At 38.7% G+C, this 121,896-nt stretch overlaps 1 protein-coding gene across 2 annotated transcripts; it reads left to right on the top strand.

Moving 5' to 3' along the window:
* Positions 1-18,570: 18,570 nt before the first annotated feature.
* On the top strand, positions 18,571-73,654 carry myo1a.S (myosin IA S homeolog). 2 transcript variants are annotated; one of them, XM_018250054.2, is made up of 29 exons: positions 18,571-18,729; positions 29,654-29,793; positions 32,858-32,973; positions 37,129-37,223; positions 39,150-39,254; positions 43,258-43,304; positions 43,818-43,881; positions 46,223-46,321; positions 46,928-47,031; positions 47,297-47,444; positions 48,856-48,974; positions 49,739-49,825; positions 51,897-51,962; positions 52,289-52,393; positions 54,143-54,205; positions 54,536-54,736; positions 54,859-55,085; positions 56,372-56,572; positions 57,729-57,822; positions 58,272-58,421; positions 59,735-59,803; positions 64,268-64,354; positions 67,421-67,495; positions 68,274-68,408; positions 68,871-68,977; positions 69,459-69,591; positions 69,871-70,020; positions 71,169-71,296; positions 72,175-73,654. In XM_018250054.2, the coding sequence occupies exons 2-29, from the start codon at positions 29,668-29,670 to the stop codon at positions 72,293-72,295; spliced, it is 3,222 nt and encodes a 1,073-aa protein (XP_018105543.1). In that variant the 5' UTR covers positions 18,571-18,729; positions 29,654-29,667; the 3' UTR covers positions 72,296-73,654. The 2 variants fall into 2 exon arrangements, with proteins under 2 accessions (XP_018105543.1, XP_041440342.1); XM_041584408.1 differs by lacking the exon at positions 18,571-18,729 and adding an exon at positions 25,838-26,027.
* Positions 73,655-121,896: the final 48,242 nt, after the last annotated feature.

Below are 121,896 nucleotides of genomic sequence, written 5' to 3'. Positions count from 1 at the left end.
CCCTGAAGAAAAGAACTGATCTGTTACAACCATACTGGTACCATTATTTAAAGGAGCAACACTCTCAACCTGCATCTTTTTACTATTAATATACTAAAAAAACGTTTTGGGGTTAGTCTTAGCCTCAGCCGCAATTCACTTTTCATTGCCTTTCTTTTCCTTCCGGATTGCTGATTTACATTTCTTAAAGTGTTTATATTGATTAAATGCAGCTTCTGTCCCAACAGACTTGTAGTTTTTAAATGCCTTTTTCTTCTTTCGTAATAATTTCTTTACTTCTATATTAAGCCACTTGATCCAAACTAAGATATAATTAATCCTTAGCAAAACCAGCCTATTAGGGTTATTTAATGTTTACATGATTATCTAGTAGAGCTAAGGTATGAAGATCCAAATTATGGAAAGATCCGTTATTTGGAAAATACCATGTCCTGAGCATTCTGTATAACAAGTCGCATACCTGAACTGATAATTTTCTTCTACCATTGTTTATATACCCATTAGCAATGCACTGTCCAGGATTTGGCTGGGGCTCTGCCTTTTTCAGCAATATTTGGCCTGGCCGAACCGAATCCTTTAATCACATGACTTTCTGTTGTATGAACAAAAAAATTGTATGTGTGGGGGTTTTGCACACTGGTGGTCATTTATCAGCACTGGCCAAATTTGCCCATGGGCAGTAACACAATGCTACATTCATTGGTTTACTTGCTGGCTTTAAAAAGCTAATCCCTGATTGGGTGCTATAAGTAACTGCCTGTTGGCAAATTTGCCCAGTGTTGATAAATTAACCCCACCGGTTTTTTTAACCCTTTCTTGTCCTCATTTGCCTATGGGAATTAGGGTTCAGATTCAATTCAGGATGCTGCCAAATCCGTAATGAAAGGATTCTGGATTTGACTGAAAACCAAAATAGTGGATTTGGTGCATCTCGAATACCCATGATTGTTGTGCCTTCTAGAGAGGACAAGGGGGAAAAAACACATAAAAGATGTGAGTGTCACTAAGGAACAGGGCAGCTTCTAGAAGTCCCACTGGAGACGTCTTGTGTGGGTCTGCTTAAGTTCATCACATTGTTAGGGTCAGTAGTATAGAGAAGCCCGTAACTGCCAGAACCTACCCCTTAGGTGTAGTAAGAGTGCCCTACTAACTCCGGTGTTCACCAACGCCCTTTTGGGGCCCCGGGCTTTCTGCTGCGGAGCAGGCAGAGATCCTACCCAAGGCCAAAGTGGTCAGAAGCGCGGTACAAAAGGTTCAGGCAAGGTCAGTCGTGTCTAGGCAAGGGTCAATGACAGGCGGCAAGAATCAGAACTCTATAACCAGGCAGGAGTCAAAAACCAATACGGATTGCAGGAATAGCATGACCGGTGTCAGAAATACTGAAAACCAGCTTGGGCAATTGAAAACCAACAAAAAACGCCATTTGAATTTGGTGCCAATATGTGACATCAGCGAGTCCGCCAACGCCATGATGCACCGTCACCGCTGATGATATCATTGCACATTCGCATTTTTGGCAGATTGTTGCTAGAGGAACCCGGGGCCCGCACGTCTGAAGGTGTGAATGTGCGCCAGTCTCCCGGGGTGCCTTACACCTATGTGGCAGGTATGATGGATATCTAAAAGGTAGTATATAAGGTTGAGTTGGGCATAGTAGTATTGCCTCTTTTTGAATAGGATATTGTGGGCAAATTTGCACCTGGGCAGTAACCCATAGCAACCAATCAGTGGTTAGCTTTTTTTCAGCCAGCTGCAGGTTGAGTACTGAAAGCAGTCATCTGGTTGCCATGGGTTACAGCCCAAAAGCAAATTTGCCCACTGTTTATAAATGACCCCCAGATACAAGTGGTAATATAATTAGAGGTGAACAATAACGAATTATGTATGTATATACAGTATACATATATACATTATGTGCGTGTGTGTGTATACATTTATGTATAGACTGTGTAAATCTAGATAAAAGATACCTAAAATATCTGTATTAACAACAGGTAATGACAAACTAAGCATATATTTTTATGGTATATTCCCTTTTTTTCTGTTGTCTCTTTAACTACAGGTTAGTTGGCCTGTGATGTCATTGGACACTAGTGTGGATGGGTGTGTGTATGATTAAGCGTCTCTGGTAGGGAGATTAGATTGTAAGCTCCATTAGGGCAGAGACTGGTGTAAATGATTAAACATAAGCACTGCTCAATATGTTGACTTTATAAAGAAAGGCTGATAGTGTCACTTTGCTATGTACCTACCGTACCTCTCCAATATACTTGTATAAGTTGCCTTTGTCCAGGGTCCATCCTGCAGCTTAGCACTTACATGCTTTAAAGTTCTGTTTTACCTCTAGACTTCCCCATTTTATCCATCCCCTCTCAAATCATCTCAAAATGAAATATCTTTACTCATGGGTTTTTATAACTACATTGTAAACGTATTTTCACCTACTGCTGCTGTTAAATCCTTTGCTATGTGAGCAATGGTTAGATGACTGTTCTTCATCCTATCACCGTATGTAAAAGCAACAGATAATGGAATGATATTTCACTTTTGACCTTGATTATATAAGACTTGTTGGGATGGTGACCTTTCCATAATCAGTTCATGTATGAGCTTTACCTCTGGAATGTATGGATATAAAGATTAAACTAGAATCTTTTTTTAAAGTGTCTCATATTCTTCTTCCACCAGAGCTGTAGGCTTATGCAGCTCATTCGCTAGGCAGGGAATTCTTGTTGCTACTGATACCAGTGCCATCAGGCTTTAATCTAGAGTGTATATTTGGACATGCATATAGTCTTAGTGCTGTAGTTCTTCCACATTAGGAGCAAACGTTCATCTACATGTCAATATAACAGAGCAGGGCATCAGGGCTTTAGGTTAAGCCTGTTTAAGGGGTGATAGTTGTTGTTTTTCTTACTCTAATAAATTTGAATGTACTCACTCAAATGGGAGGTTATTTATGAAAAAACTCATCTAACATTCGATCAAATCAAATTCTAATCAAGTTTCCCTCTGAAAAAACTGTCAGGAAGGAAATTAGCATCTTCAAATGGTTCAACAGACCTTTGAATTTTACATGAACTCGCGAATTTTAGGTGGTGAATATTCATATTAGAACTGTCACCAGGGTCAAGGTGGGATAAATCTCATATTCAAATTCGAGTTGGTGGTTTTAAACTTCAAATTTGTGAGTTTTGAACAAAAAAAAAATACGAAAATTCAAATTTACCATTCGAAATTTAGTAAATCTGCCCCAATGTAAACAGACTTCCGACTCTTTTTTAATCTTACAGTTATGGCTGATACATAACGTTTCTGCCAAACCTGATCATACATCCATACCTCTGGTTCAGTCCCTCCACCCCATTCACAAAGATGGAGATTTCCCAATTACCTCAAAAATATATGAGTTGATTATATTGACCACAGCATAAACAGCAAGACCAACACCCCAAGTTATGGGCAGCTATAAAACCAGTAATGTAACATGCTATTCGAGCAGATCTACGGTGTGTTACTCAGCAGGATTCTTCTACATTGTTTTACGAGTCCCACCAAATCAGATGATAGAAACAGCCAGACAGACACTGCTTACAATAGTATTTACAAATAACTTTAATTAAAATCACCTTAATGTATAGGTCTAGCAAAAAATGAAATAGCCTGGCTGTCGGTAGCACCCATAGTTGGGTGGTTTTGTTCTTTTATAATATGGCACTTGTTTGTTAGACTACATACCACTTTTGTGTGCTAGTAGGTGATTGGAACTGGAGGAGATCATCAGGATCACATGTGCTCTACAGCTTTTTGTGCAATACCTAAGCTCTTACTCTGTGTATTATATCCATATATATGTCTGACTTTCATCTCCCAGCATCCTATGATCTTACGGCGTTCCAGGAGCTGTAGTTCATAAAGCGCTGGAAGGGCACAGGTTGACTCTGTTATGGCTCATTCCCACTCTGTTAGGAAAAATAAAACTTATTGTCAACTGAAGGTTTGTTTCAGTGTTGTTCAGTTGTGTTAAAGGGATACTGTCATGGGAATTTTTTATTTTCAATTTTGAAATCTGACATGGGGCTAGACATATTGTCAATTTCCCAGCTGCCCCAAGTCATGTGACTTGTGCTCTGATAAACTTCAATCACTCTTTAATGCTGCACTGCAAGTTGGAGTGATATCTCCCCCCCTCCCTTTTCCCCCCCAGCAGCCACACAAAAGAACAATGGGAAGGTAACCAGATAGCAGCTCCCTAACACAAGATAACAGCTGCCTGGTAGATCTAAGAACAGCACTCAATAGTAAAAACCCATGTCTCACTGAGACACATTCAGTTACATTGAGAAGGAAAAACAGCAGCCTGCCAGAAAGCATTTCTCTCCTAAAGTGCAGGCACAAGTCACATGACTGGGGGCAGCTGGGAAATTGACAAAATGTCTAGCCCCATGTCAGATTTCAAAATTGAATATAAAAAAAATCTGTTTGCTCTTTTGAGAAATGTATTTCAGTGCAGAATTCTGCTGGAGTAGCACTATTAACTGATGCGTTTTGAAAAAAAACATGTTTTCCTATGACAGGATCCCTTTAAGGCTTTGCACAGTGTTTACTTTCCCACTCCATAGCCTGGATGATAAATGAAAAAAGCTATGGGCATGTAACAGAAACACAGTATTGGGCAATTAGGACTACTGGTACAGAAAGTTGCACTCCAAAGAGGCAAGGAAGTGTAAATATCTGTTGGGAACTTAAAGTATTAATTCTCCCAAGTCTTATGCCCTGTGAAAGGGAAGTTCCCCAGTTGGTATCCGCTTTATCAAAAAGTTATGTGGAATCAGGTCTGGACTGGGAGTCAAAATAGGCCCCGGTATTCCAAATACAGAGAGGCTCAAACAGCCCCCCACCAGCCCACTTAATGGAGACTTTCTATGGCATCTGACAGCAGCCCCTCTGGCATTTGCCAGAACGGACAGATTGCCAGTCAGGACCTGTGTGGAATGTGAACTCCCAGGCCACAGCTGCCCAAGTGTAGGGTCCATGGTCCCTATTTTCTTCCCTGAGATGCTTCCACTGGAGGGAATCCATTTCACTAGGGTGCCCCTCTACTGGTGAGAATATTCTTGTGGATACATGAGCCTTATACTTGCTTAAACTTTGCTATACCATTACTCAAAAACTACTTGGTTGACTATTAGCTGTCACCTCTTTTTATTTATCACTTCTGGTCAATATATCTCATCTTTCCTCGTATGAAATATGTATTGTAAGTTACATTTCCCCCGCATCAAGCCTTTCTTCCAACATCTTGCAATGGCCGCGCTGAGGAAGAATTTCATTTAGAAGTATTTAGAGCAAAATGCAACAGATTGACATCGAAAATTACCCTGTGGGAGTAACCCTGTAACAGCGCTAAAATACTACATTTTTGCACACCTTGCATGCCTCCATGTCACTAAAAATAGTCCAGGAAAACCCTAGAAATTTCAGAGGATGGTATTCATCCGTCAGATATAGTCATATTTATAGAATTCTCAGCACAAGAGTTGAAATCTAGCTATTCTTATTAATTATAACAGTTAAGAGGGAAGAAGTTACGGAACACAGTAGTGACTTAAGCAAGGAAATATTGCACTCTACCTGAAAGGCCAGATTTCCTAGGCTTTACCTTAACCAAGACTGATTTACAACCACATCGATCCTAATGCAATGATATCTCTTATGTGCAAGGCCTTCATAAATTAACCTCCCCATTTACCAGTGCCGTAGGATACATTTAGCTGTTTAACAACCATGGCTTTCCATAACTCTGCCTTATCTACAGGACACAACCCCTTCCTCTGAGAAAGGACAACTTTTCCCTGATTTCATGTAATCTAGATATCAATTTTGCAGATAAAAAAGGATTCTATTTTCTCTGAAATTAGATTACTATTAACATAAAATGTTTTAAAGAGAGTGAGATATTCAAGTTTAAGGAAAGGTTTCTGTATGGCTAGAAATTTCCATTCACAGTAGGGGTTTAATACATAATTGTCTGACAACGTTTCTCTTTCTCCCATAGTTGCTTTCAAGAACCAAACAGGCAAATGAAACTTTTTTTTAAAGTTTTAATATTCTGCATTCGTTAGAAAGATTTATTAACAAAAAAGCACAATATATATAATAGAGGTATAGGATCCCTTATCCGGAAACCCGATATCCAGAAAGCTCCGAATTAGAGAATGGCCGTCTCCCATAGACTCCATTTTATCCAAATAATCCAGATTTTTATAAATGATTTCCTTTTTCTCCGTGATAATAAAACAGTAGTTTGTACATGATCCAAACTAAAATATAATTAATCCTTATTGGAAGCAAAACCAGCCTATTGGGTTTATTTAATGTTTAAATGAATTTCTAGTAGACTTAAGGCATGAAGACCCAAATTACGGAAAGATACGTTATCCGGAAAACCCCAGGTCCCGAGCATTCTGGATAACAGGTCCCATACCGTATACCTATTTATTCATTGTGGGTAGAGCACAACATAGTAGAGAAGAAGTACTATTTTTTGCACATTGCCGCCCCATAGGGACATTGGCATCCCCTGGTATACCCCTCGCTTGTCATGAATTCTACAGCCAGGTAGCATTTGCACTGGAGATGAACACAATTAAAAAATCATAAAAATGTGCATCCTACAAAAATTCATAAGAAACCCAGTAAAATTTTAAAAGTTAATTTAAAGGTATTTTCCCCTCTAAAATCAGCAGAATGTAGGCATGGGGTCCCCAACTTTTTTTACCCATGAGCCACATTTAATTGTAAAAAGAGTTGGGGAGCAACACAAGAATGAAAAAAATTCCTGGGGTGCCAAATAAGGCCTGTGATTGGTTATTTGGTAGCTACTATGTGGACTGGCTGCGTACACAAGACTCTGGCAGTACACTTGGTTTTTATTCAACCAAAACTTGCCTCCAAGCCTGGAATTAAAAAATAAGCTCCAGCTCTGAGGCCACTGGGAGCAACATCCAAGGGGTTGGAGTTGCTCATGAGCCACTGGTTGGGGATCACTGGTGTAGGCTAATGTCTCATGGAACAGACTCATTTTTCATCAGGATGCCAAAGAGCACAGAATAAGTCCCTGCTACTTCCATAGAGTAATCACCAGAAATGTCATTTTACATTTGCAAGGTGCCAGTGTGTAGTAGTAATGGGTGCTTTGGTGCCATGCTGAAAAACTAAGTGTCATAGGCTTTATAATAATAAAGAAAAACTTAAATTCAAAAGCAAGCCATCATTAAGTGGCACAAATACATGCTTAATAACCCAAGCCATAAATGCCTGTGGGAGTGGGGGTATTAGACTGGATAAGATGTGCAATACAATTTGTACCTTACCCTGTAATAATATTATTTGCTGTGCCAGTGGATACCTGCATAGGAACTTTGCTCCAGCCTTGGGTGCTGTGCTAAGCTCGCAACCTGTTTATTGCTATTCGTGGACCCTGAACTACCCTTTATGTTCTGATGGGTGGGGCATTGCGGGAAGCTGAACATATGTAACTATAGAAAAATAAATTGCTGTATACAGTATAATAGAGCAGCCCTAGAGCCTTCACTGAAACTTGTTGCCATAATCTGACATTTAGGCAGGCTCACAAAGTTTAAAGTTCAATAACGAAGTTGCGTGAGATCTACTATCTCTGAAAACTGCAGTTTTTCACATGGATAAAAATGTTCCCAAAGCATCTACTGCAGTCAATGCAACTATTTCAGTGTGTGTATGGCTGTACAGTTAAGGACAATTGAATGCAAATGCCCAGCTAATATCCCTCCTGGCAGCTTACTAGGTCTCCTGCAAATTATAAACGTGGGTGCAGAATCATGTAGATTTTCTTCCTCCTAGACATGGTCAGTTGGTCATGGTAGGGTAGTGTGAGACAGTGACTTGGGGTGACAGCCTGAAACCCAGTACAATGAATATGCCAATACGCTCCTTATCCAATGGGATTTTCATACATATCTCGTTGATATCTGCTCAATTTCTGGCCAGATATAGACCTGGCAGGCCCATTGAGATGCTCATATACAGACCAGTAAGCGTCCAACTGTGTCTGGAGGGGCTGAGTTGGCAGGTTTTATCGGCTTGTGTATGGCCACTTTAAGAGAAGAGTGGGAGAGAATGCACATATGTTTTTCCTAAATAATTCTGAAAGTCCAGAGTGAAGGTCAGTTAGGCTGAGTTAGGCTGAATCCTTGTACTGCATGAGATATACTGATGTTATGTAATAAAAATACACTATGTTTGCCCAGGAACAATAACCCATACCTGTCTTACTGTCTTACTGTACTGAATATCTGACACCCAACTCCTGCATGAAGAGAGAATGAAGAGAAACAAATGCTGATAGAGGGATAGTGAACACAAACTTGATTATTTCACAAACAGTACAGAATATTTCATTATTTATATTTAGAAAACTTTTTATTTCAGTATGCTGAAGTTGAATAATAAATTTCCATTTTCACGATAGTTCCCCTTTAATTGTCCCCTCTGTTTTCTACTGTTTACACAGCTATAGTAAATAAATGAATAAAAGATTATGTGTGCCATGGTTTACAGAGCTGCTTCATCCAATCTGCTTTTGGATGCTTTGTGTAGTACAAGATAGACACCAATGCCCCTTTTAGCTTCCTACCATTTTCCTGAATCTGTTCTTTCCCCCTGAAATGAGGGTGAAGGATTAAGGTGGGCACTATGTTATAAGAGGAGTATGTATGGCATCAAAGTCCTTGTCAATATAATATTACTGTTAACAGTTGTGTTACTAGGGGACTATGGGACCAGGTACAAGAACTTCATCCAGGCCACCACCCCCCACCAGGAAATGTGCCTCTCACACTCCTACCTTTACATTTCCTTATATCATCTGCAGCAACTCCTGTGAGCCCTACTGATGGGGTATAAATTGTACCCACTGCTATGCCCCGAATTAACCCCCACTCATTCTGAATTAAAATAACATTTATCATATGTGTTCCATTTTAATTTTAGCAAAATATTTTTAATTCACCGTCCATTGTCACTAAGATATCACAATAGCATTATAGTTATGCTACACTTTGGTACTAGTGACATCACAGTCCTATCACAATCCTAATTTAGCATTGCATCATAAAGACACAACCGTAATTTCCTAATGATCACAATAGAACTATTATGGAAACAATCAGGACATTGTTTGTTGTCCAAGTCAGTGATCACATCACATTGTGAAGGAATGTAAATCCTTCGATTTCGAATATCGAAGTCGAAGGATTTACTGCTATTAGTTCGATCGAATGAAAAATCGCTTGATCGAACGATTAAATCCTTCGAATCGAACGATTCGAAGGATTTTAATCCATCGATCGAACGATTTTTCTACGACCAAAAAAACATAGGAAAGGCTATGGGGACCTTCCCCATAGGCTAACATTGCACCTCGGTAGGTTTTAGGTGGCGAAGTAGGGGGTCAAAGTTTTTTTTTAAAGAGACAGTACTTCGACTATCGAATGGTCGAATATTCGAACGATTTTTAGTTCGAATCATTCGATTCAAAGTCGTAGTCGAAGGTCGAAGTAGCCAAAAAAAGTTTTTTTTTATTCTATTCCTTCACTCGAGCAAAGTAAACGTGCCCCACAATGTTCATTAATTTTTATTTTACATTTTGGCCATTTTTACTTGGGAATCTAAAGGGGATCTAAACACAGAAAAAAATGATGTTAGCTTACCTTTGCAATTTACATGAACATTTTTGTGTTTCTGGGATATTTGCAGATTTAGATTGCTCATACAAGACTTTTTGGCTCAGCAGTTCTGTATGAAAGGCAAAATGTCAGTGGGCCTAACTTGCTGCATAGTCACATAACCCTAGGGTTGCTGCCATTCTGCCATTAAAAGAGAGCTGCAATCCTGGTATTAGCAGTTTGAAACTGCTAATATCTCAGAAACAACTAAGAAAAGAAAATGAATGTAAACAGCAAAAGTGCTCCATACCTCCCAACTGTCTCGTTTTTAGAGGGACAGTCCCTCTTTTGACAGCTCAACCCACAGTCCTTTGTTTGTACTGGAAAGTCCCGATTTTCTCTGCACTGAACAGCCAGAAAAATAAACAAAGTTTCTAACATAATTGGCTTTTAGCAGAGAGCTCAAAACAGCTGCAGATCAGATACTTTTGTAACAATTTTGAGATAAGCAAATAAGTAATTGAAAAAATATAAGATAACAAGTCCCTTGGGAGAAGTTAGACTCACAGCTTAACCCTTTCCCTGCCAGCCGTTTTGTCCTAGATGCGAACATCTACTGCCAAGCAGTTTTTAGATATTTTGCACTCTTTCACTTTAAGGGCCTTTCCTGGGGTGGTCTTTTAGTTAACCCAGGAAAACAATATATTGTTTTTTTCAGGACAACCTGAACTTTCACAATATGCAAGAATTTTGGTGTAATTCTACTTCTCTAAAAAAATATTGGATTCTAAGTGTCAAATAAAATGAAAAAAATCATGTTGCACGAAGAACAATCACATATATCAGAAACATCATTCATTTTACGTACGAGAACACAGCTGATTTAGAAAGGTCTATGTCTCCTGAACGCGACAATACCAAATATATATAGTTTTATGGAGATTTCTCACTTGTATAGCTCAAAATCTACAAGCAGTACACAACCAAATTTCCAAAGCAACACTCCCCAAACGGCATACTTTTGATTTCAAGGCCAAACATTCCACTAACAGTAGGTTTACCCAAGAAAACTACCCATTACTAGAAAGAACAGATTCTGGTGAATCAAAAATGGGTAGAAATATCTTTGTACTCCAAACCACCAAGTTGCAATTGTTTCCTAAAGTTATAGTGTTTTATAGAAATTGGTGAATTTTTTGAAAAATGACCTCAAAGCTTCCACTCTACAGCAACATATCTCCCACACATCATTAGGTATCAATGTAAAACACCCCAAATATAAAATCCTGGGTCCACTGAACAGTTTGATGCCCAATATGAATAGATGTACCCAAGCACGTGGCATAGGAGGCCCCAAAAGGAAGACCCCCCGTTTGTTCTGTAATTTCAGATACTGCAAAATCAACACATTTACATCGTTTTGGGGGGCGGCAAAGGTAGAAAACAGTACGTTCACCCCAGAAAACCATATATTTTCGGAAAGTACACATTCCCCTGAATCTAAATTGGGTATGCATGTCTTTCTACGCCAAAGTACCAAGCCGCAAATCATTCCTAAATTTGGTGATTTTGGGGACATTTCCAAAAATGACTTCAAAATTTCGACCCTGCAGCATCGTATTACCCACATACTTTTAGGTATCAAGACAAATCACCCCAAATATGAAAGCCTGGGGTCCTCTGAACAGTTTGATGCCCAATATGTATAGGTGTACCCAAGCACGTGGCGTATAGGGGCCCCAAAACGAAGACCCCCATATGGTCTGTCATTTCAGGTACTGCAAAATCAACACATTTACATTGTTTTGAGGGGGGCAAATGTAGAAAAAAGTAAGTTCACCCCAGAAAACCATATATTTTCGGAAAGTACACATTCCCACGGATCTAAATTGGGTATGCATGTCTTTGTACTCCAAAGTACCAAGCCGCAAACCATTCCTAAATTTGGTGATTTTGGGGACATTTCCAAAAATGACTTCAAAATTTCGACCCTGCAGCATCGTATTACCCACATACTTTTAGGTATCAAGACAAATCACCCCAAATATGAAAGCCTGGGGTCCTCTGAACAGTTTGATGCCCAATATGTATAGGTGTACCCAAGCATGTGGCATATAGGGGCCCTAAAAGGAAGACCCCCATATAGTCTGACATTTCAGGTACTGCAAAATCAACACATTTACATTGTTTTGGGGGGGCAAAAGTAGAAAACAGTAAGTTCACCCCAGAAAACCATATATTTTCGGAAAGTACACATTCCCACGAATTCAAATTGGGTATGCATGTCTTTCTACGCCAAAGTACCAAGCCGCAAATCATTCCTAAATTTGGTGATTTTGGTGACATTTCCAAAAAATCACCTCAAAATATCTACCCTGCAGCATCGTATTACCCACATACTTTTAGGTATCAAGAGAAATCACCCCAAATATGAAAGCCTAGGGTCCTCTGAACAGTTTTGATGCCCAATATGTATAGGTGTACCCAAGCACGTGGCATACAGGGGCCCCAAAAGGAAGACCCCCATATAGTCTGTCATTTCAGGTACTGCAAAATCAACACATTTACATCGTTAGGGGGGGGCAAAAGTAGAAAACAGTAAGTTCACCCCAGAAAACCATATATTTTCGGAAAGTACACATTCCAACGAATCCAAATTGGGTATGCATGTCTTTCTACGCCAAAGTACCAAGCCGCAAACCATTCCTAAATTTGGTGCTTTAGGTGACATTTCCAAAAATCACCTCAAAATATCTACCCTGCAGCATCGTATTACCCACATACTTTTAGGTATCAAGACAAATCACCCCAAATATGAAAGCCTAGGGTCCTCTGAACAGTTTGATGCCCGATATGTATAGGTGTACCCAAGCACGTGGCATACAGGGGCCCCAAAAGGAAGACCCCCATATAGTCTGTCATTTCAGGTACTGCAAAATCAACACATTTACATCGATTTGGGGGGGGCAAAAGTAGAAAACAGTAAGTTCACCCCAGAAAACCATATATTTTCGGAAAGTACACATTCCAACGAATCCAAATTGGGTATGCATGTCTTTCTACGCCAAAGTACCAAGCCGCAAATCATTCCTAAATTTGGTGATTTAGGTGACATTTCCAAAAATCACCTCAAAATATCTACCCTGCAGCATCTTATTACACACATACTTTTAGGTATCAAGACAAATCACCCCAAATATGAAAGCCTAGGGTCCTCTGAACAGTTTGATGCCCAATATGTATAGGTGCACCCAAGCATGTGGCATATAGGGGCCCTAAAATGAAGACCCCCATATAGTCTGTCATTTCAGGTACTGCAAAATCAACACATTTACATCGATTTGGGGGGGGCAAAAGTAGAAAACAGTAAGTTCACCCCAGAAACCATATATTTTCGGAAAGTACACCATTCCAACGAATCCAAATTGGGTATGCATGTCTTTCTACGCCAAAGTACCAAGCCGCAAATCATTCCTAAATTTGGTGATTTTAGGTGACATTTCCAAAAATCACCTCAAAATATCTACCCTGCAGCATCGTATTACACACATACTTTTAGGTATCAAGACAAATCACCCCAAATATGAAAGCCTAGGGTCCTCTGAACAGTTTGATGCCCAATATGTATAGGTGTACCCAAGCATGTGGCATATAGGGGCCCTAAAATGAAGACCCCCATATAGTCTGTCATTTCAGGTACTGCAAAATCAACACATTTACATCGATTTGGGGGGGGCAAAAGTAGAAAACAGTAAGTTCACCCCAGAAAACCATATATTTTCGGAAAGTACACATTCCAACGAATCCAAATTGGGTATGCATGTCTTTCTACGCCAAAGTACCAAGCCGCAAATCATTCCTAAATTTGGTGATTTAGGTGACATTTCCAAAAATCACCTCAAAATATCTACTCTGCAGCATCGTATTACCCACATACTTTTAGGTATCAAGAGAAATCATCCCAAATATGAAAGCCTAGGGTCCTCTGAACAGTTTGATGCCCAATATGTATAGGTGTACCCAAGCACGTGGCATATAGGGGCCCTAAAAGGAAGACCCCCCCTTGTATGTTCTGTCATTTCAGGTACTGCAAAATCAACACATTTACATCGTTTTGGGGGGGGCAAAGGTAGCAAAAAGTAAGTTCACCACAGAAAACCATATATTTTCGGAAAGTACACATTCCCACGAATCTAAATTGGGTATGCATGTCTTTCTACTACAAAGTACCAAGCCGCAAACCATTCCTAAATTTGGTGATTTTGGGGACATTTCCAAAAATGACTTCAAAATTTCGACCCTGCAGCATCGTATTACCCACATACTTTTAGGTATCAAGACAAATCACCCCAAATATGAAAGCCTGGGGTCCTCTGAACAGTTTGATGCCCAATATGTATAGGTGTACCCAAGCACGTGGCGTATAGGGGCCCCAAAACGAAGACCCCCATATGGTCTGTCATTTCAGGTACTGCAAAATCAACACATTTACATTGTTTTGAGGGGGGAAAATGTAGAAAAAAGTAAGTTCACCCCAGAAAACCATATATTTTCGGAAAGTACACATTCCCACGGATCTAAATTGGGTATGCATGTCTTTGTACTCCAAAGTACCAAGCCGCAAACCATTCCTAAATTTGGTGATTTGGGGGACATTTCCAAAAATGACTTCAAAATTTCGACCCTGCAGCATTGTATTACCCACATACTTTTAGGTATCAAGACAAATCACCCCAAATATGAAAGCCTGGGGTCCTCTGAACAGTTTGATGCCCAATATGTATAGGTGTACCCAAGCACGTGGCGTATAGGGGCCCCAAAACAAAGACCCCCATATGGTCTGTCATTTCAGGTACTGCAAAATCAACACATTTACATTGTTTTGGGGGGGGCAAAGGTAGAAAAAAGTGCGTTCACCCCATAAAACCATATATTTTTGGAAAGTACACATTCCTGCGAATCCAAATTGGGTATGCATGTCTTTGTACTCCAAAGTACCAAGTCGCAAGCCTTTCCTAAATTTGGCGATAAAAGCAACTGTTTTTACATTTCTGAAAATCACCTAAAAATATTGCAATTGGCCGCATTTATCTCACCCAATTTCTTACATACAATTGTAAAAACACCATAAATATTGATGCCAAGGGTCTACTGAACAGTTTGATGCCCAATATGCATAGATATACCAAGGCAGCTGGCATGTGCGGACCCCAAATAAAAATAGTGAATATGAGTTTTCTCCGCTGCCCATTCGCCTTCTGTGAACATAGACCCTTGACTTCATATTATTTGCCTCAAGACCCTCCTAACAGCAATGACCCCCCAAAACCATACATTTTTGGAAAGTACACATTCTGCCGATTCCAACAAAGATAACGACGTCTTTCTACACGAAACTACCAAACTGCAAAGCTTTTCTAAACATATAGGTTTTTACAACATTTCTGAAAATCGCCTAAAAATGTTGCAGTTTGCCGCATTTATCGGACACAATGTTTTACGTACAAAGAAAAATCTCTCTAAATATGGACGTCAGAGGTCTAATAAATAGTTTGATGCCCAATATGTATAGATTTACCAAAGTATGTGTTGTGTATGGACCCCAAATGAAAAACGTAACTATGAATTTTCACGCTAGCCAACTAAGCTGCAGAAAAGAGAACCCTAACTGTACGTTATGTGCCGTAAGACCCCCAAACTGTAAAAAGACCCCCAGAAACCCATATATTTTTGGAAAGCACATATTTTGGCGGATCAAACTAAGTAAAATCTATCTTTCTATACCAAAGCACCAAACAGCAAAACGATACTAAAGATACATAGGGAACAATAATGCAGGGATAAAATTGCAATAAAACCACAAAAATAGCGTAAATCAATGAAATAACAAAATAATTGTTCTGACAGCGTAATTAGTGGCCGAAATCGATTATCCAATAGTCACGCTGCCAAAATAACACGTTTTTAGGCAAAAAAAACAAAAGATAACAGTATAATGAATTCGTAAAAAAAAAAAAAAACACCTGTTTGTGTATACATATTTGTGCACTAATAAAAGTTATCTGAGTGTGCAAATACATGTAAATAAGTGTAAATAAGTGTAAATAACTGTACAAAAGGGACCAAGTGTGCTAAAATTAAAAAAAAAAAAATTTAAAAAAATTCCAATCTTTACTAAAATGCATAAATGTACTGTAAGTATGTGTAGGTGCAGGTAAGTGTGTAAAAAAACGTGCACTTACCGTTTTTGGAGCAGGAGAATCGCTGTCTTCTTTGGAGGAGTCCTGGCAGCGTGTCTGCAGAGTTGCTGCGCAGCAGGAAGTGCGTGGGCGGCTCTGCAGGCAGGAAGAAGGTGAGTGTAGTAGCAGACGCTCCATGCGATGCGTCTGCTACTTTGAAGTCGGATCTGCGACAATCGAGTCGCAGATCCGACTTGACAGCCCCCCAGCCTCGTTGCCTAGGGGGCTGTCTTCTCTCCCCACTCTCTGCGGAGGCGGCAAAAGCCGCCGAAGCAGAGAGAGCGCTCAGCTGCTAAAGAACGTACAATGTACGTTCTTGGCAGCCTGAGCATTTGCCTGCCAGCACGTACGCCGTACGTGCTTGGCAGGCAAAGGGTTAAAGGGCAATTCAACTTTATTAGCAAAACTGTAATAACTGAAAAAAAATGTTCAAACTTTCATAACCTGCCAAATTTTGTAAAATGAACATGATAATTAGGGGGTGTGTCCACAAAAATGGGCGTGTTCAAAAGAATTGTCCCTCTTTTTATTTCCAAAATGTTGGGAGGTCTGGTGCTCAGAGAAGCACAATTAATGTTTAAATTAATGTTTAAATCAACTTTCAAGCCTCAATAGACCTACATTAAAATGAATACAATGCTTGTTCTTTTTCAAACTGGTTTCGAGCTAGAATTCTGCTCAGCCTTGCAAGTTTTGTGTCATAGGAAACAACAGAAATCAGCTGCTCCAAGCTGGATAATGTTTTCTGCCGAAAAAGCAACATTGTTCACAAATTCCACAAAACTTTAGTGAAATATTCAGACAGCTTGGGCTTAAGCCAGGGATCCCAATTCAAATGGTTATAAATCCCGACGGGTCATTTTCCCTTAAGAAGGCATTACTAGCAGACATAAAGGATGGGGTCATTGGCCAGCCTTCACCATGGTTTGTTTGAAATAGCACTGAGCAAATATTCCTCTAACGCAGGCTATTTATAACCCATTTGTTCTGATGTACAGTGCCATTATTCTTTGGCTAGATCAATAAAATTCTTTGACTTGTGCTGTGTTAGTCATTAAGACAGGCAGAAGAAATGTGATCCCCTTAATGACTCAATGAGATTAAATTGCAGCATTACTAAGGTTCCTTTCTCAGGAACAAGTTAACAAGCTGAGAAGGTTTGCAGTTGGACACGTTTATTTAACAAGGGTGGGGGGTCCTCCTATTACAATCAGATATTTGATATATACCGTTTCCTGCTTTTCAAAACATGTTGTTTACCTTTAAAGGAATGGCATTTAAAAGAGGGGGGGTGGCCCTGTAATTTAGGGGGATAAGGTTTAAAGGGCATGTAAAGGCAAAAAATAAAATCCAATTTTTACTTTCTTTAATGAAAAAGAAACCTATCTCCAATATACTTTAATTAAAAAATGTGTACAGTTTTTTTTTATAACAAACCTGACTGTATGCAGTGAAATTCTCCCTTCATTTACTGCTGTGGATAGGAATTGTCAGTCCCTAACTGCTGAGCAGGGAAACAATCATACTTTTGAACAGCAGGGGGAGTCCCCGCCTTACTTTCCAGCCATGCAGAACTCAAGCAGCTTTGTTTGTTTCCCTGTAGAGCAGTCGTCGACTGTGTAGAGATTTGTATTGGATTTTATTTTTGCCTTTACATCCCCTTTACTGTTTCCAACTCCAACTGCAGGGACAAAGATCATGGAGCCAGATTTAAACAGATAAACTGGGATTCTATATGAGTTGGAAAAAGTTTGTATTAAACAATACAAAAACTATAAAATCCACATTAGATTACACAACAAACACAGGACCCAGTGCAGTCTGCATATTCTGATTACTAATCAGTCTTGCAGTATCAGCTTCTGATATTATTTGACTTGTGCTGTTTTGATAATTTATGATGATCCCTAAGCAGCCCAGACCACACTGAGCATGTGCAAAAAGTCTTGGTCTTGCAAAGATGTTTAACAAAGTTACAAGATGGTAACCCCCTGTGACCAACTTTGAAAGCATAAATCATTTGTTTTATTAGGCTCGTGGTGCAGTAAGTTTATGTTTAGTATACAAAATACAGCATTTCTAGCCATAGTCTATTTTAGACTTTACTTACCCATTAAGCATGGAGAGAAGGTGGGCAATTGCTTTAGTTTCTGCTACAAACATACAGTAGTTGAAATGAGTAGCAGTGAGTAGGTGTAGATTCTGGTTCAATATATGCATAGTGCAAATAACATATAGAACTGTAACTTCTCAAAAGATCTGGTGCCCTTTAACTGTAGCTGGATTACAACTCCCAGAATCCTGCCAACAGCAGAAGGGAGTTGCAACGTGTGCGCATTAAAAAGCATCTCTGTGACGACTAGCGCCTGCACATATGGTTCCATGATTTGTCCACATGGACACTTCATTGGCTTAATTATAGTCCCTCTTTGTTAGAGTGTCAGGAGCAGGTTTCAGGTTTCTGTGGCACAAAAGCTGTAAATCTCAGCACACAAAAGCTTTACATTGTGCACAGATTTCCTGCTTTGTAATATTGTGATGTATCAGGCAGGGGGTGTCCCAGGCTCACATATACCGGGCATGAGGAAATAGGTGTGGTAAGTGTAGGAAGTGCTTTGTGAGTGTAGCTTTTTACTTGGGGCAGACAGTGACTCTTGCTGCCAGTCACCATGGACAGCTCTTGCTGAGAACACTTCAGGCTTTGTTCTGAGAAGCACTGGGTTTTTCTGGGACTCCAACGCAGAACCTGGAGATATAACAAGACCACAAAGCGCTGCTGCCTGGTAAGAACTGTACTTTGCTAAGCTTGGCATTTTAAGTAACCTAAAACAGCCAATGGGGGACTATCATAATAGGGGTGATTTGATCCTCTATTGGCTTTTGCCCTGTAGCAAATGAATATCCCAATTAAAAATAAGTCCTCTTCTTGGCAAAATAATGCAAACCAAGTTTTCTTTTGTATTCCTTTTGTAAAAGACCAGATTATACTTAAATAATATGACTACCAAATAATCATCTTTCCCAAAGTTTGGGAAAATTATATTGAAATATGCTTTAGTTGAAGAAATGAAAAGTTTTTGTGCATTTTAGGATAATATATCTTGGGGAAAATGCCAGATGCATTGTAAGAAACCTGACATTGATCGGACTGCTTCTGTAACCTTTATGTTTCTGTGCCTCCCGAGCTGAAACTAGACTCTGAACTCCATATGGAATTCTCAATGTTTGTGTATATCGACCAATGAAAAAATGTGCTACTTTGTTCTGTACAAGAAACAACGCTCATGTGTGGCTCTCCCTCCGTGCACATGGGAAACGTATGGTTTGTTGCCCATCTAGACACACAGTGAGTTAAATCTTTACATCCTGGCCATTTGCATTGTTTATCTAATTAGAAGTACTATGGTTACAGCAATTAACATAGTCCCAAGGGTACATATAAACTCATGTATAAGATACACACATCTGAGCAGCAAGTTATTAAATACAATGTTCGTGCAAGAACAGATCATTCATAGGGAGATGCGCGGAAAATGGTTCCCCTGTTTTCTGAGCATGAATGGAAACTGAAAATTGTATTGGCACCACCAGATAGTCTGAATTCTGAATTCAGTTCAGAATTCGGCTAAACACTTTCAGGATTTGGATTTGGCTGAACCCTCAGGGGCAGGTTTATCATAAATGAAAATGGGGAATCCAGCAGGTTTTCTTGCACTTTCATCTACTTTTCAGTTTATTGAAACTTTCCTGACTTTCAGCAGAAATGATAAGATGACTGACACATTTGGCAAAACTGATGCCTGTGAACACGTGTTCAACTGAGCAGTCCAACGCCATTCCGATAAATCAGCCTGAGTGCTTAGTAAATCCAATCAGTTTGAGTCTGGAAAACTGAAGGAAAATTGCAGTTTTTAGGTTGCCTCATCATGAAGCCAAAATATTCCATCCCAGAAATGAATGAGAGCAGGTTACATTTTTGTTTGGGGATTCTACAAATAGGCTTTCGATTAGAGAACTTGTAATTATACATTAGTGATGGGCGAATCTGTGCCGAAAAGGCCAAAAATTATTTTGATGCACGTCAATTTTGACGCGAGCGACAATTTTTATATGCACAACTATTTGGTCCAAATGCATTAAAGTCAATGGGCGTCTGAATAATTTTGACGCATGACAATTTTTTTTGTTTAGTGACAATTTTTTTTTTAAAGTGAGACAGCAGATATGCTGTAAATTTCTCTTTCCAGCATTAGTTATGATTATTTGTACTTAACTGAGTTCTTGGCAGTGGTGCAACTAGGTATTACTGGGCCACAGCAAATAATTTTCAGGCCCTCAAAATGTCTAGAGGTTGATCTGTTTTACCAATATTTATTGAAATTATATATAAATTAGGGCCCAGTACATCCTGGGCCCACCTGCAGCCGCTGCTTCCTCTGTAGTAATGCCCCTGGTTATTAGTTCATCATCTTTATAATATTTAATATTTATATATTTATTACATATGGCAATCTGAGGTTCCTGAGAAATCCCAAGGTCAAACAGGGTGTATCAGTTAGCTGTAATTTCTCTAATTTCCTTTCCTTAAGAGTGGCATACCTAGATATTACTGAACTACACAGCAAATTCTTTTACAGGCACCCAAAATGTCTAGAGGTTGACTTATTTTAATGATATTTATTGAAATGGTATATGAATTAGGGCAACACCTTGGGCCCCTATAGCTCCTGGGCTGTCCTGCAGCCACTGGGGCTTCTTCCTCTGTAGTTATGCCCCTGTCTCCTTATCTATCTCTCCTGCAGCCTTACTGGCACTTGACTCAACTCAAGGATATGCAACCATATTGTAAAAATTCAGTCAATGAGCCACCCATATGTAATAACCGTGCAAAAAAATGAACACACAGAACTTATTAATTGTGATAAATATTATATATATATATATATATATATATATATATATATATATATATATATATATATATATAATATATATATGGTTATATACATCTGATAAAACCAATTATGTATCATCAACACATAATAGATCCATTGTCATTCATAAATCAGGGGTGGTGTTCATGAGAGTTTACTGTATGAACTAAAACCTGTAATTATAACAAATATATTCAATAAAATGGAACACAGCCCTTGATATCCACTTGCTTGGTCCATGTAGCCCATGTGCCCACGTGTTGCTGAATAGAACCTGCAGTTCTCCTCTTGCCAAATGTAGTGGTGACAGCCAGTCATGCCAACCACAGAGTTATGCCAAGCACAGTCCCTTGGGGTAGTTAATCTATAATTCCCAGAATCCTTTTAGAGCCAGACCTGAAAGCTGTGCTTGGATGTGTAATTCATTATTGACTAGAGCAGTGATCCCCAACCAGTAGCTCGTGAGCAACATGTTACTCTCCAAACCCTTTGGATGTTGCTTCCAGTGGCCTCAAAGCAGGTGCTTATTTTTGCAAGTTTTGGTTGTATAAAAAACAGGTGCACTGCCAAACAGAGCCTCAATGTAGGTTAACAATCCACATAGAGACTACCAAATGGCCAGTCACAGCACTTATTTGGCACCCCAAGAACATTTTTAATGCTTGTGTTGCTCCCCAACTCCTTTTACTTCTGAATGTTGCTCACGGGTTCAAAAGGTTGGGGATCCCTGGACTAGAGGGTCACTCTAAGCACTGCTTTTGACAGCATTAATATCATATTAAGCCTCTGTCATGCTTTTGAACCAGGAGTACAGAACCTGGGGCTTAGAATGGTTTCTGGATGCAAAATGATCTTTGATCACTCTCTATTTATGACATAGATTTATGGATTTATTACATAGAAACGGCAGATTACTTCGACATTTTTATTTAAAAGGAAAGATAAGATTAGCTTTATTGACCATGCTCAGGAGGCAAAGGTAGATGAGAAGTCTCTTTGTGCCTATGAACACTTGATTGCTGCAGGAATCTGCAGAGCATTGCACATACTTCCAAGGCAGGACATTGTGCTTAGAATATTAAGAAACAAATGCTGTTAATGTCATCCATGGCAGTACCATTGAATGAATAGTGGAGTTATGGGAAAACTCTACTATGAAGGAAGTGGAACATTACTATGGTATCTTCTCAAAGTGGCAGAGATTTCTCTGCAAATTGAAGGAATGTACAGCTGAATAACCCCCTCCCCTCTGTTCTTTGGTTGGGACTTTATCATGTAGTTACTTAAAAGCTATGTAAACAGTGTGGGTAAAGGTGACTCCTTGATTGATTACACGAACAGATTCAGATCACGTATCCATATTCTTCAGGCAACAAACATGAAAGATCCCAGTGCAATGCAAAAAAAAACATATGGCATAAAAAATAATACATACCAAGCAAAAACACTAGCACCAATCAATGTTTATTGCTGATATTTCCAAAACATGAACAGGCCAACATGAGTGGCTCATTTAGTAAGGCAGATAGATGAGTCAATGAGGCTGTAACAATTAAGCTATGTGTAACAGCTGGTTAGTAGGATACAATATCTAACAGACTTGGGTTCTGTGCTCTTTACTCGCTGCCACTGTCCAGTCCTCCTCCTCTTCTTACAGAATAAAAGCACAATTGCAGTTGTCAAAATCTTTAATGTTTTCATTCTATTGCCATATCAACTACCCAGCATTGTATTGTAGCAGGTTGTCTGTAATGAAAAGTAGTTCTAGCCCAACGGGTTCCACAATGCAATGGGTAGGGCTAGATACTTCTGACTATTATACCAGTGCTTTGTTTTCTATACAACGGTATTTGATTTACTTCCTCCACATACAATATCTTATTTTTGTCACTGCAATATCTCTTTTTATAACTTGTTATAGGAAAGTCTAACTTTTGTTGATCCATTATTACTGTAACAAATATTGTGCATGTATTAAATATAATGCACAGGCACCTGTGACGGGTTTCGCCATTCTGTGTGCTCATAGTTGGATTTGAACTCAATAGTTTAAATACAAGGTTCAACCCTTAAAGTGATACAATTTCAAAAGTGTAATAGGTGTGGTTCCTCTGTGGGAAAATCAGAGGTTTTTTTTTATAAAAAAAAAATAAAAAAGACTCGATCTATTAATCTCTTCTCAAAGATCAGAATCAGTAGTAGGGACAGGCACAGGTATGGGATATATTATGCAGAATACTTGGGACCTGGAGTTTTCCAGATAAGGAATCTTTCCATAATTTGGATCACCATACCTTAAGACTGCTAAAAATCATTTAAACAATAAATAAACCAAATAGGATTGTTTTGCCATCAATATTGGTCTAGGCAGCTTATGCAACAGCAAATACAAGGTACTGTTTTGTTATTACAGATAAAAAGGAAATCGTTTTTTAAAATTAGAATTATTTGATTATAATGGTGTCTCTTCCTGTAATTTGGAGTTTGGATAGTGGGTTTTTGGATAAAGGATCGCACACCTGTAAGTAAAGGCCAAGGTCTGCTAGACATGGGGTGTAATGAGATTTACAACTGCTCCCCCCTGGGGTACAAAGCCTTGTCCATGCCAAAGATGGTGCTTAAGAGCCAATTGGAGAAATGAAAAAGGCTTCTGGGCACACTTGTAAGGTGAATGAATAACCTGTTGCTAACGTAATTGTGGCATCATGTGCAAAGTGCACAGCATTTCAGAGATTAGCACCTCTCAATTTAACTCTACAACTGAGGAAAATCATTGTGTAAACGGAATTTTATGCCACAATAAAACTGCCCATGTGCCATTCAATCACCCAAGAGAAGCCTTATTTTTTGGTGTGATGTCCAACCGGCAAATCTCCAGCAATTACTCAACTGCAACACTTAAAGGACTTGACAAAACTTGATAAGAGTTAAACGACTCATCACATTTTGCTGTATTTCTGCACACCAGAGTTTCCAAATTGTGGAGCTGTACAGCAGGTCCATGACATGCAGCCAGTATTTGGCAAAGCCCCAAATTTAAAGAAGGAAATTGAATCACCAGCCGTTCACTTGCTCTATGGTGAGCCTCTGAACATTGGAGATGAACATCTACCTGTATAATTTCCATCTATTTTGCAAGTAGTACAGCCTTGCTTGAGCTTGTTTGTTCCTTCCATGCAGCATTAATGAATGAACATGTAAATCATCTCTTAAGAAATAAGCCTTTAACTGTTGCATTCCATTTCAGTCATTTATTAGCCATAATTATCCACATGTTTCTTTATCAGATCAGGAGTGATAAGCAAATGTTCCTTTTATAGACATTTTTAAGGCATGGTAATAAATATATATTTGTTTTATCTTATCCAACTGCCATCCTATGTTCAGTTTTTCTCTTATTATGGCCAAGACAGGGTATCTATAATGTGTACAATTTACTCTGCATGGCGTAGTTATATTTTGATGATACCTGATGTTACAGCCTTAATAAAGCTGCTAGTGTAGCATGATATACAAAGCTGTATTTTCCAAAATAAAAGACATAGATCATTTGTATGCGTATGCCAATAAACATGAAAGCCTTAACTTTCTTCATGTGTTTCTATGTGCTACATCTGGACAGCGTTAGTGCATGCATCTTTTCTATTCATGCCTACAACTGATCACTGTTATAAACTCACCCTGTTGTTAAGCATTATACCATAAAAGAGTTCTATTGACACCCATAAATGGCTGATAAGTCAAGAATGGTTATTGTCATTGTAGGATGACCTATTTTTGCCTTCATTTTGTTTTAATTGCTACGAAAGAATTGATAAGTAACTACTAAAGCAGCAATATTACATAGCGATAGAAGAAATGCACTCCACTGAACCTGCAAACTAAAATGCAGATAAAAAGAAAAAACAAATTTAGATTTCTCTAATACCTACCACTAACCAAAAAAACAACACTTTGTGACATAAAGAGGTTTTATCTAAAGAGTCAGTAGGAGCTGAAGAACAGGGGGATATAGGTCTCAGGACCTGAAGGGTCTCCCTCTTACAGGGGCAGATTTACTAAGGGTCGAAGTGAATTTTTCGAAGTTAAAAACTTCGATAATTGAGTTACTGTCTCTTCAAAAAACTCGACACTTGCCACCTTAAACCTGGTGAATTGCTATGTTAGCCTATGGGGACCTCCTAGAACATATAGGCAACAATTGGCTAAGTTTTTAGAAGTCGATGTAAAATCGTACGATCGTACAATTAAATCGTTTGAATCGTTCGTTTCGAAGTACGATCGTATGATGTTAAAAATACTTCGACTTCGAATGTCGAAGTAACCTATTCGATGGTCGAATTTCGAAGTTTCGACCCTTGATAAATCTGCCCATAAGTGTCTTGCGATTCTACCCAAGCTAAACTTCATATTAAGAACAGACAGCTTGTGACCTGTTTATGTATGAAGTGAAGTAAGTAGGTGGTTTAGGTCCATCTTCTGGCAACTATATCTCTACCTCACAACACATGTGCCCTATTGGTTTGTCTACAGCATGGAAACTGGGCCAAGCCTATGTGATGTCCAGCTTTGAAGAAGCACAAGAACTATAAATAACCTGTAAATTAAAGTATTCCCTTATAAATGGTGTTATCGGTTTTAATCAGTGCTCGTGTGTTATAATAAATAATCTACCCAGAAGCCCTTCAGCTTCATGCTTTTATATGGTCACAAAAAAGCATATCCTATTATTTTACAAAAGGAGGTACATTATTCACGGGATAAACAGATCTTTATGATGCGATTAATAAAACAGTGCTTACTGATGTCACTTATTGCACAAGACCAGAAACCGGAAGAAAGAAAGCTCCAATCCAAGGGGGGTGTCAAATGTTAGGGCATCCTCCAGGGATTTTAATGGCTTACCTGATACCCTGGGCTGGTGCTCCTTTTAGTAGCAAACTGCACAGACTCGAGCACTTTCAAGCAAGCAATCCTTTTCCTCCACTTTTCCTACTTTAAAATCCAGCAGCTGGCATTTGCGCGTACAACGAAAAGGCTGTGTTTTTTGTTAAAGTCAGATTTTTAACTCTACTACACATACGCACTGTGCGAACAAAGAAGTTACAGGATTGCTCCCCCAGGCCAGGGCAGTTTTCTGCTAACAGGTAAGTCATTACAATACAGGGGGTGCCCTAACATTTGGAACCCTCTTTTATTGGAGCTTTCGTTCTGCATCTGAATTACTGAGCTGCCTGACCGATACACCAGAGACAGGAACATTCAACTTTAAACTTAGATTTTGGAAAAATGTTAAAAAATAAATAATGGAAGTAATTGAAAAAAGTTTTTATTTCTGGGGAACAATCTGAACAAACTGAACTGAAAAAGGTGTTTGGAAGGTGAACAACCCCTTTAAAATAATGTAAACCCTGCTTTAAAATATACAGATAAGTCACCTTGGAGTTCCACGATTCTTTTCCTTGTCTATTAAAATCAGTTACTCTAACTGAGCCTGTTGAGTGCAGTATTTTTTTGCTATTTTGTACACATTTTTTTTTGCACCCAGGCATGTTGTGTTTTTGTTTGGTTAGTGCGCCTCCATGTTCCATATATATATATATATATATATATATATAATATATATATATATATATATATATACACATACACACAGTATATATATATATATATATATATATATATATATATATATATATATATATATATATATATAAAACAAGGGAAAGTTGTGCTCACCACTAATTTTTCAAACCATTAGGCAGGGGTGCAATGAGGCTGTGACCACAAAATACATATAGACAAATACAAGACTCCTCTGCACTCAACCCATTATCAATATATTTAAGACCGAGACATTTTGCGCATACTGCTACTGAAAAATGCCTTACCCTTTAAACAAAACAGGGATTGTTTGTCCATATATTGCAATATATTTAAGCTGGCCAACTACGTCAAAGTCATCCCATATCTGGCCAGTCCTACGCTTAAATTTCATCTGATTCATTAAGAATTCTATTGCTTCATTATACATTTTACAAAGGGACTAAGTTTTACCTGCAATTTACTAGCTAAGTAAAAATATATAAATATATATATATATATATATATTTTTTTTTTTTACAACATGTATTATGATATTTAGACTCTAGTAGCCACAGTATATTGTCATTACTATAAACAGAGAGGAGTATACTGTATGTGTTACACTTTCTAAAAACAGTTTGCACTAAAACATTAATTTCCACACTGGTACAGGATTTGTTTTAAGAAGCATTGTTTAAAGAGGCTCTAACAGCAACTACAATGTTATAGGCTGCTGAGTCATTGCTGTGTTTCGTCATTGTGGCAAATTGAAACTTGAGCAGTTCATTCATCTTTGTGCAGCTATCACATTAATATTATCCTTGATTGATACAGAACCAACGTATTCTGCAGCACATTATTCACATTATTCCCTGCCCCTAGTGGCACTTACATTCTTTTTTTAGTTTGTTATCGGAAGCCAATAAAGCATTCTGTATATTTGGGAAGAAACCCACACAAGCACAGAAAAAACCCACAAACTATAAATAAATAGGGGTATTTCATTGTACCTGCAAATGAAATATTATGACGTTGTCTTGGCATCACAGAATAATGAAGGCTTGGAGGGCTTAGTCTGCTTAAAAATATCCTAAATTCCATAAATAAATCTACATACAGAGGATTCTATTAGAACACTGACTAACAACACTAACCTCCCCTCCTGTGTTAGAGAATTTGGCATTTAGGGGCATATTTATTATGCTGCCTAAATAAACGGCAGAATTATACACCAGACATGACCATGTAAACGCCAAGTGAAAAAAAAACGTAACATTTTTACTCACTTTTTCTTGGAGTGACTTCTACTGGAAGCAATTTATAATAACGGCATAAAAGCTGACATTCGCATGGCGTTAAATTACACACACCTTGATAAACTCGCCATTTATTTTATATAGCTTTTTTAAGTGAATTTCATTTTAAACAGCATTAAAAATATGTGCCATTATGTACTTATGTAACAAAGGGAGTTGCTGTATAAGATAGCTCAGAGTAAGTAAATGAACTAGTGGATAGAGAAAGGGTCAAAGTTATGCCTTCTCCAGTCATTTGCGTAACCTGTACTGAAAATGGAATCATTTACAGAGCAGCTTAAGGCTAAGTGATATGCTAAATCCTGCTTTTTTTTCAAGTTAAAATATTTGAGCATGTATCAATAGGCCTCCTTGGTTCCTGTATTGAAGATATACGAAATTCAGTCATAGTGACTATTATCCTTTGCGTATATTATATCTATATATATATTATACATGCACCAAATTAAGTTAGTGATTCAGCCAGGATTCTGCCATTTTAAAGGAACAGTTCAGTGTAAAAATAAAAACTGGGTAAATACATAGGCTGTGCAAAATAAAAAAAATTCTAATATAGTTAGTTAGCCAAAAATGTAACGTATAAAGGCTGGAGTGAGCGGATGTCTAACAGAACAGAACAGAACACTACTTCCTGCTTTGCAGCTCTCTAAATCTGAGTTAGTCAGCGACATTAAGGGGGGCCATATGGGACATAACTGTTTAGTGAGTTTGCAATTGAACCTTAGCATGCAGCTCAGATTCAAAAGCAAACAGTTATGACCCATGTGGCCCACCTCAAGTCACTGATTGGGTACTGCCTGGTAACCAGTGGAAACCAAGAGAGCTGCAAAGCAGGAAGTAGTGTTCTGGCTATTGTGTTACACATCCAGTTACTCCAGCCTTTATACATTACATCTTTTGGCTAATTAACTTTATTAGAAACATTTTTTATTTTGCACAGACTATTTATTTACCCAGTTTTTATTTTTTTACTGAACAATTCGTTTAAGCATGATTCAGATTCAGCCTGGCCAAACCAAATCAGAATCCTTAAAATCATCCACACAAACAAGGACATTCATGGAAAATTAGGGTTAGGACTCGGTTCGAGATTCGGGTGAATCTTTCACAAAGGTTTCAGGATTTGACCAAATCCCAAAATAATGGATTCAGTGCAACCCTAATATATATTGCCAAGATGTTACTTAGATATTTATCGAAATCTTTCATATCAATTCCTGCCCATTACATTCTATGCTCCCTATCACACAAACAGACCAACAGGCAGTGGATGTTTTTTATCAGGAGCCTACTAACCTGCCTTTATGTTTTAGAGTCTGGCATATAGCCATTATTCCTCCTGCACTGGTTTAAATCTCACTTTTTCTAGGAGTGACTTCTACTGGAAGCAATTTAAAAAACCGGCATAAAAACTGACATTCGCATGGCGTTAAATTACACACACCTTAATAAACTCGCCATTTATTTTATATAGCTTTTTTAAGTGAATTTCATTCAGCACTCCTTCAGACTTCTCCCTGTCGGTGTATACATACTGTTTCGTTCCATGATGAAGAAGAAGCAAACCATTTACCAAAAAGCTGGCTACAGCCCTGGAATATTTATTGCAGATTAATGAGTAAAAGTAACAACTTTTCAGAAAAAAACCCTTCTTCGGGTGTTAATGTAGCTCACTCTTTGGTTAATTGCGTCCCTCTGCCTCATGGAATCTGGGAGAACACAGCATTACCTGGAGGAAACCAATGCAGACACAGGTACAACATTTGAAATCACTACAGATGGTGCGCTGGTCAGAATCAAACTCAGGACCTCGGCACAGCAACATAATACTTGTACAGTAACATCTGTCTTATTGTTTGTATTTATTTCAGTGAGGTCTGCAAAAATGGACTTCAACGCATCCTTCATGGATGGCATGGTGGGAGTTGGGGATATGATCCTTCTCGAGTCCCTCTCTGAAGACTCGCTTCTAGTGAACTTGAAGGAAAGATTCAAAAGTGATGAAATCTATGTAAGTATAGACCTGGCGCTGTACCTTCCCTTGTTTTAATTTAATCCATACCCAGCCTTGCAGCTTTTGATAAGATAATATCCTCGGCACATATCCCAGATATTGTTTTACCTGTTGTGAACCAAGTATATTCCCCAGATGTTCTGCAGGCACATCAAATAACCCGACCCAATGACAAATATCACCTCCATATCAGTAGGGTTTTTTTGTTCCTGAGCCAAATAATGAATTTGTTGAAACAGTAAATACATTACTGTATCCATGCACTCAGCAGGTTGGTTTATTGCAGATTAGAACTAAGCAATTTATTCTGGGAGGCTGCCAAAAGGCATCTCATATGTTTACTTTACCCCCACCCCAACCATTTTTTGCTATTTTCAATAATGGCAATAGTAAAGGGAGAGGAGGAGACAGAAAGGCAGAATAGATAGAAAGAGAAAAGAGAGGAGGAAGTGAAAGGAGTAGAAGAGAAGGAAGAATAAGACATAGCATTTATATAAGAGGGCAGGGAGAGAGGGCGGTGGTAAGACATAAAAGCAAAGTAGAGCAAGATAAAGGGGGTTGACTTGGCCTTGCATTTATTTACCTATTAATTTTTATATTTAACATTATACATTTTAATATAAGGAAGAATTATGTATTAATGAGAAAGTGGGGCATTTAGCTAGCCCCGTGAGTCCTGGTGGTTTTCTAAGGTATCTAAATACCTGCTATTTTTTTTTTTGGTGGCAACAAGACCTCTATAAACTGCATTATTTGGTGCTCAGCAGTATGTATCTTCACTAGAACCTCTATTTCACTTTTTTAAGTGAAAAGTGAAAAAATGGTGTAAAATCCAGGGAAATTTGTATGCATAATATATAGGTGGGACCCCCAAAAAAAGATATAAAATGAAGGAAGAATAAAATCAGGGGTTGTAAATTTGAGGTTTCATGTATATATATATACTATATATATGCAGACTTTGCTTGCACATGGAATTCTCCACATACTTAAGTGCAGGTTAAATGCTCTTATCTCAAACTGGTGTGGAAATATATCTCAGCTATGTGAGTTAATTGATTTAAACCTCTTTTTCGTGTATGAGTGGGTTGCTTTAAGTTTTAGATTTCATAAGCTAAAAGTGCCCAAACACACAGATATTATCGTACGCAGTGATAAATGAAGTACTATATTCGCTACGGTACGGTGGAAGATGGGGTTGACTGATATCGACATAAGACTTGGATATCGGTCGTCTCTTCGATCAGCAACAGGATACTGCTGAATTGTCAGATAAAGGTAGAATTCAATTGCTTCTACCTGTTTATCTGACAATTCAGCTCAGGAAAGTCTATTTAATTTGAGGATGCCAAAAGTTAGGCACCCAAGTGAATGTATTTCCTTACCTGACACCACTCCTATCAGCAGAAAACTGCACCAACCCGGGGTTCTACCAGTGAGCACCACAGAACAATCATCTTCTTCACTCTTTGTTCTTAAAATTTCCCAGGGCAGACCCATGCGCAGTAGAATGAAATAGCTGGCTTTCTTTTTTAAATTTGGCTTTTCACTCTACTGCGAATGCTCAGCCCCAAGTTGAAAAAGAAGCAGGAAGAGGATCGATCTGTGGTGCATGCTGGAAGAACCCCGGACCGGTGTAGTTTTCTACTGATAGGAGCACCAACCTGGACTGTCAGGTCACTGAATACAATCACTTGGGGGTGCATAACTTTTGGCACCCCCAAACTATTGTTTGTAGTAAAAACAAACAATCTTTCCTGCAATCAATGGTATCAGGAAAGATTGTAACTTTAACGTGTATGGCCACCTTTAGACAATAGTGCTTCCAACAGAGTTGAAATCCATGTCCAAGGCCTTTAACATAGATTTAGGGGCAAATTCACTAAGCGCCGAAGTGCCGAACGCCAGCGTTACTTCGCTAGCGTTTGGCATTTTCGTTACTGCGCAAATTCACTAAAGAACGCTGGCGTAGTTTCGCTAGTGTTACTTCGCACCCTTACGCCTGGTGAAGTTTCGCTAGCGACGTAACTACGCAAATGCACTAACGCGCGCAGTGTACTGAACGCTACCTTTTACGTTAGACTTCCTTCGCCACCTCAGACCAGGCGAAGCGCAATAGAGTAGATAGGGATTGCTTCAAAAAAAGTCAAAATTTTTTCTAAGTCCCAAAAAACGCTGACGTGTTTTCTACATTATGGGTGATAGGCTGAAAAAGATCGAAAAAATTTTTGGGGCTCCTCCTTCCCCCCTACATTTCCTGACTCATGGCAACTTACCTAGACAGTGGGCACATGTGTAGGGCAAAATAAAATTTCTATTTGAGGTTTTGAAGGTTTTCTAGCCATTTGTAGTGCTGATACGTATTCCTCCATTGAAATTTGAATTTGGCGCCGTATGCAAATTAGCCTTCGCTAGCGTAACTTCGCTTCACTTAGCGTATCAACGCTGGCGAAACTACGCCTGGCGAAGTGTGGCGAAGTGCGGCGAAGTTACGCCTGGCACAACTACGAATCTTAGTGAATTTGCCCCATAGTATGTGAGTTGTTATACAGGCTGGGATTGAGGTGCTCTGTGTAGAAAGTGAATTTGGAACCTATAGACCATTAAAAAAACAGTGATACAACTGGTTTTCACTTTCACACCTATTTTAGATGTACAGTAGGTGCAATGGTCTGTATCTCCAAAATCACAACTGCAATGTAAGAGCAGGCGCCAGTTTAACTTTAGGTAAGGCGCTAAGTTAACGCATCAGTAATTCTGCCAATAAAATGTTTCCACGATTGACTTTAATGTGTTCACCCAGGCATTGCCAGCCTATTCATAAATCAATGCCACACAGTTACACAATCTAGGAGTTATTGAGAAGCTGGAGCAAAGTTTCACCAGGTGTATTAACCCTCAGTAACCATTCACCAATCTTTTTTTGATCATCATTCTACCTTCGCTAGACCAATAAAAGTGAACTGCTGATTGGTTGCCATTGGTTTCTAGCTCCTGAGAAAATATGACCATGTGATTAAAGATTTACAAACGATATGATATATTCTTATGTTCCTACCAGACATATATTGGGAATGTAGTGATTTCAGTGAACCCCTACAAGCAACTCCCCATTTACACCCCGGAGAAAGTGGAGGAGTACAGGAACTGCAATCTGTACCAGCTGAAGCCACACATGTAAGTTGCTTGCAGTGTTTTCTGATTTGATGATTCAACAGCTGCATAAAGCAGAAATGCAATGCAAACAGACAATAAATTCCCACTCGGCAGAATTTACAGTATGGAATTCATAGAATGATAAGCTCTACTAAACAAGACAATGTTATGTTATACATATAGGATTGATTATACTTAGGGGCAAATTTACTTAAGGCCAAATATCGAGGGTTAATTAACCCTTGATATTCGACTGCCAAATTGAAATCCTTCCTTTGAATTATCGAAGTCGAAGGATTTACCGCAATTCGATTGATCGTTCGATCGTTTGATTCAAAGGATTTTAATCCATCGATCGAACGATTTTTCTTCGACCTAAAAAAGCTAGTTAGAGATCTCCACAGTCCATTAGCGGGAAATACCACCTCTCTATTCATTTCTATGGGATTTTTAAAGGCATATTTATCAATGGGTGAACGTTCACTTTCACCCTTTGAAAAAAACAGCTTTAAAAATCCCATAGAAATGAATGGAGAGTGGCGGTATTTTACTCTAGCGGACTGTGCTGATCTTTAACTTCACTCTTTGATAAATATACCCCATAGTATATATCAGATAAGGACTGTATCAGGCTCAGAATTGATCTCAAAATAAGGAGAGAATGGTTGATGAATATTGAGGCTCATTGAGTTTCAGAAATAAGGGAGATTACATCTCCTCTGATGTATAAATAGACATTATTTCCCTATTGTTTATAATTATGGATGCAGCTTTATTCCTATATTGCACATATTGTAAGAGAAATGTTGAGTCACTGGAGGTTCCCTTGACAAGCCAATAGGGATCAAATGTGCTCAGTTTTCATAGTATCCATGTACTTGCACTCTGGCCTGTAACACAAAATAACGGCGTTGCCTGGGACACCTGTATCTAAAGCTGAGAACATATGTAAATATCTGCCTATATGACCCACTGGCCCCATGAACAGATTATTTGCCTAAACAAAGTAAACCCAAAAGGCAGTTGGCTACACAACTAGATTAGACACTGAGCATGTACACATATTGCACAGTGGTGTAAAGTGCAATTTTGTACACACTTTGTTTTTACCCAAAATACATCTCCCCCCCCCCACACACATATACACACTATTCCAGCATAATGATGGCTTCATGTGACTGTTTTGCATTTGACACCCTGGAATTGCTACCACTTTCTGCATGGTGGTAGCTCCAGCGTTCCCTTGTGTCAATAAGTACACTTCCATATGCTTAGTGCAAATATGCAGAAATGCAATGAATGTGTTTAACTGCATGTAAGTAATGAATAATAATCAATATGGACAACTATTGCATGCATTTTTGCACTACCACAGTTATGAGCTCTTGAATCGATAAAGGCTTTGGTGTTTTGCAGGTCATTTTAAATGTTCAGACATTTGGAATGTCTAGGAATTATGTAATGTATTATATAAAGGGAAATATATATGCTTTATTATAATTGAGAAAAGTTGCACTGCTATATGTCAATTCAGTAGGGATCAAATACACATATTTTAAAAAATCCTGATGCGCTTCATGCCACTAGGCACATACCCCCAAATGTAATAAATGGCATAATGTTTGCCCAGGAGCAATAACCCATAGCCACCAATAAGATGTCTGCTTTTAAACAGGTGACCAGTAAATGCTACCTGTTGATTGGTTGCTATGGGTTACTGCACCAGGGCAAACTTAGTGCCTTTTATTACATAACCCCCTTAGAGCTTAAGAGAGCAATAAATAATTGCCTAGGGGCCACAGAACACATCATGCAATATTCGTTCACGATGTGAATCAAAAAAACATTGCTTTGAGTGGCTGCTATTTGTTTCCTGTTTTGAGGATTAAACCCCTAGAGGCATTTTTAGAAGGGTCAGGCCACACAGGGCGTTTTGGGGAGATTTGGTCGCCTGACGACTAATCGCCTCGTTTTTGCAGCGATCATTCTCCCCAAACGCCTTCCCTAACTCTGTGGCGGCTAAAATAAAAAAACCGCTGGCGCTAATCACACGTGGCTGGTTCGTTTTCCGAAGTCGCCCGAAGTTGCAAAAACGATGCGATTAGTCGCCAGGCGACCAAATCTCCCCAAAACGCCCTGTTTGGACTTACCCTAAAGTGGAATGAACAAACAATGCAGCAGAGTTACATTTTACATTGACTCTTTTCTACAAAAGCGTTTTTTCATTTTAAAAGCAGTTCGCAAATAGCTTAGCTGTATGTAACAAGGGGTGTGAAAAAATCAATAAACTTATGTAACTTCAACAGCTTGTGTCCTTTATAAACTTGCAACTTTTGCTACTTGATTTCAATGGACCTTGCCAAGACCAGAGTGGTGTGAAAACTGTGTATCCCTTGTGTGCATAGAATACGCTGCCCAAAACAGTATTTAAAAAGAAAACCTTCTATTAATAAAACTTGAAAGATGATAGTATCCTGTTGCACGTTTTTGTATAGGAATAAAGTGCAATTCATGTTGGGCACCTCCCTGTCACTAACTCACTTCCTCTAGGTGCTCAGGTGAAGAGAGAGAGAGATAGCATGATCCCATGTTACCTGGCACTGCACCTATTATTACATTTCATCCAACTTACTATCCCCATGAGAGGAGTGGTTTGCACTATAAATAGGAGCACTTAGCAGCTATGCAGGGTTACAAAAGGAAATGGATATGAGAATAAAAAAACATGCAGCAATAGGGCAAAGAGTTTCTTCAGCATGCACCACCATTTGTTGTTCTGGTAGAACTTGGATTAATGTAAGATGAACAGTTAGTTAGACCCTATGTACAAAAAGCCTCTGGGTGGGTATGGGGCAACCATCAGAAATCTCGCGGTCCTGAACATTTTCTGGGTCCCGCCCACCACCACAGGCCCCGCCTCAGACCCCACACCAAAGTAAAAAAGCCACACAAATATGGGCGCTAATCTGGAAAGTCAGCACAACTGACCCCCCCTATAAACTAAAAATCTGCTGGGCCTGGGATGACTATCCCCCGTGACCCCCTGATGGGGTACATTTCAATACTCTGCACTGTATTTGTGACTTCTTGCTGAGTAAAACAAGTCTATTTAGATTAAAAAGGTAATATTTTGTAGTCACAAGAGATTATTGTACAATCTAGCATGATTATTTGGTCATTTTCATTTTTGTTTGTCGCTGACATTCCATATTTCATCCACGGAACAGGCAGTGTGGCAACAGCCACATATATTAGCTCAATAACTAGTATGTAGATAAATAAACCTTTCATGGAGTAATTTGTGCTCAGAAAGGAAGCCAATGATACAAGAATTGACTCAACAGCAGCTGGTGGTTCTCAGTTTAAAAATAAATGCATTTGCTTCAAAACATTATTCCTGCTACATGAGTGCTGGTAAATCCTGTGCTTTTGGCAACTCTGAGGTTTAGGAGACTGGCGGCTATTTATCCAGCAAAGCAATATATTTAATAGGTCCTATAATGCTTGTTGTGTGAGAGTAATCCATATACCCTGGAGACAGGCATATATATGTATGAGACTCATTTTAAACCTCCACTGTCTCGGCCACAGGCCAAATCCATTAGAGTCCCGATTATAAGTCTATATCCCTAAAACTAAAGTGCTCAGCAACAACAGAATTCAATATATAAACTTCATTAACTGCATTGTGCCGTCTGATAAGTCTAGCCTCTCTCTCCCCTTCCTAATACTGGCAGGTTCTGGAATAAGGACAAGCTCTGCTAGGGGAATGGGAACACCATATTTTTTTGAAAAGAAGGCACTAATGCTCAAGGCCTGACTAGATATACAGATAATTCTTTCAGGACTGGGGTTTCATGAGCAAAACATTCAGGCCTATGCCCAAACATCATAGCAGCACCATGGGGTCCACAGCTAAATTATTGTGCCCTAGACCAGACTATTGTACCAAATCCAACAAATATTCCTGTATCTGTTGTAAATTCACATTCCAAAAATGGCCTTTGTACCATAGTGTCACTATTTGGCATTAAAAACCACTTATTTTAGAAAAAAACATTTATAAACAATGGTAACTGAATCATTCCATGCTTGCATAAATTAAAATACAAATGTTTAAAATTTTAATATATAATATTTACTTTTACTATAATATATGAAATGATTGGTTTCTAGCTATGCTGTCGCTGATGATGCCTACCAGTCTCTACGAGACCGAGACAGAGACCAGTGCATCTTGATTACAGGGGAGAGTGGTGCTGGAAAAACAGGTAACATTGCTCACAAACTTTAGACTCTTTAAAGCTTTTTATGTGATTTTAGCACATCACATGAAGACATTTCAAATGATGTTTAGGATTCCTGCAGATTTTCTCCCTTAGCCAGTTCTCAAAAAAAATCTGCTCTCCAATCAGATTAAAGTCACAAGTAAGTGGGTACAAACAAACGTTTACATTGTTATTTCCACCAAGATTAACACCAACATTTCACTTTAGATGAATTGCCTTCTTTACCATTCCAGATCCCGAATAACTCTAGAACAAATTCACTATATATAGTATTTATTACTATAAATACAAATATGAGTTGCACTCACTTGTTTAAAAGATTAAAAGGCTTTAGTGCCCATTAAAAATCTCTGTCCCACACATTACTTTCTTAAGCCACTGTTCTTACTTTGAGCAGCATGTATTTTTTTTTGGTGCATCCGATCACAAGTCGCGCCTGACGCGTTTTGTCTATGAGACTTCCTCTGAGGCTTCAACACTGTCACTGAGCATGTCCTAGCAAAGATACACGCTGCTCAAAGTAAGACGCTGGCTAAAGAAAGTAATCTGGTTCAAACTGTTGGATTTTCTTTAGCACACCACAAATCCAGGACTTTAAAGGGATTATGTCATGTTTTTTATGTCTAGTTTTTATTACACAGTTTACACTGCAAATAATTCACTGTACCGCGTAAAATGTCATTCCTAACCCAATAAGTGTATTTTTCTTAGTTGTAATATTGCTGTGTAGGCAGCCATCTCAGGTCATTTTGCCTGGTCATGTGCTTTCAGAAAGAGCCAGCACTTTAGGATGGAACTGCTTTCAGGCATGCTATTGTTTCTCCTATACAATGTGACTGAAGGAGTCGCTGTGGGACATGGATTTTTACTATTGACTGCTGTTCCTATATCTACCAGGGAGCTGTTATCTAGTTACCTTCCCATTGTTCTGTTGTTAGGCTGCTGGGGGTTGAAGGGAGGGGTGATATCACTCCAATTTGCAGTGCAGCAATAAAGAGTGGCTAAAGTTTATCAGAGCACAGGTCACATGATTGGGGGCACCTGGGAAACTGACAATATATCTAGTCCAATGTCAGATTTCAAAATTAAATATAGAAATATCTGCTTGCACTCACACAGGTATAGGATTTATCAGTGGCATATCTAGTGTGTGTTGGGCTGCACCCCCCCCCAAATTATTTGGAGGGATACCATTCTGTTGCTTATCTGTGCCCCCCCCCATGCTCAAATGTAGGTGTGCAGCTAGGGAGGAATCCTTTAGAACAGAAGTGGATCCTGCGGTCCAGCACCCCCATGTGGTTGGGGGGGTCTTCTTCCTCTATAGCTATTCAACTGGGATCTATTATCCAGAATGGTTGTATGGATAAGGGTACTGGGGTTGTATGGATAAGGGATATTTCCATAATTTAGATCTCCATACCTTAAATCTGCTAAGAAACATGTAAACATCAAATAAATCCAATAGGATTGTTTTGCCACGAATATGGTTTCATGCAACCTAGTACCTTAAAGTACGGTATACTTTTTACAGAGAAAAAGTAAAACATTTGTCATGAATTTAAAATTATTTGTTGAAAAAGTAATCTATGGTAGATGACCTTCCCATAATTAGGAACTTTCTGGATAAGTGATCCCATACCTGTACTAACTTCTTCCAGATAAGGGTATCAAGTTTGCAAGATGGAGTTTTTTGTAAATCATATCAGAGGAATAATTCTGAACTTTCCATGAATTTTTTCATTGACTGCTTTCATCACAGAGATTCTCACTGACGCTATTTATTTTACGAACTAAGCAGAGCAAGGCTTTTCTTCCTCTGCACGGTTTTCTCTTTAATTTCCAGCTAATTATGGTGGAATGTGTCAAGAATGCTATCAGTTAACATACACTTCAATGCTTTTCCCACAGAGGCCAGTAAACTGGTGATGTCCTACGTGGCAGCTGTATGTGGGAAAGGGACAGAAGTGAATCAAGTAAAAGAGCAACTCCTACAGTCCAATCCTGTCCTGGAGGGTGAGTATTTCTGGAAAAGCTAATAATATCCACAGTGTGGCTTCTCACATCTGTATTCTGTTAACAACAGTTTATGGCAGTGCAGACTGAAGCTGTAGCCCTACTATGTTCAAGGCACCTCCTGTTTCTTTATTAGGCTAAGCAATGATATCTGCCATGCAGGAGAGGTGGACTATGAACCACAATTCTATCTCTCTTGTCAAATCTAGATCTGGTAAAACATTGTAATCCCTGATCATGTATCCAGTAAGGAAAAGTCACTTTGGTTTGGCTCAACTTTATCTATAATATGTAGAGGGCTAGCTATGAACATGATGCTAATACCTAATCAACTCTACTTGTCCCACTGTGTAATTATTTTAATTTAGCTTGAATACATTCGTAACTGTATTAAGGGTAAGGTCACACCTGGAGATTCGGTGTGACCTTACCCTAAGGATACATAGATATCAGACTGTTATCAGTAGAATGTTGATATAAGCCATTTTCTTCAGAAAAGCTGCCAAAACACTAGTGACTTTGATTTGGCTACTGGTGAAGTCATCCTATCACGTTCTGCCTCAAATGCATTGCAAATATTGCAGTGCTAAGGGAATAGGTAGTGATGGATGAATTCGTGTGATTCGCCACCAGCGAATAAATTCGCAAAACGCCCGCGAAAATACGCCTGAAAAATTTTGCCTCAAAAAAAGGCGCAAATTCGCCCATCCCTAGGAATAGGTCAAGGTTACCTTGTGCTGAGAGAACATATTGATATGGTTAAATGTAAAGCAGCCATTGCTCTAGTTACAGCCTCCTAAATCTGAATCATGACCAACATAACTGAGATGTTTGTAGGCCACTACTAATCACACCTGTAGACCAGAAAACATATTAAGTATTACATGAACAACTTTCATACCTCCCAGCAGTCATAACATATTTTATTTTTTACCTCCCCTTCAGCATATTAGACAAACCTCATCCCCTTTCCAGAAGGACATCCCCGCCCTCCCTGTTTGTGTCCCAGAAGTTGACAATCCAAGAAATGGCTTTAATTGTACTTGAAAAATTAGACCCAGACTTCACAGGAAAAACATATTTACACACTACTGTTACAGAGTCATTAAGCAAGAAAATAACAAGACAGGAAAGGCCTGCTGTTTTTTGCCAGGAAGAAACATTCCTGTGACTGAAAGGAAGTACATGCAGTATCTCCAGGCAGGCATAACACGTCACTATCATCTTTAGAAATATTTTTCCTACCAATTTTCTATGTGATGTACGAAGCACGTTGTTTAGGCACACTTCCATTTTTGGATGAGAGCATCCCATTAAGACTTGAAAATAATTTAAAGTAGAAGGAAAGCTACCAAGGCACTTTATTGCCAATAGATTAACAACAATAGTGCAAGCTGTAACACTACATTTATTCTTCAGAATGCTTTATCATATCTGAGTAAACAGCTCTATAAGTTCTCTCTGTTTGTTTAGGATAGCATCTGCCATATTAGCTTGTTGTGACATCAGTTCCTGCCTGAGTCTCTCCCTGTTTGTTCATAGCTCTGGCTCAGATAACAGCAGGGAGGGGAGGGGGACGTGGGGGAAAGGGAGGGGGAGAGGAGCAAACTGAGCATGCTCAAGCCCAAGCCCTGGAGGTTTAAGCTGAAAGAAGGAAGTCTGATACGGAAGCCCATGTACACACTATAGAAGGAAAGAAATGCATAGTTTCTTCTGACAGAAGACTCAGAGCAGCATTTGTTTAAGGGTTTACTAGTGTATTTATATGGACCTTTCTGATAAGGGTTACTTAGTTTTAACCTTTCCCATTCCTTTAATGCAATAATGAGCCAAGCTTAAAAATCCAAAACACCAAAACCCCTAAACTAAAAGGGAGCTTCATATTTATCAATTTGTGGCACTGCCAATCAGGAGGAACATTGATGTGTGCACAAATGCACCTATTTCCGGTACTGAGCAGTGATCAGAACAATAATAATACAGGTTAGAGGATGCGCGCTTACATTTATGCAAAGTGAGGTGCAGATACTCTGGGGGTGACTCATGAAACACAGAGAGATCTGCAAGAGTATAGTTGGGTATTACCAGAGCCACAGACCCACATATTTACCCACAGATGACTAATGGTGGCCATACACGGGCAGATAAAGCTGCCGATATCGGTTGTTTGGACCGATTTGACAGCTTATCTGCCCGTGTATGGGGGCTTCCGACGGGTCTTCCCGATCAATATCTGGCCACGATATCGATCGGGAAGGTTGGATTTTTACCCGACCGACCCGTCGGAGCCGCTTGGCGCATCGTAATTCGATCGTTCGGCCATACGGCCGAACGCTCGAATTACCCCCGATATAGCCACGCAGTTTAGTGGCATACCGGGGAAAGATCCGCTCGTTTGGCGATGTCGCCAAACGAGCGGATCTTTAAGTCTATGGCCACCTTAAACCACAGGGGTCACCTTGTGATGCGATTACAGTGCACTATATAACCCAGAAGTGAGAAAACGCCAAGAAGCAAACCAAAATGATTGTGCCAGTGTCCAGTTACCTCCTACAGGGTTAGCAGATCAAAAGCTTTTTCAACTGAACCAACCAGATGCAGGAATCTAGAATGTGCCATGTCCTCTCTTGACCAGGCTGGCAGCTCATGTGGGATTCATTCCACGGCCAAAGGTACAGCATGGACTCCCTGCATGACCCTGTTTTTGCTCTTAGGACTGAACTTTCTGATTGGGCCTATTTGGCCTAACAATTGAGTTTATGTGTGACGACCCAACCAACAAGCAGCTCATTATGTATAAAAGCAGCCTTTGGTTCAGTCTCATCTGACCCATGTAGTGTGACTATACAGAGGATCAGTAGTAATAGGTTGTAGTTAGCTCTTCAGGCATGCATGCATAATTGTAAGGTACACAGGCATGAGTAAGAAAGCTAAGATGCAGATGTTCAAAAAGGCTTTTTATATACAAAGGGGAAGACACGGGTTCTGCTGACACAGATTTATAGCAACCACTTGTTTCTGCCTTTATTTGTCACAGGTAGAGCAATAATAGCCTAGTTGCTCCCAGTGTTGGGTGCCTGGGGCAGACATAGATGCAGTTCAGCTACACAACACTGATTTTAGGGTATTTCAGAAAGGATAAGTGGCCTGGGGCCCTTTGAGAAAATGTATGTGTTACAGCATATACATTAGAGATGTCCAACCATCAGCTCCCCATATCCCCATGTGCAGAGGACTGGACATTCCTGATTTATGCATCACACTTTCTCACATCGTATAAAGGCCCCAGAATACCTGCATTGGAAGGAGTCTTCTTTCCCTCCATCCCTGAAGCTTCAGTTGGAGATCTATAATTCCTGCAAAGCTGCTCTAAAGATGAATGGATATCACCCATTATGGAGCTCACTATCTATTTTATCACAGAGAACTTTCAGCAGGGAGAATAAATTCACTATATGATCATTTGTGCTATAAAACTAAGACAGGTCTCAAACTGCTGGCAAGTCTTAAAATGTAAAGAAAGCTCAAAGGGTTAAGTTAAATATTGCCCGGAATGAGCTCTAAGCATTTCATCAAGGCCATATAACCCATGTCTCCTGAGCTGATAATATAATTCTGTATAATCATGTCTACTTCAATGGTACAAACACTGCAGTACTTTCTGTTTAGGCTGAAAAGCTTGGAGATGCTAGCTGTTACAACTCCCAGAATTGCCCTACTGTTGGGAGTTGGAGCTGAACAACAGCTAAAGGGGTGAAGTTTGGACAACCCCACTCTGTGGGCTTCACCCTGTCATGGATATTTGGCAATGATATAACACTAGATAGACAGAATCAGTCAGTCAGTGTTGGTTTGTGTTGGCAGACTGGTCAGTTTAATTTATTGTGTATATGACCCTTTATTCATCATATCATGAATGTGGTGCAGCCTCACTTTCTTTGTGTGGCACCTTGTGATAATACACCGTTTCTCATGTTTGTTTTCTCTGTCCAATTCTCTGCAGCCTTTGGAAATGCCAAGACCACCCGCAATGACAACTCATCCAGATTTGTAAGTTACTACAACTTGAAATATTCACTTTACTATTATGAAAGCCATTTCTGGTGAAATCTTTTAATGAGGAAAGATCTATGGTATCTGTGTTGTTTCTTCATTTAAAAATGGCAAACAGGGAAATGAAGCTACTCCATGTTTTCATCGTTCTTATTCTTGCTAGGCATAATGCACTTCTGCTCATCTGCAAGACAAAACAGTTGGATCAGTGGGTGAAGGGAGGGAGTTGTTTATACAGAGCTTGTACTTAATCCAAATTAAACCTTAGTGGAGGCAAAACTATTTTATTGTGTTTATTTAATGTTTTAATGATTTTATGGTAGATATAAAGTAGGGAGAACCCAAATTACAGAAATATCGCTTATCTGGAAAACCCCAAGTCCCGAGCATTCTAGATAATAGGTTCCACACCTGTAAGCTGTTTCAGACTTTATATAAATCACAATTCCTGGGTATATCATAAATAATTCTGCACCTTACAGTGTATTAATATGACTTCTTGCCTTTTAGGGGAAATACATGGACATTGAATTTGACTTTAAAGGAGACCCTGTGGGTGGTGTGATCAGCAACTGTAAGTGTAAAAGCAACTTTAGACAAAAGAATTGTGGTTTTATTTCAATGACTTTAGAAATAGTGGATGGCTCACAGAATCACGTAAGAAAATATCTGTCCATTGGGGCTCCTTGCGCCCTGAGACAGCCTTTCTATTGCCGCCCCACTCTTGTACCCGGATCATACCATTTTGAGTGCCAGAGTGGGTGTAGGGTGTGCCGCATCACAAGTGTGGAGAGCTCAATTGAGCCAAAATTACTATTTAAAAATCAGAATTTTGGCTCTTAAATTTACCAGAAGTGGCTTTCTTTTGGCAACTTGCAGGCTGCTGCCACCTGAGGTGAGTTTTTCAACAGAGCCCCTGATGACAGGACACAATTCGATGTAATGATTAACTACAGTTTTGTTTAATTGAACCCTATTATAATCCAATCACTTCTAGGAGTATTATATTATCTATTTTGTCTTCGTATTTGTCTTTAGGAAGATTGATTCCTTTAGTTATAATCATTTCTACCCTATATAAGGCTCTGCTAAGGCTCTACCCAACTGTGGACCAGCCATTATACACATGGGGTACATGTCTGCATTGTGACCATTCCAACCTATCTTTGTTCCACAAAAAAAATGTGCAGGTCATATGTTCAGCATGATCTGTGCAAAGACACATGTTGCACAGGAACAATGAAATCCCTACTATAAGAAATCCACTTAAAACACAAAAGATCCTAACCTCATACAATCTGATCCAACATAGAGATGAAGCCACTTGGATTTGTGTGTTAAATGCATCAGGACTCAGGATTAACTGTAGAAACTGTGTTATCTAAAGTAAAGTCATCTTAACTCATTTAATGCATTTCATACTTTCATTAGCATACCAAAGCACCATTGTTAACAGTGGTGAATGCTTAAGGGTAGGGGCACACTGCCCGATTCTGGGAGATTCAGTTGCCTGGCGACTAATCGGCTCATAATGCGGCGAACAATCTCCTCAAACGATTTGCCACTGTCTTACGTCGGCTATAATGAAAAGTCGCCTGCGGCATGACACATGCGGTGCTTCGTATGCCGAAGTTGCCTCACTTCGGAGTATGAAAATCCCAGGTCCTGAGTAATCTGGATAACAGGTCCCATACCTGTATTTGTTTCTACAAAAAAAAACAAGGAAAATCACAGGGAAATTGCCAATGGCATTATAAGAATTTCTCCATGTTGAAAAAAATGCTTTTTTTTTATTTCTATGGAAAAAACTTTGCACTGGTTAAATACACAGAAAAAAATCCCATTGACTCAAGCAAAATGTAATACATTTTTCTGCAGTTTTGCAAATGCCCACTGATTTCTCATTGGATCATGACCTGCATCAGAAACCCAATTGGCCCAGTGGGGCAATGTACATGGAAGAAATATGTTATACTGTGTGAAATACTAGCATGTATGTACACTAAATATACTCCATTTTTACTAAATCCTTAATAGACCCACATCCGATTCCTTTTGACACTTCAGTTGTCCTAGTCCTCATTAGCCTTAGTCATTTTTATTTCAGAATAAACAGGAGCAGGAAAACTGGCCAGTTTCCTCCTTGTATCTTAAAGTCAGACACAAAGTTGTGCTTCGGTTGATGGGTTAAAAAGCAATAGGTATGAAAGAAACTCTGAGGAGCCGAGGCTGCTGCTCAAGTTCCAGCTGCATCCTGTCTTGTAATGTGAAACATGTGGGATGTTATTAAAGTTTCCTGGGCAGAAAGAACAGAAAGCAGTATTCTTTTTAAGCCTATTTATGGAATACTTAGATGCTGATGATTCCTATATGTTTTGTTTGATACTCAATAAATATCTTCCTGAGCATTAAAGGGTATTGTATATGAGATGTGTGAGACTATAGCTCCAGATGTGTTTCCTGATGACCTGTCTTCCTTTTTTTCTTTTATCATAGTATTGAAACTCCAGGCTGGATTCATGTTTCTTGCATGTGGCCTGCTTGCCTTTAGTCCTCAATGAACTTACCAAGAATACGGCCATGTTTGGTGTACACTCTATACCAGTATTTTCTGTAAATGTGCTTGAGAAAAGTCCCAGTGAACACATTTCTCAAGCAACAGAGTATTGTCTTATACTGCCATCATTGGAGCAGATTTTTAGGGAGCTGCTTTTTATTTGAGTTTGCACAAACATTTTACAGATAAACTGGAGAGTCAGTTTATCCCTGTATTGAGGCCTCAGCCATACGTCTCTATCTCCAACCCTAAGCTTGAGCTAAAGAACTGCCATCTCTGGGCATTGTTGTTTAGTTCATTGTAAACATGTCAATCAACTAATCAAGTGCCATATTTCCTTTGCTCTTTCCCTCAACAGATCTACTGGAGAAATCCCGTGTGGTCAAAAATGTTAAAGGAGAAAGAAATTTTCATATATTCTATCAGCTCCTTGCAGGAGGAGGCCCTGAGCTCCTAGGTGAGGATCTGCCCCCAAACACAAATGAACTAGGGAGAATAAAGTCTCCAAAAATAGTCAGTGTAGTTTTGCATGTAAAACGAGGACTCGTTTTTTCACTATGTTCCCTATCTGACTGGGGTTGATTTACTAACATAGGTGCTAAAATGCACAAGTAACGTTTCCTAGAGCAATTAGCTTAAAACAGTATGCTAAAAGTTAGAAAATGGAAGCAAACATCTGATTGGTTGGCCAATCAGCTTCATTGTGTTACATATCTTTCCAAGAATATCTTTCCAACACTAAACTCTTTAGAAGCAGTTTGCAGTGTATGCTTAATAAAAGAACCATTAATGAAATACAGAACTTCAGCTTGCTCAGGGAGCCACAGCTACAGGGTTCGCACTATTCCAACAGGATAGAAATGAAGCACTTTCTACTCTGTTCCTTCCTAAGGAAGGTCCGCTGACATATTAGGGGATGCTCAACCTAAGCCTCTCCTAAACATTATCAGCAGAAACAATTACAATAGGTAGAATTCTAAGTGATATCTACTGGGGACATGTCACATTAATAGCAATTTACTAAATGTCCAAATATTATGTCACAGTATAAATTGTCTTTTAGGAAAACTAAAGCTGATCCCCGACTGCAGCAAGTACATCTACTTGAATAACGATCCCGCCAGCCTAAATGGAATGGGAGATAATGAAAACTTTCAGATTGTTAAGGTATATATGTGAGACGTAATGACATTTTCAGCTCCTAACTTTTTCATTTTGGTCCAGAATAGAAATGTATGGGCTATAATAAGAGGAATCTCTTTAAGATAAAATGCTAATTTTTCCCTGAGCGAACTTTCTGGTTTTGAAGCATAACTTCTTTCATTACAAATGATATCACCCCCTACACCAACAATATTTGCCATATTTGTGAAAGTACATAACAACATGACACTAAGTGATAACAAAACATTCTCTGCACTTTCTCTGACAGAACGCTATGGAGATTATTGGACTTTCCAATGATGAGGTCACCTCTATTTTTGAAATTGTTGCTGTGATACTGAAGTTAGGAAACGTGGAGATAAAGGGACAATTTCAAGCCAATGGAATGGCCTCCTGCTACATTTCAGATGCAAAGAGTGAGTCCATTCCATTAACTTTTTAAAGAAAATGTATCCAGAGCAGGTGCAGTTATTAGAAATGGATTGGTAGCTTCTTTTTTAATTTACGCTATGGGAGACATGAGATCTGTAATAAATAATAGCTAATCACTCAGTAACTTGTTTAAGAGGTAACAATTGGTTCTATGTAGTACACAGTCATGTTACTGAACAGGCATCATTAGAGGCAGAGAACGGATTCTGGTTTGATCTTTTCATGGGAGAGACTGTAGGTGTATCATTTATAGTGATGGGCGAATTTATGCCGCATAGTGATGGGCGAATTTATGCTGCAGGTGAAAATTCGCGGCGGATTGCCGTGATTCGCCACTGGCGAATAAATTTGCGAAACCAAAGCGAAAATTCACCAGCATCCATTTTTTTGGACACCGGCGAAAATGCACCAGCATCCAAAAAACACGGACGCTGACGATTTTCGCAAATTTATTTGCCGCAAATGCGCGCCAGCATTCAAAAAACGGTCACCAGCGTCCAAAAAACGGACGCTGGCGTCAAAAACGGACACCAGTGTCACAAACGAGACTCTGTGCCGTTTTCGCAAATTTTTTTTTCGAAAAAATTTTGGCGAAGCAAAACGCCCCAAATCCGCCCATCACTAATCATTTATGAATATTCACACGTCATTCAGCCTTTTGAGAAAGTTGCTCAAAGAAAGTTTTTTTAGCCGTTATAATGAAAAATGGAGCTTTTAACTACTTTCTGCAAAGATTGTAAGCCAATGTGAGCTTCCTGATATGGTGTGAGTTTATTTTGAATTCTAATATATATTTATATATCCCCTGTATTAAAGGGTGAATGAAATTTATACTAAACAATTTTTCTAGAAGTTCATATTTTTTGTGTGCCTGTTGGCTCCAGTCAGATAATTCTGACACCTTCCTTTATAGACTTGCATCTCTGTTATGGATAGAGAAAGTAGCCTGAAGGAGCTTTATACTGTTAAGTGGTAATGAGCCAGTAACAGAAATCAAATCTCAAGGAGCAGGGAAATTAAATGTGTTGCCTATGATTCATGAGTGTAACATGTCTATGAGAAGTTAAAACAGAAGTCACCGCAAAGAACAGAACTGAGGTTTCCCTGTGCCAGAGTCCAGTCACCATTTCTGAATGCTGACTTCTAAAAATCTGATTATAAGAATGCTTTTTATTGGCTCTTTGGCTCTGAAGATAAATATGTATAATATTGAATAGTTGAATTCATTATAATTGAAATCAGATTGTCAGTTTCAAACGAATGAATAGAAATAACTGCAGCATTTTCCTTTTACAAAAAGAACGTGACAGGCTAGTAGAATTTATTTATAAAATGCAGTTCCCAAACTTGAATTTCGTCAGCCAGATTAATATGTTCCATGTTGCAATTCATTAGGTATAAAGGAGATAGGCTCTCTGATTGGCCTGGACTCTTCCATGCTGGAGAATGCATTCAGTGTACGCACTGTAGAAGCCAAACAGGAGAAGGTCGTGACTACGCTGAATCAATCCCAGGTATGGAGTCATCTGTTAATGGTTTAGAATACACAAAAGAATGATGAATTATTATCAAGTAATTCTGAAAGGCCATCACAAAAGCCAATGTATTTTATAAGTACTAGTCACAAGATGATTCATGACTTGTGATTCAGAAGCTGTTGTTGAACCCAGTTCCCATGCATCTCATACAAGTTATTGATTTAAGAATAATTACCTTACCTGTCTCTATGAAACATAACTAACAACATATCAGTCACCATAGATCATTGGTGCTCTGAGATTTTTGGTGCAAACCCCTTTTGAGGGCCAGAATTTGATCAGGGTTTTACCTTAAACTCATTAAAAGATGTCTGGTACATGAAATTCTTGGAACACAAATAAACATTTCTATAAATATTATTATAACTGCTCTTCAAGCTCGTCTCCCTGCCAAATTTTCAGGCCCCCCCAAGGGGGTGAGCCTCACATTTTGGGAACAATGGCCACAGATGGATAATTACAAAATTGGGAGTAGTGGTGTTATTTTGTCTGTTCTCACTCCTGAAAGAATAATACAACTGTTACTAATAGTCAAGATGTGCAGGGGTATTTCTGGGTGTCCCCTTCTCACCCTACACACCATCTATTTATCATCTATCTTTCATGTCCATTTTTGATGTTATATAGTACTTTGAAATGTTATAATACATAACAAAATACAAATTACATGAAATATGTCAGTGAACAGAATCCATCTTATTTTCAGTATACACTAAAGAATGGTACATTATGTGTTTCAGGGAGTCTATGCCCGCGATGCCCTTGCTAAGAATCTCTATGATCGGCTTTTCAGTTGGCTTGTTCAGAGGATCAATGAAAGCATAAAAGTGAGTGATTTTACTTTTACTCCAGTATTTGGTTTGGGATTCGTCCAGGATTCGGCCTTTATCATCAGGATTCGGTCCGAATCCTTCTACACTGCCAAACTGCATATGCAAATTAGGGGCTGGGAGGGAAATCGCATGACTTTTTGTCATAAAACAAGGAAGTAAAAAATGTTTTACCTTCCCACCCCTAATTTGCATATGAAAATTAGGATTCGGATTCTGTTCGGTATTCGGACAAATCTTTCACGAAGGATTTAGGGGTTCGGCCGAATCCAAAATAGTGTATTTGGTGCATCCCTAATATATATGCACCACTAATGTTGTAACAATAAAAGTTTTTTGCACATTTTGAAGAAACTGGAGTGCGGGTCCATTCTGAATCATTATATATATATATATATATATATATATATATATATATATATATATATATTATTATATATATATAGTCCTCCAAGAAGCCAGCACTCTCGATAAGTAGTTACAAATGCCTGGGTGCAGTATCAATAGTTTCGATCTCCATATGCACAAATATATATATATATATATATATATATATATATATATATATATATATTATATTCTTTGCATCGGCAAATTAAGGGGATCAAGTGTCAGTACATGGTATTTGCATCTCAACATTTCACATTATCATTAATTTCAAAATGTTCGTTCATATCTGTTTTTGTAACCTGTTCAGTTTGTCAGTACCATCATTGTATATTATATCTGAAAATATCTGACAATAACTGAACTTATTTGCTTTACAAATAAATAACTACCCTGTTTCTCTGGTTATAGTAAAAATGGATAATTGTTATTAATGCCGCAAAGTAAATTGTTATGGATAATTGTTATTAGGGCTGCAAAGCCAAATTCATTCTGTATATTTGTATTTCACTTATTTTTCATATTTTTATAACATATATTACACAATACAGTCTAAACATATAGCAAATAGGTGGAAATGTAATAAAATTTGCAAACTTTGCAAATAAAAATTCGCCTGTCACAATGTAATATTCTTTGTTTGGCTTTTATTGCATTGCGAATCTTAATTGCGCATTGTGAACCTTTAACAGCTGTGCTGGAGTTTTGTTAAATATTTTGCAGCAAAAGACGGTTTGCGATTGAGAAATCTTATTGCACACACTGCGAACGTTCGCAAAAGCAATTTGCAAACTTTGCGAGGAAATCCTTGAAGTCTTTAATCAGTCAAAAATGGAGCTAACATTCGCAAATGTGTTTGTGCTAACGAAACATATTACATTCCCACCAATAATGTATAAAATGTTTATACTGTATGTATAAGGTCATATATATTTTATATATTTATATATTTGTATATTTTATTACTATACTATATTTAAAAAAAAAGTATTTTTGCCAAAATTCAAGCAAATTGCAGCAAAAGTGGTTGGTTTTAAAACAAACCATGAGAAACCCTGTTGCTTTGAAAAGGTTTTTTTTTTAAGTGCTATAAAGAACATGCACGCAGTTTTGACCCCTTTGTGATGCTGCACTTCTATTCTGCGTTCGCAGTAGCAATCCAATACTATGCATAGCAAGTTGCATTGTACCAAATCAGCCCTGTATTAAGCCTACAGACAAACGATGAGATGACATTAAATAGGACCAATCAAGTCTATAACTTTTTTTATGTAAAATATTTAATCAATATGGACATTACATTTTACATACCTTTCAAATGATCCCCACAGCCAATGACTGCCAATACTGCCCTACTTTAAAGTCTTAAAAACATGGATTTTTTACTGATTTTGAACCCTTTTATGATTAGTGCTCATGCAATCTAGGTAGTTAAACCCTGATCCAGGGGCGTAACTACAGAGGAAGCAGACCCTGCAGCTGCAGGGGGGCCTAGGAGGTATAGGGGCCCCATGAGACCCAAATAATGAGCAATTTCAACATATATTGGTAAAACAAGGCAATCTCTGCATATGTTGGGCCCTACAATTAATTTGCTGTAGGGCCCAGTAACATCTAGTTACTCCATTGCCCTAAACAATTGAGTAAAACAAATTTTAATGATGTTGTTGATCTTTTTCAGGTTTCAGAGTTCCAAGGGAAAAAGGTCATGGGTGTGCTAGATATTTATGGCTTTGAGATTTTGGAGGTAAGTACAGGACACCTTCCATGCTGGGATCTTTATTCTTTCTGTCTCTGAAACAAAGCCATTGTTTAGTCAAGGCAAATATGGTATGAATCATTTAAATACAAGCTCAGTATTAGCAGTAGGAAAGTTTTTAGAAGCAACCATATTGAAATATTAATAGCAACCAAAAACTCCAGAGGGAGATAAACAATGATCATCATAATAATACAGACTAAAAGTAAGCAAACCATTGACTTAGCTTTAGAAATACAGTTAATTTGATGTTGCTTAGTATGTTTCTGTATAACTATGCCCTACATTTTACAACTCCATTGTTTTTCTGCCAGGTCAACAGCTTTGAGCAGTTCATAATTAATTACTGTAATGAGAAATTGCAGCAGATTTTCATTCAAATGACACTGAAGGAAGAGCAGGAAGAATATACAAGAGAGGTAATGATGTTTCTCTCTCGTTAAAACCACTTTTTTGACTTGGATCCTTTTAACTGAATTATTATGACTTTCTGAACATACATTTTGAATCTACATTGGAGGCTGGGTTGAGCTTTTCTCTTCATTCAGTCAAATTATGATTTAAATGGTAGATTATGATCGTTGTTACCGTAAGTATGTACAATAGATGGCAATGTGGCCAGGTAGCATGTCTATAATATCTGAATTTTCAGTGTATTCTGACAAATACACAGTATAACATTGTAAGAAAGAGTCAAGTACTAACTCTCACGTGATTATAAAGAGAGAAAACTGCAAGAAAACCTTTATTCATATGAAAAAATGTGATAAAGAGCCTAATCACCGGTTCTCTGCAACCATACTATAAATATTTGCAAGATGACAGCGTCCCCTACATGCATTTGCATTGCAAGGAATCCATGATAACCTTTAATGACAGCATCAAGCAATCTTCATAAAAAGACTTTGTGATTATGCAAGTGTCTCAAATTTCCCCCCGATTCTGAAACCAGGCCCACCTTTCTAAACATGAACAATTCATTTAGCTTTCGATGTAAGTGTCTGTAGACAGTTGTTATCCTGCAGCTCGTAGAGAGCCATGGGACAAGGACTTAGGGTAATATTATGGGAAGTTGCTTTGTTGATATTCAACTGGGCTGATGATAGGGCCACTTTTTCCACTTAAACTAATAAAATAAAAGCACGCCCAAAGACAACACAGATGTTCTTGTGAGTACTTACTTATAAGGGCAGAGACACATGCTCAGATTCGCCTGGTGACAAATCTCCTCTTCTTCGGGGGCGACTAATCTCCCCGAAATGCCTTCCTACAAGGGATGCCTCGAATCCAGGATTCGGTTTGGGATTCGGGCTTTTTCAGGAGGATTCGGATTCGGCCGAATCCTTCTGCCTGGCCGAACCGAATCCAAATCCTATTTTGCATATGCAAATTAGGGGCGGGAGGGAAATCACGTGACTTTTTGTCACAAAACAAAGACGTAAAAACTGTTTTCCCCTTCCCACCCCTAATTTGCATATGCAAATTAGGATTCAGTTCAGTATTCGCCCGAATCTTTCATGAAGGATTTGGGGGTTCGGCCGAATCCAAAAAAGTGGATTCGGTGCATCCCTACTTTCTACCAGCTACAATGTAAATCACCGGCGGGATGGCACTCAGAGCGAAGTCACCTGAAGTTTCCTCGTGAGGCGACTTCTGAAAACGAAGCTCTCTGAGTGCCACCCCCCCCAAATCTGAGTGTGTTTCTCCGCCCTAAATATTAAGTACTTTGTGCCATTTATTTCAAAATGAATGGGGAGTGTCCAGAGACACTAAGGCTAAGTAATGAACATAATATCCATGTATTTATATTACACAAATATTTAGCTATGTATTATAGTGGCCTTGAAGGTCAATGTTGCTATATCAGACTTATTATCCCAGAGAGTGGTTAAACAATCTTAAACAATCATAAAGACTACTGCATCTCGGAATGTGGCAAAACTGTCTATTATTAAAATGTGCCACATACTGGCAGCTGCTCCGTGTTTTTAGAATGGAGCACTGACTCAAAAAGCAAAGAAAATATGAAAAAACACTGTTGCTGAATGTCCCAGAATGATAAGCCAACTGCCTTAGGATAATGGTATTTATATTTCATAAACAACTGGAATGACCAAGGTTGATGTTTGTTCCACATTGAAATCATTGGATTCTATTCATTTTTACAGGGTATTAAATGGAAACAAATTGCCTACACTGACAATGAAGTCATCTGTAGCCTCATTGAAAATGTAAGTCAATTTTTAGTCTTTTTTCATTGTATATTCTGCAGTTACAACACGCACAGGGCGATTTTATTTCTTACATATCGGTAATACAGAACTAAAATGATGAGGAGACCAATTCAGATTATAGAGCACCACAATTATTGTAGCAACTCCCAGTACTTTGTCAAACACTGGAGACTGGATGTTTGCTGTGATAAAGAATTGAGCAGTTTTTCTCATTGCGGTTATTATGAAAAATATTATGAAGTTATTATGAATATAATATTATAATATTTTTTTTAATTTCAATCTTTTTAGTAGCTGATGCAATATTTTTGTTTTCTGTTCCATTAGAGCACAAACGGAATCTTAGCAGTGCTGGATGAGGAGTGTCTGCGCCCAGGCAAGGTGTCTGATGCCACTTTCCTTGCCAAGCTTAGTTTAAATTTCAAAAATCACAAGCATTTCCAGAGTAAGGCCACTCAGAATGATAAGCGTATTGCAGATCTATCATTGCCTGATAATTGCTTCCGCATTGAGCATTATGCTGGCCAGGTAAGTGGCACTGATGAATAAGTTACTGACTATTTGGTACAGCCCACCAGATCAATGGTTTATTTTGTAGATATGATTGGAGGTGCACTCTGTTTACAAAGCACCATCCTTTCTCTTTGTAGGTAACATACAACACTGATGGGTTTTTGGACAAGAATAATGACCTTCTCTTCAGAGACCTTTCCCAAGCCATGTGGAGTGCCAAACATCAACTCCTAAAAACCCTTTTCCCAGAAGGTGATCCAAAGAACTCCTCACTGAAACGTCCTCCTACTGTCGGCTTCCAGTTCAAAAACTCTGTATCAACTCTCATGAAAAACCTATACGCCAAAAACCCCAACTATATCAGGTGACTTTTTAAAATACATTTGTATATCCAAAGCAAATCTACACTCAAACCTTTACCTTTGCGGTGCTGGTTTTGAAGTTGGTAAGAAAATACATACTTTTAAAGTGGACCCGTCACCCAGACATAAAAATCTGTATGATAAAAGTCCTTTTCAAATTAAATATGAAATCCAATTTCTTTTTTTTTATTAAAGCATTCATAGCTGTTGTAAACTCATTTAAAAATATCAGCTGTCAATCAAATGTTGCCTGCCCCTCCTCTATACCTAGACATAGAGGCGGGGCAAGCAATTACTTTCACTTTCCATTCAGCACTTCCTACATGTCACTGCTCTCCCTACATTCCCCAGTTCTCTTAACCATTTAATTGTGTAGCCAGTGCATGGGGATGGACATTGGGTCCCCCATTCTGGTGCACAAACAAGATTCTGAGATGATACAAGGCTTGCCTTAATAACAGTGTCCACAAAATGGCTCCTGCCTGCTTGCTATAAATATGAGTCCCAGACTAAAGGAAACAAGATTCAAATAATTTATACAGTGTAATTAAAGTTCATTTTGCTTGACTAACATGATAAAATAGGATTTGAAATATTTTTTTTTTGGGTGACTGGTCCCCTTTAAGGCTTTCAAGTTATCAGGGATAGCTGAAAGGTTTATTAAGATACAAGGAGGCCAATAAATAATGTAAAAAAGCTATTGGATAAGCTAAAACAGAGATGGAAACGAGTATTGCATCAGAGTAAAATGAATCCAAAATGAAATATGTAAATAGTAAAAAATGAAGCAAGAGGGATTGGACCCTAAAGGTGGCCATACACAGGGAGTTACACTCGTTTGCGCCACTCAAACTTTCCTCAACTACAGCTCCCAGCACATTAAAACATATTAAATATCAGAGATGGATTTAAAAAACAATACTGTTCCATACTGCATGTCACCTAGTTTATGAGGGCCAGTGGCTTATGCAAGATCTTCCTATTTCTTGAAAAACATGAAGGTGCGATGGGAAAGTTCTTGTGTAATAAACTTAACAGCAACAGTGGTCAGGGGCCTTACTGGCACCAGAGAATTGGCTAGGTTACTCTTTAATCTGTGATATGGCACATTTTGTTTGAGGACATGAAGCGAGGCAAGTTCAAAGTGTCCCTGTGGGCAAGAGCTTTAGCCAATCACACAGGGTTAAAAATTCAGCAGTGCTAACTGTAAAATAAACAGTAACAAAATACCTGCCTTGCATTTATAAATATATAAAATGCAACTCATTCATGTATCTTTTGTTAACAGATGCCTAAAGCCCAATAGTTCAAAGAAGCCATCCCTCTTTGATGATGTCCTTGTGAAAACTCAGATCCTTTACCTGGGACTGCTGGAGAATGTGAAAGTCCGCCGGGCTGGATTTGCTTACAGACAGTTGTATAAGCCTTTCCTGGAACGCTATAAGTTGGTTTCCAGACAGACTTGGCCACGATGGGCAGGAGAAGCACGGTATGAAGAAACAAGCAGAGTTTCTTGTTAGCAGCCAGTGTTTACAATGTCTCTTGGGGATAGTGAGGATTATATCTATATGATATTTAACCCCCCCCCCTCATAAATCTCTTATGAAATATTTCCTTGTTAAAGGTACTTATTGATGAAATCATTGGTGCTTATTGATGTTATATGTGCCACACGAACCACAGAAACAATTGAATCGTTACAAATAATGCACCCCTTCTGTCAACTATAAGGATATTCAAATTCACCTCAGTGTTCCATGACCAGTGTATAAACACTTGGGGGCACATTTACTAAGGGTCGAATATCGAGGGTTAAAATCGAATTTAAATACTTCGAATATCGAATTCGAAGGATTTAGTGCAAATGCTACGATCGATCGTTCAAACTAAAAATCGTTCGATCGAACGATAAAATCCTTCGAATCGAACGTTTCGAACAATTTTAAGCGATCGAAGGATTTTTTGACGATCAAAAAAAGGTTAGAAAAGTGATGGGGAAGGTCCCCATTGGCTAACATTGTACCTCGGTAGGTTTAAACTGCCGAAGTATGTAGTATAAGTTTTTTTTAAAGAGACAGTACTTCCACTATCGAATGGTCGAATAGTCGAACGATTTTTAGTTCGAATTGTTCGAATCGTAGTCGAAGTCAAAGGTCGTAGAAGCCTATTTGATGGTCGAAGAACCCAAAAAAATACATCGAAATTCAAAGTTTTTTTAATTCGAATCCTTCACTCGAGCTTAGTAAATGTGCCCCTTGGAGTCCAGACCTTGTGCCTTTATATGGTCAGAGTGGCTTTAAATATCCATATATGTTATATTTTACAATAGGTACACTATTTCCTACAACTATATATAAAAACAGTTGCAAATTATATAGCTGATTGTTTGGTTATTATTATTCTTGTTGTTATTCATTGTTTTGTTCCAGGGATGGAGAAGCAGCAATAATGGCATAGTTGGGTACCCCCTAATCTAATAATAATAACCAAACATACAGAAATATAATTTTTAACTATATATATATTTTTCAATAGGTGGTATATTAGTAAGTTTATTACTCCCTCAATACACACATACTATATGTATGTATGTATGTGTGCGTGTGTATATATATATATTATTATTATTCATTGTTGTGTTCCAGGGATGGAGTGGCAACAATAATGGCAGAGTTGGGTATTCCTTCAGAAGAAGCAGCGCTTGGACATACCAAAATATTTATCAGAACTCCAAGCACAGTAAGTCCATTCTGTGAAAAACATTGGCACTTATCCATACCAAGTACTTATGCTTAATGAGATTTCATGTCCTGATTGATGCATTTAGCAATATGGAAATTCTTACCTTTATAATGACCATATGTATTCTTTATGTAGCGTTTACAGATTAACTCAGGGATTGTGTGCTTGATTTCTATATCACTATATGGATTTCATTCATTATTTTTTTTTTATGGTTTCTGAATGTTACTTTGTAAATAATTGCTCATTAAAACCTGCAGGTTAGACATGGGCATTCTAAAGTGTATATACAGGGCGTGAAAATTAGCACTGGCGTTAATATTTGCTTGAAAGTCATATTAAACATGTGCAAAGCATTACAATTATTAATAAATAAAAGTCCAGATGGCTCTTTATTGCTTCAATCAAGTATACGACTTGGGTTTTATTGATTTGTTTCTCTCCAGCTGTTTGATTTGGAGGAAAGGCGCAGGCGTCGGTTGAATGAGTTGGCGACTGCAATACAGACAGTTTTCCGTGGATGGAGATGCCGCAGTCATTTCCTGCTCATGCGCAAGAGCCAGATTATTATCTCTGCCTTTTACAGGGGGCACGCTGTAAGTATTTTTGTATCTGAAACAATGGGTCTAGCTAGACACTGGTTTTAAAGGAGAAATAACCACCCCAATAATGGGCGCCATCTTCCGGCTCTTCTGTATTCTTCGGAAACGGAACGCAGTATTGGCACATGTGCAGTTTAACAGTCTTCTGGTTCGTAGCTACTGCGCATGCACCAAAAGTGTCAGAAATTGCCAAGGGAAGGAAGAGGACCCAAAGAATATCGAAGAGCCAGAAGATGGCGCCCATAAGCTCCGGTGTGCTTACTATGCACCTATACATGAGTAATGATGGGCACTTTCAGGGGTAATCACCTATGCGTGGGGGGAAGCAGGGAGGGGGGCTATGTAGGGTAGTGGGTAGGGTTTTGTAATTATTGGGGGGTTTAGTTCTCCTTTAATAAAGCACACACACAAAGATTTTCTTGCATGACCCTAAAATTGGGCTTATCTAGTTGTCAATTTAGTCATTGCAGTATGACATGATTATTCACCAAGCCCTGTCTGTATATACACAAGTCAGAAGTGAACGGTGATATTAAAGAGATCAATGCTCTAAGCCTATGCTTCCATTGCCTAGGCAATGTATTAGAGCTAACTGGGGGTCATTTATCAACACTGGGCAAATTTGCTCATGGGCAGTAACCCGTGGCAACCAATCAAATTACTGCATTCATTGCTCTACTTGCAGTGATTGGTTGATATGAGTAACTGCCCATGGACAAATGTGCCCAGTGTTGATAAATGAGCCCCACTGTCTTTCAGAATAACAGACTCCAACACAAAGCTGCATGAAGAGAGACAGATTGCTGAGAGTGAGGGATAGGGAAGAGTACCTTTATTTATTTCAGAATCAGTACATCATTTTTAATTGATTATATTTAGATTTTTTCTTGGGCTGAAGCTCATATTATTGTTTCTTATTTCATATTATTTTCCTATTTATTTTTTTCACATCTCCCCTTTAGCTTTCAGTCTTGAAATGTTGATGGTATAGACAGCTTCCCTCTGGCTCTTAATTAACTACTCAGCTCTTCTTTTACTTAACAATTGCTAAAATGGCTGATGACAATTGGATTTACACTCCATTTATACTGACTATTCTAGGACACAGATAGAAACAGAGGAAACAGATATACCTGTATTAGCAATGGTAATGGATCTGGTGCATGGATAAGAGAGGCAAAAACAGACATACAAACAAATTGTTATAACTAAATAGACTTCTGTATTCAGAAGTTCACTTACTAACCTGTGACAGTAAAGAGTGTGTTATAATCCTACCTCTGCGTCTCTTCTTGTGTTCCTCACAGCAAAAGAAACAATATCAGAATATTAAATTCTCTGCATTATTACTCCAATCCTATGTTCGTGGCTGGAAGGTAAGTGTGCTTAATGCTTTGAAAATCACTACATAAATAAAGGATATCAATAATAAAAAATAAGAATGCAAAGAAAATAAGAAAATGTGTATCCACAAGCTATTACAGAATGGTACTGTCTTTGTGAGCTATATATTATCACATTCGGACTGGGCTGGTGGGACACTGGGAAAAAACTTGGTGGGCCCCCGTCTCTTTTGGTGCCCGTCGGCCAGATCCGCACCCTTTTTCTGTTTTTACCCTTATCTCTTCCTGCTGCGACTGCACGGTCGCGGCAAAAAAAACATGCGCACACGTGCGGTGGAAGCAGGAAGGAGGAAGCGGCCCCAATGGGCCCCGGGCCCCCCAGTCCAACCCTGTATATTATTATAACAGGCAACTATGCAATTACATTGTCTTTATGAATTGTGATTAGTACAAGGGGATTACTGTCTTAAATTTGTGGTATTTCTCTGTACAGGCTATTAGGAAAATGATGGAGTTCTTGCTATGGAAAGTTTACAATATATAGCGTTGTTTGCTTGGCCATGCCCTCACATCATGCCCCCGAGCTGATAGGACATAGTTCTTTTTGGTCCTTTAATATTTGACATCCTTCTTACAAATTCTAAGCAGTTTTAAGGCATCGCAGAGACGGAACTAGGTGGGGGCGGGCCCTGGTGCGGGCCATGCGGCTGGGCCCCGCCCCCACCCTCTTCCGTGCGGCGATGCAGCCGATTCAGTGGGGCGCGTGACTGCCCCCCGTGGCCCAATTGCACCCCCTGCTCCTCCGGTAGTTACGCCACTGAGGCATCGTTTATATTCGCAAATGCATTGAGCAAAGTGCTATTTGGAGCGCAAAATATCAAATTTTTCCCCCACAATGCAGTGTTTTTTCTCACAATTCCAGCATTGCTGTGGTCACAAGGTGGCATTGCGTCTGACACAATAGTGCATAAACCTGGCATAATTTCAATGCAAGTGGTACACCTATTAACGCTGGGTGCAAATGAATCCTGGAGCTACTGCCTGGTAAAGCGGTGGTGGTAGTTCCAGGTTTCCCTGCGTCAATAGGTGTAGCAGTAGCCACAGTCTATGTGGCACGGAGGGCAGGAACGACACCACTGAGCGCAACTATATTGAAGTACAAGGAGTGGATTTTGACACATATACCTTTAATGAAAGGGGCTTAACTCACAACTGACTGCAGGGAAGATTGTGGGAGCACAACTGTTCTTTCAGTTGTGATTGATCCATGAAATCATTTAGGGTACTACAGCTAATGAGTAGTCCTTTAGGCTAATGTCAGATGCAGGTGGTTTTTCATGTTTTTAAGCACTTTATCCTATTTTAATTAACTTTATGCCTTTATGCTTAATTTATAAAGGCTTTTTCTTGTCATAGAGTATAACAGAATCCCTGCATCTTTTAGAGTGGCACTGGTATTTTTCATGACTTTCATGACTCATATTCTAAGCATATCTAAATCTGAGTCATAAAGCATGAGTGTACAAAGGATTGTTCACGACTGTATGAAAATTATACTGTTCTTACAAAGCAGTTGTCAGGTATTTAACTTTTTCAAAATGGAACATACTTATTTTTACAGCATTTCTCCATTTTACTTGCAGACTCACAGAAAATTATTTATTGTGATAATAGTTCCCCTTAGAAGGCAATGTAAGGAGAATATTATAGTTATTTGTTCTCAGACAGTTTTGTTGTTTGAGAGTAAACTGATTATGTCCACGGTGCTGTGCTGCACCCAATGCAGGGAGTTGTGCCATACTAGTTGTATCAAGTGGAAAGGCCTGCCTGGAAAACCACTCAGCTCATGCAAAAGTGTTAACTGTTTCTTAAGTTTATGCATAATTACCATATATCCAGGATCTGACTGGGGCTGCTGCTTTGGGCCCCCACCCCAGTGGAGAAGACACCTCAGTAGCCCAACCCCCGCTGCAACCCCCCTCTGGCCCCCCCTGCGCCTACCTTTTTTTCCTGCTTGCGGCGGCAACCGGGGGGCCAGGGAGGGAGGGCGTTCAGGGAGCAGCGCTAATAGCTGGTCTGGGCCAGTGGGGCCCACAAGGGCCTGGTTTTTTCCTGGTGTCCCACCAGCCCAGTCCAACCTTGCATATATCCATATAGGGCATTAACATTACCCCTTCACATTTGCCTCCATTCAGATACATAAGAATAATAGGTAAAACATCACAGTATAGAAAACACGAACAAATATATGAAAAATAATAATAACTCTTCTTTATTCAAACCTCCTTCACCCTATATACCCCTCAGCCTACAGTACATGTCAATGTGCTTCTAAAGGCAAAACCAATTCTTATTTGTCCCCTTTCCTTTCATTTTCTCTTGGCTTATCAATAAGCTGAAAGGCTGCTCCAGAGATCCCCCATGTTTCTCCAACACATGTTTAGCCTTGGAACATGTCTCATCATCTGTATCTATGCCACTCAAATATTTGATCAAATGTACCCAAAGTCCTGTGCAAGTCCAGTCAGACAGAACTGTGACTGACCTAGACCTGCTGATCAGCAACCCAACCCACACCCGCCACTAATTATGATCTCCTACCTACCTACACCCGCTACCCAAACTGCCCTAAAAGTTATTTTTTGACCTGGGGGGCCACAAAACCGGATTTGCTCTTAGCCAGGTACCCAGGTGGGTACAAAAAGGTTATCAGAGAACTTTCTGCCCAAAGCCTAACCACTTTGTGGGTATTCAGCAGGTACCCCCTGATGAACTCTAACTCAGGATCTATACTTACCACAATGTTTAAGCCACACCATTTTGGTGGTTTGGGGCTTTGGGGCAGATTCACTAACGGGCGAATTTTCGCCAGCGTCAGCTTCGCACCCATCGCACGTCTTCCCTAGGCGCAAATGCGCTACTACGAATATGCTAATTCACTAAGATGCAAAGTTTCGTCCCGGACGTGGAACACTGGCGACTTTTCGCTAATCGTTGCTTCGGCTGTGCGAGCATTTCATAGCAAAGATGCATTAGCATTCATTTGTGCCCAGCGAAACTTCACTAGTGATCTTGCGCTTAGGTCAATTTGCATAGGGCGGGAAATTTAAAGTTGTATGGACTTCTTTATTATAAATGTTGCTGCAAATGGTTTAAGTTACCGGCTTATATTACACATGTCCAGGGAACCTTAATAAAGACAAGAGAGTTAATGTAATGCCCTACAAATGAGCCCAATGTAAAATTAATGTTCCATATGTTATAAAATTTTTGGAGAAAACCAGTTACCCAAAAAAGTAAGTCAGGACTTTTGCAGCCAATCCCTCTTAAAGGGGACCCATCACCCAAAAAAATTATTCAGAATCCTATTTTATCACATTAGTCAAGCAAAATGAACTTTAATTACACTGTTTAAATGATTTGAATCTTGTTTCCTTCAGTCTGGGAATTCAAAATGATAGCAAGCAGGCAGCAGCCATTTTGTGGACACTGTTTTTAAGGAAAGCCTTGCATTATCTCAGAATCTTGTTTGTGCACCAGAATGGGGGACCTGATGTCTATCCCCATGCCCTGGCTACACAATTAAATGGTAAAGAGAACGGGGGAATGTGTGGAGAGCAGTGACATCTAGGAAGTGCTGAATGGAAAGTGAAAGTAATTGTCTGCCCCTGCCTCTATACCCATGGCATAGAGGAGGGGCAGACAATATTTGATTGACAGCTGAGATTTTTAAATGAGCTTACAACAGTTATGAATGTTTTAATAAAAAATAGAAATTGGATTTCATGTTTAATTTGAAAAGGACTTTTATTATACAGATTTTTGTGTCTGGGTGACAGGTCCACTTTAAAAAAAGGAAAAGTCACCAGCATTTTTGGAACTTTAATGCATTTTTGGCACACAGGATATGATGTAAGTGACAGAAGATTGAGGAAGATCTAGCTTCTTTTTAGCACTTCGTCTGGTCTGAGGTGGCAAAGTCAACTCTGGCAAAATAGGTAACGTTCAGTAAAACCGCCCGTTTGCCGGAGCAAAAATACGTCTGGTGATAGAGTGCGAATGAACACTAGTGACGGGCCCATTCACTAGCAAATTGGCGCCTGCACCCGTTAGTGAATTGCCGATGTCCCTGCCGGTGGCAACACTAACGCATTAGCCACTGCGTTCTTTAGTAAATCTGCCCCTTAGACTCTTCAAATACTTAGTGACACTGATGTACAAACACTATGCACGTGCTTTGTGTCCAAAAACCTCCAGTCAAAGACTCCGTTAGTTTAGCTATAGTTATTCCAACAAAAGTAATATGCTCCTTTAGGGACAGACTTTTCAAAGGATGTTGTCTCCTAACTACAGGTAACCAATCGTGGTTAATAATGGTGCACCACTGTGTGGTGATCACATTTTACAATTCCCGACTCCAATATATAAAAACTCAAAATATATATATAGCTACCATATTAAAAGGAAAAGATTTCACTGTCATTCATTTTCTACCAGGCACGTGTACTGCTGCGTAAGTTCAAGCTGGAAAAACGTAAGGAGACAGCATCCTCAACAATATGTGCATATTGGAGGGGGTACAAGGTAAATTTGCCTGCTCAGCATGTTTTGGTATTTCTGATTTCTGAAAGTAGAGATGGGGGGAGTAGCAGAGGTATAGGGGGGGGGGGGTTCTACTTTGTGTGGCCTATTATGGGCCCCTAAGATAAAATATTTCGAAAGGGTTCAGAAAGTCACAGAAGATTTTATATGTTTATGCAAAGCAGCTGCTCCCTAGTAGAAGCAGTAGAATCATGGGAGTATGATGCTATAAGTAAAATAATACAGATTTGTCCCCTGTGTAGGATCCTTATGATTATAAACAATTATCCCTTATAGGGGTATATTTATCAAAGAGTGAAGTTAAAAGTGAAGTTCCGCCACTAGAGTGAAATTACTCCACTCTCCATTCATTTCTATGGGATTTTTATAGGCGTATTTATCAAAGGGTGAACTTTCACTTTCACCCATTGATAAATATGCCTTTCAAAATCCCATAGAATTTCACTCTAGTGGCGGAACTTTACTCTTTGATAAATTTACCCCATAGTGCCATATATCTCAAAATCTTCAGTGCTGTTTAACTACAGTATTCTTGTGCCAGCACAGTAGATTTTGTTACCATTTTGTAATGGAATCTGTTCTGCACCATATATGTACTGATAACACATGGCGTAATCAAAGTGTTCCAGCATTTAAAGGGTTATAGTGTGGGGGGGAGGGAAAAATGTCAAACTGAAATGAGGATTCCACCGCTTTAGATAAAGGGATTGATTGAATTCTGGAATGTAAAGGTTAATGAATAATCTTTTATAAAATCATGCAAGTTTTTAAATAAATTTTAGGATATTTCTAGTATAATTGAAATTATTTGAGGCCCTGCCCTCTTGCCATTAAAAAAAAAAACTACCCTCAAATTGAATATATAGGAGAAGCAGATTTTTCTTTTGCAAATGACTCCATCTTATATACAGTACATATACTGCACTCACAGAAATGTAAACATAAAAGTTCCGGGCAATGCAAAGGCAACATGCAAATGATGTATATCCTCATGTACACTTGCACCTTACATTCGTTGGTGGGATGCACTTTATTGAAAAAATGCAGGGCACCTGGATGCAAGGTATCTCTGTGATAAATACCTGCCATGAGTAGGTGTTACTACCAGACCTCCATCTGCATTTTGCACTTACACGCAACTGATAACACTAGTGGATCTCACACAAGCACCATTCCCGGCAACAGGAACATCTCTGTGACAGATATAACGCAATTTGCACATATGTTAATGCCAAAAAAAATACTATTATTACACAAAAAATCATGAATAACCCCATTACACTGCAAATTTGGGAATGAATGCTGCACTGTGGGTAAAAAAAAACGGCCATCTTTTTACACCAAGCATTGTGTTTGTGTGAAATTAGCGCTTTATTCTTTATTGAAACAGTCCAATGCTTGACTGAATTATATAATATACAGTACATAATACGTACAGGTATTTACTTGTTTCTCCTGAATCTTACACTACCTTTACTAACTTCATTGCCACTTTCTCCTACTATGGGTGCTTGTTAACTAATGTTTCATGTTCCTCTCATTCACGCTTCCCCTTGCTGATCTCATCACATCTTTTGAATTCAATTACCGCCTCCATGTAGATGACGCACAGCTCTGTCGCATCAGTCGCTCTGTGACGTGCCGACCCTCTATCTCACAGAAATAGAAGAGGGCTGCATCATACCGAATCTGTCAAAAAAAATACTGCTTATTATGTCAATAAATCCATTTTTTGTTACAGTCAGTAATGCCTCCCAAGTCCCAACCGTCTGTTTCTCAAGCCATTCTTTCAGTATTATATTTGGCTCATGGCTATTATCCCCATCACATACACATTACTGCAGCTTCTTACTGATTCCTTCTCTGTAACATAATTGTAACTAACCTTCATATTTGTCTATATACACAAAGAATATGTCAGCTATCCTCCGGTGTACGGTCTGTGTGATTACAGCTCTATTATTCTGAAATGTAGTGATTTCTGTTCCCCCCATATCTACCGCCATTATAGCACATATCATGGTAATGTTCTACTTTCCAATCATTACAGTAATTCGTTTGTCGAAATACAGTGAATCTGCTTCTACTATATATTTTAATGTTTTTATTAGAAGTGCTAGGCAAACATTCTCTGTGTTTTTCTCTTATAAAATCTTCCTATATTTCCCTAAAAGCATCTCTGTAGATCTGTTTCTCCAGGGAGCACGGTTGGTTTTCTCTCCTCCGCTGAAAACCCTTTAATAAAGTGTGAATTCAAGGATTAAAATGCAGGCTGTGTTATGCGCATCCCTGGAGACTATCGAGTGCCCAGTTTCTGTATTTGGAAGGGGAAGGTAGTCTGTTGCCCTAGAGTAGTGATTCCTTTGGCAATGGGATATGAGAGAATCTATGGTGGCTCCCAATGCACAAATGACCTTTCCTACAAATAGAATCTGGGTGGTTAATTAATGTGTGACACACTCCTCTTCATTATCATGTTTAAATTTGTCCTTAAGACACAGTTCTAGGTTTTATACTGTGCTGTCAAGGCAGATTTGATTTGAGTAGATTTGTCTGACTCTTTAGAAGAAGAGCACCTCATTATACTATTGTCTGGGCACTGTCTAGTATTAGAATGACCGCTATATTGGTATAATAGACAAAAGCCATGACTATCCTGTAAATTATATCCTTCTAAATGGCTCTAATTGATGTTATCAGTTATAAACAGAGCTTAATGATGTCATTTTAGTCACATGACTCCCTAAAACTTGTGTATTATAATAAATAAAGTACCCCTTGTTGGGAAATATGAGGATATTAGAAGTTACCTCTAAATTCCATGACCTGTATAAAAGTATTCGGTCGAAGGCCTCATGCTTTTATATGGTCATGCAACTCCTCGATGACTTATACTATCCTTATATTTTACAATGGGGGTACTTTATTCACTATATTATTTATAAGGTAATACCAGGTAAAGTCTTCTTATAGAAGTCTAGGTATGTCTTGCCTTGAGCTGAGTTTTATAATAATGCAAGCAATTCAATCCAATCATTAAAATTACAGGTGCGAAAAGAATTCCGAAGACGGTTTAAGTCCACGGCATCAAAGAAGCTGGCTAACTTTATCTACCTAAGAATTGTAAGGCTTTTTTCTTTTTTCTTATTAATGTATAGATAGGAAAATGTGAATGATAATGATTATAGAAACACTGGAATAGCGAACTAATATCCACTGATTTGTCTATGGGTTAAAAAGACAGCAGTAGGAAAAAGGGGTACAGCCATGCACTTAAGGAGTCCACAGGGGTCACAAACTTTATTTATTGAAAGTTGTATAAAAAAACAATCAGCATCTCCGTTTTCAATATGAGTTTCATGCCCACATGACATGATGTAACGAAGTTGTGAAGGTTTTTTTCCTTTAATTCTGTATGCAGAAGCCACTAGCTACAAAGCAATGCACTCAAACCACAAGATCTCACTGGTTATATCAGTGCAGGATTTTTGAATACTTTAATACTAGTGATGGGCGAATTTATTCGCCAGGCGCGAATTTGCAGCGAATTTGCGCGATTCGCCGCCAGCGAATAAATTCGTAAAACGCCCGCGAAAATTCACGGCAAAAATTCGCCGGCGTCAAAAAAAAATTTTCCGAAAAAAACCGGACGCCGGCGTCAAAAACGGACGCCGGTGTAAAAAACGGGCGCCGGCGTCAAAAACGAGACGCCAGCGCCGTTTCGCAAATTTTTCGCCGTTTCGCGAATTTCGCACGAAATTCACGAATTTTTCGGCGAAACGGCGCAAATTCTCCCATCACTATTTAATACAATATATTATGAAAGTGACTAAGAGGTACTTACCTGTCTGTGTTTTGATTTTATTCTGAATCGCTTTTTCTCTCACCTTCTTTAAACCAGCTGCAAAGGTATTTTCTTGGCCTGAAAAATAATCTGCCATCAATGTCCCCAACAAACAAGACATGGGCTCCTCCAAAGTACAAGTTTATGGCACCTCTCAACCAACAACTCATGAGGATATTCCACCACTGGAAGGTTAGAAGAAATGCCTCTGCCTTGCTCTTCTATCCTTATCTACACGCATCACTTTCTATCTCTTTCATTTCATATGTTATACTTTTTCCTTTATTCTGGGGAATTAGACCACTGGCATACGGGTAAAATAACAAAAACTACAGAAATGGTCAATAGCAGTAAATCATCATTACAGTAATCCGCTTTAATGGAACACTATCATATTGCTTGTAGGAAGCATAGCAATGACAGGAGTTTTCTGCTCGATAGCTCTAGGTTAATTTATCCCTGACTCATTTTGGTTCATATTTAGGGAAGCATAAAAGCACTTCTCAGTGTAGGAAATGATTGACCCTGTCTGAGTGTGTTTTTTGTTAAAACCTTAGAGCCCCCCAACCCCCTTTTTATGTACATGCTGCATAGTCAACTGTGCCTGCAAATCAAATGACACTTTTGCCATACCCTCCCTTTTTTCTTCCACAGTGTAAGAAATACAGAGATAATCTAACACCCCAGAGGAAAACTATTCTACAGGACAAACTATGTGCCAGTGAGCTATTTAATGGCAAAAAGAAATGTTACCCTGCAAGGTCAGTGTTCTGCCATGGCTTGGTTCCTACTAACCATGATGTGCTTCTAGAGTGGGAGGTTCAATAGGTTTACTAAGTACTTGTTTGCAGTAAAAATGTGCACATAGGCTCAGGAAACCATCAAATATTAACCATTCACAACTCTGTTAGTATTTATATGACCTATACATAGTTACATAGTTAAGTTGGGTTGAAAAAAGACCAAAGTCCATCAAGTTCAACCCCTCAACATGAAACCCAGCGCACAAAAACACACACTCACAACTACCCCTCCATACACTCACATAAACTGCACATACCAATATCTATACTAAATGTACAGTAGATTTTAGTATCACAATAGCTTTTGATATTATGTCTGTCCAAGAAATCATGAATGTCTATAAAAGCAAGGAAGGCATATTGTGAATGTTTCAACATTTTAATGATATAATTTTCCATTAAGAGAATAATTGTAATTAAACTGTAATGGTTTTTTTAGCGTTGCCAAACCATTCCAGGGAGATTATGTTGGTATCCAGAAAAACCCCAAATTACAAAAGGCTGTCAGTGGTGTTTCTGGGACATTGCTTGTTGCTGCCAACATTCAAAGAATCGCCAAAACGAATGGCAAGGTAAGCTATTTCTTCCTCATCATTAAGGCATCATCTCTATAGAACAGGACAGTGTCTCACGTGGGATATGATCCACTCAATGTATCCTCAGCTCTGTTGAACAGTAGATCATCATAGTGTTATGCCCTTTCTGTGAATATGAATGTACAGAAGAGAACTTCTATGTGCACTTGGTTCTCTCTCTATCTTTGGTTAGCTATGGGGCTGAAATGAAACTCCCACTTACAGCATGAAATGTAATGTTCCCACATTTCTTAACAATCTCTTTTGCTCTTTTAGGGATCGCCTATGCTGTTATTATTGACAAATTCTCATTTAGGCCTTGCAAATACAAAAGGCCAAGTACAATCACTAGCCAAGTTGGACGAGATCGCTAGTGTTTCCGTCAGCAAGTTCAACGATGGAATTTTTGTAATCCAGTTCACTCCGGTACTGTAAATTTGTTTCTTTTATCAAGTCTTCAGTTTCCTTTGCTTGTTCAGCCATGCTGAATATAGGTTACAGTATTGTCCTTGTGTCCACCATTTTCAACTCTTTGCTCATGCATTAATCCAATGCAGTTTCTATTTAACTTCAGGCTGCCAGCTTTATCTCCTTGGGATTCTCCACTATTTGGGATTCGACTGAATCCCCAAATCCTTTGTGAAAGATTTGGCTGTATACCAAACCAAATCTGAATCCTAATTTGCATAGGCAGGGTCGGACTGGCCCAGCGGGCCACCGGGAAAAAGCCTGGTGGGTCTCTGGCTCTTGTGGGCCCCACCGGCCCAGTCCCTGCTTGCTGTACTACTCTTCCTTTCGCAGGTTGCAGAAAATAAACAGTGTGCACGCACGTGTGCGGGGGAGGGGCAGCTCGGCGGGGGGAACCGGAGGCAAGGGGACCCAGAAGGGGGCCCTGCGACAGCAGCCCTGGTGGGCCTCGAGCCCCCCAGTTTGACCCTGTGCATAGGGTAAAAATTACTGATTTCCCTTCCCAGCCCTAATTTACATATTTAAATTAGGGTATTGGCTCAGTTCGACCAGGCACAAGGATTCGGCTAATTCTGAATCTTGCTGAAAAATGCAGAATTCTGGCTGAATCCCAAACTGAATCCTAGATTCAGTGCATCCCTAGTTTTTGATATAGTAAACATAACATGTTAGCTATTGACTTGGGTCAGGTTTGTCCAGTGTGCACTGATAAATCATGGACCAATCACTAACCACATTTCACTGTGTCACCCTTGTGACATCATATGGAAATGTGACCCAACAATGCCGATTGGGGGACCAAAGTTACAGGGGGCACTAGGTCTTGAGGTCTATGACCACATTGTGAGTGAATGTAAGTAAAATGCACCGTTTCTAGCTTTATGGATTGGCAAAACTGGCAGCTATATAGTTTACTGCTGGAGGGTTTATTCATTGCAACCTCATTTGGTATGGCTGCATCCCATTAAAATAAAAACAAATGGCCTTCACATTAGTTTCCATGTCAGTAACTTTGTCTTATATGTATTGCCGAACTGTCTTTTACGATGTATCTATTTTCCACAGAACATACTGTAGATAACATTATTAATGTATTAATTTCACAGACAGCTACTGCAGGATTAAAAGGAGACTTCCTACTGTCCAGCGTAAATACGATTGAAATTCTGGCCAAGCTGTACCAATCTGTACTGGAAATAACAAAAAACAAACTAAATGTTCAGATCAGTGATGAGTAAGTATTCCTAAAGCTACCACTGTAGCCTCTTTGTTCAGGGCCCCCTTGGGTCATAATAAGAAGATTTTGATGATCATTCCCTTTTTCTCTGTAATAATAAAACAGTAGCTTGTACTTGATCCCAACTAAAATATAATTAATCCTTAATGGAAGCAAAAGCAGTCTATTGGGTTTATTTAATATTTACATGATTTTCTAGTAGACTTAAGGTATGAAGATCCAAATTACAGAAAGATCCCTTATCCGGGAAAACCCCAGGTCCCGAGCATTCTGGATAACAGGTCCCATACCTTTATTACTGTATTACATTCACTGGATCACCCGTTCAACCATAATACCAAGAATATCTTGAGTAGAAAACTAATGTTCACCTAATAGCTTAATTGACCGTCAAGCTCAGTTTCCAGGAGAATCTAGTTGAGAAAATATGTATTGTCTCCCCCAAGTCTAACCTTAAATGCCTTCTGGCTGTTCTGGGCCTGCAAAAGTACCTCTCCTGAATGGTCTGTGTATGGGAAAAAGACAATTGCCTTGATTCTGATTGCTTATAAATAGAGCCAGGCAAGGAATACTATTGGCTGAAAACTTCTATTTTATGTTTTGTATTTATTGCTTATGGAATAATGTGCAGCTAAACAATATTATAGAATTAATTGTTACATTTCAATTATAATCCAACTAACCAGTTTGTATTAAATGACAATTTTACGGGCTTGCAATTTTCTGTGCATTTGCACTGTTCCGTACATACGTGTAAACATGTCAGGATTGCACATTTCTGGTTCACTTGCATTCTCATTTGTGATTGTTGAAATGATATTATTATAAAGACTATATAATAATGTATATGAATCACTTTCTCCTTGCCTTTTAAGATTTTCGGTGAAGTTCAAAAAGGACCCAATAGCTCTGAAGTTCATTGAAGCAAGTGCTCAGAATGGCAAGGGTCCCGTGTACAAGAAGAAAGGCAGCCAAACAGTGGAAGTCTTTGTATAGTGATGATGAGAGTATGAAGGGGCTTTAAAACCTGCTTGAACCTAATTTCTTTCAATGTGCAACCTTAAGGAAAGATATTCTTCATAATCAGAGAAGAGTTTCCAAACCTTACCATGATCTACATCTCCCCTGCAAGCCACAAAGGAATCATTTCTGCAGCAGCGTTAGGAGATATCTAGTCTTATGTCGTAGTCTCGTCCTTTTTTTTATTGAATTGAATTTCCAAAGGCTCCTTCCCTTTTCTGTGCATATTGGCACCTTTCAATAATCAGAAAAAGTACATGGTCTGAGGACTATTTTCTCTCTCCCAAGAGCCCAAGCTATTGTATAGTTCCATTTTACATAAATGGCCTTGCTGTAAAGAATCGTTTTTTGTTTTTATACAGTAATTACAGTTCCAAGGGATGACTCTGTGCAACGACATTGTGCTGTTTATTTGATGCTCTCCCTGAGTAATCACCGCTATATTATAGTATAGTATAAAGTATTTTAATAAAGGATTGATTTTACCTCAAATGCATTCAGTATCGATTAATTATGCCAAAACCTTTTGAAATTCTCAAATTCCATTTCATATTTGTAGAAAGGCCTCAAATACATACCTCATATTCTGGTGACAGTTCATAGATTTCCATAGAGGCAAATTCATAGATACTGCTAGGCAAAGCTCTCTTCTTTTTTTTTTGTTTCTTCCTCAGGACGTAATGCCAATGAAAATAAATATAAGATTGACACAATTAGTAGACGATGGATGATAGCATAAATAGAATTGTGATTGATTGAATCCTATACAGTTTAAGGACTAATGTTCAAAGTGATGAGGAGATGGAACTTTGGCATGCCATCAAATATGTTTTAAATATATTTACATTTATTTATAACTCGTAAAAATTAAACGAAAGCACCGATTAAAAAAAAGGCAAATTATTTATGGTATAATGACACGTTTCAGGTCATAATGTCTGTATCCTTAAGCATTTTTTTCTTTAGATACATGTATATGTGGCAAGCGAGCTACTCAGTGTTCCAACTGCTGCACCCTTTAATAAAGGTGGAAGTCAGGCTACTAGGCGCGGGTGTTGTCTTAGCTAGCTTGAATTCAACACACCTTGCCTGCCTGTACTGCTGTAAAGATAGAGAAAACGCAGGCATGCTGTTCTTCAACATGTCGTTATCCCTTTTGGAAATGGATAGTTTAAGAGCTGCCATCCATATTCTGATCTCATAACAAAAAGAAATCATATGTAACATAAGGACAAGCAATTCTTCATTGTAAAGATTGTTCTTTATGGGGTTTTCACCTGTGCCGCCTTAAGCAGTATGTCAACTGGTATTAATAAACAATTTATTTCAAAAGCATACTTATTTGTGTTGCTTTGTTTTGGAAACCTGAACAAGGGAGTGAAGAAAGAGGAAATACTCCCCTACGAATCCAAAGACCCTTTCGGATTGGTTTACTGATAAACACATTAACACCTTAAACAGACATTTTATGTAAAAAAACAAGAATGTACCTGTGCATTAAACTCTTTTAGATAAAGGAAGAATGTGCTTAACAAAGTTGTGTTTGTGGTTACTTTATTGTAAATTTCTGCAAAAACCCTACTAGTTTCGTCCATCTGTTCCATTTCCTGCCTGCTGAATTCTCTGGCTGTGCAGGGGAGCTGACTGCACTGTAGGATAGGAACCAATCAGCAGCTAGCAGGACCTGATAGGGAACTGAAGCCTGTCTTTGCCTTTGTGACTGCGGGGCTTTGATTGGCTATTCCATCCTACTGTGTTCTGGCAGGGACTATTAGGATACGCTCAACCAAGGACAGGGACCAGAGAACATCTATGGGGAGCTCAAATAAAGTGCCTATTTTTGATAATATTATTTTACAGCCAAGAGTCAACCTGGCACCATATAGTATATATGTATGTATGTATGTATGTATGTATGGATATATATATATATATATATATATATATATATATATATATATTTTTTTTTTTTTTTTTTTTTTAAATGCGTATATAAGTTCTTAGCAATTAATTAAACAACTTTATATGTCTGGTTTTTGTACTGTACCTTCTTAGAGATACATACAACTGTTTATGCAGCTTTCTCTTCTCTCCCTTGATCGTGAAGGGCTGCCCCTCCAATTCTTTACGGTTAGATAGGGATAAAGGGTGGTTTAACCCTCAGACATATGCTTACTTGTTCAGAAATTGCTGACCCTCAGAGCACCAGGGAGTAGGACAGTCAGCGGCTGCTGAACTTCAAGGAAATGATTGTGTATCTCAAAGCAGGTACAATGCTTTTAGCAAATATACATTACGAAGTTTTTTACTCTAGTGCAAGGAATGTATAATTAAATTTTTCAAAATGTACTTTACATTCAAGAGAAACAAACCCTACCCCATACCCTACATAGACCCCCCCCCCCAGCCTAGTTGCTACCCCGGGCAAATGCCCCTAACTCTTTACTTACCCCTCCGTGCAGATTCCGTCCAGTGGAGTTAACAGCAGCCATCTTCTTCTCTTTGGAATGAGACTGGCGAAGCAGCAAAATTTTCTGTTTTGCGACAACTGCGCATGCGCTGAAACTCACGAACATTGCCGAAGCTTACCAAAGCAGCTGAAGATGTCGCCTGTAAACTCTGCTGGACAGAATCTGCACGGATGGGTAAGTAAAGCGTTAGGGGCCCGGGGGGGGGGCAGCTAGGCTGGGGGGGAGGAGGGAGGGGGTCTATGTAGGGTGGGGGGTAGGGTTTTTTTGTTTCTCCTTTAAGGAGCATATGTCATAGTGACTGCTTGCATATTAGTCCACTTGGGACAATTTCCATTATATTCTTTTCATTACTTACAATGCCCATAGTATTGCAGTACATTCTGCAACCTGCTTTAATTAAGTTGGAAACTGCTCAAGAAATGGAAGAGCACTAGCCAGCTAGTTGGTGCAGTACCCTATCTTCCTAGCCTCTATCATTGGATGCATGTTGTGCACAACAGCCATTTTGCTAATGTGTACGTAAGTGTCCAAAAAGCAGTATCCAACCACGCTGTATGCTGTCATGGGTGGAAGAAAGCGAATCCACCAACAATGTTCCAACCCCTAGTGGAATATAAATAGTACTCTCTAGGAGAGTAAGACAGGCAGGTTAAGTAGCAAGAGCAGCTTGGCTCCAGCTAGGAGGAATAGCAAGGAGGTAGCTCTCCCCTCAGGCAAGACTGGCCTGTAGTAGAGGGACACAGTCTAATAGGGAATTAGGGCTAGTTAGTTCCCTGATCCAACGTGTGGGATCCAGGTCGCGGTGCTGAGATCCTGAAGGTGTATCTACCCTGGTGTGACACTATCGCCTCAATGTGCTGTCTCTGAGGGAAATGTTGTAATCATCTGTTTGACTGCAAGAACCTCATGGCGCCCATTCTTTGCCTGTTTTATTGCACAGTAGCCTGTGGTAGTTGTAGTTACACTACACCACACCTTTAATCTTCCATGTAGCGAAAGCCCTAGCCTGAAGTCACGTGTTACCCATGCTCTAGTGCACTAGCTAGGAATTAACCCCATTGGCCCATATAGCCCAAGATAGTGTTACACTATTATAAACAGTTTGAGTTTTATTTGCTGTTTTACAATCACTTGTATTATTCTGAACACAACATTTGAGACTACAAACTGTGTTTCATGTGCTGTTTATTTTGTAGCCACTAGGTGGCATGTTATGCCCATGTTATGGAACTATTCCTAGCCAAGGTCTGTACTTTTAATGTCATTTCTAGTAATGATAAGTCGATAGCAACTGGACTGGCTGAGCAATTCTGAGTAAGGGCAGGTGGTTTGTTTTTCATAACTGGATTCTGTATATTATGTTGTGGTTCAATGAAAACCTTCATACGCTGGTCAACTAGTCTCCCCGAATCTCCTCGTGTGTCTTTGCCCTTAGAGGCATTAAGTAAAGCTTCAAAGGGTTCTAGATTTTTAATAAAAGTATGTAGGTAAAGACCTTTCCACATTATAAAAAAAAATCAAGATCCTTCGGTTTATAATGTTGAGCCAGATTTATGTATTATTTGTTAATAGAGATCATGGAAACAGAACATGCTTTTCAGACTCATTCCAGGCAACATTATCTACCCTTGGCAAGGAACACATCAATGGGCAGGACAGGTACTAAGTTAAAGACAATTCAGATGTAATGGTTAATAGAACATGAAGAGCAAGCCAGAAATCAAAGCAGGCTGTAGACAAAGAGCCAGTCAAGGTCCAAGGGAGGTCAGCAGCAAGTGTTCATCTCTATTGAAATAAGGGTCTGTCAAGGGCAAGAAATACCTTTCTCAAAAAAGGAACATGGCTATTTTCCTGCCATAAAGCGATACAGACAAGCTCTTGGTTCTAAGGTATTAGCTTAGTATGGCTCCAAAGAATGTATTTTCCCACATTAAAAGAGAATGCTAAATGCTATTGGAGCATGTACTGTACATTAGCAATATTTTTCAAGATGTAAAGACACAAAGAGAGTTGGAGATACAGTATGTTTGTTTCAAGGGGAACTATATCTCCTGAGCATGTTAACTTCCATGAAACAGATACACAAGTCAATATTATTACGCCATCACGACAGAGGAGATGCTGGTGTTTCAGAAAGATACTGTACCTTTGTCCAGAAGCATTTTCCTTAATCTTACATTGTAGAAACAAGTGTTGCAGAAATGAAAGTACTAGGAATTCCTTCAGCTTGTTTATGCAATCCTATTTATGTACTAAGAATGAAAAATCTATAAAGCTTTGGACTCCAGATTCGGGGCGATTTAGTCGCCTGGCGACAAATTGCCTCTTCGAGCGACTAATCTCCCCAAACTGCCTTCCCGCCGGCTAGAATCTAAATCACCAGCGGGATGGCACTTGGAGCGCTTCGTTTTCTGAAGTCATCCGAAGCTTCCAATCTAAATCGCCAGCAGGATGGCACTTGGATCGATACGTTTTCTGAAGTCACTCGAAGTTGCCTGACAAGGAAACCGTCATTAGTCGCTGGGCGACTAGTCTCCCCGAATCTCCATGTGTGTCTCTGCCCTAAAGATGGCAAGGAGGTCAGTGTGAAATGCGAATGTATTCAAGATGTGACTGCCTGCCCCCTATGTTAAGTGGTACGGACCAGCCTGCTTTCCGCCTGCAAACACTGGACTGAAAGATTTCAAAGATTTCTCATAACCTGAAATGTGGTGAGCCATTTGGATGGATAATGTCCTTGCAAGGAACCAATTTCTAAAAGATAAGTTTCTAAGCACACTCAGTGCTTGGCTGTGCAGATTAAGGGAACAGTACTGTATACACCTCATAACACCTTTGCTAATAATGAGCACATTAAATATGACTTGTGCTGAAATTACAATCTGCCTATTGTTTTCATTTTAAACATTCATATTTCCTGTTATTTTGCCATTATAAAGAACTAATTTGAAAGTGGGGCTTTGTTCACTAAACTCAGCTCCCCCTTCCTTTACAAAGAGGGGAATTTGTTCGGAGCTCCCTATCTACCTTTAAACAAACATCTCACCTTATCTAAAAGCTTTTGTGTAGTTTATCAGGGGTTTCTCAATTGCCTGGTAATTAGTTGAATCAGCTCCATTGAAGTTCTGTGGGACAGGTGGGGGCACATTTAAGAATTAAAGTGAAGAATTAGAATGAAAAATATTTCGAATTTCAAAGTATTTTTTTGGCTACTTAGACCATCGAATTGGCTTCTTCGACCTTCGACTACTACTTTGACTTCGAATCGAACGATTCGAACTAAAAATCGTTTGACCATTCGACCATTCGACCATTCGATAGTCGACCAACTACTTCGCCACCTAAAACCTACAGAGCACCAATGTTAGCCTATGGGGAAGGTTTACATAGGCTTTCCTAGCAATTTCTGATCGAAGGAAAATCGTTCGATCGATGGATTAAAATCCTTAGATTTTTCCTTCGATAGTTCGATTGAACAAATTGCGGTAAATCCTTCGACTTCGATATTCGAAGTCGAAGGATTTAACTTCGATGGTCAAATATCGAGGGTTAATTAACCCTCGATATTTGACCCATAGTAAATGTGCCCCGAAGTGTCAGGAAGCAAGAAATAACAGAACCCATATATATATTTAGAGCAGGGGGCACAAGGGCCGATTCGGGGAGATTTAGTCGCCTGGCGACTAATCACCTCTTCTTCGGGGCGACAATCTCCCCGAACTGCCTTCCCCCTGCCTTCCGCCTGTTAAAATGAAAAATCGTCTGTGGAAATGCACTCGCAGCGCTTCGATTTCCGAAGTCGCCGGAAGTTTCCTTGTGAGGCAACTTCGGAAATCGAAGAGCTGCGAGTGCCATTGCGCTGGCGTTTTCTCATTTTAGCAGGTGGAAGGCAGGAGGAAGGCAGTTCAGGGAGATTGTTGCCCCGAAGAAGAGGCGATTAAGGGCAGAAATTTAAAAACATGGTTGAAAAGGGGTGTATACTGAGCCTTTAAGAACTAAATTATTTGTCTCTGGTTAAATAAACAGACATCCGTCACTTTGTTCACCTTGACATAATGAGTTCAGTTTCTCTGTAAATTGGTAGTCTAAAAGGACTAGCATTTTATTAGAAATATACTATTTATAAAACTGCATTTGACATGAGCTCTGAGCCATGTTCTGTTCTGTAATTTGCTGTGATGTCAGTGAGGAGAATATTTTATTTCATTTATACTTTTAATATACAGTGCCGCAATGCTTCACTGGCTCTATCGCCTTCTTAAAACTGGTAAATAGATGAATGCTGTCTTCATTTCATAAATTGTCACTGCTACTTAAGATATCATAATACTGATAGCTTAATAACCTGGATACTGGAACATCCTTGCGTGACTAAGAGTGTGTGTTTTAAGGGCAAGTGGGGCACATCTATGACTAAGAATTTGACATGATCTATCTCCTTTTGTTAATTGTATCCTCTAATTAGCCGTGGCAGCAACAGTTTAAAACGTGGCCAAAGGGAGCTGTCTATCATTGGCCAGTACTTGATGATACAGCTATAAGGGAATGAATGACTAGCGAGGGAGGTAATTATATCTCCTGGGCTCTTATCATGACATTGTGCAGGGGAATGTTTGACTGCATGTAGCTGCAATAAATAAAATGCTTGGAGCAAAAAAGGAGATTTCATACATTAACCCTTGTGTTTCATTTAGCCTGAGAAATATGTATTTAGCTATAAAGATCACACAACGTATCAATCGCTTTTCTACAGCATTATACAAACACACGTGCAAGGTTCACAGTGTGGGGAAGAGGTGAGCAGAAGGCCATTCTCATTGGACAAGAGACAATAGACAATCAGAGCTAATTCTGTAGCTCATCTAGAATACATAGAACACGTTTCATTTTAACTGGAACATGGGAAAACAGTTCTTGAGCCTGTGCTTTCAATGCCCATTAAACACTACAATGACTGTGATACGGCTGATTATGTAATCACTTGCATTTTTGGACGTCATCATTGTTTATTAATATATTAAAATTCATATTTTTTCAGTTAATGTTATGCAATCTAACAGGATTGCAAGATGATTTTAGTGATGTGCGAGTCAGGAAAAACCCAATCCACACTCGACCCTAACCTACAAAGCCTTTACCTGTACCTGACCTTAACCTGCAAAATGTTGCCACTGTAGGACCTGTGCTCAACCCGTACCCGTGTGTTCTCACCCTGTACTTTACTGCTGTGTTCTTCCTCAGCTGTCTGGCCACACCCAACCCTAACCCCCAATTGTTGACCAAATTTCAACCAAATTTCAACACTAACCCACCCAACTGGTGGGCAACTCACAGGTCAACATCACTAGATGATCTCAAGCTGACATACATACACAGAAGGTTGGGCATTATGGTCAAAATCTGGCAAGCTGCCCAACATGTCCATAGAACTTTTATGACTTTCCGGCATACAGGATATGATGTCACTGACATAAGTTTGAGGAGGTCTAAGGTGGAAGGAAACTCCGGCGAAAGAGGTAACGTTCTGTAAAATTCACACTTTAGTGAATATGTGGAGTAACAGTCATTCGCCAGAGTGAAAAGTCACCTGCCAATTGGGCACGAAACTGCGATAGGGACAGTCAATCGCTAGCGAATTGTCCTCATATGCCAGTAAATTGGTGATGTCCTTGCAGATGAGATTGCTGGCCAATTTTCGCTAGCGCAAGCCACTTTGCCCTTTAGTAAATCTATCCCCAAGGGCTAATAATACCTGCTTAAATAAAAAAAGTGGATTACTTGTACCAAGCAAAACACTATAAAGTTGCAAATTTATGAAGAAATTTTCTTTTCTCGGTTCTCTAAAATGTTTCAGTACCTTCGGTCTTGATGCAAAAGAACATGCAATAATCTGGAAAGTTCTGCCAGACTACTCTCCTATGTGTTTCAGAAAGCCGGTTATTTTAGACCTGTATCTTGCAAAGTTTGAAATTAGTACAGTTCCATGATAACATCCCAGCTACCTGTGGATTGACCTATAAATAGAGCCAGCTACATCCTCTTCACATCTCTTCCCTGTGCTTAAAATTGTGCATTCTTGTTAATTGTAGGAAGCAGAACTGACAGATAAGTAGGAAGAGAATCCATTATGTAGCAGGAGGTTGCAGCTGTTAAATATGGCATCTGCAATAATATTTCTCCTACCTAAAATATTATTCAGTGGTCAGTCAGTTCTCGGAGGTTGATGTGAGGTGCAAGCAGCAAGCATGTACACATGGAATGGATATACACACCAGTATTTACATCTCAGCATCATATACATAGTGCTATACATACAGTACAGCTCATAGGAACAGTTTCAGTCTGCTTACATCATATCAGGAAAATGTGGATTTAGTTTTCATAATGCAAAGTAAGAGATGTACAGGGCAATGTGTTCAGCCATCAGTGAAAGAGTGGGCCATCAGGTTTGAATAAATGCTGTACCATTTGTCAGCTGGCAGTTCCTCAGATAGTTGACAGATGATATTGATTGGGGGTGGGTGGTCATTGACTGAATTAGAAGATTTAAAGGGATACTGTCCTAGGAAAAAAAAAAATTCTAAATGAATCAGTTAATAGTGCTGCTCCAGCAGAATTCTGCACTGAAATCCATTTCTCAAAAGAGTAAACAGATTTTGTTATATTCAATTTTGAAATCTGACATGGGGCTAGGAATATTGTCAATTTCCCAGCTGTCCCAAGTCATGTGACTTGTGATCTGATAAACTTCAATCACTCTTTACTGCTGTACTGCAAGTTTGAGTGATATCACCCCCTCCCTTTTCCCCCCCAGCAGCCAAACAAAAGAACAGTGGGAAGGTAACCAGAAAACAGTTCCCTAACACAAGATAACAGCTGTCTGGTAGATCTAAGAACAACACTCAATAGTAAAAACCCATGTACCACTGAGACACATTCAGTTACATTGAGAAGGAAAAACAGCAGCCTGCCAGAAAGCAGTTCCTCCTGCAGGAACAAGTCACATGACTGGAGGCAGCTGGTAAATTGACAAATTTCAAAATTGTCAATTTCAAAATTGAATATATAAAAAATCTGTTTGCTCTTTTGAGAAATGGATTCAGTGCAGAATTCTGCTGGAGTAACACTATTAACTGATGCGTTTTGAAAAAAAACATGTTTTCCGATGACAGTAGAACTGCACAGATCAGAACTGCGTCAGATCGACACCTGGTGACAAATCAGATGGAGTCGCACGCAGCAAGATATAATTGGACTGAATGAAAAGTTGGAAGTAACAACTACATGGTCCGACTGTCAGATGAAGACACTGCTTTCTGAGTCCACATCCGACAGTCGTGTTACGTCGGATGTAAGGTAGTTGTTACCTCTGACTTTTCATTCAGTCCAATTAGAATCTTGACGACTGCATCTCCATCCAACGTGTCGTCTGCGTTTTTTCCCTGGGCGTCAATTGACGGAAAACGCTCGTGCTGTTGAAGCCTTAGGGTAGAACTACACAAGCATTTTTCCATCAGATTTTGTGGGTTAGATTTGAACTGATCCTCCATGCAACACCAAGCTACACCATGCAATGCCACACAACACCACGCAACAGCACAAGCTTTTGTAGGATGCTACAAAATCTAATGTCCCTAGGCCCTAGGCTAGAATGTAAAGTCGGATCAGATAAGTCGGATGGAGTCTTTAGTTCATGGGTTTACATTCGCCAGTCAGTTCCAGATGGCAACTTTTTGGCATCCTTAAACGAGTTGTTCACCTTTATATTAACTTTTAGTATGATGTGGAGAGTGACATTCTAAGACAATTTGCAATTGGTTTTCATTTTGTATTACTTGTGTTTTTTTTTATTTATTTAGCTTTTTATTGAGCAGCTCTTCTGTTCCAAATTACCCTAGCAACCATACACTAATATATTTCAAAAGCTATAAAAAAGAAAAAATGAAGACCAATTGAAAAGTCACTTAGAATTAGTCATTATATATTATACTAGAAGGTTAAGAGTGACTTGAAAAAGAAGCAAAAGTGTTTAATTTAAAGTTGGGCCACCTAATCATCTAAAACATCATTAACACAAAAAAATTGCAATTAGCAGGTTGTGGTGATTGTACATTGGGCGTAGTATAATTTGTACACCCAGTATCAGTATTTATAAGGTGCAATAGTAGGGTGTACACATCGAACATAGGGCTTTCATATAAATACTAATTGAAACATGAGATAAAAAAAGATCTTGCCCATTAGAACTTGCATAATTAAGTTCATTGCAGGTAGTTGGAGGATATTGTTCTACTTCTGCTGCTCAGGTAACATTAATTTGCTAAATAAAATTGTATAATTCAATCTGTATTAATGTTATATGAATACAGCATTTGTCTGGGAAAAATATGCTAAGGATCCCTAGCTTGTGTACAATTCCCATCATTTAGGGCAAGGTCACACAGGGAGTTTTTACTTTGTGTTTTTAAAATCGTGCGGTCGAGCATAAAGGTGCACGAAATGAAGCCCGACTGAAAATTATGGAATACGCACAATAGCTATTCCCACCGCCATGAGACCCCAGTATTTGTGTTTTTCAGCAGAAAAGCCAATATGCCAAGGAAACACCATATTAATGAACTCTATGAGATCTGCAGGTTTGGAAATACACTTCGCTGAAATATGCAGCATATTTTCAATATGGCAGCCAGCCACTCGCAAGATGGATTGCGCATATACATATTTGCAGCATTGTCTGCTGCTGATGTAATTTCGTTGCGTATTGACGATCAGTCTGGCTACATTTTGCATGTAAATTGCTTTTCCTCTTGGCTTTTTTTCACAAAAGTTTAATAAAATTCCTCCAAGCACAGGGCCCCGTACAACAATATTTTTGGGGGGCCCGGGCTCCACCCACACTGGTGCCCAAGCCCCACCCCAGATCCCTCCCACTCCACCCAAGCCCCACTCCATCCCACCCAAAGACCACACAGACATCAGCGCTAAAAAAGTAACCCCCCCACACACAATTCATAAAAAGCGATTGATGGTCAGGGCCCCCTTATGAGTTAAAAAAAAAACATTGGTACCAGGGCCCCCCTTACAGGTTTAAAAAAAATTGGAGCCCCAAAAATTTTTTTAAAAAAAAACATTGGTGACAGGGGCCTATAGAATATTAAAATAATACATTAGTGGCCAGGGGATTAAAAGAAAAAAACACACACAAATTTTTGTTCAGTAGAATTGAACTCGTGGCTACAGGACTTCAACTTTGCCTCCTTTCGTGACTTTGGGTCTTTTCGGCGCTTCAGGACTTCGGCTTTTGCTATTTCTGTAGCTTCGGGTCTTTTCGCCGCTTCGGGAGTTCAGCTGTTTACGTGGCTTTGGGTCCTTCGGCTGTTCAGCTTTTTCGGCACGTCCACATTTCAGCTGTTCGGGATGGCCGCACTGCTTCGGCGCTCTCAAGGGGGGCCTGGTTCTTACAAAACTGCAGCACTGCCAGGCCCCCCTTCATGCCCGGGCCCGGGACACTTGTCCCCCCTGATGGCGGCCCTGTCCAAGCATAATTGTGGGGATTGAGGAAAAACAGAAATGCATGTTGCGAAAAGAGAACTACAGGCTGAAAAAATGCACATTATCATGCGAATGTGGTTTCATTGGTGAATTTACCCTCATCCGTGAGTTTTTAGAAGACACATGTGACCTCCCTCTCACTGTAAATATCCACTGCACAACTAGTCAGTGATTAGTAGAACAATCCAGCTGACCTTTGTGTACACTCAATATACTAGTCATTTGTATCTTTCCGACAATTATCATTTTACCCTTGACTAGTGAACTATTGTCATTATCCCCCCAGAGCAGTGACGTTGGCTGTTATAGATCCAGAAAGGTTGCAAAGTGGATCTTCCTCCCGGCTGATGTTGAAGGTGTTTACTGCATATTGTTCCCTCTTTCATTCCATTGCAGAGGTTTCATAATTATATTAAAAGCAACAGATCCACTTTCATAGGATTAGTGGGTACAACTAACTGAATTCAGAACTGTTTTTTAGTTTTTTCGTCTTTAGTTTTGGTTCCTCTAGGTCTGACATTTACAAAACCTGAAAAGGTAACAATAATATTTTTTTCGTTCACTATGCAATATGCAAATGTATATAATGGTCTGCAATTATTCTTATCTTTTCATGGATGACTTTAAAACAATGACAGAATAATTTGTGTCATCGAAGGCAATTGTTAATGGCTCTTATTTTCTGCGCGTCTTTTCTAAAATTGCAACTTTTATCTTTGCATATAGCTATTTTGACATATACAGTGCATTATTATTTTAGAAAATAGTGAGATAAAAGTAAAGTATCACCAAAACAAGCTAGGCTTCATTTATTTGAATTATTTGAATTAATCTCTGGTCTTTGATTTGCCTCCTCTTGTTTGACCTTCTGGGCTAGGGAATTCTGTGAGGTACTGTGGGGGGTGCTCCGTTACACTCTGAATCTAGTGTGGTCTGCATTAGGTTAGTGTTAGTGTTGGGTGAATCTGAGCCGGTTCGCTGAAATTTGCGAAACCACAAAACATAATTTTGTCGCGTGTCAATTTTGTCACCAGCAACTATTTGGTCCAAATGCATTAAAGTGAATGTGTGTCCAAATAATTTTGAAGCTCGTCAATTTTTATGCATGCACCAATTTTGACACAAAACAAATTATTTTTTTGATGCACCAGATTTTTTGCAAGAGGAATTGTCGCCGCAGTTTCACGAATAAATTTGCTTGTTGCAGAATGCGAAAATTCACAACGAATTCGTGTTTACTCAAATTTACTCGCCCATCACTAGTACTAAGGTGTTTGCTTTTGCAAGGTCATAAAACACTCCTATTGTGCAGATAAGATAGTGAATACTGATCATTGGCACTCAGGGGGTTATTTATTAAAGTCTGAATGCCAAAAACTCGAAAAATTCTAGGTTTCTTTTTAGTATGAAATCTGAATTTTTGCTGCCCCTGGTAACCAGGGGGTCGCTGCCGCCTGAGGCAAGTGCCTCAACCCGCCTCATTAGCAGAGCGCCCCTGAATAAGTAGCACTACCTGCTAATTTGTTGCTAAATTGTTGTTTTGTGTAAAATTAGGGGGCAGATTTATCAAGGGTCGAATTTCAAAGTGGAAAATACTTCGAAATTCGACCATCGAATAGAAACCTCCAACATTTGAATTCGAAGTCGGAGGATTTAATTAATCGTACGATAGTATTCCGATCGTAGTACGATCGTACTGCGAATCGTACGATCGTACTGCGAATCGTACGATTCGAACGATTTTATGGTACGATCGTACGATTTTCTTTCGAATATAAAAAAAACTTAGAAAATTGCTCTGGAAGGTCCCCATAGGCTAACATAGGCGAAGTATTGAAGTCGAAGCTTTTTTAAAGAGACAGTACTACGATTATCGAATGGGAATAGTCGAACAATTTTTACTTCAAATCGAAGCCAAAGTAAATTCAGAGTCGTAGTATCCTATTCGATGGTTGAAGTATCCAAAAAAATACTTTGAAATTCCAACTTTTTGTACTTCAAAAATTCACTCGAACTAAGCAAAATCTGCCCCAAAGTGTTACGGTGGCCATACATGGAGAGATCCGCTCATTTGGCGATGTCGCCAAATGAGCGGATCTCCCTCCGATATGCCCACCGATATGCCCTCCCTCCGATATGCCCACCCTAGGGCCCAATGATCGGATCCTAACGATGCCCAAACGGGCGGTCGGATCGTGGGACCGCATCAACGAATAGATGCGGCCGCGATCCGACGGGATTTTCTGTCCCATCCGATCGAGATCTGGCCGACTTTCGGCCAGATCTCGATCGGTGAAGCCCGTCGTGGGGCCCCATACACGGGCCAATAAACTGCCGACACGGTCTGTCGGCAGCTTTTATCGGCCCGTGTATGGCCACCTTAAGTCTAAAAAAAGAAATGTTGAAAATGAATATACACCTTGATAAACACAGTTTTTTACACAGCGATGCTTGTTAATCAGAAGGTGATGTAGGGTGTATTGACTCACCATTCGTTTCTACAGCATTTGATAAACAGGCTCCTTAGTGTGGAGGTGTTAGACAAGAAGTGGCACTTAAGTTAAACAAGGTCTCCTGCAGAAACGTTGCATCTGTTAGTGGCTTCTCCTGACTCACTTCTCCCAAACCTGTGCAGCAATCCCTTTGCATTGTTTCCAAACTTATTAACTAAAAGTTATGGCTGAGAAATACAGAAATGCAGGAACTTTTGTCATTTCCTGTTAGGCAGTGTTTGGGGCACTGGACCTTTCAGTGTCTTTAAACATGAAGTTAACCGCTGTATTAACAAAGCTGTTGAGAGGTCGATTTAGATTTCTAGTTATTATGCCAGCTTTCCAGACCTGCATTTAAAGGTCCACAGCTGCCCAATTAGCAGCTTGCACGCCTACTACCCTTCTGACTCTAACCCCTGGCTATCTTAGTTTGATTTATAGTTTGACCCTTGTCAGGATCCTTCTCTGAACTGCACCTGCTCTCTCTCTCTTCTGAACTCAGTCCACTTCATTTATTTATGTGAGATGAGTTCAATGCCTTTACTCTATCTCAATCCCTCAGAAATTCCTTAACAATTTCCCATTATAATCCCAGAAAAAAGATTAAGTAAATCTAAAAATGTGAGATGATAATTGAAAAAAACCACAGCAGTAAACGGATATTTTGCCCTGGGATATTCTGGTGGCTGGTTTTGTGTATTATTCTTGCCAGCTACTTTTCTTTGAGCATTGGACTTAACTACTTCTGCTTTGCAGTGGATAATAAATTGTGCAGCAGACTTGAATTTGGCCTTTATTATTTTCTTAAAATTCCCAAGCCCCATTTTATTTAGGGAATATAGGGTGGAGGTTAAACCTCTATCCAACTTTTTGCTGCATGCAAATGTCATACAGTTGACTGTAAATAGCTGTGAAAAGGTTAATTAAACATCTAAATCCTGTCTATGAAAATAAGTGATTCATATGCCATCAACTGTTTTGATAAACTCTGTTTCCTCTTTTTGATAAGGTTTTTAGGGGAAGAACAATCATGGTGCGTCAGATCAACAGGCTTGCTGCTTGTTATACACGAATCTGACCAAGGGGCTAAACATGGCAACAAGGGATTGTAAACAATTTCCCTTTTAAAGTTAATGTGAAAACCTTTAATTATAAAGAAATGTGTGTGGTTATCATACAGATGGGATCCTTTGCCTCATGCTTGGCTTTTTATGTCGCAATTAGACTATTTGCCAGTATTATGGAAAACTAAGAAATAAGAACATTTTTTAAATATAATAAATGAAAAATTCTGATTTGTCTTTCAAATAAATCTTTAGTATCACCCTCTCAATCATTTCTCATCGTGAAGCTTTGTGTCAGAGTTGGTTGGCCCCTCCTAATAATTATTGTTATCTCCATAATTCTTATTTATGTATTGGAATGGTAACCTGTATTACTGGCACAACTACAAGTAGTAAAAGACCGCTGCAGGACATTTAACTGAGACACAGCAATGTTTCCCTTAGGTGAAGTGTTTATATGGAGCTTTTTCCTCCAGTTCATTAAACAGACCCCATGGAGTTGTCATTGCACAAATGAGCCTGTATCACATCTATGACTAAGCACTGACACAAAGTGACTTCTGATTAATAAGAGCAAGGCTGTAAGTTTTGTCTAGTATTGAAGCTAATTGATTAACTGTGACATTATTAAAGTTGTTTAATTTGTAGATTTCGGTAAATTACTCAACAACACTGAGGGTTCAACTTTTAAAGCTGTAAATGAAAGTTTTAATGGCAGCAGTTCATGGTTATAGGCACATATTATTAGAAGATATTAAATGAAATATGGCCTTCCATGCAGCCTTTAATTACAATAAAACAAGCGTGTAGTTCATTTTAACATGCAGCATAAAATGTGACAACACTGAATATAGTTTCTGTCTCAAAGCATGAGGCTTAATATCATTAAATATTTTAAAGAAATGGTTAAGTATTTTAAATTAAAAACAGTTATGAAATGTTATGTCACCTCCACATCAATTCTAATGTGTTAGTCATGCCTACGTGATAATGCAACTCAATTCAGGTGTAGACTCTAAACTGTTACAATTTTACAACATTTAGTTGTTTGAAGGTGAACAATCCCTTTAAGGGAAAACATGTTTTTTTCAAAACGCATCAGTTAATAGTGCTACTCCAGCAGAATTCTGCACTGAAATACATTTCTCAAAAGAGCAAAAAGATTTTTTTATATTCAATTTTGAAAATCTGACATGTGGCTAGACATATTGCCAGTTTCCCAGCTGCCCCAGTCATGTGACTTGTGCCCGCTACTTTCTGGCAGGCTGTTATTTCACCTACTTAATGTGACTGAATCAGTTTCAGTGGGACTTGGCTTTTACAATTAAGTGTTGTTCTTAGATCTACCAGGGAGCTGTTATCTTGTGTGAGGGAGCTGCTATCTGGTTACTTTCCCATTGTTCTTTTGTTTGGCTGCTGGGGGGGAAACGGAGGGGGTGATTTCACTCCAACTTGCAGTACAGCAGTAAAGAGTGACTGAAGTTTATCAGAGCACAAGTCACATGACTGGGGGCAACTGGGAAACTGACAATATGTCTAGCCCCATGTCTGATTTCAAAATTGAATATAAAAAAAATCTGTTTGCTCTTTTGAAAAATGGATTTCAGTGCAGAATTTTGCTGGAGCAGCACTATTAACTGATGTTGAAAAAAAAAACATGTTTTCCCATAACAGTATCCCTTTAAGGTTAATGGCTGACATGGAGATTTATCACACAAGATAAAAATGCACAACTGCAGGTGACAAACATCCTAAAAAATCAATAATTGAAATCGCCAGTGGTAAAACCTAAGTGTGCTTCAATCTCCAAATGTTGCCTTGAGAGGAAACTTTGGGTGACTATGGCGGAACAAATCAGTGCATTTTACCACCAATGATTCCAATTATTGCGGGTGGAGAAGAATTTTCTGTATATTTGTCACCCACAGTTGTGCATTTTTATTATGTGTGACAAATCTCCCGGTCAGCCATGCCCCTAAGTGGTTTGGATATAATATTAGTTTGATATTAGTATAGTTTATATAAGAGTAAATCTAGGTCTGTTTATGTATGTGGTACATGGACACTGGGCTTCATTTAGAGTGGTTGAACTTGATGGACTTTTGTCTGTTTTCAACCCAAATTATGATATAGTTCAGAACTCAAATTGCAACTACAAAGTAATATAGCAATATATTATAGGAAGCCGTTGCTCATGCATATACAGTTCACTCCTGCTCATTTGGCAGGCAGTCGCAATCTGCATTCATATAAAGAATGAATTTGCCAGGACCCTATTCAAGCTGTGTCACAGCCTCTCACCTTTGTAGTTTGCTCACTTGGGAAACAAGATTGCTTGCCAAGAATCTCATCCGCAGCCTAATTGCATGGGAGAGACAGAGAGATTTGCTGCCAGGTCTGCTTGTGGAGTTGTCATTGATCAGTTTCCCCCCAATTCCCTGACACATTCAAAGCGAATACCAGGATTTTGTTCACATGCAATAACATTGTATTACTCCTGTGGGAAAACAGCAGGTAACTCAGCTTATAGGAACCCTTTGGTAATTATGATAGATATATTTATTATGTAGCAATAGAAATATTTTACCTGTGGTAGGTCTCATTAACCATAAAACCCAGAGCTTTTCAAGGCAGTAGAAAGCAAATGGTTTGGTATGAATATATCTGGAGCAGTATCTTGTTCTATTTTAGTGTATACATTATTAATATGCTGTTGTATAAATATTTGATATATGTCCCTTCATGTTACAGGAGCAGCATACCAGTGTTTCAGATGATAATTGCTATGCTAATTATTGAGTTTCTCTGACTTTGTGACAGACAGGAGTGTATCACTGTAAATAAACATTAAAAGCTGTTCAAGGACATATTTCCACATATTCATTGCTACATCTCTGTGCCAGGAACTGACAGTTGTGGCTTGATTACTGTGTTTTGCCATATAGCATTATTATATATCATTTGCAGATAGGAAACTGCCCATGGGCAAATTTGCCCAGTGTTGATAAATGAGCCCCATATATTTACCCAGTTTTTATTTCTAAACTGAACAATACCTTTAAGAAGTGATGTGGAGCAGCACTCTTCACTTCTTGCTGTTCCATCTCTTCAGGCGGTCTTCCCAGAAAGGCGGTCATTCCATGTATGAGACTTGTTTATTCACTGCCTATCACCATTGGCCTGTGTATGTCTACTCATTGAACCAAATGGCTCATTTGAGGCAGCAAGGGAATGCTGGTCTGAAAAGTGGGATAAAATGTGGCTTTATGCAGACATATGGCAAAATTCATCATGGGGATTTATAACTATAGATTTTACATGGAGTACCATGATGTTAAATTGTAAATGCTTGATCTATTCTAAGGCAATTTTTTTTAGACATTTTTCTAAATAAACCCCTAGTCATGACCTGTCACAGGTCCTACCTACCTTCTAGTCTTGCAGACATCTTTTGGTTTGTAGGTTAAGCCTAGGATAAGTCAGCTATTTTTTTTCCTTTTCTTTTTCTTGATTTAGTACAGCAGCACCTTAAAGTGGACCTGTCACCCAGACACAAAAATCTGTATAATAAAAGTCCTTTTCAAATTAAACATGAAATCCAATTTCTATTTTTTATTAAAGCATTCATAGCTGTTCTAAGCTCATTAAAAATCTCAGCTGTCAATCAAATATTGTCTGCACCTCCTCTATGCCTTGGGCGGGGACTGGGCAGACAATTACTTTCACTTTCCATTCAGCACTTCCTAGATGTCACTGCTCTCCACATATTCCCCTGTTCTCTTCATCATTTAATTGTGTAGCCAGGGCAGGGGGATGGACATCCGGTCCCCCATTCTGGTGCACAAACAAGATTCTGAGATGATACAAGACTTGCCTTAATAACAGTGTCCACAAAATGTCTCCTGCCTGCTTGCTATAATTTTGAAATCACAGACTGAAGGAAACAAGATTCAAATAATTTATATAGTTTAATTACATTGTAAAGTACATTTTGCTTGTGATAAAATAGGATTTGGAATAATTTTTTTGGGTGACGGGTCCCCTTTAATACGTTAATGTCCTTGTTTTCCAAGGATCAGCAGGGAAAGCTTGAAAGCGCAGGTGTTACTGGTAAATAATATTTGCTGCAATCTACAACATGAGAATTACTGACATTACTGCCAGAAAAAAAATATCACAAACACTGATCTACTGATCTGTGTATTATTATTATCAATATGCAAATCCACAAATACTGTATAAGCTTTTTACCCAGTAATGAAATATAACACAGGGACATTTAAGGAATAGCAATCTGCATATCTATAATATAGCAGCTAGAAAGTGCTCAAGCTGTTCAACCAATGCTTCCCTCCTTCCACTTGTTCTTTGGCTTGTATATATCTGGAACCCTGATGTCAAGTACAGATTGACAACTAAAGTCAATTTCACATAATGACCCTGGGAATCAATATCTATCAGTTGTTGCCTTTCACAGAAATGGAAAAAGAGCCTTTACATCTTCCCCTCTGCCACTTGCCGATATAGAGATAAATTACATTTTAACCACTTCATTGCCAAAATGTACTGTAGCACCCACAGCATTTACCATCATAGTTTTAACATCTTATGAAATGTTTTACAGCTATTTAGCAGTAAAGATCTGTCTCTCCAAAGATGCCCCATTAGCGCCCCGTTAGCTCCCCATCTTCTTTTCTGCTGATTCACTGCACATGCTCTGTGCTGCTGTCACTTACTGAGCTTAGGGACCGACTCACAATATACAGTACACATAGTTACAAAGTTAAATCGGGGGTATGTAGGGACCCCTGACTGACACTGAATACAGGGCACCATTGCAGCCTGCATCAGCCTCTACTTCCTACACAACTGAATGATGAGCAAGTTATTGTATTGGCAGGAGGCCCCTTATAAATACTGATAACTCACAAACTAACTACCAAAATGTATTGTTTTATTGAGGCCAAAACATCTATAAAGAAAAAGAAGAGACATTCCAACTACGTTTGGGGGGGGGGGATTTGGGAGAAAATTTTATTTCCATTTATTCAAACTGATTTTAACTTTCTGATCGGTATGCTTTTGTAAATTAGGCAGTCATCTCTGTTAATTTATGGAAATACATTTCATTAAACAGAGAATTCTCATCAACATATAAATTGCCTTTATTACATATAAAATTGCATTATGGAAAAATAGCTGAGCAAAACTCATCTTTCTGAATGAAACAAATTATTCAGCATAGCTCTGGCTACATTCCTTTTATCCAGTGACTATGGTACATGTTGGATATTTGGCAACAGAGCTAGCTGTACAGTAAGGGGGTTATTTATCAAGGTCCAAACTTCGAGCAACCCCGAATTCCCGAATGGACCTTATTTATGAAGAAAAGAGCCCGAAAAAATAGGGTCGGGCAATCTTCGGAGCTGTCCCCGAAAACTCTGAATTTTTTGGAGTTTTCCGCAAAAACTAAGATTTTTTTTTTTTGGAGTTTTCTGAGTTTTCAAAACCCAAAATCGTCGGATATCGTTACGGCCATCATCGCAGACGCTGACTTATACAGGACCTCGAGAGCTTTAAGATGTAGGGGTTTCGGATTTGGAGTTTTTAGACCATCAGACTTTAAAATATCTTGGAAAAATTCGTAGGTTTTTTTTGCTCCAAAAACTACGAATTATTCGCGGTTTGGATATTAGGACCTTGATAAATAACCCCCTAAGTGTGAGCCCAGGTACGCTAGGGGGCAAATGTATTCATTATCACATTTGCATTTTTAAAACACCTATTTAAAAAAAAAAACCTCTGCAGGGTGGAGTCATTGGGGTATATTTATCAAAGAGTGAAGTTAGAGATCAGCACAGTCCTCTAGAGTGAAATTCCGCCACTCTCTATTCATTTCTATGAGAGTTTTAAAAGAGAATTTATCAGTGGGTGAAAGTGAAAGTTTATCCTTTGATAAAAACGCCTTTCAAAATCCCATAGGAATGAATGGAGAGAGGCAGAATTTCACTCTAGAGGACTGTGCTGATCTCTAACTTCACTCTTTGATAAATATACCCCATAATCGTGGTTTGAATTTTTCCACAGTAAAAATTATAAATTTGAAAGAAAATTATTGTAGCTTGAATTTTGGAGACTTATTAAGCTTTAAAAACTCATAAAAAATGCAGCACCTGGAAGCTGGCAAATGTATGTAGAAGTAAGTAGGAGCTGCATTTTTAAATATCAAGCTATTTTTCAATTGAGTTTTGAAGATTAATTTAAAATCTGAGTAGGATTCCTTATGGGCTGATGAGTTTATAGCTATGAATTAGGCAATAAGGGTGGCCCATTATCAGGTTTATTTTGGTTGTTAACTGGAGAGCCTTCCAGTGTGAATAAATGTACCGTAGTTTTTATTGAAGCACAGTGCTTCAATAAAAATTACATTTATTCACACTGGAAGGCTCTCCAGTTTTCTTCTTCTTGTATGATACTGTTGTGGAGATGGTTACTCTACTAATCTGTTGATGAGCCTGACCATAAGTCATTTGGAGGATCATTTGGGAAACCATTGAATATATTATTTTGGTTGTTGCTATTGTTTGTTTGTTTTTTAATACAAATGTATTGATCTTTGTCCTTATGGCCCCCCACAGATTAACTGGTGCATGCCAATTGCATTTATTTTTATTAAAGGAAAACTAACCCTAAAAATAAATATGGCTAGAAATACCATATTTTACTCACTGCACCAGTTTAAAGGTATAGAGCACCATTCATCACTGAGCAGTGATCCCCAACCAGTGGCTCATGAGCAACATGTTGCTCTCCAACCCCTTGGATGTTGCTCCCAGTGGCCTCAAAGCAGATTTTTCTTTTTGGATTCCTGCCTTAAAGGAAAGCTTCAGTTGCATAAAAACCAGGTGTACTGCCAAACAGAGACTCCTGTAGGCTGCAAGTCCACATAGGGACTACCGATACCCAATCACAGCCCTTATTTGGAAGCCGCAGGAACTTTTTGCATGCTTATGTTGCTCTCCAACATTATTTTACACTTGAATTTGGCTCACGGGTAAAAAAGGTTGGGGACCCCCTGACTTAGAAACAGTGGATGGCATGCAGAGTCTGATAAATTAGTCAACTGTAAGAGAAGAAGAAAAATGAACTGACCCATATGGCTGCACCACCCCATCACACAATCCAATCACTCAGTGAGTCAACTTTAAGACATAACTTTTACTAGGTACATGTAAAAAAAAAATGCACAAAAGCCATGAATATCTTGTAAATGATATCCTTATAAACAGTGAGTTCTGATGTCATTAGTTATAAACGGTGAGTTCTGATGTCATTTCTTTCACATGACTCAGTGAAACTTGTGTAGGCCTTCAGCCTCGTGTTTTTATATGGTCATGAAACTCCTCGGTAACTTATAATATCCTTATATTTTACAAAAGGGGGTACTTTATTCACTATATATCCTTCACATTATTACCATACCTATCAACTTAATTTGACTATGTAATACTGAATTCGACTTTCAAACTGCTAATCTGATCATCACCCAGACAACACCATTCTCATATACACAAACAGGGACAGTGGCAGCCGAAGGAGAAATTACCAACATATTTGGTTCTTAATTCACTATAATTGAGCAAATGTTACATAGTTTAACCATGCTTTATGGGTGATATCATAGGATATTGGCAAGAGTGCATAAAGCAAAATTACCACTTCCAGAGTTTTGCTTACAATTATTGAAAATGTGTAAAGATTTCAACTGCAGGACTTTTACCTTTTTCGCCCTTTTGTTTTTCAGTGTAACTATGTTTTCTGGCAGCTGTACAATTCCAGTAATTACACATGAGCTTTATTATGCTACAGAACTGATAATGGTGTTAATGGAAGCATGGATCATGCCAGGCATTAGGATCTGGGTTCTTTACAAGCGAATGACACAAACAGCAATCATTTAATGTTGAATGTGAATTATAATTTAGTAGAAAAAGAACATTTTGTTGAACACTGACATACTTATAGATTTAGGTACAAAATAAAATGTTTGAAACATGTTAGCCAATAGACCAGGTGGCAAAAAACAAAACAAGGGGCTGCATAAATTAGATACTTTTTAAAGGCTCGCTATAGACTCGCTAAGTATTAAGAAAGAGCTTTCCAAATTCTGAGATTTTTCAGGCTGATGTTTAATAAAATGAGGCAAAGGTATAAACACAGAAAATAATAATGACAACAAAATGGGTATTCATATATTTCTTTTGTTTAGTCTATGGCAGTGTAGATTCCTCCTTTTCCTTGGTTTCTGTCCTGTATAAGCATAGCAGTATGGTTACTGTAGATACAATATTGGCATCCAACATTTCCTGGAATACCAGTCCTTCTATAAATGTGGAATGTTGAAATATAAAGTTCAACATCCATGGCGGCTAGGATGCTATTAATGGTTTGTTAAGTAGTTAATTTAATCTGTAATTAGCTGGATGTGGCCTTTTGCAAAATGTTTCATGATTCTCTCTAACCAGTGTGAGATCTCCTCTGTTTGGCTGATATAAAAGACTTTAACTTTCACTGCTTGCATCTACAGAGGACTTTCTTCACTAGTTGAACTAAAGCATTGGAACACAAATGATAGATAGATAGATCGGGGTAGTGCCCAAGACGGAGGTGGGAACATTTATGCATAATACATCCCTTGTCATATCTGTCATAAGGGCTCCAAATGATGATATGATAGTGATTTTAATGATATAAAAGCTTTTTTTCCCCAAAGGCATTATATTACACATACCCACAAGGCAGTGTTCTCCATCTGTCAGCATACCTCATGTCAACTACTCCCTGGGCAACTTCAGAGGAGGAGATGGCTGTTTTAGTTGACATCCCTTTTAGACCTGAGTAATTGTCCCAAGGTTCCGTACTATCTATTCATTTAATCTGGCCATATACCAGGGCCACTTATTTTTTTAGCTCGTTACAGAGCCAATACAACAGGGCCACTTACGGTAGTTATTCTATATAGACGCAATACAGCACATAAACACGTATAACATATATACCTCCTCCCTCATTTAAAATTCTTTATTTTTAGCCTATTTTTTATTTTTATTTTAGACATATATCCTCGAATAATACAATTTAAAGTGATATCTGGCTATTAAGATACATGGCCTAATGCAAGGTATTGTAAAGGGATGTGTACCCTTAAACTTCTACAGTACACATCACCTGTTAACTTGATGCAATATAACATAGTGACATAGTAAGTTAGGTTGAAAAAAGACACACATCATTAATCATTTAATCATTTAAATCTATATATAGGTGTTTTCATATCAAATTTATCAGATTGATCCTATTATAATAAAGTGCATAAATAAAATAAAGTGTATAGTTGAGATAAAAGTGAAATAAAATTGCCTGTCTACTAGTTTACAGCACTAGTTCCCCCTTAAACTACATATACACACCTAAAACTAAACCGCTAAAAATGTACATGGCTAGAAATGCAATATTTTATATACTGAACTTATTGATCCAGCCTAAAGGTTCCGCATCTCTATAGTAGTAATGATTCAGGCTAGTGATGGGCGAATTTGTCCTGTGAAAAAATCAGAATCTAATTTCAGTTTGTAAAAACTCAAATATTCAAGATTCATTAGGTGCAAATAACTCAAAAATCAGCATCTAAAAGCAGATGAGCTTGCATAGAAATCAAAGAGTGTTGTATTTTAAAATATGAAGTTTCAAGTTCTTGAGATCAAATTGGTATTTGCAGTCATATTTGTCCCTGCCTTTGTCATGCTATACTTTGCTAACCTTAAGACATTGCAAGAAAGTGAAGAAAGTAGATTTATTTTTAATGAAGAGTTATTGCTGCACCTCTCTGTTTGACACAAAGCTACAGCTAGTTAGGCAAACACAGCAATTTTTTTAAATTGATGTGGATGTTTTAGGACTGTAATAAGTGTGTGTGACCTTTGTTCATCATTCACATCATTCCTTGTACCAGTGGAACTTTCAATTGATGTTCCCTACATGCACTGTGGTTCATTAAGCATCTGACTGAGGGATCTGGGGCACACATGTGTAGCAACCTCAAGGGCCCTCCTCCTGACTTCCACCCCCCAGCGCAAACCTACTTTATCCTCCTTAACTTGCGGCTGTGACTGAATGAGAGTGGAAGGAGAGCATGTACATCACCCATAGGGAGTGGGCCTGGGTCAGCAGGGCCCATGAGGATTATGGACACCAGATTGTTTTCTGGTGTCCTGTTGGCCCAGTCTGACCCTAGGTTCATTTTATTAGAAGTCAATTAACCTGCAAGGAAACTGGAGTAATCACAGGAAACTCCACCCCAAACAGATGGCATGGGGCTATATTTGTAGCCCTACAGGGTCCCCCAGATACATTTAAGATCCCAGTCTTCATACTTCAATGTTCTGAGTAAAGTGTTCAATATAAACATCAAACAGTTTCCTACTCAGTTTAGCTGGGTTGATCTTCCATAAACACTTTAGAAAGAAGACTGCACAATAGTTCTCAATGTCAGACAGCAACTGACTCGTGTTGTACAAAATAACAAATACATTGCACAAATATAACATGAATATAACATGAACATATATTTATGATTGATAGTAGGTCTACAAATAGATATCATTTATTAGATTTTTCCTACAATAAGAGTAACATTTCCCAGTAACCAAGCCAAACTGATCAGTGATTGTGTTCTATCAGGAAAGAGATGACCCGTGCAGCAACTGCTTTCCAGCTGTCCGATTTCAGTGAAATAGGGGCCAACACATTAAAGGAAAACTATACCCCCAAAATGAACACTTAAGCAACAGATAGTTCATATCATACTAAGTGGCATATTAAAGAATCTCACCAAACTGGAATATATATTTAAGTAAATATTGCCCTTTTACATCTCTTGCCTTGAGCCACCATTTCGTGATGGTCTCTGTGCTGTCTCAGAGATCACCTGACCAGAAATACTTCAACTCTAACTGTAACAGGAAGAAGTGTTGAAGCAAAAGACACAACTCTGTCTGTTAATTGGCTCATGTGACCTAACATGTATGGTTTGTTTGGTTTGTGTGTGAGTACAGTGAATCCTACGATCCCAGGGGGCGGCCCTTATTTTTTAAAATGGCAATTTTCTATTTATGATTACCCAATGGCACATACTACTATAAAAGTGTATTATTATGAAAATGGTTTATTTACATGAAGCAGGGTTTTACATATGAGCTCTTTTATGCAATATCTTTTTATAGAGACCTACATTGTTTGGGGGGTATAGTTTTCCTTTAAGGCACATCCCCATTTCATCATGTGTCACCATGTGTCATTCAGTTTATACATTACTACAGCCTAGCATTTATGTGAATGATGGGTTTCTCGACAGTTTGCGATGCAGATGAATAAGGCAATCATTGAGTCATGTGAAACCGTTCACTCAATTCTGTTTGTATCAGCTCAGTGAGAAGCTGGCATATTGATAGACGTAGATGAAAACCCATTCTTCAAGGCTCCTTAACACCCTGTAGACTTTACAATATAATTCTGTCTGTTCTCTTCAGTGCAGCTAGCTCTGTGTAATGAACATTATTGCTAAGTAAGATGAAAAGTACCACAGGGTTCCCCAGGGAGATATGTATCCTTAGAATTTCCTACCCATATGTCTCAGTATAAATATCCTAATGTGACCTTTCCATGTTGGACACCACTGAACAATGGTAGGTTGGAAACTTTAAATAGGTCACCAATCTTTCTCAAAAAGAAACTACAATACAGAACTTTTCAGAGGCTATTTTTGTCTCTCTTTGACCTTGAATTCATCTATTATTCATAATGCTGAGGCCTTTTAGTTTTCCAGAAATTAGGTATTTGCACAATGTGGAACAGCATAGATTAAATTACTGGCAGTGTTGTGTTTGTATGGCAAAGAGTTTGGCTCTCGCCAGTACCTGATCTCCTAACATGGCAGGATACCCTGCAAATGAAACCCACATAGCCATGGGGAGAATATAAAAATTCCTTCCAGATTCTGTCGTTGGTCATAATCAAACTCAAGACCCTTGTACACAGTGACACTGTTAACCTCTGAGCCACCAGTTAAATAAGAGATGTTTTAAAAGATTATGTTATCTGTGCATGAAATGCTTCAGGCTATCATGTACCTTATATTATTTTAAATAAACTTTTCTGGTGCCCCTCTCCAGGTTCAGTGCATGTTCAGTGGCACCTGCATCTCTTGATACCAGGAAAACCCTGCAGCCACCCTGAACCAGGAAGCTCCATGGTTCTCACAGTGGGTTGTGTAAGTGTTAATAGACGCATGGAATGTGCCCATGGAATTGGATGCAAATGTCACCTTAAGCACAAGCTCCAGAAGTGTTTTAACCGCCACTATGAAAATGCTGCAGCAAATTTTTCACTAATTTTGCCGAAGTTTCATGAAAACATTCGGAGGCGGCGAAATGGGGAAATAAATAAATTCGTCCATCCCTATGCAGGATACCCAAGGAAGCATCCTTAATGTTTAGAATAATAACTTATGCAGTAAGTGAAATGTGTGTGTGATGTATGATAGTACCTGCAACAAAAAGGTCTGTGTCTTTCCAGCTTCCTTGAGAGATTAGGCTGAGCAGGGCAAAATTTAATAATTTTTAGATCACAATGGAAATCTGGGTTGAGATATTTGTTTATAGCTAAAGAATAACCAGCCCCATATGTGCTGCTTATGAAGTGATATTGTAATCATTACACATCTTCACTCTCCTGGGAATATTCACGACTGTGAGGTAAATAAGTTCATTTAATGGCTCCCATCAGTCTGGAAACAAATTGCATGAAACTATTAACTTGTGATGAGAAACAATGGGGTGGGGTGTGGGTGGTGGGAGGGGGACTGATGTTTAAGAGAGACACACTTGTATTATCATCCCTTCCAACCAACTCCAAGATGAAGTTGGTGTAAGAACTTACTGCCCATCGGCACGGCGGGGACGCCCGCCACGCAGTCAGCAGGGACGCCATGCCGCTCTGCTTCAGTAGTAGCATTTATAGGTGGATACACGCTGGCGTGTTGACACCAGCGTGCAATGCCGCGAAAGTTTGAAGTATTTAAAGGGACATTTAGGATTTTTTCACTGCCCGTTATAGGATTTGTTCCTGATGAGTATCCTGGTGCCTCTGTGCTGTTATTCCATATCCCTTCTGATTGATCTCCTGGTTTGACCCTTGCCTGCCTGACTCCGTTTGTACTCTGCCTGCCCGACCCCGCCTGATCTGACTACGCTTTCTGTCTATGCTTGTACCGTGACCTTCTGCCCAAAAGACTTTGCATTACCGTCGTGCCCCTTTGCTTGTTCAGAACCCTTAGCTTGGCACCTCTCTTAATAAGACCTGGCAGCATCCGATTAGCCGAGGGCTTCTCCTCCAGTCCCTCCATTTGCTTGGCCTTCGTGACACAGCCCTGTCCTGGTTCTCTTCTTACATCACCAATCATTAATTCAGTGTCTCTTACAACGCAGTAGCATCTTCTCCCCTAACTCTTACTGTTGGGGTTCCTCAAGGCTCTGTCCTGGGACCATTACTATTCCCCCTCTATACTTCCTCCCTCGGCAAATTCATCAACTCGTATGGTTTCCACTACAACCTCTATGCTGACGATACTCAGATCTATCTCTCATCTCCTGATCTCAACCTGGATGTCACAACGCTACCTTAAATTAAACCTACTTAAAACTGAAATGGTTCTCTTACCTCCAACTAACACCAGTAACATCCCAGAACGATCCATCTTAGCTAACAATTCCACTTTCACCCCCTCTCCCCAGGCCCGGTGCCTTGGGGTTATCATAGATTCTGCCCTGTCATTCACTTCTTATATCCAGTCACTTATTAAATCATGTCACTTCCACCTAAGGAACGATCATTTATCATCCAAGATGCTGCCAAAATTCTTATTCACTCTCTCATCATATCACGTCTAGCCTACTGTAACTCTCTTTTAATTGGCTTTCCCCTCCAGAGACTGTCATCTCTCCAGTCCATAATGAACACTGCTGCGAGCAACCTCTCCTCCTCTGCCTCGCCATTCTGTCAATCCCTGCACTGGCTTCCGCTACCTTTCAGAATCAAATTCAAATTAATGACCCTGAAATTCAAACACTTCATAACTCTGCCCCACCCTACATCTCTGAACTCATCTCTATATACTCACCCAACCGCTTACTATGCTCCTCTACTGACCTGCTACTCAACTCTTCTCTCATTATCTCCTCACATGCTCGCATTCAAGACTTTGCAAGGGCTGCTCCCCTCCTCTGGAACTCTCTCCCACGGTCTGTCTGACTTTCTCCCAACCTTACTGCTTTCAAGAAATCTCTTAAAACGCACTTCTTTCAAAAAGCCTACCCACACTCAGCTTAACTACCAAACGCAACACCACATACAGTACCACATTTCTCACCCACTTAATTCGGTCATGCCCACTCCCACACCTCGTGTATTACTCCCTTCCCTTTAGAGCGTATGCTCTTTTGCATAGGGCCTTCCTCACCTTTTTGTACCTGTATTGATTGTGATGTATGTAACTCCATTTGTTCTATGTATAATTCATGTGATTTAGTTGTATAATCACATTTACTTTACAGTGCTACGCAATATGTTGGCGCTATATAAATACATAATAATAATAATTATAATAATGATGTCACTTCACGTACTTTCCCACCGTTTAATGTTTATTAGACACGCAGCAGTAAATGTTTTTCACTTTGATAAAGGCTAGAGTGCTAGCTGAAACGTCAGTTCTTTTTAATAAATATCTGAATACAATGTTATGATGATGCATTGCTCTTGCTATCCTCTCCTAGGTGTTCGAATGAGAAATAAAGAAATCCTTCACCCTAACAATTCAGTTCTGGAACTGTGGAAAGATACATTAAACTTAACCAGGTTAAGGGATTATTACCCTTACCAATTTGACGTCTATTTATATCTATATACTGTAAATGTATATTTAAAGCCGTGATATTGTTTTGCAGAGTGCAGCACCAGCCCTAGTGTAATGCCAGTTATTAGTGAAATTGCCTTTTAAAAGGCTGAGAGCTGCAAGGCTATAAATCATAATTTAATAACTAAATTGTCTGTTTAGCAGTTCAGCTTGCATGTGATCAAATTACCAGTTAAGTAGAAGAGACGCAACTGCAAGGTTTTACATTAAGTCTTGCTCTATACATTTTTCCCTAGAAACCATCAATCTATGCTATGTTTATATCTATCTTTGACATATGTTCTCTTTTTTTAAACTAATATTATCTGGGGAGACAAATGACATTTCCAGTTGGTGTTGGGCTCAATAGAATATCACCCTTCTTTATCTGGGATATATGTATTATGGTGGTACCTGCGGGTCGAATGTATTCAGCTAACTTCTACACAAGATTTGCCGGTTGCAGGCGGGTTCTCCCTGAGCTCTTCCTTCTGCCCTGTCCGCCTGAAACCTTGCTCTATCCTACCCCCTTCATGATGTCAGAGATGAGGCAGGTCTATAAACAGAGGAGGCTTGCCAGGTCAGGTAGGGCAGTGGTTTGAATTGGCAGACTTACTCCCCAGTCTTACGGAGTTGACACAAACCCAGGTGCTTTTCCTTCATTCATATGATAGGAACACTAAATTGTCTGTTTAGCATTCCAGCTTACACAAGATCTAATTACCAGTTACGTAGAAGAGACACAACTGCAAGTGAAGGTTTTACATAATAAATCTTGCTCAATACATCTTTCCCTATAAGCCATCAGTCTATGCTTTCTACAACCTCTTTGCCATATGTTCTCTGATATGGACTAATATTAATATCTAGGGACACAAATTACATTTCAAGGAGGGGTTGGGCTCAATAGAATATTGTTCTTCTTTATCTGGGATGTATGCATTATGGAGGTAAAGGGCTCCCCACTCTTACGGAGGTGACCCAAACCCAGGTGCTTTTCCGTCATTCATCTGATAGAAACACATTGGTGTTTTAATATTTTCCTCTCCTCCAGATGTGCTCACGTTCCAGAGTCTCAGCAGAGCTTTCTCCACTATCATTTGCAGAAACAAAAACCCTGAATATTTGATAAGTTTAAACAGAGTAGAAAAACAAACCAATTCAGCAGAGGGAAATAGCAGGACGGTGAGTTAAAGAAGCAGGATTTACGATCCACTTTTCCCATTTAGTCTAATTTTTATAAGAAGAGGCCTTTTTAACAAAGATGCAGCACAAAGATGTTTGGTTTATCAAACTACAGGTATAGCCGGCTCCTCGGGCTTTAAGTCATTTCTCTGAATTTCTGGGATGATGACGGAAATATATTGTTTGGAGATTGATTATATGAACAATCAGGGTTCACATATAAGCGGTTATTATCATCGTGAGCTAGGATTACTGACTTCTTAAACATCTGTTTCTTTCCAAAAGGATGGCTGCACCTGCCTATTTCATTGTATTGCTGTAATATGATGGGCATTTATGTTCCTCATCTTTCCCTCTGCATTCACAGGGCTCTGCCTGTTATCATTCCATTCTAACATATAGAGCAAATTCTATCTAAATCCCATTCCCTTACTTTGTGACATGAATGGCTCCTCTATTAAGTATGGTTTTGTCCATAAATGATGCCTCTCATTTCTTTTCTACAAACTGACCTGTCAACTTGAAGTACTTTTTTACTACATTTTTAGCATCAATTTATTCCTTGTCCCACAGCTCCAAACGTATTCATTTTTCAGTTAAGAGAACATTAACAGAAGAAATGTAATGTAGTAAAAGAACTGCTGTTAGTTGGGGTCCACATCTTCTTTCTCTCCAAAAGACCTGCCACTTTTTTCACAATTCTCCATAAACTCTAAAAAACAACTTTACTTGTACCTGTGCAGTAATTTATACATGGTGAGTGGCAGGTAATAAAAGCATGGCCCCACATTTAGACACAAACACATTTGTATAAGTGAATATCCAACCACTGATATATACTGTATGGTGGAACAAATAGCAGAAGCCTGGATTCACTTGATCATACCACTAGATTGCAGTAACCTATTTATATAACCTATTTATAATCTATTTATTTTTCAAGATTTATAAATATCTGCAATTTCAAGTTTTGTGCTATATACAGACATGGGTAAATTCATTTGTAGACTCCCTCTAAGTAACCAATACAGAAAATATCATATTGTTAAATTTTGAAAACAAAAATTCAAGATTTATTACGTATATAAACCATGAAAGGCAAAACTTCTCCAAGAAGCAGCACTGATCATACTGGATTTTTAATCCAATCAGAATGTTAAAGGTTTTGGATTTTTTTTTGTGCAAAAATCTAAAATTTTAGAGGTTTTAGAGGTATTCGGGGGGTTTTTTGGGATCGTTCAGTGCATTTTTTCCGTTCATACTTTTTATAATTGGAACTTTTAATAAATTCAATGACATTCGTGGTTTTACAGTTTGTGAGTTTAGTCGTGGTTTCAAAACCACTAAAACCCCACCTTTAATAAGCCTCTCAGATAGGCAATACATGCAAAGATATTATCGTTAGCCGACAAAAAACTACTAACCTGTATGATTGACTAAACTACCGATCGCCATGGCATGAAAAATGTTGGGACGATCCACTCATGATCTGAAAATTGTACAAAACAAAGATTCGTACAACTTTATCTTTGTGTCTATGGCTATCTTAAAGGAGAACTAAAGTTAAACTAAAGAAGTAGGCTAGAAATTTTGTGCATTAGGTTTTGGGCTTCTGTACCAGCCTAAGTCAACCAAAGCCCTTTAGCAGTAAAGATCTGTGTCTCCAAAGATGCCACAGTAGCTCCCCATCTTCTTTTCTGCTGATTCACTGCACATGCTCTGTGCTGCTGTCACTTACTGAGCTTAGGGACCGACTCAAAATATAAGGTACATATAGAAAATAAATGTCACAATATAAAGCTGATTAGTAATTAATACAGATAATTACTACACGGCAGCACAAAAACCAGTGCAATTAGCATCAGAATTTAATAATCAGACCTGTAGCATCAGCTTATATTACAGACCAACCTCATTTTCTTAATTTGTGATGACCACTAAGCTTAGGGGCCACTGAGCATGTGAGTGTTGCAGACACTTTCCAAGATGTTGACCCCTGTGACAAGTTTGAAGTCCTGGATCATTGCTGCTATTGACAAGCTGAAACTTTAGGCTGGTGCAATAAGATCAGTATATAAAATATGGCATTTTTACCCATATTTATTTTTAGGGTTTAGTTCTCCTTTAAGACTCCTGTAATGGACTGGAGGAGATGGGTACAGGGAAAACCAGACAGGCTGCAACCAGATAAGTACATTTATGTTATGTACCTCCCTACACTAATGATATATAGAATCACACAATTCCCCCACCCTGTCCAAGGCACACTCCGCCCTCCTCATGTAATAACATCAATTCCCTACAATATAACACCATTGTGTTACACATTTATAACACACACAGTAAAGAAGTTTGCACATTTCTCATCTTGTGCAACTTTCTTCCTTGATAAACAACCAGCCTACCTCCAAGCATAAAAGCCTTCACTTCAAAGGTGTTTTGGTATAATTTTTTACATTACAATTATCATTTCAAAAGCTAAAGGTGCTTTCAGAGGCAGCTGACTTCTAATCATAGAGGTTACTGTGTAGAGAAAAAGAGTCTTACGCATAGGCCTATGATTAAGTATCTGAATGATATGAAATGTGTAATGCTGTATCCTTATGTACCGCAATGAAACTACTTATGATTTGACAAGCCTGCCTGGAGGATTGGTCTTTGGAAGTGCCTGCTCTTTTTCTCTACACGGTGGTCCACTCCCTTACCTGAAGGCTCAGGGCAGTGCACCTGGACCTCTTCTCACAACTGGTGAGTTTTACGGAGACCTGACAATTTTCTAATACTACTATAATACTATATCAACGAGTGTTCATTGTTTTAATTATTGTTTTAATCAAAGAGGCTACTTCAAAATGAATGTGCTATAAAACAGAGCTTGTGCCTGAAAATTATAAAAGATATACCGGTAGATATTTGCATCTATGTCAACATTTACCAAATTTCATGAGCTTATTTTAAATATATGGTCCCACAGAAAAACCAGTATATTCAAAATGGACATGAATGCTGAAAAGTCAGATAGTTAACCATTCATTAAATATGTCATTACTTTAAACTTCTTACTGGTTGAAATAAAAGACATTTCCAACAGTTGTTCAAGCATCAGTTTTAGGAACTTCACTGGAGGAATGGGACCTTTTATCCAGAATGATCAGGATCCTGGGGGTTTTCCAGATAAGGGATCTTTCCTTAATTTAGATCCCCATACTTTAAATCTACTAAATCATTTAAACATTGTTTGCCTCAAACTGAAAATTCTTTGGAGCAGGCACTCAATGAAGACAATCTTCCACCAGGCAGTTGGTTAAAAGTGAAAAAAGTTTATTGTGTCCCGAGCCTTATTTATCAATGTCCGAATTTATCTCAATATCGGCTGCTACAAACTCCGATCTAAGCCGCTTGGGTTTTTAACGCTTATTTATTATTACATTTTCACGAAAATTCCCTTTTTCGGGAAAAGCTCAGATTTTCACGATTTTTTCCGTGAATTTTCCCTGAAAACTCCAAGAGTTTTCACCCGAAAGCTCCGAAAACATTGCGAAAATTCCCGAAACAACCACAAATCAATGGGACTGTTCCCATTGACTTTTATGCAACCTCTACAGGTTTGTGATGCCATGTTTTTATATTCAGGCTTTTTAGCCCTCCGGGTTTAATACATTCCAAAAATTTCATGATTTTTTTTAAAAGCCTATTATAACACAAAAAATCAAAAAATTTTCGGATTTCGGCGAATTTTGGGTATTAGGGGCTTAGATAATAGTACAAGGTAGTGTTTTATTACCACAGAGAAAAAGGAAATACTTTTTAAGAATTTGAATTATTTGATTAAAATGGAATCTGTGGAAATGAGCTTCCTATAATTCAAAGCATTCTTAATAACGAGTAATCTATAACCTGTACAACAAAGAACATAATAAAATGTTATTCACTGCCTGCAGAGAAGGGCAAAACAATTGTACTGTAAGTCAATTTGCCAAAGCAGTAATTTCAAAGAAAGAAGAATTTGTGGTTCATTAATATTTCTACTGACACCTATTAAGTTCCAGTGCTGTTACCATTATACAATATAATGTTTTCTGCCATACCGTGCATGTCATTTTGATCTTCATACCTTAAGTCTACTAGAAAATCATGTAAACATTAAATAAACCCAATAGGCTGGTTTTGCTTCCAATAAGGATTAATTATATCTTCGTTTGGATCAAGTACAAGGTACAGTTTTATTATTACAGAGAAAAAGGAAATCATTTTTAAAAGTTCGGATTATTTGATTATAATGGAGTCTTGACCCCAAGTCCAGAGCATTCTGTATAACAGGTTTGGGACATGAGCACAATGTATTAAAAATGTATTTATATTAGCAGTCCCTTTGGCAGCTGTGTTTTTAAAATATATGGCACTATATTTTAGCGTGTTTTTTAGTATGTATTGTTTAATGTAAGGCATTTTATAGTTTTTTTTTATACTTTAATACTATTGCACTATACACTAGTATATTAGTTCAATATTACACAGTCTTGCAAAGATTAGAGTAGAGCACTACAGGACAGGTTGTATTTATATAACTTTGTATGTCACAAATAAAGGAATTCTATCTATCCATCTATCTATATGTTGCAAATAGTGATGGATAAATTCGCAAAACCTCAGCGAAAATTCGCCTGCGTCAGAAAAGAGATGCAGTTTCGCCGATTTTTCACCATTTCGCGGGAAATTCGAAAAATTTTCGGCGAAGCGCCCCAAATTCGCTCATCACTAGTTGCAAAGTAGCAACTAAAGAGTGCATAGTAATATCTACAGGACAGGTACAGCTAAAAGTTCCACTGACCTGCCAAAAGATATGGTTACTAACCAGTCAGAAATATGGCAAGAGATCTTGCTCATTAGAGTCAGCATTAATTACAGAAACATGTAATATGTTCTCATCTGAATAATTCTCGGCAGTATGACTGGAGAATTATGTAAAATGTTAAACTTACAAATTAAAGACATAACACAGGGATTCATGGGAGTTGTTTACCTTTGAATTAAATTTTAGTATGAAGTAGTGACATTCTGAGACAATTTGCAATTGTTTTTCAGTTTTTCATTCATTGTGGTTTTTAAGTTATTTTGCTTTTTGTTCAACAGCTTTCTAGTTTGCAATGTCTGCAATCTGGTTGCTAGTGTCCAAATGACCCTAGCAACCATGCCTTGAATTGAATAAGAGACTGGAATATGAATAGGAGAGGCCTGAATAAAAGACGAGTAATAAAAAGTAGCCATAACAGAGCATTTGTTTTTAAGATGTGGTCAGCGACCCCTTTTTGAAAGTTGGAAAGAGTCAGAATAAGAAGGCAAATAATTAAAAAACTTTTTAAATTTTAAATGAAGACCAATTGAAAAGTTGCTTAAAATAGCCATTCTATAGCATACTAAAGGTTAACTGAAAGGTGAGCTAACCCTTTTAGGGGTTTATAAACTTAAACAAAGACAAAAGAAACTTACAGTCAGTGATGATAGTCACGTAGATGCTATCCTGGGCTGGCACTCCTCATCTCAAAAAATGTTCCAGCCCAGTGTCCTGTATGCTGAGTGCCCTGTTGCCATCTTTGTTCACTCTTCCAGGTGTCCCCTGTGCCAATTCTAGGAGAGTACATGCACAGAATGGACATCTCAGGAAAAGTTCTGTATTGTGCCTTTCAGGGTAGCAAGTAAGAGACTATAATCCCCTTAAAACCCATGTGTGAAATTCTTAAGTGTTTACATGGAATAATAAGTTGTGTATTAAACATGCTCCTTATTGTTCAAATTCTCTGCATCATGGCTGGTAGGGCATATTTGTCTGATTGGCAGTTAGAAGTATGTGCACCTATAGAAGCCATGGTGTGTAACTGTGCTTATTGAGGCTGTGGAACCCTGGTGCTACCAACTCCTGTTTCCACAGGGGGTTGTAGCAATACGTGTATCAGATTTGCACCCAGGGAATCAGATGCTAACATTGTTTTAACACATGCTCTGGATTTAATGTGACCCCCCACTCCACAAAAAAGGATTAAGCAAGATCACAGGCTTATGATAGAAACATTAGAGGTTAAAAAAAACCACTGTGATTATCTTCCAAAACTTTGATTTCTGCACTTATTTAAGAACTTAAGCGTAACTTGAGAAGTAGGGCAAATATGCTGTATATTATGTTTTGGGCTTCTGTACCAGCCCAAGGCAACCACAAACATTTAGCAGTAAAGATCTGTGTCTCCAAAGATGTATATTGAATATATGTAATATAAATAAATATGTAATATAAATGTCACAATATAAGGCTTATTAGTCAATAATTAGTTGATTTATTGGTACATGGCAGCTCATAAATCAGCACAATTAGCATCAGAATGTAATAATCAGCCCTGTTGGTTCAGCTTATATGACAGGCAAGCCTCATTTTCTGCTTGCGTTGCTTATTTGTGACAACCCCTAAGCTTAGCTTCTCAAGTGGACTCTTACTCAGAGTGCACTGAGCATGTGAATGTCACAAACACTCCTATGCAAGTGCAATACACTGAATTTACAGAATATTTTAGACATGTCTAAGGCTAGATATGGCAAAATTGTACATCATTCCACAAAATCACCTCTGCTTCCTTAAGGTCCCCATAGACGCGACGATTCTTCTATGGTGAATGACCTATTTCAGCGCAGTCCGACCAATCCGTCAAATTATCGTGCGGTTAGTGGGATTCACACATCTTATGATTTTTCAGTTTTGGAAATATCGCCTGAAAGGTCTTTTTAGTTGATGGCAGGGCCGGAACTAGGGGTAGGCAGAGTAGGCACGTGCCTAGGGTGCAAAGGTGGAGGGGCACCAGGCACATACTTACTCCTACCCCTAGTCCGGTCCCTTCCCTGCCAACCGCCCACTTGTTCTGATCTGTGCGCGTATGCTTGTGTCAATTTGCGCATGCGCAGAAGCGTTTTTTTCGCGCATGCGCAGATGCATCTTTTCGCGCATGCGCAGAAGCGCTCAACCAGCCGGCGCAGCAGCTTGGCCCGGCTCCGGTTGATGGACACATCGTACATATAAACGATCATTTTGAGATAATCGTGGTCTCACGATAACGATTGGATCTTTTAAAAATCTTTACATCTATGGCCAGCTTTACACTGCTGGTTAATTACGAATATCAAACGTAAGTCATTGCTAGTCCAGCAGCGAAGCAACAACAAGATATATATCAGGAACAACAGAGGAAAGTAAAGAGTGACAGACTTGTCAGCAGTTACCATCAACTTCAAGCTACACCTGAGTGCTTCTACCTCTTCCAGAGCATTTATCCTCCCACACATTTTGCCTTCCTGTGTCTCTGAAATGAGAACTGCAAAGCAGCAATGAAAGGTGGGTTAAAGGTTGTCATCATAAATGTAATTTCATCCAGTGCAACATTGGTGTAGCTTTTCCAAGCAGCAACTATAAGGTCTAATTACTGTATGTATGCATTTTGTTCATTTCAGTTCCTATGATGTGTTCAAACTAAATATTGCATATGATTCTTCAAAATAGAGTAGCATTTCTATAGAAGATGAAATCAATTAACTTTAATCAGTTATTAAAACATTTATAATTACCTCTAATATATAGAAAACATGAAAGGATAATTAATGATGTACTCATAATACTATGAGTTTGTGCCAGCATGGATTTATGTGTAATAGATCTTGCCAGACTAACTTAATTTCTTTTTATGAGAAGGTGAGCAGGGTCATCTAATCTGGGATGGCAGTGGATGTGATTTACTTAGACTTTGCTAAAGCTTTTGATACAGTGCCACACAGAAGGTTACTTGTTAAATTAAGAAATGTTGGCCTCGAACATTGTAATTGTACCTGGATAGAGAACTGGCTAAAAGATAGACCACAAAGAGTGGTGGTAAATGGAACATTTTCTAGTGTACGTGGTCCTTTGCTTTACAAATGACCTGGAGGTGGGCATTCAAAGTACTGTTTCTATTTTTGCAGATGATACTAAATTGTGCAGAACTATAGGTTCCATGCAGGATGCTGCCACTTTGCAGAGTGATTTGACAAAGTTTGAAAACTGGGCAGCAAACTGGAAAATGAGGTTCAATGTTGATAAATGTAAGGTTATGCACTTTGTCAAAAATAATATAAATGCAAGTTATACACTAAATGGCAGTGTGTTGGGAGTTTCCTTAACTGAGTAGGTCTAGGGTTTTTTTGTAGATAACAATTCAAGGTTTGGATTGGGGGGCCCGGGGCCCACCGGGACTGCTGTCCAGGGCCCCCAACCTGTGACGTGAAGGCGCCGCTCTGCACGCTTGCCGAGCAAAATCAGTTTAAATCTAAATCTGGGCAGTGTCATTCTGTGGCTACTAAAGCAAATAAAGTTCTGTCTTGCATAAAAAAGGGCATTAACTCAAGGGATGAAAACATAATTATGCCTCTTTATAGGTCCCTGGTGAGGCCTCATCTGAAGTATGCAGTGCAGTTTTGGACTCCAGTCCTTAAGAGGGATATAAATCAGCTGGAAAGAGTGCAGAGACGTGCAACTAAATTGGTTAGAGGGATGGAAGATTTAAATTATGAAGATGAAGGTATACGTTGTGATGACTTATTTGGTTAATGCCTTTAAGAATGGCTTGGATGATTTTTTGGACAGACATAATATCAAAGGCTATTGTGATACTAAACTATAGTTAGTATAGATATGGGTATATATAATTTATGTTAAGGTATGGAGGGGTGTGTATGGATGCTGGGTTTTCATTTGGAGGGGTTGAACTTAATGGACTTGATGGACTTTGTTTTTTTTGGGTTTACAAGTTTCAAACGTATATATTTACAGAAAAAAAGTAACAGTATATTTTAAGTGAGTACTAAACATTGGCGCTGCACACTATAAAATATATACCGGTATATTGGTTTATCTTTCTGGATGGTGTTATGGATAGGTGGCTTTAGTTCTTTTTTACATTTTTCTAAAATTATAGATGGATAATAGAATGTAGTAATAACTGCAACTAGAGTCTGCATGAACATTCACATTTCTTTAATGCCTTTATAACAGGTGCATATACAGAGGCAAGCCAGAAACATCAAGATAAAATAAGTGTTGTATATTACAGTGGTTAATAGACTTTATAAGCACAGGTGCTCTAAGTGAATTGTAACTTTACTACATATTAGTGCATCAGCCTGCCTTGTTTTAGTTTGCATGGCAGCAGAAACAGTTAAAAGGCGTCTTACTGCAAACATCTTATTTTACAGCTAGATAATAAAACTACTGCATTGTTATTAGTTAATTGAATTTATAATCACATACATACTTTGGTGATCTGCAGCAAGCGCCACTGCAGTCAAAGGGGGTTATTCATTAAAGTCCAAATGCCAAAAACTCCCCTCTAATTTTTTTGAGATTTATTATACCCCGAGGATGGAAAAAGTCTGAATGAGAAAATCCGACATCTCAGACCTGCGAGGTTGTATATAAGTCAATAGGAGAGATTCCTATCCTATTCAGGCCCGGATTTGCTGCAAATGCCCAGGATGTGCCTGCGAGCTATCCATTAAAAGGGGGGGGGGCGACGGAGTAGGGCATCCTCCGGAACCCCTCAGGGTAAATCCGGCCCAGATCCTTTTTGGAGGTTTCCATGGTCTGCACTGGAATTAGCCCGAAAATCTGACAATTTTGGACATTTCAGGCAAAAATCCTGAAAAATTCAGTCTTTCTGAGAAGAACGCCAGAAAAAATTCTATGATTCTGGAAAAAACTCTGAAAAAAACATACGATTCGGGTTTTTACACGATTTTATAGAGTTTGTCCCCGATCCGATTAAATCGTGCTTTTTAAATAATAAATAAGGTCACATTGTGGATTCTAGTTTTTTATTTTGAAAAATCTGCAAAGAAAAATCTGATTTTGATAAATAACCCCCATAGTGTGTGGTGATGATTTATGTGCAACTGTGTGCAACTGACTGCATGGACACTAGCAACCCTGGAGGTATCCCCACTAGGGTTCCCCATATGCCATAGCCCTCTTCTTCTGTGCAAAGCCCCACTCTTCTTATTATACAACCCCCCTTTCATCAACATCATGTAAAAATAAATATTGTTGCCTAATACAAACAGAAGAGAGGAAAGCTGTACTAAATACTGTGCTTAATGAACTCTATGGATGAGCAGGATGTTTTATTATTGATCTTTCTGCCACATCTGGAAGAATTTCATACCTTTTCATTCCCTGATAAATTCATGTTCGTGTAGAATGAAAGAGATGGAGGGAGAGACGAAAGGACTTTACATGAATAATGGACCTTGATAAACGCTATCAGAGAGGGAGAAAGAGAAGCAGAGGGGGAATTACAGAAAATAGTTGTATCATTAGCAAAGCTTCAAGGGATTACCCTTTAAAAGAGAAATCCACATTGTGCAACAGTGTCAATTTCAATTTCAACATTTATATCAGCGAAGCTTGAGTCATTAGATTAAGAAGTAAGCCCCCTCAATTGATTCTGCTATTAGCAGGCATAATAACATCCATACACACGAATACACAGAATAAAAAACGCGTTATATTTAAGATTGTTCAGCTGGTGGCATATGACATCATCAGTTGAATATTTATTGGCCTACTGTCATGTCATAAATTGGTTAAATGGCTGCAGATATGAAAATAATATGAGCTGTGACCTGTGATATACAATAGGCACCAGGAAGTTATTTGTTAGGGACCTTTTATGAGTACGGTATGCTTTCCACTCCTTATGCTAACATATTCTTGCATATAACTCTACCCCAGACCAACATGTAACCAAGTTTTTAATTTCTGGCTGACATGACTACTTACTGAGTCTAAAACACTTAGGGGCCTATTTATTAAGCCTCATATTTTTCGAGTTTTTATGGGGAAAAAATTGAACTTTTAGAGTGAACAAACCTCAAATTGTTTCGAGATTTATTACGCTCCAAAGCTGCTAAAATTCAGAATCTGTAAATACTTCAGATAAACCTGTCAAAGTCAAGTAAATATCAATGGAAGATGCCCCCTTTTACAATTGGAAGATGTTTTTTGCCTTCATGATGTTTGAGGGCTTTGTGCTGTTTGACGCTGATTTTTATTCTAAAACATGAAAAATTTCGGTTTTTCGGGCAACTACGAAAAAAGTTGCACTATGGGAATTGTTGCACAATTTTGTTGAGATTTTTCATGTACATACTGTTTTTGTTCAGATTTTTTAGTTAATTAAGCCAAATTAAGGTTGGGAATTAGGTGGAATTTTTATTTTTAGGGGCTGATTCACTAAGGGTCGAATATCGAGGGTTAATTAACCCTCGATATTCGACTAGGAATTGAAATCCTTCGACTTCGAATATCGAAGTAGAAGGATTTAGCGCAAATACTGCGATTCGAAGGATTTAAATCCAACGATCGAAGGAATATCCTTCGATCAAAAAAAGTTAGCTAAGCCTATGGGGACCTTCCCCATAGGCTAACATTGACTTCGGTAGCTTTTAGTTGGCGAACTAGGGGGTCGAAGTTTTTTTTAAAGAGACAGTACTTCGACTATCGAATGGTCGAATAGTCGAACGATTTTTACTTCGAATCCTTCGATTCGAAGTAGTAGTCGAAGGTCGAAGTAGCCCATTCGATGGTCGAAATTCAACGTTTTTTTACTTCGAATCCTTCACTCGAATTTAGTGAATCGGCCCCTTAATGTAATATCAAACATTTTAGTTTTATTATATACCTCCCTTCATTTTAACAACTCTGGTATGTGTTGGCCTGGTTAATCTAAATAGATACTAGATCTATAATGTACAATAAACAGAAAAGTCTATTTTTATTTTACAAAAATGTATTTGCTTACTGCTCCTTTAAACAGAAGATACTCTACAGATTCTTAAAAATAGAGCTATCATGCAACCAATTAGCGTCGCTAGGTTCTCAGCACCTTCTTGTGTTGTCAGTCAATCACAACCTGCTGCACGAAAGTCTCTTTTAGTGTTTACAGGCCTACAGGAATAGGTACAGTCAGAAAGGGTCAGCACAGGCCCCCACTGAGCTCCAGCATGAAAAATTCAACACATGTTTTCTGCCCTTAATTACTGGGCTTCAGAAGGAGAAGCAGCTGAGGATTCTGTACAGGTGTGCAGCCATTGGTTATAAAATATGCAACAGCTCTTTTTTATTAACCCAATTAAGGATGTAACTGCATGTCAGATTCCAACATGTGGTTTGAAGACCTCAAACATGATCCAGTCTTGTGTGTCAACACGATTTTCTAATGATAGGTGTCAAAACAGAACATCTATTAGGGCATGGATTCACAAGCCTGTCCTCGGGCTTCAGCATCACATAGTTCCTGAATATCGTCACAGAAGGATTAAATGTGTAACTCTGATCTGTTAGAATTCCCTATTCACTTACTGATCCTATTCTGCTGCTGTGTGTTGACATCTAGGAAGTATGCACTAGACGTTAAGATTTTTCTCCCCCTAACGACCAATTTTAGTGCGATCTGACAAATCCGTCAAATTAGCGTGTGGTTAGTGGGCACTGCACCATTGTACATCTAACAATTTTTTGTCTGACGTCAGAAAATCGACTGGTCAGGTTAGAAAATTTTCATCGTTCACAGTGAAATGTATCCATTGTTCAATTGTTTGCAGGGCCAAGCAGGCAGCTACCCACAGTTTACCTCCTAGAAGATAACTAGACGTCTATGGCCACCTTAAGCTCACATATTGATTAGAGAAGTGGATATCAGGGCTCATTTACTAAAATGTTAAAACAGTGTTAAAACAGTGTTAAAACAAGTACTTGCCCAGGCTCATTCACAAACTCTCACTGAAGTACAGGGCTCCACTCTGCTCTCAGGGTGCTGCATTTTGTAGAGAACTCTTTAACAACATTCTGGCTTTGGTGCCGTGGAGCAGTAAATGAGCCCTGATTTATGAAATATACTAAAATATACACTTTCTGTGACTGACAGATCTCTTGGGCACATGGAGTAAAACATCTTATTTACCAGATCGATTTAAGGCTGAACTTACACATATGGTTTACATTCATTAAATATTTTTTTATATAATATGGTACAGGGAAATATTATTCCTGTAAATGCAATAAATAAAATAACATCATTACCATCTATTTACATTGGACCAATATATTACGTTGCTGCTGAAAAGCTAAATTTAGAGGGTGTCATGTCAGAAATGATTAAACATTAGCTGAAAGTCAGACAGCATATGTCGTAGAATGAACAGAGCTGATTATTAGTTAGTTTGGATGCACTGTTTTCTATGGTGCCATGTAATGTGAATCTGAATTGATTATTTATAAGCCTTGTAGCGTGAAATAAATATATATATATATATATATATATATATATATATATATATATATATATATATATATATATACAGTTCAGGCTGTGGTGCACTCCAATCCAGCAGAGTTTTATTGCCTGGGTGCTGTCATATATAGTGCAGATAGTCGTGTTCCAAGGAATGACGCACTCCAGGACTTCTTAATGAGATCAAGCAAAGTGAAGTTTATTTGTCAACGTTTCGGTCCAGTCTTGAGAAAGGTCCAGACTGGACCGAAACGTTGACAAATAAACTTCACTTTGCTTGATCTCATTAAGAAGTCCTGGAGTGCGTCATTCCTTGGAACACGACTATATATATATATATATATATATATATATATATATATATATATATATATATACACACACACACACACACACACACACACACACACACACACACACACACACACAAGGTCCGGACTGAGAGACTGAGAATTAAAATAGGCCCTGGCGTTTCAGGTACACAGAGGCCCAATCAGCCCACACCAGCCCACTAAATAGTGACTTTCTATGGGACCTTATAGCAGCCCCTCTGGCATTTGCCAGAACCCGCAGATTGCCAGTCCGACCTGACACACACCATATATTGTAAGTTGGTCCCTAAGTTCAGGTAACTGACAGCAGCCCAGAGCTTGTGCTGTGTAGAAGAAATATGGCAAACTATTAATAGCACCATGGATGCACAGATATTAACTGCTGAAGGGCTGTGGTGGCATTGGGTATAGATGCCCCAAATTCTTTGTAGAGTATTATATCTCTTTTTAAAAAATTAAAACATATTTGGAAGGTCTTAAAACACCAGTATTTAAGAGACATACATGAAAGCATATTACTTAAGGGCACACATTCATCTCATGATCTCGTACTATACAGTCTCTTAGTACCTCAACTACGGGACTGTGTAATGTATGATGACTCATTGACAGGAGAAACCATGTAAGTGAGGATGACATGAGATGATAAACAAAAACATGTAGGCATAAAAAGGAGAAATTGAAATTCGAACAGTGTTTAGTCTTTGAAAATTAATATCAGTATTTTAAAAAGGGAAAGTACTAGGAATTTACCTGTAAACCATGTGTTTCTTGTGCAGATGTGATAGTAACTTTGTTTAGTGAGGCACAAAAAATTAGGAGGTGTTGCTGCCATGCAGGAACACACGTAATTCAGTGAAAGAGAGGTTGGTTTTGAGTAGGACACCATAGAGTTCCCACTTCAAAGAAAGATAGTAGGTTTATGGAAAGAAATGTTAATTTGGGTGTTAATAGGATAGAGATGATACAGCAGACCAAAAATGATGATGATTATGTTCCAAACTGCGTGCAGCTATTAACCAGTAATAATAAATTAGATTTAGTTGTTAAAAAATGACCCAGGCATTCTACATTGCAGCTAGACTCTTTTTAACCATTGGCCATAGTGCATAATAAATGATCAATTGCAAAGGTTAAGTACTGGTTACTCCAGTCAATCATACCAGAAGCTGCACATGAGCTGTCTAAAAAAAATGTGACTGGAATAGGGCAACATTCGAGGATCTCCTGGAACGGCAGACCAAAAATATAAATAACAAATATATATAAAGCAGTTTGGGTACCAGGCCCAAAAATCTTCAACTGAGGGGAGTGGAAAATATTGGCACTTTCCAAACCCTCTAATGTACAGGCCAAAGAACGAAAAGCTCTTTATTATTTAAATTGCATGTTCATAAAAATCCTTACATGTTTTTTTGCAACAAAGCACTTTATCAAAGGCAGGACAGTAGGGCTTCTGACAAGAAATTTGATGTGTCCTTCTGCTTTCGATAGCCCCCACTTACCACATCCATATTTTCCAATATCTTCCCAGGGTACCAATCAATTAACCTTTAAACCTTAAATTACAACCACTCCCCAATTTTGTAGCACAGACACTTAAGGGGTTATTTACTAAAGTCCAATTTGTTCTCAATATTTTCTTCTACAAACTCCGATCAAATCCGCTTATTTTTTCCGATTTTTCATCCGATTTTCACGTTTTTTTCGTTTTTTTCATCCGACAACTCCGATTTTTAGTATTGCAAGAAACCCAGTGCACATCAAAAAATCATTAGGACTTCTCCCATTGACTTATATGCAACCTTGACAGGTCTGAGATTCTGGATTTTCAGATTCTGACTTTTCCATCCTCGGGGTTTAATAAATTCTGAGAAATTCATGATTTTTTTTATAAGTTCGATTTTATAAGAAAAATCACGTATTTTTCTTGATTTTTGCATTTGGAGTTTAGTAAATATACCCCAAGTAATTTATCTGCAATGCCAGCAGCCATCGACCCCAAATCACATGCAAGGTAGAGAATAATGTCAGCAGAATCCCTTGTTTACTTGTGTATGCTAGTATGTTTATTTCTGTAGCTTATTAGTTAGGGCTTCCCTGTATCATGATAATAACTGGGAAAACAAAGTCTCTCCCGGTACTGTCAAATTATATTACTTGCATATTCATTAAAGAATATTTGCGCCCTTTGTATAAAATGGCATTACGAAAATATGTGAATGTAATCCCCATACCTTAGATCCATTCTTAATTCAGAAGCCCTTATTTAATTGAATGACTTGTCAGTACAAAATGTTACTATCTCATGGTGAAAGATACCCAGATGTGAAGACAATTTTTTTTTTTTTATAGCAGGGTGAAGGCTACAGAAGACATTGTTCTCAAACAAATAGGTGTGAAACATTATGTTCTTAATTAGTGCTTTCTTCTTGCTGGCACCTTTGGCTGTAATTAATGCTCTGGCAATCACAGATGTTGCTCTGTTATTATTTCCTGTGCTTCAAGCCGCTTTTCTTATGAAGGACCTATTCTGGGATTCGCTGTTCCATTTCACACAGAAGGGAAGAACAATTTAAAAAGAAGCAGCAGCAACAACAGCAAAGAAACAGAGAATCAGGACAAAGTAAAGGCTGAATTTAAAGAAAGGATCTTTAGTTCACCCACCCAATGGACAATCCTCTATTACAGTAACAATAGTTGTATGCAATGTAGGAGCGCAGACCACAACAATGGCTTTTTTTTTTCTTCTTCGATGTTTATTTACTTCTTCAGCATAATAATATCATCATTGTTGTTTCCTTGTGCTTTACTCTCTCTGTTTAGCTGCACTTCAGCAAAGTTTCTATTTGCTAACGCTTTACAACCAGACAAAACAATCACATCTTGAAGCAAATATGAGAGTCTGGAGAAAAGCTGCATTAAGAAATCTAAAGAAGCATCAGATCTGGTTGGAGTCTGCGTTGACCATGTTGGTTGATAATATGACCGAAAGAATGCGGTCATATGGAGTCTGGGTTGACCATTCGATAGTCTAAGTACTGTCTCTTTAAAAAAAAAACTTTGATCCCCTAGTTCGCCACCTAAAACCTACCAAAGTCAATGTTAGCCTATGGGGAAGGTCAATATAGGCTTTGCCCCTATAGGCTTTGCTATCTTTTTTTTCGTTCGATCGATGGATTTTTCGTTCGATCGAACGAACGAATTGCGGTAAATCCTTCGACTTCGATATTAGAATTTCAATTCGGCAGTCGAATATCGAGGGTTAATTAACCCTTGATATTCGACCATAAGTAAATTTGCCCCTTAATGTCTCACTTTCATCTAGCTTTGTTTTTCAAATACAACTCTTCCTAGCAGCTTCTGTGATCATGTCCTTCATGAATGCTGTCATAAGGCATGTGATTTGTTCTATTTGGAATTCAGACGAGCTTGGTATTCTGCTGTTGGAGCTACAATAAACTTTATGGCTATGACATATAGATTAGTACAGGTATAGGATCCCTTATCCGGAAACCCGATATCGAGAAAGATCTGAATTATGGAATGGCTGTCTCCCATAGACTGAATTTTATCCAAATAATCCAAGTTTTTAAAAATGATTTCATTTTTCTCCGTAAGAATAAAAACTAGCCAGATACTGGCTATAGGTTCTAGGAGGTCCCCATAGGCTAACATAGCAATTCGGCAGGTTTAAGGTGGCGAAATGTCGAAGTTTTTTAAAGAGACAGTACTTCGATTTTCGAATGGTCGAATATTCAAAGTTTTTTCAATTCGAATTGAATTTAGGCCTATTCGATGGTCGAAGTACCCAAAAAGTTTTTGAATTCGAAAATTCATTTTAACCCTTAGTAAATGGGCCCCTTAGTGAGATATTTATTAAAGTTCAAATGCAAAAAGCTCAAAGAATTTGAGTTTTTTTTTTTTTTTTTACTATACTGTAAAATCCAAATTTTTATCGGAAAAAAAACCTTGAATTTTTTAAGATTTATTATACTCCAAAGCTGGAAAAAGTCAATATCTGAAAATACTCCATCTTCAACCCTTTTGAGGTCCTGTAGAAATCAATGGCAGAGGTCCTATTTGCAATTTGAAGATATTATTGCACTGGGT

Source organism: Xenopus laevis, chromosome 2S (genome assembly GCF_017654675.1).
Source record: "Xenopus laevis strain J_2021 chromosome 2S, Xenopus_laevis_v10.1, whole genome shotgun sequence".
In the NCBI taxonomy this organism is placed as follows: domain Eukaryota; kingdom Metazoa; phylum Chordata; class Amphibia; order Anura; family Pipidae; genus Xenopus; species Xenopus laevis.
The sequence above is the reverse complement of the archived record's forward strand: the minus strand, read 5'-3'. Positions and strand labels throughout refer to the sequence as shown.

Coding starts and splice junctions, on each gene's coding strand:
- myo1a.S (XM_018250054.2), top strand. CDS start 29,668: ATGGACTTCAACGCATCCTTCATGGATGGCATGGTGGGAGTTGGGGAT. Junction 52,394..54,142: donor AGGAAGAATATACAAGAGAG/GTAATGATGTTT, acceptor TCATTTTTACAG/GGTATTAAATGGAAACAAAT. Junction 58,422..59,734: donor CCTTTTACAGGGGGCACGCT/GTAAGTATTTTT, acceptor TGTTCCTCACAG/CAAAAGAAACAATATCAGAA.